This window comes from Ascaphus truei, chromosome 2 (assembly GCF_040206685.1).
Source record: "Ascaphus truei isolate aAscTru1 chromosome 2, aAscTru1.hap1, whole genome shotgun sequence".
In the NCBI taxonomy this organism is placed as follows: domain Eukaryota; kingdom Metazoa; phylum Chordata; class Amphibia; order Anura; family Ascaphidae; genus Ascaphus; species Ascaphus truei.
The window spans coordinates 253,093,240-253,237,418 of NC_134484.1; the positions used below are offsets into that span (position 1 = coordinate 253,093,240).

The 144,179-nt window shown below is 44.6% G+C and overlaps 2 protein-coding genes across 7 annotated transcripts; both read left to right on the top strand.

The window, feature by feature from the left end:
• The first annotated feature begins 7,814 nt into the window (after window positions 1–7,814).
• LOC142487213 (uncharacterized) lies at window positions 7,815–43,283 on the top strand. Of its 4 annotated transcripts, none has more exons than XM_075586055.1 (18): window positions 7,815–7,930; window positions 8,559–8,628; window positions 11,950–12,006; window positions 12,251–12,352; window positions 13,113–13,190; window positions 18,960–18,984; window positions 23,475–23,513; window positions 24,319–24,399; window positions 25,303–25,448; window positions 25,952–26,068; window positions 26,678–26,732; window positions 27,275–27,293; window positions 30,044–30,062; window positions 33,220–33,255; window positions 36,293–36,400; window positions 37,207–37,333; window positions 38,232–39,974; window positions 42,811–43,283. In XM_075586055.1, exons 3-17 carry the CDS (start codon window positions 11,959–11,961, stop codon window positions 39,971–39,973), a joined length of 2,742 nt encoding a protein of 913 aa, XP_075442170.1. In that variant the 5' UTR covers window positions 7,815–7,930; window positions 8,559–8,628; window positions 11,950–11,958; the 3' UTR covers window position 39,974; window positions 42,811–43,283. The 4 variants fall into 4 exon arrangements, with proteins under 4 accessions (XP_075442170.1, XP_075442169.1, XP_075442171.1 ...); XM_075586054.1 differs by having other exon boundaries at window positions 13,113–13,189; window positions 18,932–18,984; XM_075586056.1 differs by lacking the exons at window positions 7,815–7,930; window positions 8,559–8,628 and having other exon boundaries at window positions 11,950–12,040; window positions 13,113–13,189; window positions 18,932–18,984.
• Window positions 43,284–47,049: 3,766 nt separating this feature from the next.
• On the top strand, window positions 47,050–112,381 carry LOC142487214 (uncharacterized). 3 transcript variants are annotated; one of them, XM_075586058.1, is made up of 17 exons: window positions 47,050–47,199; window positions 48,029–48,098; window positions 49,682–49,747; window positions 57,000–57,018; window positions 80,639–80,719; window positions 81,565–81,701; window positions 93,586–93,708; window positions 94,862–94,922; window positions 96,385–96,406; window positions 99,915–99,930; window positions 101,441–101,479; window positions 102,289–102,396; window positions 103,779–103,835; window positions 104,087–104,150; window positions 106,707–106,835; window positions 108,936–109,841; window positions 112,104–112,381. In XM_075586058.1, the coding sequence occupies exons 2-17, from the start codon at window positions 48,045–48,047 to the stop codon at window positions 112,148–112,150; spliced, it is 1,929 nt and encodes a 642-aa protein (XP_075442173.1). In that variant the 5' UTR covers window positions 47,050–47,199; window positions 48,029–48,044; the 3' UTR covers window positions 112,151–112,381. The 3 variants fall into 3 exon arrangements, with proteins under 3 accessions (XP_075442173.1, XP_075442174.1, XP_075442175.1); XM_075586059.1 differs by having other exon boundaries at window positions 94,862–94,910; XM_075586060.1 differs by lacking the exon at window positions 57,000–57,018 and having other exon boundaries at window positions 47,074–47,199.
• Window positions 112,382–144,179: the final 31,798 nt, after the last annotated feature.

A 144,179-nucleotide genomic window follows, 5' to 3' on the forward strand; every position in this document is an offset into this window, starting at 1 on the left:
GCTACCTTAGCACGACCAGTGGGAAACAGGGAGGGGGAGATCTCGAATTGCACCTCGCATTGGTTTAAGAAACCGCGGCAGGCGAGGGGGTCCCCATCATAGCGATTCGGTGAAGGAATACAGGGCCCAGAGCTGGCATAGGTTGTGGCAACTGGTGGCGTTGGAGCCATGGGACTCTCCTGAGGGGAGAACTTGGCCAATTGCTGGGAGACTGTAGACAACTGGTTACATACAAATTGTAAGGCCTCTATAGAAATACCTGTACCCACCTTTGCATAATGTCACGCCTGTATGCCCGCAGACCTGGCAAGACCCCAATACTGAGGTGGGAACAATATTACACCACACACCCACAGCAGTGGGAGCAAGCCCGGAGTGTGGTATAGCGTTGCTGGGCCTGTTGGAAAAGTGGTTAGGATACTTGCAATGTCTTGTAAGGTTAAAAGTAAGAATGGTTGTGTCCGTGCGCCAAAGTCCAGGGGTACAGAGAGCAGAATAGTCAAAGTTCATAAGCCAAGTCCAAGGATTCCAGAGGTCAGCAAAGTAGAGTTCGTAGCAAGGTTCAAGGGTTACAGAGAGCAGGGTAGTCCAGGATGAGCAGGGGTCAAAGCCAGGGAAATCCAAAGTAACACAGGAGCAGGAACACAGAGGGAGCAAAGCATAGGACTGCACACACAGGGATAACAGGAACTATGCAGAGCGATGATAGAGAGGACAGACAGGGATTATAAAGGAAGACACACCAATAAGAGAGAGGGGAGGAGCAGAGAGAGAAGTGGGAGACAACAAGGATAGGTCAGGGAGAGAAGAGGAGGAGACAGAGGGATCAGACAGAGAGATAGCTTGCAGGGAATGGGGGGAGGAGTCAGGAGAGTGACAGGCCTTAGAAGAGGAACGTGTGCGCGCACCCTCTGTAAACTGAGTGCGTGCGTACAGGCTGCGTCACAAGACGTGCTGAGCGCCGCGGGCACCCCAGCGGAGGGAAGCGGAGGACTGGATGGGATCGCTACCAGAGGTGAGGGAATGGCATCGGGCATTGAGAGTGTCTGGGAGCGGGGTGCGTTGCCGCAGGGGCTTGGGGACCGCTCGGGTGCGCGAGACTTGCGGAGCATGCGCAGAGGCAATGGGGCAGTATGAGAGGTAGACGGAGCGGGACAAGTGGGTAAGCGCAGGGAGATTGGCAAGGGAAGGGACAGAGGGAGAGAAAGAAGGGGAAGGAATCCCCTGAACCGTCACACATATGCCTCTGTGCACAGACGTATTCTGAACCTGAGGAGACCTGAATAAGTGCGTGGTCTTGAAGCACTGAGCTAGAGTAGACAATTGAACATGTATGGAAAATGGATACACATCCTGCACACCTCCCAAATTGGCTTGCAAATTATTAGGGAACTTACTCTAAATGCAAATTGCGACCGTAGGGGCAGCCAGCCTCACATAATAAAGGTGAAGCCCGGCTGGTTGTCGCAAAGCCGCGCGTAATGGCCGCCTCTGTGAAGCTCATTTTGGTCTGTGTGTTTTGTTTAACCTTTTCCAGAAGAGAGCTATATCACTGTGTGATATCTGGAAAGGGAAAACTATGTGTCTTGGGGAAATGGGATTGTAAAAAAGCACTTTTATTCCCTGTGTTAGTGTTTTCCCTGTACAGTTAGTAAGCCAGCAATGGCCTTTTTGTTTCTAGTATTTCTGTGTGCAGAAACAGTAATTCACTTAGCTGGCCTGCATATGGAAAAATACAGGTTCATGGCAGAGTACTAGGACAATGGTGAGTGGGGAAGTGCTGTGATTCTGTAAGGAACTGGGAGTCACGCTGTCCTCGGCGAGCTCCCGCCTTTCCCTCTCGGCCCTCTGTGCTCCCCGCTCCCAACGGCACGTCCTTGGGACCCATGCTTCCTCTCCACAGTGCTAGGCGGATGCGCGCACCCGGCTCTCTGCCGAAGACACTGACGGAAGGGCCCGCCTCCGGTTTGTGCTTTTGCACCAGCGGCACGCGTGCGCAACACACACAAGCTCAGCGTCAACAGGTACATCTCCTACATAGCCTACACCTGTCTCCTGCACCTCTGCCTATCCCTGCTCCCGCTGAGGATGCACCCCCATTCCACCTCTTCTCCCATTGGTCCTTCACTACCTCATATGCTGAGCTGTGCCACTGGCACATCGACTGAACATAGCTCATAATACGTTGCTGTTTACCTCAACTCTGCCTCCACAGTCTTGCCTTGCTGAACCTTGTTTGTGTACCGACCCGGCTTGTCCTTTGGACTCCACACCTCCGTACTCCTGACCCCGGCTACTCCTGACCATCCACTTCTCTCCTACCCTGACCTTGGCATTCGGACAACGACAACTTTCCACTCCCCAACCCTGACCACGGCTAATAGTACCTTCAATGTTCCGGACCTCTCCTACCCTGACCCCGGCAAGTATAGCGATGACCCGTATCTCTCCAACACCGACCCGGCTCCCTCGACCAACCTACACTCCGGACGTGCCCTCGTGGCTGTGGGTGGCATTTATACCCAATCCCACCTCAGCCCTGTTGTCCCGCCTTTTTTGTGGTGAGCACAGTGTGACAGACTCAGGTCCTGGAACTGGTTCTCGGCGGAGCAGAGCCTTTGTACGCCGAGACGCTGGGGCACCTACCCCGCAGGGGCATGGGGCCGGCCAGGAGAACCATTGGCCAGTTCGAAATTCTCACTCGCCTGTAGCTCACTCCCCGACGGGCGGTCCAGGATCCCTAGGCCGGTCCCCTCCTCTGATTGGTGCAGCCGGATGAACCCTCATCCTCCGATTAGCTGTACCTTCACGAACTGTGCTCTGATTGGTCGGCGGCCCATGCTCCAGCGAAAAGATAGGAGGCCGTGCCTATGTAAGGGGCACGGCCGATCAGAGTACGAGTTGATCCTGGAACGTGGACCGGAGACTGTGACGTCACGACTGGCGGACTTTTCGAAAGTGCTACTTGTCGAATAGCACTGAGAAGATGGAGAAGCTGTTCATGGCAACGCGTTTCAACTTTCAAAGGACTCCTGATGAAAACTTTGAAAGTTGAAATGCGTTGTGTGTGGCAAAGAAGCAGGACACGACACGCAGTATCTGCTGCCCAATCGAGGTGACTCCACTCCGGCAGAATATTCGGGTATCCAATCCCGCAAGCGCGGAGGGAGGGGACGAGAGCGAAGCAGAGTTGGAGCAGAGGAAACAGTTTCCAGCCTTCAGCCGCCGGCGTCAGTTTGTTGATCGAATTTTCAAATCAGACACAATGTGAGTTTGTTTTATCTATGATTATTTTTATAAACCTTTTTTATCAGTCTGCACTATCTCCAGTTTCTTGTATTACCATACCAAGGGTTTACCCGGCTAATCGTGTTACCTGTCTACTACACCCTGGGGAACAGCCGTGTTTTTACTACATAAAGATACCTTTATTGGATTTGCCAAAGAGTGAAGTTTGTAAGTACAAATTTCACTGGAAATGGGAAAAAGACTGTTTCCTTAAATCATCAGACATATTTCTGGTGTATTTGCTTTTTTCTATATGTAACGGGTATTCCCTCACCCAATCGCAGATTATAGTGTGGGTGCGGAGAACATACAGTGTTACCTGCGTGTGGTGCTTAACCGTGTCCAGTAACCTCAACCCAATGTCTCGCACTCCCAAGTCATACACAAGTGTGTGTGTGTGACTGCGCAGCCACTATGTCTGGTGATAGGCCTTGTTGGTGCACGTGAGGTTATGGGTTACCTGCCTAGCACTCCAGTGCTCGGACCTGCAGCGGACTTCACAAAGGATCAAGGCGAACTTCCGCACGATATCCGTGAACCACCGCAGGATGATCCATCAGAGGCGATCTCTCTCTGATACTAGTCCAGCTCTCTCCCAGCAAGACGCACAATGTTCGTTGCACTCTATAACAAATAGCTAATGGGGCAGAGTCCCTAACCTAGGGCCTGTCCCTACAACACTAAACTAGGGTGACTCAGGGCTATCTGGGGCCTAGGGGAATTGCTGGCCTAGTGCAGGGAGTCACTGACTCCTGCACCCTACCTCCTTCCCCTAGCTGCTCCGGTCACCAACTGTCAACGTGCAGACAACCCGCGAAAAGTATCTATTTTCTCCTGCAGGGAGTCACTGTGCCCTATTGGCTCCCTGGCATCACGTGGGGCGCGCAGAGGCTAATGGGACTCGTAGTCCCCGCCTAGAGCCTTCCCTGGTAGGCTAGGGCTTCGCGGGCTTTTCTTCCTCCCTCTCCTGCGCCTGCACAATCTCTCCCTGGGGCTCGCAACCTTCGCGCTACTTCTCCCTGGTAAGCTAGGCTTCCTTGCGCATGCGCGAGTATGCGGCCAATCGCGGCGCCCTCACTGCCCGGCTCCGGGAGCGTCGGGATCCCGGTGACGCGATCGCGGCCTTAGCAACCAGCCGCACGCGTTCCCGGCAACCCCAGAGCCGGAGCCTGACTGCCCTGAGACTCGGCAGTACCCGCAATCGCGCCCGAGGTGAGGGGGGGTACGGACACAAAGGGAGCCCTAGCTACATCTATGTATGAGCTCCCGTCCAACCTGGAAAACTGAGGCACCATTTGCCTCATTCCTCCACTCGTTCCTCTGAACGCCTCTGGAGGAAGTCTCACACTCTCGCAGACTTCCTTCACTACAAATTTATGCTATCCTGTTTCAACTCTGCCCTCTCGCAAGCTAAACAAACCTACTTTTCTGCACTAATCAACATGCACAAGTCTAACCCACGCCGACTGTTCTCTGTCTTTGATACTCTACTCAAACCACCCTCAGCTGCCTCTCCTTCCTCCATTTCCGCTCAGGACTTTGCTGACTATTTTAAGGAAAAGGTGGAATCCATACGGCAGAACATCCCCTCTGTTTCTTCCCCCCATCCTACACCTCTTCCTAACTCTCCTCCTGCCTTCCTTGACTCTTTTTCCACTGTCTCAGAGGAGGACGTGTCGCTGTTGATCGCCTCTTCTCCTTCTACCACTTGCCCTCTTGACCCCATTCCCTCCCATCTCCTAAAACCTCTAGCTCCTACTATAATCCCTACGCTTACACACATTTTTAACTCCTCCCTCTGCTCTGGAACCTTTCCATCCTCCTTCAAACATGCAACAGTCATACCATTACTCAAAAACAGCAAGCTTGACCCTACCTGTCTTTCTAACTATCGACCTGTCTCCCTCCTGCCTTTTGCCTCTAAACTCCTTGAACGTCTTGTATTCTCTCGCTTGCTCCATTTTCTCAACACCTATTCTCTCCTAGACCCTCTACAATCTGGCTTCCGCACTGCTCACTCCACCGAAACAGCCCTCACTAAAATAACTGACAACCTCCATGCTGCCAAAGACAGAGGTCATTACACTCTGCTCATATTACTCGACCTCTCTGCAGCATTTGACACAGTGGACCACCCTCTTCTCCTCCACATTCTCCACACTCTTGGTATTCGGAACAAAGCTCTATCCTGGATCTCATCATACCTCTCCCATCGTACTTTTAGTGTCTCTTCTGCTAACACCTCCTCCTCCTCTATTGATCTCTCTGTGGGGGTACCCCAGGGCTCTGTCCTGGGACCTCTTCTCTTTTCTCTGTACACACTCTCTCTAGGTGACCTAATAACATCTTTTGGGTTTAATTATCACCTCTATGCCAACGACACACAAATATACTTTTCAACACCTGACCTTACACCTGCTGTACAAACCAAAGTTTCTGAATGTCTCTCTGCTATATCATCCTGGATGGCCCTCCGACGCCTTAAACTCAACATGGCTAAAACAGAGCTCCTCATACTTCCTCCCAAACCTGGCCCTACTACCTACTTCCACATTACTGTTGGAACTACAATCATTCACCCAGTAGCCCAAGCACGCTGCCTAGGGGTCACACTCGACTCCTCTCTCACATTCACCCCTCACATTCAAAACATTTCTAAAACTTGTCGCTTTTTCCTCCGCAATATAACTAAGATACGCCCTTTCCTCTGTTGTTCGACTGCTAAAACTCTGACTCAGGCCCTCATTCTCTCCCGTCTTGATTACTGTAACCTCCTGCTGTCTGGCCTTCCTGCCTCTCACCTGTCTCCCTTAAAATCTATCCTAAATGCTGCTGCCAGAATCACTCTACTCTTTCCTAGATCTGTCTCAGCATCTCCCCTCATGAAATCCCTCTCCTGGCTTCCGATCAAATCCCGCATCTCACACTCCATTCTTCTCCTCACTTTTAAAGCTTTACATTCTTCTGCCCCTCCTTACATCTCAGCCCTAATTTCTCGGTATGCACCATCCAGACTCTTGCGTTCTTCTCAAGGATGTCTTCTTTCTACCCCCTTTGTATCTAAAGCCCTCTCCCGCCTTATACCTTTTTCACTGACTGCCCCACACCTCTGGAATGCCCTTCCCCTCAGTACCCGACTAGCACCCTCTCTATCCACCTTTAAGACACACTTGCTTAAAGAAGCATATGAATAGCACTGTGGATATTCTGAACACGATACATAATGCTTGGCCCCCTGCAGACGCACTTACCAGAACTCCCTCCTACTGTCTCTGTACGTTCTACCTACCTACCAATTAGACTGTAAGCTCCTCGGGGCAGGGACTCCTCTTCCGAAATGTTACTTTTATGTCTAAAGCACTTATTCCCATGATCTGTTATTTATATTATCTGTTATTTATTTGATTACCACATGTATTACTACTGTGAAGCGCTATGTACACTAATGGCGCTATATAAATAAAGACATACAATACAATACAATTTGCCACATTGACAGCAGTTGTAGGGGGGGAGATGCCGGAAGGATGCCAGATTGCCAGAGGATGCCGGGAGACATGAGCCACCGCTGCAGGTAAGAGTTAAATGTAAAAATGTTATCTCCAGTTTTGCCTTCAGTAGAAAGTGGCAACCCTGGCAATCACATAAAATCATGCAGTGTCTATTTGTACGGTTTTAAGAGTTTTAAGTGAGTTCAAACAGAGAAAAACTAAAAACCGGGACATATGAACGATTTTGAGACGTTTAGTGAAAATCCGGGACGCACAGTATGGTCACTTTAATTAATATGCATGTAGAAAAAATAAATATATTCAGTGGTCAAACGTAGTGGTGCTGAGACTTTTTCCCCGTTTAAAAAAAAAAATCCTATATGTATTAAAAACTGATACTGCTTTAACGACTCTACCCCTTAGTCCCATTGTACATCAACAAATATATACAGGCGGACGTCAGTTATCCACCGGAATCCATTCCACAAACTGCCATCGGATAGCAAAACGTCAGATTGCGAATCCAATGTTAATCTGCAGTGGGGAGTGATGGATAATCCGTTCCGCGGAATGCATTATTACGAGTCGGATGTCGAGGACCGCCTGTACTTCTACATGTGACACATCTCTGAGGCTCAGACTTTATTTACAGGACAAAAAATAAAGCTGTTTTCTTAGTTGTTTCTTTTTTTTTAATTTCTCCTCAAAACGCTTATTTTAGGTATTGTATCATTATGCAGCAAAAGTATTATTTCACATATATTAGACAATAATATATAGAGTTCCACAAAAAAAAAAAAATATTAGTCACTGCATATCAATATATTTATTACGATCTCACTGATCTGTATGTAAGTGACCCTGGAAGCTGCGAATGAGTGATCATGTAACTGAGAATCATGGTGATGAACCCTGCATAAGAATGATGATGTCACGACACGCACTGGCATGTAACAAGCTGCATCAAACAGAATTACATCCCAAGCAGGGGGGGCGCTCTGCCACGGACCTCACCGAATGTGCGCATCTCTATGGTGACCGCCCGCTCTATTCCAGTGGCAGTTTCAGCTCTCGCGAGTGTGACCGGAAGTGACGCATTTGTATGTGCGCAGAGACGAGAGAGAAAACCGAGAGATAGAGACGCAGTTACTGTAAGAGAAATGTTTAATATAGATCATGCGCGGTATATACACATCTCGTATATATGATATATCAATGTGCTATACCTCATGTATATATGATATATCAATGTTCTATACCTGTGTATATATATATATATATATATATATGTATGTGTTATATCAATGTCATACCTAATATTTATATCACAAACATATACATGTATATCCCCACCCACATAAATGTACAGTTAGCATAAATATATATATATATATATATATATATATATATATATATATATATATATATATATGTGCACATTTGCAAAATGTGTGTGTTATATACCATTAATATCATGTATGTCATATATTTTAGGTGTATTTACATATTTCAACATGTCAGTGTACAGTTTTATATCTATGATGTATATTTGTGTAAGAGAAAAACATGTATGTATATGTTGTATATATCTGAGTGTTTTCAATTGTAGAGGTTTTGGGCCATATTTGTTTTAGGTCTATATTTCTGCTCTTCTGTCACTGTATTTGCTTCTTTATTTTTTGAGTAATGTAAAAATGTCTCAATTTTCTACACATGATACATTTAACTATTTATTAAATATCACATAATATAATTGAAATCTGCTTTGTTTGGCTGCAGGTAATATTCATATCTTTGGAAACTAAGAAGCATCAAACGTATCAATCACGTTTTGAAGTGTTGGCAGCAGGTAATAATAATCCATTATGGAAAGAGTCGGCTGAAAAAGGAAGCTAACATACATATATAGCAGACAATATTGGACCCGATAACATAAAATAATGCATTGGTTATCTCTTTACCTATTGTTTTCAATAGCACTACTGTTAAACGCGTGCCAGTTATTACTATTTGCCAATATGTATTCAAGTATTTATGCATTTATATTGTGCCTTCCAAGTACCCTACATGACAGTAAATAAATGAACGTGATTAACAGAATTTCATAAAAATGTTATATGTATGTTTGTAATTATTCTAAAGGCTGCATCAATGGGAGAATGCATTCTTTCCTGTGTACACTGTATGGTTTGCCATAAAATATAGGACACAGAAAGTTCACATACTTTGCCATCACAAATGTGTTTCAAGTTGCAACCTGTACATGTCACCAAGCAGTGGGTTTTAGACTTCTACTCTGGCAACCTTAGCCAGCTAATGTTTTAGAGCTAACCAAGCAACCCTTGGTTTGTATGGAAAGTGCATTCATTATCATATTTGGTCATAAAATTCTGTATGGCTGGAGTTCACTAAGTAACATTTGAAGATATGAGCCTTGGCATCTCCGTATTTATGTATGTATATCTTTATATAGCGCCATTCATGTACATGTCGTTTAGAAAAGAAGTTCATGCTCCGAAGAGCTTACAATCTATTTCATGTTTCAGTCAGGCTTCTTTAAAGTTGCACCTTACAGCACACACTTGTCTGATTCATATTGGGTTTTGATTTCACAAGTAGGAAACAGGATTTATTTGGAATCCCAAAATTAATGCCAGGATAAGATTGATATAATATGTAAATCCCTGGTAGGAAGTGACATTGATATTCTAGAACTGGTTCAACCAGCAAAATGAGCTTTAGAAACTGCATGTTGTGTCCTCTTTTCTTAAGGTACGTTACAGATGTATGTATCTCTTTATTTATGTAGCGCCATTAATGTACATAGTGCTTCACAGTAGTAATACACACAACAATCATGTAAATAACAAATAATACAAATAACAAATCATGGGAAGAAGTGCTTTAGACATAAAAGTAACATTTAGGAAAAGGAGTCCCTGCTCCGAGGAGCTCACAATCTAAATGGTAGGTAGGAAGAACGTACAGAGACAGGAGGAAGTTCTGGTAAGTGTGTGTGTGCAAGGGACAAGATTTATGTATCAGTTGTATAGTATTAGCCACGGAGCTACTCGTATGCTTTGTTAAGCAGGTGTGTTTTAAGGTGGGTCTCTATCTCTATTGCTATCTCATATAGTGGTGGGGTTTGAGCTTACTGGGAATGTGTGTTAGTAATTTGTAGCACATGTGAAATTCCTCCAATTTCATCCAATGAAGTCATTGAACACAAAAGCAATGGATTCTCTACAGTAAGGCGGAGTCCCCAGTGGCGCAGCTGCGCGCATGCTATCGCTCACGCCGCACACAAAGTAAGGCCCTCTATGGGGCAGGCCCCAGTCGGTGTGTGTGCGCGTGTGCATAAAGCACGATGCGCGACCGCCTTTGCCAAAAGACAAGCTTTTTGTGTTTGGGCACAGCGGCCGAGCTGTGGCCAGGTCACAGTGGCAGTTCACCCAATGTGGGCAAACCAGCCGCATGAAGTCATGGCCGCGCCCCCGTCGCAATCTCCTGAAGCGCAACCACGGACCACATGTAGCGGTTGAAACTGGTGCACGCGCCGGCAGCCGCTTTGTCGTCCCGCGTGCACGCAGTGACTTGGACCGTAGCCTAAATCATAATTTGAAGATATACTGTTACATTTTTCAAAATCACGGATCCGTCTTGTCATTTTGTACAAGATCTGGCTGATTTACATTGTTTTACGCAGAAAAACATTTAAATGTGTATTGCACTCAGAGAAAATAATAGCTGTTGGGGGAAAAAAGAGTGAGAGATATATGTAGAGAGAGATACAGCTGAACACCGTTATAACGTAGTGCTCGTGGGGCCACAGAATAAGACCGCGTTATAAACGGGATATGAATTTTTTTTTTTTTTTTTTACATAATGGCCGCCACGATCATAGGCCCGCTGCATACGCCTGCCTTGCGTCCTGGCGGCACGTGCACAGGGCTTTACTGCGATCTGTGATTTGTGGGTTCCATTTCGGCACGGGGTCGTGGCCAAAACGGGTTGGGTAGGCGAGGCCATGATGGGGGCGGGGCCATGACACAAACACAAAGCAGCTCACAGCACTGCAGCAGCCTCACAGAACTGAGAGCACACATTCAACAGGTAGGGAAAGTGCGTGTGCGCGCACGTGCGTGTTATAGAAGTTTGCCCCCAAAAAATTATTGTTGTTTATTTATTTTTTAAACGGGAGCCATGCTCACACCACATAAGTGGATCCGCGTTGTAGTGGGGTTGAGCTGTATGTAGATATCGGGAGAGAACCAATTAGATATGTAGTGAGAGAGAGGAGAGGGAGGGGGGAAGATAGATACACATATATTGAGATAGATACACATATATTGAGAGAGATGCAGATGCAGAGAGAGAGAGAGATTCTCGAATTAATATCTCAAAGTAAAGCTACATACTAAAATAACTGCAGAACCTATCTTTGTCTTGGGATTACTTATCATGTAATTTTGTGGCTGGACCTGGAAGTTAAAAAGGCAGCACTTCATGCCAATATCAATGAAAGACTCCAGAGAAGTAAGTGAAGTATACAGTTAGTGCAGATCTCGGAACAGCTAGGTCCCACCACAGCTGTATGTAGTGGACATGAACAATGGTAGTGAACTGGTATGAAGAAATGATTACCAGTGGTAACTATATTTCCTTGTGAGCTTTTCATTTAGATGTGCTGTTAAATCTGATTCATATAGCCAGGAACCTTTGTATCTGTGGTAGTAGACACCGATATTTAAGAGGCAGCTTAAAGCGACTGTGTTGGCTCCAACATACACATGTTGCCATATGTATTCTTTATAGTGCAGTCTCAACATACTAAAGTATGCCAGCATTGCCATTGAGTCCTATGGGAACTTACGTATCTTACGCTTGGTGTAAAAGTTTCTGGTTACCACATAATGACAACTCGGGACCTATTCTTCTTTCCGATGGAGAAGGTTGCTCTTTGGCACAGTTTTGTGTAAACCGAATGATATTACAAGGATTCATGGGATAAACTGTGTCAGGAAAGAGCAGAATCTGGGTAATAGCGCCTGTAACCAAGTTCCTCTCCTGAACAAGAAGTGCGTTTAGATGTAGTGCCCGTAACTGTTTTTTGGGGGGATTTTGAAGCACATCTGTTTTAAAATCTTTCTCTTTTTTTTTTTTTTTTCAGGACTTTAAAATGAGCAATCGAAAACATTCTCCACGGACCAGAAGCCCTGATGGAAAGGTTTGAACGCTGACTTTAAAGTTCCTGTTAGAAGGTGTTATGTTCATTATAGACACTAAACTTTCGGCCCCGTATGTCTGGTGGTCCTTATCCAAGTCATACTCTTCTTAAACATATTGCCCTTATTTCTAATGGTAAATGTAAATTGAGGGGTTTTTTTTTTTTGTTTTTTTTTTTAGCTCGCCATTTTCTATAGTATATCACGTTAGATGTTATATTTTATTTGTTTGTAACTTTTTTCCAGGACCGCAAAATGCCCAATCGAAAGGAATCTCCTCAAAAATCAAACATATACAGAAAGCCGTTTGCGAGGAAAACATTTTCGAGGAAAACATTTTCTTGCAAAGTAAAGTGTTAAAAGATTTCTTACTGCTTCAAGTGGTGCAACGTAAAGCGCAATAAACTAGTCTGACCAGATTATACTCGTACTGTATATTGTAAAGTCACAGCCAGTTAGAATGCAGCTAGATCATAAAAAGCCCCAGCACATTTCCACCTATTAGAAATAAGCTGGATCATACAGTACAAGGTTATTTGGGGTTTACATTTACTGTGTAAGAAAACAGATCATGACCAGCATGTCCAGGTTTTGTTGTAACATGGCATTAGCTTGGCAATGTAAATAAAAAAAAGTCCACCTGGGTTTTACTTTAATACACCACAAATCTGGTAGATAAGGAAAAGTCAGCACAGCTTTTATTTTGGCCAATAGAAAATCAAGTAAATCAGAAAAGGTCAATCTGGCTTGTGATTCAACCAACCAGAAAAAAGCACAGCGAGTCCCAGCCCCAAAGAGAATATGGTCTTGATATGTTTTGTTGACTGTGGCACTGGAAGATAAATGGACTTGCAGGTTTACATACTCCAAAGCCAGTGTTTTACCAAAGACTATTCATTCTGCCATAAAACTCTTGTGAAATTCCTAGATAACTAAAAAAAAAAAAAAAAACATTTGGGAATTATCTGTGATTATAGAGAGAACTTTAGGCGTTAAGGTTTGGGACCAGGAATTCGCTCGTGGAGAGAGATTTAATAGATTTCTGCTACATATTCATTGTGTGGAAAGATATATTGTATTATGGCTAACCCTCTATTTTCATGCACAGGACTGCAAGTATACCTCTAATATCTATCGAGACCTCACAGATCATTTCGACAAGACAGGGCATGAAAGGGCTCGAAAGGTATTTTTTTTTTTTTTTTAAACCCCAGATCATACCAACTATTCTGGTATTAGAAATATATTTGTAGTGGTTAGCTTTTCTTCTCAGTGTTCTATTCTCATTGTAAAATGCTGTGGAACACAGTTAAAAAATGTTTTGCATTTGCACTTCAGCTTGCTTCTTAGACAGCGGGGAGATTTGACCATGCTTCTGTGGTGTGATATTTTTTGAAAACGTGGACTGCTACGTGAAAACAAATAATGTAATTTGGAAGAGGTCTAGTAAAATAACTTTATTTGGCCATATTTGTCAGATAATCTTAATGAATGGCAATTTTGTTTCTGCTGTCTAAGTAGTCTATGCTGGTGTTGTTCATGCAATGGAGGGAGGCTCTTGGCTAAGAGCAGGATATTCGCAATGCAAGGTTGAATATTGCTTTATTCCTTTTTAGGTGAAATGAGAAAAGCAGTTAAGAGAGCTTTGAAGAACTGCTGCAGAAAATGCTTAGTCTTAGCCTCCTCCCTTTTTATAAAGGTCTTTTTCTTAAGTTAATGTTCCCGTGGTTGCAGTGTATGTTACCAGAAGATGTATCGGAAGGCATGCTTTTGTTTGTCATTTGCTGCTTTTATAGAGGTGCACTTGACCAAACTCCAAGGCAAGAAAAGGGACTTCTGGCCATCGGGGGAGTGTCCATTTAATCAAGGAGTATCTTTTTTTCCCTTTGTCAGATTGCAACTTTATAACCGTAAATTGTAGCTTAAGCTATACTTCAATTTAAGCTCATTCCTGTTGCCTGTTCAGAAACAAAGGTAAGGTAAAAGCCCTTAAGAGAGAAGGACAACACAGAAGGCTGGGGAACTCTGCTGCAACAGTGCACTAAAAGAATTTGCCTGAGAAGCATACCATTTTTGGGATGAAGAGAACTCTGTCATATGAATTGACAGTCTTTTTATCCCAATTGTCACAATGATGCCTTTGCCAGAACTGCTTCAAATAGGAAATAATTGTAGCCCACATTTCAACTTTATGTGATCTTCGAATAGCCTTGAACATTGGCAGCGTTTCATTGACATTGGTGATTATTTGAGCAATTTTCATTCAAGGTCTTCTTTTTTTTTTTTTTTTCTTCAACTGAAAAAAAGGACTGAACTGTGGTTTAATGTAGTTCTGACAAAGAAACAATTGAGGCAGACATTACAGATCTGTGAGCTTCATCAAAGAACATCTCAAGAAGGACACATGAGCTCTGGCGTTTGGGATGGCCGTTTGAGTTTACATAGGTGTGATCATCAAAAAAAAAATTCTTCCATCCCCAAACTACATTTATTGGACCATAGCAGAAGAACCATCCTTCCTTCTGAAGCAAATAAGTCAGAACCAACACAGTGCTCAATGTTGTGCTTGGAGATAGAAACCTAATGGACCTCCAACACGTGGTGGACCTCAGGAAGCATGCAGGGTACCTTCTGAGCACTCTTGCGCATCAGATCTTGGGACCAATGGTCCAGCACCAGTGACCTCTCAAGATATGCAAAACTTTTTTTTTTTAAGATTTTAAGCTTGCCCTCCTAACAGAGCTCCAGAATGTGCTTGCCCAACCGAAGCAAGAAATTGCCTTCCTAGAAGATTATACGTAGGCTCTGGGAGACAAGATGGCACGTGTCCTAGGTGCCGACAACGACCATTAATAGAAGGTAAATCTTCTAGCGTATCATGTTGCCACACTTCAAGGCCGTCAAGAGGATAAAGAAAATATGTTCCGCTGTAATAATTTTTGCATCCGAAACATGCCTGAAAAATTGGGCTACTTCTTTTGAGACCTGTCTAATAAGGTTCTTTCAGCTTCTGTTACCAGGGTCGCTGTTGGTTGAATTAGATGTAGGCAGAACCTGTTGGACCTTTTGAGGATGTGGTCTAAGCCCAGAGACACCGAAAGAGAAGTAATTTAGATCAAAGGAAGCCATTCTTTTAGCGCTCAGGTAAAACCCGCACATAACATTCAAGCAGCAACATCTTAAAGCAATCCTGGATCTCTCACGTCTAGATTGGCTAAATGAAGGAGCCTGAAGTTAATACAACTATCCTGGGGAAGCACTAAATCCAATATAAGTGAACTTTCCTATTTAGACTTTTAATAGACCTGGATAGCAACTCACTATCCGTTCGCTAGAGGAAGTTCGTAAGCAACTTGTTTTTGTAGGGCTACTACTAGATGGATCAAAATCTATCCTTAAGTTATCTAAATCTCATAGGTTTAAACTGGAATGGAAATTACATCACAACAGCAAAATAAAGATATAATTCCGTAAGATCTCCAACCTGAACTCCATCTTGTCGAGTATTAGAGCTAATTCCCTGGAGAAATTTGAAACATCTACATACTATAATTGAATTTGTGAAGAACTGTAAAGTTGGTTCCCTAGAAGGTATCAAAATCTACAACTAAATTCTCCAACAAGCTAACTCACTGCGTCACTCAAGGATATCAAGATCGGCGTAAATAGCAAAGTTAAGTCCCTGCACTTCTCCACATTTTATCTAGATGACGAGCCTGTGTAGTTTGCAGATGTGCAATAAAGAACTAAGTTATCCACAACCTCGGCTGAATGTAACCAATACAGGAGTTATATTTGTAATAAATAGTCTACTTAATGCAGGGCCAAGAATGAACTACAGAAGACGTTAGGCCTGCGGTAAGCTATGGGACCTGTTTTTCTAGTGAGCAAACACTGTTCTACTGAAGTACCATGTGTTGTACATAAACTGACAACTATTCTACTGTGGCATATTTAATTAGTACTGACATGAAATGCAACTTTTGCCATTTTCATAGTGCAAAAAGTTATTCTAATAACTGGAAAGCAGCCGGGATCTAAGAACAGCATGCTGAAAAATGTCATGTTTAAAAAGAAAACCCTGAAGCTTTGAGATAACTTTTTAGAGTCAGATCTGGAAGCTATCATCTTTGTCACCATCTACTGTGTGGTGGCTGAATGCAGAATTCCAAAGAGAGGCCAGAAAAGACAGAACTACTGGAATGAGCAGTGCCAGAAGATGGAGGAAGCAAGCAGGAAAGGTAATATGCGAGAACTCTACACCCACGTGAAGAGGGCACAGTCAACATTCAAGGCTCGGAAGGCAACAGTTCGTGGGAGCAATGGCCAGGGATTGCATTGTCAGCTAGCAATACGAGATCGGTGGAAAGAATACATAGAAAGGTTGTACGAAAGTGAACATCAGAACCATCCGGTGGAGGAGTATGAGACACTGGAATTGGAACCAGATATTCTGGAGGAAGAGGTCGTATGGGCAATGAAGCAATTAGCCAACCGAAAAGCTACAGGAATCGACGGCATACCAGCAGAATTGCTAAAGCACATACCAACGGCAGCATTAACAGCGTTATGTCAACGCATATGAAGCACGTGCGAGTGCCCAAAATACTGGAAAACGGCAGTATTCATCCCAATTTCGAAGAAGGGTGACACAAAGGATTGCTCAAATTACTGCACCATAACCTTGATACCACACGCAAGCAAAATCCTTCTGAAGATTATCCAACAACGCTTGAGTACAACAGTCGATTGGGAAATACCAGATGAGCAAGCTGGCTTCAGGAAGGCAGAGGCACTCATCACATTGTCAACCTTCAATGGATTATGGAAAAAACCAGGGAGTATCAGAAAGATCTCTACATTGTTTCATCGATTTATTCGAAGGCGTTTGATATAATTGAGCACTAGCAGCTCTGGACCTGCCTGAAGGAAATGGGCACACCACCACACCTGACCGAACTCATAAGATCACTCTATCAAGACCAAGAAGCTACAGTCCGAACGCCATATGGAGACACGGATTGGTTCAAGATCAGAAAGGGCACACGCCATGGATGCATCCTATCTCCAGGAGCTTTCCACATTTATGCGTCGAGCAGACCTGGATGAGCCCAAGATTGGTGTCAAAATAGGCGGCAGAAAGATCAACAACCTCCGATATGCCAGCGATACCACCCTGCTGGCTGAAAACAAGAAGGATCTCGAACATATGATCATGAAAATCAAAGAAGATAGTGAGAAGGTTGGACTGCGCCTGAACATTAAGAAAAAGATCATGACAAAAGCAAACAATGCAAACGTTAATATCAAGATCAACAATGAAGAAATTGAAGTGGTTAAAGATTTCATCTTTCTTGGCTCCAAAATTGATTGCGACTGCACCCCTGTGATCAAGAGACGGCTGACACTTGGAAGAAATGCGGTGGTATGAACAACATTTGGAAGAGTAAAGACATCAGCCTGGCAACCAAATGCAGATTGGTCAGTGCGATCGTTTTCCCAATAGCAACATATGGCTGCAAAACCTGGACTCTGGGAAAGGCAGATACGCAAAAGATCAATGCATTTGAACTGTGGTGCTGGAGACGTCTGCTACGCATTCCGTGGAACGCCAGAATAACGAACCAAGCCGTTCTTGAACGAATCAAACTGAAAATCTCACTGGAGGCTAAGATAAAGCAAAAGCTCTCCTACTTTGGTCACATGCGAAGCAAGTCGCTTGAGAAGGACGTCATGCTTGGAATGATCGGTGGCGAAAGAGGCCGCCCAAGAACTCGCTGGCTAGATACCATCAAGAAATACTGGACTGTGAACATAGAATTGAAAGAAGCCGTGAGAGATTGGAAAACATGGAGACCACTGATACATTGTGTGGCCGAGAGTCGTACTCGACTGAACGGATAAGATGCGATGAGACTGTTTGATGAAACCCTCAGTAACATCAGAGACTGGTCATTAAATCATTTTTTTGTTTTAAATGCATCATCTTCATTGAATACACTTTTAAGTACAAACATACAAATATCTAGAAATGTGCTAAATTACGAAAAACATAATTTTGACAGGATTACATTTCTTTGCTACGTAATGGTCATCACAACTCAATGATTATTCCATGAAAACTATGAATACTCAGCAGGTTTCTTTTTTTTAATTTTTTTTGTGGTATCCATTTAAGTACAGTATTTTGGAACCTTTTTTTGCTTCTTTTCGATCAAGTTACAAAGGTGTACAACATTGAACTGAAGACCTACTGTATTACTTGGCCTAGTTTGGTGAGCATAGGGCGGGGTATTGTCTGGACTTCTTCATGGAACTTCGCTCCTGAAAATTTGGAGAGCTCTTTAAATAAATTACATCAAGGGGAATTTGGACTGCGATTTGTTCATGCTGACAAGGGAAAAAGTTTACAGAAATTTACTTTGAGAAATCTCTATGGGATATGATGCATTGTGTTTATAGGTATATATGCCTACATTTGCTGAAAAGGGATGTAAATGCACGAGATGAGTATGTATGTATGTGTGTATGTATATGTGTGTGTGGGTATATGTTGCTACAACCGTTTAATCATGTTGATATTGGTTAAATACATTTATTTTAAATTATTTCAACCAATACCACCCCCTCTGATCAGCATCTAACTTAAAAGTCTAGAAAATGCTGGGGGGGGGGGGGGTTATATGCATCAAGATTTATTGGGACCTCCCTTCCATTGCTCTTCATTGTAACACAAGAACATATGCTATATGACCATCAGAAAAAAAAAATTTGTGCAAAACATTTTAACAAACCATATAATATAAAAGCTTCAACTTTTTCTGTGCATCAATGGAACAAGTTGGCCTTGATCACATAGTCTCTGAATGAGCAATCGCCACAGATGCGTAGGGAACCATGTTTAATGAAATCTTTTCTTTTGTTTTGGGAATTTCTTGCGTCTTCGCATATAAAGAATGAGAAAACACTTAACAGGCCAGGTAAGTGTATGTATTCTTTTTCCTTTGAAATGGGTCTCACTGCTGTACAGGACAGGCAATGAGTTGCTTTGTAATACTTTGAACTGCTTCTCTGCTCTAGAGGCACGCAATTTGTGTTGCTTGTTTGGAGAGGGTGTTCTAAACCACGTTGAAAAGGATCAGGCTACACCATGGGTGTCAAACTCTGTCCTCAAGGGCCACCAACAAGACTGGTTTTATGGATATCCCTGCTTCCGCACAGATGGCTCAATCAGTGACTCAGCCACCTGTGCGGAAGCAGGGATATCCATAAAACCAGGCCTGTTGGTGGCCCTTGAGGACAGAGTTTGACACCACTGGGCTACACTGTATAGTGGTCCATTGTCAATAGACTTTCGTCTGCCTCTTAGAACTGAAACTGTGCCAGACTTCCAGACTTCACACCACAACACACCTAAAATGTGGCCGGATTTACAGAAATGTCTTGTTGGTACTATCGTTGATCATGCAACCAAAAATACTGGCCTAGTAGTACAGATTTTCGTCATATATTTTCAGTTAAGGTTAAATATTGGCTCCCAAAGAAGCTTTGGACGGGTTCATTGCATGGTGCTATAGTCCAAATAATTTTGGAGGGCCATTCTTGGGAATGGATTCTATTTTTTATAATATATCCATATTGTGGGTTATTTTTGATACCAAGTTAAATCAATATCCACAAGCCCAGAATTAAAGAAGTACAGCAACCATGTGTTTAAAACAGAACTACATTGAAGTTTCATCACCAGCTTCGTTTGTTTTTATTTACTCGTCTATTATTATTATTTATTTATTTTTGTCCCTTTTTGGTACAGGTCTAGTCGTCCTTATTATCCCTAAACTCTTCTTAATGCCGCACTAATATAAAATAAGAATACAAGCATTTTCCACTATCCAAACTCAAAATAAATTCAAAATGGTTTCTTATAAGGTTATACCCAGCATAGAGACCTCCCATGTTGCCTTTCAGGATTCGTTTTCTTTGGATTGGTATGTTACCACTATCCAGGTCAATGGATTCCTGTGAAAATTAGAGATTTATTTCCAACAAATCGCAATTCTAAGACACTGCTTCAGTTTATATGCTTAACTTGTTTGGGGAATTTATATGTTCACTGCTGGGAAAATTTGCTTCAATCCAACCAACGTTCCGAAGATTATCCAATCTTCAGATTTTGCACACCGAAATCAGGGACTTTGTATTTATTTTGGGTGGGAGGTTCAAACATTGAGTACTCCTTTTTAGAACAACTGGGAAAAAAGGAAAAATAAAAGTTTGGATCCCTGTTTCAGCATTTGATGTCTAAAATATTTTCTTGTTCCTGGAAAAAAAGATATATACTTTACTCATTCACCTTTTTGAAGTCCTCTTTTGTAGTCACCTGTAACTGATTGTATCGTATTCAAAAGTCTTTCCACTTTTTGGTGGTGGTAGAAGACATTCATAGGCGCTCACATGATTCTTGCACACAGAAGATATTTATTGGAGATCAACATTTCAGTCACATAATTGGTTCTTTGTCAATATTTTCGGGGTCTACAGGTCTTTGCTTTTTAACCACTTGCAAGGTGCTTTTGAAAATAGTTGATCATTGAGCCATTGCAGTAACTACTGTAAAGTTTTTAATTTTAAGCATTTATCATCCAATTTAAATTTATAGCTAACTTAGTTTGGGAAAATGTGTGTGTGTAGATAAACACATCTATATGCTCTATTTACTTTCCATCTTCAATTCTTGATGATTATTATTCTTAGGACTTCTGTTAACCTTCTTTTTGAAACCATGTGATTTAAATTTTGATCACCACGTGAAAGCAGAATATCTCATTCTGAAGAGCAATTTACATAATTGAATGGAGGCAAAAGTCTAGATATCTTTACGTTGATCCGGTAATGTTTAGCGTTTGTCTGAAATTATTACATTTTCCAGAGCAAGACTGCTAGTATGCTTGTGTTGAGGCAGCTTTTTAAACCAGACTGCAAGATATAAAGGCTGGAAGATTTTGTCAATCCTGTTTTAATCAGATAGGGTGAAGACGCGATGTTTTCTTTGCTGCCGTTGCATTTTTATATAAGTGTCCTGAAAATTGCTGGCCCTGTTCTCATTGGGCTAGGTTTAGGCCACAGAGACCACATTCAGACTGCGGATTTCTGTTTTTTCACGGGATACTCTTTGCCAATTTCCTGGGAGAAGATTGTGTTTACAAAGACCTTTATGCGATGGAAGAACCATGTAGTCTTGTACTGAGACAAGACAACCAGACAGCGGATTCTGATGTTGATGGTGTTGGAGGAGTTTCAGCCCACAAGTCTTGCAGGGCCAGCATCATGCATGCATCCTCTCTGGTTGATCTTGCAACCTATAGACATTCACAAAACAGTTGTGAATGATACAGAATTGTCTTGTTCCAGTACTGTACAGCTGCATCATCATTGAATACAGGATTTGTTGCCAACCTCGCCAAACCATGTTCGTCCCCTGAAAGGTCTCAATTTAAGCGTGGCTAGAAATATCATCGGCTTATGTCAACAGTAGGCTCAAGGCAGCCAAAGGTGTGTACTTCAAATAAGCACCACAGATATTGGACTTTTCACACAATTTCTGGTCCTGGAAATGATGGCTAAGGCAGACCGGGTCTCGCTGCCTTGTGTGATGTTCCGTGATCGGTGCACAGTTGACAACATAAGCAAAATGCGCCTTTTCAAGTAAAATGTTGTGTTTGATTATGCACACAAAATGGTAACGAAAAGGTGCACAAGTGTGATCTGTTTTTAGTACCATCTCTCTAAATTTTAGCTTCTACGCACGTGTTGTGGAAAGTAGTTTCCACCAAAGTAGTAGTTTCCACCAAATCCTGTGCATGAGATGTGATGCCCATCAAAATAACCATGGAATTGTGAAGACCTGGATGCTGCCCTCCTGTACCATTAAGATGTATTTTTGAAGCCCTAGTTGCTGTTCGTGATTTAACATACTGGATGTGTTCTGAGTAATAGTATTTGAATTAGGGCTTTCCTCACTGTATAATTTATTTTCTCACTGTTTAATGTCTGATTTGTATTAATAATTGTACTTTCAAATCAATCTTCAAAGTAAACGTTTACAAAATATGTAATCCTATGCATTTCTCTCTCTAACATTTTAACAGATGATTCGTTAATTTTGCAAAAGGCTAGGTCTCCAGTGGCCGTGGCTGCGATGACGACGGTGTGCGCGGTGCACACAAGCTACGGCCCCCTATAGGGCCGACCCCAGTAGCTGGCTGCATGCCCCGGCACTGCACGGCCACATTTAGCAAAGACAAGGATTTTGTGTTTGCTAGTGGGCGACGGAGCGCTGGTCACGGCATGGCAGCAGTTCAGCCAATGAGGGCGAACCAGCCGCATGACGTCATGGCCGCGCCCCCATCGCGTGCTGCCTGGAGCCCATCAGGTCGCGCTGCTGCTGGGAAAGAGCGCCACCAGGCACCCCATTGCGCGCACTGGGGCCGCAGCCTCGGAGGTGCCCACTTGACCTAGTGTTTTGGTTTAGCCTCAAGATTTTTGGAGTTGTTGCTTTGACAAAAGAAATTGGTTTTGGTTTGAAATTGTTGGGAATGAAAAATGTATTGAAAATGTATCAATATTTAAGTATTTAAAACAAAAGGAAAAGAATAACACTTAATTTCTATTTAATAAATATAAATTAATACATTTTTGTGTTCAAATATAGTTTTATATAAATATTTCTAGATTTTGCCTGCTAATAAATTCACAAGTCCAGCACAATGCAAGCTGTGTGGCACAAACCTCCCCCCACCCCCCTCAGTAAAACTTCTTGATAATCATGCTAAACTGTTAATCAGTCCTGAGTATAACTACACACTACCATCCTTCTGCAAGACCTGTTATGTGAAAGGTACGGTGCAGGGAACATCCAGCCACCGACATATTTACAGCTGTTCACTTCAAAACAAACCCTGAATGAACCTCCACTGCATACCAAAAACAAAGCAGAAGCTCCCTAATACATTTTACTGTTGGTTGGAAGTCATCAGTGACCAGCACAGTGCAGAAATCACCAAGACCGTCGTGTCAAGAGTTGTGTATGGTGGAGATTTCAAGATATAGTTGATGAAGTGAAAAGTTGTCTTCAGGTTTGAAACCGCACAGCTGGCAATATATGATGCAGCATGTTCATTGTCCGGAGCAGGATTCCTTTTCTGGGAAGTACTACATTTGCTGTTGCTATGACATCCGATCTTGCTGTATCCTCCCCGAGCACGGGACTGAAACAAAACAAGGTTTGTGTCTTGTAATGGCCTTGGAATCAGGTAGGATGATCCAATACTAATCGGTTATTTTCTGTCATTAAAGGTGTGTGGCACTTACACCTTAATAGCACCACAATATCATTCCAAGTGACAGCTATTAATGACTGATCTCCATAATGGTTCAGATACTCAACTTGCTTTTTCCTTTTGTGTTTAAGGCAATGATTCGAAGAGCTCCAGTTCGGGTAATAATGCTGGTATGGACTTTTTTTTGTTTCTCCTTGGGTTCTGTTTAGTTTATAGGCTTTGTACAGCATTTGAAGTTTTTTGTTCTTAACAAATGATTGTGAACTGTGATCACTCAGAATGTATTGTCTGGCCTTTAGTCCAATTTATGGTACAAGGAATAATATTTTGCCCTGACTGTAATATTTAAAAATAAAATAAAAAATCCCCTTAAGTTTCCCTGAAAGTTGGATCCCCCAGTGGTGATTTGTGATTACACTACCATTCAGAGACACCCTACTTCCCAATAGACTATTCTGTTTGTCCGCTGGGCAAAAATACTTCCTCGGTGAACACAATATGACTGCGCGGGAGGGTTCACTCCAACGACCAATCAAAAATTGCTGATGGGACTTTCTATTCGTGACAACACTTCCTTATTTGTATTTTTTTTTTTTTTTTTCCGAAACAGCTACAAAATAACATACAAGTATCTTGGCAACAACCGTAGTCCCCTGAGATCAAGGGTTATGTGTCAGCTCCAGGGGACTGAAGGGAATCTATATAAAAGCTTAATGACTTTGGTCTCTAAGGTGTCTTAACACTATCTCTGTGGAGGGTCTGTGTTTTGAGCTTACAGGGGTGTTGTGTATACTATATAGTATACATACACAATCTGCACAGGGTTTGACTATATTAAGCGGTGCGAAGTTATGTTCCCTCAGAGTCCATTTACATGAATGGGCTGTAAAGTCTTACAGCGCCGTAAGTGTACCCGTTTTATGCTGTTCTGCCTTCCTTTATAAAATACAATTTTATTTACCCTCATATTTACAGGTAGTATGGACAGTAGGCAAAGAAAGTCTATGCAATTTCTGAAGGATTACATGAAAAGAGCAGACAGGGAGCCTCTTGTAGGTATGTTTTACTTTTTGTGGAGTGTGTGTATATAATCATGTGTGTGAGGGCGACGCATACGTCTGTCTGTCTGTTTGTTTGTACACGCGCGTGCGCTTATATCCATGTTTGTGTGCACCCGCACGCTTTTATCAGTGTGTGGATATGTTCTTGCCATGGATACATTATAAGTGAGCAACCAAATTTGCATGGGGGAGAAGGGGAAAGTCTTATTCATCTATTGCCTTAAAAAAAAAGTACATAGTCTATTACAGGGCTACTTATTCCGTTTTCAAATGGGTTCACTTATTGTCAACATAAATCTTTAGGATCAAGACAGTCGGGCACATCCTGAAACATCTCCCACTTAGCCAGGTCTTTATCCAGACCTGGGTCTCCCTGGTATATTCAAGTTTTTCATGAACCCAGCTCATTTATATATAGTATCTAATTTATGCAATGGCTCCAACGTCTATACAGTAGGGCTTTGCATCTGGCTTTCTCATAGTATTTTTGTAAAAAAAAAATTCTTTCTCGGCTGACAATGCGTGCAATTGTCAAAGGAAACACTATATGTTAATTTCTAATCTGATTTACGCTCTGACAGTCCTCAAAGAAAGCTGGTAAAACATTTTATGCAGAACATTGAATACGGTACTTCTTGCATAAGTCAAATACTGTATACAAATGTGGGCCTGCGGAAGTAAATTACATGTTTCAAATGATACTTAAAATGTTGCCTTTTCAAATAAAAATATTGGTTTACCCATTCATTGCCAGAGCAAAGCCATGCATTGCAAGCCCCCATGGCAGTGAAGGGGAAAAGGTACGAGAAAACAAATGTGGGGTATAAAAAAATCTGGTCTTTTCACTAGACCTTCAAAACTGTGTTCTGCTAGATCTGTTCATGTTGTTCTGGTGCAGGATTGGAGTATGTGCTGGAATACAGAGTTGAAATGAAAACGGGAAAGATTGAGACGAAGTACCAGTGTGATCTCTGCGAGTTGGACATGGAGTTAGTGCCGATGATAGAACATCTTGCTGGCTTCAGACACAGAAAGTTATATTTTGTGAGTGTGTGGTGGGGGGGGGGGGGTAGAAGGGTTCTGTTTAGTCTCCTTTAGCAGGGACATGTGAAATGTACACTGCACATCATACATATTGTGTTCTGTATCCCTGTGTATTATTGGCAGATCAGAAATGCAGAATAATATTGGTTGGGGGGGATCCTGGCCTTTTTACTAAGGGTCCTCTGGTGCTTGGTAAACCTTGGTTTATCCTGGGAGGGGGGAGGGGGGGAGAGAAGACTATTCATGGCACAAAATGGGACTGATAGCTCAAGCTAACCAGCTCCTCCGGGGTTGTTCAAGCTGTTATAAATTAGCCATGGGTTCCAGGTTATTTTGGAGTGCTTTTAATAAAATAAATAGCTACACAACACAGTAGCATATTGCATCCCCAGCACTCAATGAGTTAGTTACCCAGCACTGTTTTATGTAGGCCTATTCTCTTATTTCTTTGTGCGTTGAGCTGAAGTTTGCGCTTACCCATTACATTGCTTCTCACTAAACAGGCGAAAGAGTTTCCCTTTGTACTGAAAGCTCCGTCCAGGGCCAACGAAGATCGCATGCAGTTTATAAAACGAATGGCTCTAGAAGCAGAGCAGGAACAGGGGACCAAAATGTATAAGGTAATTCATTTTCTTCCCTACTAGAAGATGTATGCATGCTTGTTATCTTCTGATGGTATCGATACCCGTTTTTTTTTGGTTTTGTTTTTAAGCCTTAAATACAGAATTGGAAGTTCTTGACTAGACTTCTCACTTACATACAAATTATTGGCAGTCTGTTGGAGATCACAAACATTTCCATATTACCTGCAAAGGTGGATGGGGCATTAAATGTTTCCTCATTTTTCACACTGAACGCCTAGTTCTTCTGAAGCATCAACTAGAATTAGGCATTTGATTGCTCTAAGCAGGAGTCCCCCTCAGAAGCATATACGAGTTCAACTCCTTATCTTGCCCCCTGAGCATGGCATGCCTTTTTTTGTAATAAATAAGTGTTTATAGTGTTAAAAATCATGACTTAATCTTCTTACTCTCTAGCTTCATAGGTTCCCATGGTAACCTTGCGCCTGCTCTGGGGAGATCTCTATTTTAACCACCTGGACAGTTCATATTTCAAAACGACATCTCCTTGACAAGTGAAACGTTGAATAGCGAGGACTACCTGTACGTGTTGTGATATGAGGCCCATAAAAGTGCACACGTGTTATTTATTGATTTATTCTCTTTTAGATTCATTCTGCAACCAAGATGGAGTCATTGCTGACCTTGCAGTTGCCTACAACGGGTGAGTTTTGCCATGTTATGTAGTACAGCAGAATTTACCACACATCTCGCCGTGAAGGGGGACTCCTGCATGCTTAAGAGTATCCCTTCAGTTTTTGCTGGGTGAGTTGCAATGTATAGGCACCCCGAGTGTTGAAGAGATAACGGCTCCTATTTGTCGAAAGGCTGTGTAGTGAACTGGGTTTTTGTAAATGTTCACTTTACTACATGATAGACTGACACACACATTGTTATTACCTCTGTTGATAATCTGGATAGCTAGCATTACTCACACCCTTCTCTGGATTCAGGTTCCTGGTCTCCCCATTTAGAAAGTGCATACCAGACTTTTAGTAAAGCATAGTGTGATGAAATGTTATTTATACCGTTAAACTACGTGTGTGTGTGTGTGTGTGTGTGTGTGTGTGTGTGTGTGTGTGTGTGTGTGTGTGTGTGTGTGTGTGTGTGTGTGTGTGTGTGTGTGTGTGTGTGTGTGTTTGTGTTTGTGTTTGTGTTTGTGTTTATATATATATTTATTTATTTTTATTTATTTTTCTTCCCCAGCATCAAAAAGAAAAACCAGGTAAGGAAACACTTCTTATATTTTCTGACCTTTACTTTTGTAATGTCTTCAGTATTGTCACTTGGTTTGGGCAGCAGATACATGCCTATTTTCAGTGAGATCCAAAGTATGCATTTCACCTCCACAACACAAGCAACGCTCAGTCTGTCTTATGCTATTTGTATGTATAATAGAATAGCAGTGTTTCTTAACTGTTTTGTTTTGTTAAGGAACCCAATAATTGTATTGTGAAATTCTGAGGAACCCCAACCCTCTATAATAGCGTGTCTGAGATCAGATGCATTGTAAGGAACTCCAACCCTGTCTAATATCGCGTCTGAGATCAGATGCATTGTAAGCAACCCCAACATTTTCTAATAGAGCATCTAAGATCAGATGCATTGTAAGGAACCCCAACCCTCTCTAATAGCGTGTCTGAGATCAGATGCATTGTAAGGAACTCCAACCCTGTCTAATATCGCGTCTGAGATCAGATGCATTGTAAGCAACCCCAACATTTTCTAATAGAGCATCTAAGATCAGATGCATTGTAAGGAACCCCAACCCTCTCTAATAGCGTGTCTGAGATCAGATGCATTGTACATTCTTCTGTATTTCGTACACTTTACAAATTATGTTAAAATTGCAGGGAACCCTTTAGACATGCCCCGGAGAACCCAAGATGTCCAAGGAACCATGCTAGAAAAAACACAGTAGTATAGCACTATACAATTCTGTGAAGTTTTCAGATCATACAAACACACAGATACCCAGCAAGCTCTCAGAAACACCCCAAAATTACATACATATATATATATATATATATATATATATATATATATATATATATATATATATATATATATATATATATATATATATATATAAACCATAATACTGAGTTAAGTTATGGTGAGTAAAAAAAGTGACAAAAACCCTCCACAGGAAAGCAAATATGCAAATACAACTGTATGCTCATCTGCATGTCTCAGGCAGGTCTGCAACCCCACCTTTCCCCATTATCACCCAGCATACAGCACTTCCACTGCAGCAAGGGATTCTGGGAAATGACATGCAAATGAGCACACAGTGTCACTTTTTGCCTCAAAAACCATTTTTAACATGGTTCCCTATAGCCTATCCCATAGCCTCTCTTTGCATGCCCAGTTAAAATCAACCCACACTGATGAGACCCATCAAGGTCGAAACAGCTGTCTGTGGGTGGTTTTCTGGGTATGCACCTTAACCCTGGCTGTGCTCAAAGCTGTGACCATGCAGCAAGCTTAAGCCTATAGGGAACCATGTTAAAAATGATTTTTGAGGCAAAAAGTGACACTGTGTGCTCATTTGCATGTCATTTCCCAGAATCCCTTGCTGCAGTGGAAGTGCTGTATGCTGGGTGATAATGGGGAAAGGCGGGGTTGCAGACCTGCCTAAGACATGCAGATGAGCATACAGTTGTATTTGCATATATATATATATATATATATATATATATATATATATATATATATATATATATATATATATGCGCGCACACACACACACACACACACACACACACACACACACACACACACACACACACACACACACACACACACACACACACACGTGTGCTGCTTGGGCCAATATTTACTCGCCCGGGGGTTAAATCCACTCGCCCGGGGCGAGCAAATGTATAGGTTTGTCGAACACTGTATATATATACATACATACAGCAAAAGGAGTGCTACTGGGTGGCTAAATGTATACAACAAGAAACAAAGAAGTCCAGAGCAACATCCAATGTGACAAAATACACCGTGAAATACCTATATATCTCTTGAAAAAGGGTAATTTTAGTTAACCCTTTGGCCAAATCGTACAAGCCTGCGAGCCACATCAAGACATGACCAATTCACAGGTCCTAACACTAACTGATTAAAATTCTTACTTCTATAATTAGAGGAAGAATGGTCCTAGCATTGAACCTGTCACAACCAGCTGCATGAAAAGAAAACCTGCTTACTTGGAAAGTTGGGAGGGGCGAGCTTAAACTCTGGGAGGGAGAAGACACTGACCTCCAAAACAGCTGAGACCAGTTGGACAAAGTTAACAAACACACAGATACCTAGCAAGCTCTCAGAAACCCCCCCAAAATTACCACAAAATATATGTATGTATGCATGTGTCAAAAAGAGTGATACTCATCCACCCCCCCCCTCCCCTCATGCTGCCTGTCTGAGTGACGGGGTGGAGGTGAACGGAGTCTGTGTACAGCCAATCATGGGGCAGACCCTGTGCCCTCCCCCTCTGTGAAGTGTTCTAAATTATAGTCAGTCTAGTTGTGAGTCTGGTCTGGGGAGGAGTGGAGCGGATTCCCTCCCGGCCGGGAGGGGACGTGCTCTCATCCCCTTAGGGGTTGAGGTGAACATAATAGACTGTCACGGTGTATTTTTGTTACATTGGATGTTGCTCTGGACTTCTTTGTTTCTTGTTATATACAGTTAGCCACGCCCAGTAGCACTCTTTTTGACACTTATATACATATATTTCTTTGTTTCTTGTTGTATAAGTTTTGAGATCTAGCATGGAGATGAAGCTACACAACATGCCGAAAGGAATACACTCAAAATATTGTGTTCAGGTCCAATAAATGCTTTGATTGAGTTGCACTATTCATATGTGTGGCACATGTGGATTTGCAAGAAATAATGTTACATTATTACATACTGCATTTGAAAATGGGCCATATTAATATGGTGGGTTTTTTTCTTTTCCCTTTTCAGGTGGGACAATGGAGGGAACGTAAGTGAACGCTTTTTGCATAAATTTACTAGTTGCCCAGTTTTCCTGTACGTTTTTTTCCTGTATGCTTTTTCATAAGATTGTTTCTCAAGTTTATCTTTAGATCTGTGTTTACCTGCATGAAAGAATATTAAGTAGTGGAAATAATAAATACTTTTTTATTATTGTCTATATGGCTGGTCCAAATCCTGTCCTTAGGAACGACAGAGACAAGTGTTTAGGGAAAGACAAACCAAATAACGTTGCCTTATTGATACAGTAATTACAACCAGGTTAATGTGGTAATTGTGTTGCCTAAATCTTGAAAACCTTGATTGTTTATTGCCCTTGATGAATGCGCTTGGTCCATTTTTCCCTATGAGCCAATTAGTGTTATAGATATACAATTTATATCTATCTAAGAATGTCTTCACATCCCTCTGTGATGGTCTGAACTGCGTGTTGCTCACCCAGGGACAGGCAGTGAGGTTGCACACCCTGTGTAATGAGACTGCACATTGGCTGTGTAACATCTTAAGTGTCAGATATAAAGATAGTAGAAAGGAAGAGGCACACAAATTGTAGTGGAATCAAATGATTTCAAATGTATTAATGCATCAGAGCTAACAATAATAACGTTTCAGGACAAGCAGTCCCTTCCTCAGACCTGACACATATATAAGTGTCACATATGAAGTATCTGGAGTACGAATTAGAGGTGAAGAATACAAGAACTGGACTCTGCACTTCGGGCAGGGATTTCCATTCCTATTGTCTGACTATGCTGTGCTTATTCTATTATAATTCCCTATACTGTATGGTCTTTGTAAAGCACAGAGTACATTGCGCTATATAATTAAAGATATACATATGTCCCCCACTCTGTGATAGACAGCAGCCTCTCACTCAGAGGGAACACTGGGGGAAGGGGTTTTAATGGCAGTGGAGACCGCAAGGAGAGGAGGAGATAGATTAGTAGGTGAGGAGGGATTGTAGTGTGCACAGACAGGAGCAGACAGTGAGGCAAGGAGTGCAGAGGAGCAGGACATGATGGAGGGGGAAGGAGAGACGGCAAGGAGGGGCGTGGAGATAAACAGCAGAGAGTAGTGTGCACATGGGGAATCAAAGACAGCAAGGTGAGTAGGAGGAGGAAACTGAGACAGATGAGATGAGTAGAAGAGGAGAGTGGTAGTATGCACAGAGAAGCAAGGAGGGAAGAGGAGACCGAGACAGCAAAGATAGGAGGAGACCGAGGGATGAGGAGGAGAAGGGAATGGGTGGCTGTGTGCACATTTGTCAGGAGGGAGTGCAATGAGAGGACGAGAGACAGCAACGTCAGTAGGAGGAGGAAAGGGAGAGACCGCAAGGAGAGGATAAGATAAGTAGGCGGGAGTGTAGTGTGCACAGAGTAGCAGACACAGTAAGGCAGGGACTGCAAAGCGGGGCAGGGTATGATGGAGAAAGTAAGGTGGGGAAAAAGGACAAGAGACAGCAGCACACAAAATGACCATGGCCGGGACTTTCAAGTTTGTACTTGTAGTTTTCTTTTTCTCCTAAGAAATAGTCGGCGTTTTAAGAATATTCAGTATCATAATACTGGGCATAATATTTCATTTTGGTTCAATGAAAAATTAAAGCCTGTTTAGCCTAAGTCACGGGTTGGCAACCTGCGGGTTCCGTGCCGCACGCAGCTCTTTCCGCTCCTGCTTGTGGCTCTCTTCAGGTTGCTGACCCCCAGCTGCTGCCTCTCTCCCGCACTATCCTGGCGGTGGCTGCAGAGGGGGCGCTAGCCGGGCCTCATGTTGCCGCCGGAACCGGTTTCTCCCCAGCTGTGTTTGTATTTGGGGGGGGGGGAGGGGGGTGTCGTGTAGGTGTTTTTTGTCGAGGCTAGTGTATTTATTGTGTATTTGTAAATGACACTGTTTTGCACAGAAAAACAATGACAAAAACTAAAGGGACTTATTATTGTGAGATGCATTTTATTCACCCACATATTTTGTCGTATGTTAATGCTTATACAGTATATACCTATTAGTGTGTGTACAGTATATGGAAAGCAAGAGAAGAAACCGGGGCGCTTCCCAAAAATGGAGTGTCTGTGTTTTGAGATTTAAATGAACACAACGAAAACATAAACAAGCCGGAAGATAAAAAGTACATAATGTACAATACTGGCCAGAGAAGTATGTCGCAGCTCAACCCGGTGTAGAATCTCCCACAATCCTTAGGTTAATGGCAGAAGCAGGGGAGCTCAAGACATGAAAGAGAAATAAGTGTCAATAAATGATGCTGCCAAAATAGTAACAGTGTGGTGCATGCAACTTGGTGCCCAAAGGATGGGGTGAGAAGTATAGGGATATCAATGGCTTACACGGCCCAGTGCAAGTCAGTGCTTCAAAAGGTATCTTTCGTAATACTCCTTGACTATTATCCCAAAGGTTGTGCGATCGCAGTGTTCCACGTGTGGTAGTGATGCCGGTAGCGGGGTGGTGGTGGTAATAATAAGTAAAATATAGAATATAAAATAGCGACTCACACGGCCCTGTGTGAGGCAAAGCCCCAAACGGTTGCTTTCCCTGGAGTATACGACCTCTGAATATTCCCCCGCTTCTGCTCGTTCTTGCAGTTAGGTAGGTGTGGGTCTCCTGTGTATGACACAAGTATTCAGAATAGTATAAATATTAGAATAACATATTTATTAAGTAAAAAACAAACGTAATAAACCACTCACATTGTGGGTTAAAACAATTGGTGTGGCTGTTCCGGTCCCCTTTTCGTGATGAACTCCGCTGTGCGCCACATCCGGGTACAGTGTTGGAGTCAATGGCAAGCTGGTGACTACGGAAGCCGTCAAGGTCCAAGAATCCACGCTTGTCGAACAACACGTTTCGCACTGGTACGTGCTTCGTTAGGTCCGTACCTGCCGAAGCACGTACCAGTGTGAAACGTATTGTTTGAACGTGGATTCTTGGACCTTGACGGCTTCCGTAGTCACCAGTTTGCCATTGACTCCAACACTGTGTACAGTATGTGTTTGTGGGGTGTGTAATATTCATGCATGTGTTGCGGCTTTCTGAATATTTTGTAGAAAGATATTTTTAATAAAATGGCTCTTCTTCCTTGAGAGGTTGCAAACCCTTGGCCTAAGTGAATAAATTATTTTCTTTTCATCTAACAGAGTGAATCAAGAACGAAGAGAGCCCTGGAATATTTGGTATGTACCGTACAGCTTGTTCTGCATAGATCATTTGTGGAACATGCTAATAATGGTTGTTCTTGTTTCTGTTCCAGAAGTTCTAAAACTATATTCATGCTTCCCTGCATTTCTCTCTGGTTCACAATGAGCCTTATTAAAATGCCTTGCATCACATCTGTCAGCACTAACCGCCCCCCATCCCCCTTAGGTTGAAACTAACATGCTTACATTTCAATGTTAATGATAACTGAGCACTTACACTCATAATTCAGTGTTTGCTTTGCGTGTGCGTGTGCACAGAACTAGCCTTTATTCACTTTTCTCAGATATATGTAAACTGTTTCCATTATTGCAGTTATATGTCTGTTAAATTGTTCACAATGTTTATTTTCCACTTTTGGTTTAAACTAAAATAAATATTGCCACCCAACATAAAAATGATGGCCTCACCTACAGAATGTCTGGGACCTACAATGGGAAAACTCCCTTACCTGCTCTCTGCCGGGTCTTCGGCGATGCGTCGCCATGGCAATGCAGCGTCAAATGCCGCTGCGAGGTCGTGTGCCGTGATGCGTCACCATGGCAACACGCATCAAATGACGCCGCGGGGTGACGTGACGTCCCATGACCCACTTGACGCCGATTCTTTGGAGAGGCAGGGGTGTGAACGCTGCGGTTGCGGGTAGGGGGGCGCTGCTGAAGAAGTTTGCGCACACCTGTCTTAAAGTATGTCATTACCAGTTTTATATCTGACTAGTTTGCGCCAATACACTTCATATATGATTTTTGAAGACCGTAAAGTATTGGCTGCATCTAGTCTTGGATATTATCTTATAATATTCTTCACACTTGCACTTGTGAGTTTCATGATATTACGTTTGCAGTTTGGTAGCGCTTTTTTAGTTTTCTTACATTTAAAAAACAAACAAACAAGTGCAAGCTAGAGCAGTGGTGCTCAGCTTCAGTCCTCAAGCCCCCCCCCCCGCCCCCCCCATCCCCCGAACTCCCAACAGGTCAGATTTTCAGAATATCCCAGCTTCAGCACAGGTGGTTCAATCAAGGCTCAGTCAGACCGAGCCTCCAATTGGGCCACCTGTGCTGAAGTATTGACCGCTTAAGCCACCTGTGCTGAAGCAGGAATATCCTGAAAACCTGGCCTGTTGGGGGAGGGTGGCGAGGACTGGAGTTCAGCACTACTGAGCTGGTGTATACTGATCTCCTTGATGAACTGCGGAAGAATAAACTTCTACCACTATTAAAATATATGGGGCGGAGGGGAGCTTCTTTGTATTTTTAGCATTTGCCTGAACCACCAAATAGTTTGTTTGTGGTTTGAACCGAATGTTTGTTTCTGCCATATAATAAAAGGGTCACTTACTAAAGGAAATGGTATTTTGTTTGCATCCTACTTAGATTTGTTCCAACAGAGCTGTGCTTTAGGCTGAGGACCTGCTGCGGTCAGCGGCGCGCGGGCCACCAGCCCCTTACCTCCAGTCTGGTTGTCCCCGCTGCCTCCTTCCGACGTGGCTCACTACGTGCTGTGACGTGTCAGCCGGCCAGAACTACTAGGCTCTGGTGTTTTGCAGCGGTGACGCGTCACGTGGTGTCGCAGTGAGCCAATGAGGAGGGGAGCTGTCAGGAGCTACAGGAGGCAGGTGGCTTGGGAGGGACGTCTGTGAGTGTGTATGGCAGCCGTGCATAGCTCACTCTCCTCTCCCCCCCCCCCCCCCCCCCCCCCCCCCCTTCTCTGGTGCCCGTTTCGCAGGCTGCCCCTGCATACTGCAGTTCCGGGAGGGGGCGGTGGGGGGGGGCTCAGGGAGGGAGCAAGTCAGCAACCCCCAAACACAGAGAGAGACGGGAAGCAGCAGCAGATGCACGGGGGAGGGGGAGGGAGGCGGTTTTTACAAGAAACCCAAGGGGCGGGCTGAAAAGAGAGGGAGATAACTAAAAATAAAAAAAGGGAGGGTCTGTTAATTTGCCTGCCTGGAGAGCAGTTGTGTGTGTGTGTGTGTGTCTGTGTGTGTGTGTCTGTGTGTGTGTGTCTGTGTGTGAGTTCTGTGAGCTGCTTTGTTGTGCTTGTGTTTTGGCCTGCCATCCCTGTCATGGGCCCGCCCCCTGACCCGTTTTGGACACGTCCCCCCCCTCCCCGCGCCGAAAAAAGTTATCCGCAGATCGCGGTGCAGTGACTTGCACGTGCCACCAGCAAGCAAGGCGGCCATGCGGGCGTGTGCAGGGGGGCTTTAGCCTTACTCTACAGACTAAAGTAGATCAATACAAAGTTCTTACTTTTATTCAGGGTCAATGTTTGGTTGTTTTTTTCACACCTTTCTCAGGACATCTGTCTCTAACCAGGACATATATGTCCTTACGAAGGTGTGAAAAGAACACGTAACGTTGACCTGCAATAAAGTATGAGCGCAGCTGCTGATGAATGCATCCAGCACCTTACAACAGGGGTACGGACCCCCCCCACCTTACCTGGTCACCGGCGTCTTCTGACGTTGTGACATCATGGCAATGCAATGTCATTTGACGCTGCATCGCCAGAAGCTGTCGGAAAACCAGGTAAGGGAACTTACAGAGGCCTCACACGGTCTCCCACGGCATTTAATTTAAATGCTTTGGGGAAGAACGCGGGGCCTCTGTAAGTGCCCCCACCCCCCCAGTTTGAGCCTTACAATATGGAGTGAAGAAGCACTAAGATGGAGTATGGAGTAAGGCTGGGGGGCGCTAGATTTTATGGGGGGGGGGGCCCCGCAGCATTTATAGAGGTCACGCACTCTCCCCCCAGGCATTTAAATTAAATGCCGGGGGACCGTGCGAGGCCTCTATATAACACTTACTTTCCCTTCCAGCGACTCGTCGTCACGGTAACCCGGCGTCAAATGACGTTACCATGGCAACGTGACATCGTATGACCCCCGCGCGTCATTTGACGCCGAGCGGGGGGGGGGGGAGGCGTTGAGAGCAGGCAGGGGTGTGCACGGGGAAAAGTTTGTGCACCCCTGGAGTAAGGGATGATCTACTTGCAACTATTTTGTTCTTTACTCTACAGGAAACATTTGATGTTGATTCGGACTCTGAAACAGTTACTATTACAAATCTCACCAAGAAGCTGACAGATGGTCTCAAACAGCACAGTTTAAAGGCAAAGCAAGAGGCCGTAAGTGGATTGTTGTGATGTTGTTATATGGAAGCCAAATCTTCTGCTATCATTAGCTTGAGACGGTTTTAACAGCAGCAGCTCCTAGTCACACAGTGACTTGACACATTCATATTATGTTTTGGTTGCGATCTGTAATTATAAGGGTGCATTTGAAAGCAGCTGCCTTCGCCTCCGCACCTCCCCTTACTTTTTGCTTACCAAATAGAAAGCTTCAACTTTGTTATAGTAGCATCATGGCTCTTTTGGCTTCAATTAAGGCTGCGCTTATAGTGCCGGCGACGCAACCGTCGCGTCTAAACAAATGCATTGTCGTCGGCGCTTATAGTGCACGTGACGGCGACGGAGCGACAGTGCTACCAGATATCCGGTAGTCTCTGTCCCTCTGCCCTCCCCCTTTTCTGACGTCACTGGCCTTGTAGCCAGCGACGTCGCCTTAAATTGAAATTCAACTTTGGCGACGGTGAAGGGTGACATCATCAGTCGCGTCGCCGGCACTATAAGCGTGACCTAAGGCTAACCTGTATTGGTTTCCATAGAGAGGGGGAGGGCAAGATAAAATGGTGACTATCTCAATAAGTGGCGGTACTTCTGAAGCTATAATTGGTGTACGTCACATCTGGATAATCCACAAGGTTCAGATGATGCAATTGCCAAAAACAAATATGGGGGTTGCGGCTTTAACAGATCAAATAAAATCTTGCCAGGATAAAAAAAAAAAATCACAGGAAATCATATGTTTTGTTTTTTGATATGGTTGTGATGGGCTCTGCCATGGTAGTAAAATGTTTGTTTTAATATTTCAGCTCTTTCCCGTTCAAGTTGCCAAAGCTAAGGATGTGGCTCTAGCAATAATGCAAGGTTCCAGTCAGCAACTTTTGCAGTCAAATACTGTGCCTGGGAGTGCACAGCAATTCAGCAGAGGAGCTAAAGGTAGTTTATATTAAAAACAAAATCTGGGAAAAACAATGCTACCGTGCACTTGTAAATAATATATATTTTTTTAACGGATATGCAATACATATAAGCATGCTGAAATAAGGACGGTCTTGAACACTTTAGCCTCGCTTTCATTAAACTACAAACTTGGTAACGCCAAGTTGTCAGTCGGCATTGCATTAGGGTTTTTAGAGCACTGGCATTTCTTGAGCTCGGTAAACATCCTTTATTGGCTCACTTCCGATGCGCTTTAAAGCCGTATTGCCCAGTAGACCCTAACTTTTCCATAGCGTAATATGTGGAGCTTGGCTCCGAGAGCTTAATTGTGCTAGACCTTCTGACTAGCAAAAAATAGAGGCAAGATTCGTCCTTGTTTTTGACTTGTAGCTAAAGCAGTAGTGTTACATGCTGAGCAACTAAAAGCCACCGAGAGACATCAGTTTGGGCAGAAAACATTCATACACTGGATACAGAATGCAGCAGACATCTATACGTTCTTTAGTTGTACCATTTGTCAAGTGCAGTACAGTGTTTCAAAAGAGTTATGACCTTTCTTCGGTTATAGAAGGTAGGGACATCTGACCTTGAAGTGTTTGCTTCTGCTTTGCATTTAACAAATGGCACAAGTGAAGAATACTTTGTAATTTCGGTAATTAAATGTACTAAGAACGTCTTTATTACGAACCATAACCTACTTATCGAAAACCAAAAGTTATAAAGTAAAGTAGACTTTATTTAAAAAATAAATAAAATTCAACTACTGTATATTATATATTTTGCATAAAATTGCAGTAAAATTTTACGAATCTAACTTTCCTTTCAATTTTATATCAAGAAACAATTATGCAGCACTTACTTACTGAATGCTTCTAAATGTCAACATATTTTTCAGAAAATGTCCAGCTGAACTGGAATTCAGGCATGCAAGGTGCTTCTTTTCCCCAAAATACTCATGGCGCAGAAAATGCTCAGCCAAAAGCTTATGTTGTTAATCAGAGCACCCAGAACAGACCACAAGTTCAGTCAACCCAAAATTATGCGGTGCAAAATACCTTTTCCCAGGACACCCGTAAAACAGAAAATAGTTATTTGAACCCAAGCTCAAAGATGCAAGAAGCCTCCTCTTTGCCTCAAAATACTCAGAAAAGAGAGTGTCCTCCATCATACCAGAATTCTATGCCGCAGTCTGACTCCTTACCCCAAACTGATGTGAACGCAGAAGACATTCAGTTTTATAAGAAATTAAAGGCATTACTGGCCAGTCTGCCCCAAAACAGCCCAAGCACAGAAAATGTTCTGCTAGACCCAAAACTGATGATGCTAAAGGCTTTGTTGCTAGATAAAACCCCGAGCACAGAATATGTGCAGTTGAGCCAGAAATTGATGACGCTAAAGGATTCTCAACCCCAAAATACTCCTAGCACAGAAAATGTTTCTTTGAATCAGAAACTGATGATGCTAATGACCTCTCAGAATTCATCAAACCCCGAGAACGTTATGTTGAACCAGAAACTGATGATGCAAATGGCCTCCATGGGTGAAAATTCTGTGAGCTTTGAAAATGTCCCGCTCAACCAGAAATCAATGATGCCGGTGGGCTCTTCGGTTCAAAACACTTCAAGTACAGAAAATGTCCAGTTGAACCAAAATGCAATGATGCCAATGGCCCAGAACTTACAGAACACAGAAAATCGTTACCCTGAACTATATCAACCGAATATGCAAGCTGTGCAGGATTATTCTAATACATCACAAAACCGTGGAGATTTTGGATATGAAGGGCAAAAGGAAGGCCCTTACAGTTCTCAATATAACACCCCTCTTGACCCGATGAGCTACCAAGAATCTTATGGTGCTCCACGTGACAATGCTGCTGCCGGTATGACCTACCAAACAAATGAAATGCCACAGAATCAATATCAGGATATCCCACCTGCATCGGACATGTACCCCAGTAATTCTGAATGGGAAAATCCACCAGATCCATCTTATTGTGAGCCTTTTGCGACCACACCAGCTGACGATCCGTCTTCATATCATGGTGGCTATGTAGAAGAACAATCTAGTGTCCCTTATACAAGAGTGTGTCTGTCTCCTGGTGCTTCTGATATGTCTCATGAGGCTAAAAATGTGAAACAGTGGCAGGGGCCAGCAAGTTATAGTGGGACAGATGTTCCAGAGCGTGAAATCTTCGATCAGTATAGGATGCCTAATGACTCTTCAAGCATGAGGTGTTCTCCAGGTAGTCTCCAAACATCATCTGCACATCAGTCTGAATGGAGACGAGAGCCAAGACATGACAATGAGTTAAATCGCTCAAGAGAATCCGACAATTACTCCCCATCTGCAAAATATTCTGAAGATCCGGCTTATTATTCCAGCTCACATGAGAATGACAGGGGGCCTGGTAGAAATAATTCGCGTTATGCCAAGCGTCCTCGAATGGACACGGATTGCGTTGTTCCACATCGCTCTGGTTCAGATAGGGGCTCGTACCGTCGCTCTACAGAACCAAGCGAGTCACTAAATCTGGAAGGCCTATCTTCAGACATCCTAAAAAGAATTCGAGGAAAGGATTTATTTACTGTGTCCGCTATCCTTAGCGAGTATAAAGAAACTCACCAATCAAAATGAGGTAAGTTTAGACGTGCAATAGTTTAATTCTTTTTTGTGTAGTTAAGTAAATAAGAGCAGTAACATTACCCACATGTTCTCCTGCCACATGTGGAAATCAAACAAGACAATAACTGGTGCAGGAGAAATATGAAGTTGATGGCGCTCACATGGACTTGTAATATCGAATACTTTATTTGTAAAGTTGGATCAACATTTTGGTCCCAGTGTGGACTTTTGTCAAGATATCTTGACAAAGGCCCATGCGGGGACTGGAATGTTGATCCAACACATACAGGATAAGTATCTGTCTACATTTTGCATAGGTTGAACCCAAGCTCTTCCCCCCCCCCCCCCAAGCTCTTCCCCCCCCCCCAAGCTCTTCCCCCCCTCCCCAAGCTCTTCCCCCCCTCCCCAAGCTCTTCTCCCCCCCCCAAGCTCTTCTCCCCCCCCCCCAAGCTCTTCTCCCCCCCAAGCTCTTCTCCCCCCCCAAGCTCTTCTCCCCCCCAAGCTCTTCTCCCCCCCAAGCTCTTCTCCCCCCCCCAAGCTCTTCTCCCCCCCCCCAAGCTCTTCTCCCCCCCCCCAAGCTCTTCTCCCCCCCCCCCAAGCTCTTCTCCCCCCCCCAAGATCTTCTCCCCCCCCCAAGCTCTTCTCCCCCCCCCCAAGCTCTTCTCTCCCCCCCCAAGCTCTTCTCCCCCCCCCAAGCTCTTCTCCCCCCCCCCCAAGCTCTTCTCCCCCCCCCCAAGCTCTTCTCCCCCCCCCAAGCTCTTCTCCCCCCCCCCCCCCAAGCTCTTCTCTCCCCCCCCAAGCTCTTCTCCCCCCCCCCAAGCTCTTCTCCCCCCCCCCAAGCTCTTCTCCCCCCCCCAAGCTCTTCTCCCCTCCCCAAGCTCTTCTCCCCCCCCAAGCTCTTCTCCCCCACCCCAAGCTCTTCTCCCCCACCCCAAGCTCTTCTCCCCCACCCCAAGCTCTTCTCCCCCACCCCAAGCTCTCCCCCCCAAGCTCTTCTCCCACCCCCAAGTTCTCCCCCAGCTCTCTTTCCCCCCTCCCGCTCTCTTTCCCCCCCTCCCGCTCTCTTTCCCCCCCTCCCGCTCTCTTTCCCCCCTCCCGCTCTCTTTCCCCCCTCCCGCTCTCTTTCCCCCCTCCCGCTCTCTTTCCCCCCTCCCGCTCTCTTTCCCCCCTCCCGCTCTCTTTCCCCCCTCCCGCTCTCTTTCCCCCCATCCGCTCTCTTTTTCCCCCTCCCGCTCTCTTTTTCCCCCTCCCGCTCTCTTTTTCCCCCCTCCCGCTCTCTTTTTCCCCCCTCCCGCTCTCTTTTTCCCCCCTCCCGCTCTCTTTTTCCCCCCTCCCGCTCTCTTTTTCCCCCCTCCCGCTCTCTTTTTCCCCCCTCCCGCTCTCTTTTACCCCCTTCCGCTCTCTTTTACCCCCTTCCCGCTCTCTTTTACCCCCCTCGCGCTCTTTTACCCCCCTCGCTCTCTTTCCCATCCCCCCCGCTCTCTTTCCCGTCCCCCCCGCTCTCTTTCCCGTCCCCCAGCTCTCGTGTCGTCCGTCCCCCCCGCTCTCGTGTCGTCGTCGTCCCCCCCGCTCTCGTGTCGTCGTCGTCCCCCCCGCTCTCGTGTCGTCGTCGTCCCTCCCGCTCTCGTGTCGTCGTCCCCCCCCCCGCTCTCGTGTCGTCGTCGTCCCCCCCGCTCTCGTGTCGTCGTCGTCGTCCCCGCTCTCGTGTCGTCGTCGTCCCCCCGCTCTCGTGTCGTGTCCCCCCCGCTCTCTGTCGTGTCCCCCACTCCCCACTCTGTTTCTCTACTTTCCCCTCCCCCACTCTCGCTCTCCCCCCAGCCATCTTTCACCCATGGCCTGCTCTCTCCCCTCCTCCCCCTCTCAAATGAAAAAAAATCATGCGTCTAAAATTCCCCCCTCCCCTGGCTCCTGTGCTGTGCGCAGTGATGTCTGATCTGTCAATCACTGTTGTGACCCGCGCGACTGTGATTGAAGGGTCAGTCACTGCTGCTTAGTGAGTTGTGTGGGGGAAAGGGGGTGGAGAGCATGAGACAGTGTCCATACTCCTGCCTCTCGTGCTGAAGCGTGCTCACGCTGTGGCTGGCCAGCGCAAGCAGGAGCTTTTGCCTGGCCTGGCCGGCGAGGCAGTGAGCGCGCTTCCGAGGCGGGGCATCGGCCCCCCGGAGCATCAAATCTCCCACCTCGCTGGCAGCCAGTCTCTCCCCGGTCCCCTTGGGACCCTCCTCCCCACCCCCCTGCCGCAACAACTCACCCCGCGAGCAACAACTCACCCCACTGCCAGGCAGTCTCTCCCCCGTCCACATCTCTCCCCCTGCTCCACTCACCTTTTCCTCATTGGCTGCTTTGGAGTCACGTGAGCGGACTCAGCGCTCAAACTAAAATCCGACTGTCGGGTGAAAGTCAGCACGCCTGCGGAAGCATGTTCGAGCCCCTGCTAAAGCCGCTCTCATTGCAGGGGCTCACTGCCGAGCGTCAGCGCCTAAGCGTTGACCATGTCGGCAGCATGAGTCGGCAGAGGCGCACAAAGGCTGGGGATGGTGCTAGTTGGAGAGCTCCAGCCCCTGCTCTCGATGCATACTGGGGAAGGAGTCTCTGTGAGGGAGTGACGGTGTCAATCACACACACCCAGCCGCATGCACTGACACAGAGCCGGTGTCAGGTAGGGGGATAAGCGCTGTTATCCTGGAGACTTCTCACCTTCTTGGTTGCTGCATAGCCCTGGATGTCCCCCCACAATAATTCATGACCAATATAAGTGGTTGAAAACATCTGCTTGATGTAGAAAAATTACTTCTGTTAAAGATGGTGAAATGTTTTGCAAATTAACTATTTTTCCTACTCCTTTGCAGAAACTCATATCCTGCTGTTGACGAAAGTGAAGGTGGTAGTCAAACGAGCATGCAGCAAAGATCCTGGATTTTGTCAGTGTGTGAATAGCTTCATAGATTCCTGTACAGTGACTATATTGGGGATTGTATTATCAAAGGAAGTGTTATTTAGCTGTTAATGTTTTAGTTGTCAATTTATACTACTTATTTTTATGAAAACATTTGCATTATTACAGTAACATTTTCATTTCTCCTATCCACCCCCAATGAATATAAAAAAACTTGAAATTAAACAAAAGGTATACATTTGTCGTAACACGAGGCGACTGGAGTTTTAATGTTCTGTTTAGAAGTGTGGTGAAGGTCTGTTGAGGAGAAACAGGCATCTCACCCATGTTATTGTTTGGAAATTAAAAATATTCCATTGTTTGTGTATGGTTTGCCTTTACATCAAGTTCTTAGCCATTTAATAAACCCTATGCTATTCTCTGTGATTTGTGTTATTTCTACTTTCATATATTGTCAACCTAACGAGCACTTTTCTACAGCTACCTGGTATGGCAGGTTTTAAACAGATTCCCCAAATAAAGACATCATGCACGTGGGCCTTCATTCTACTTTTACAAAGACCTGCAGGCTCCCAAACCAATGAAAAGGGGCTGCGATTTGAACATGTTAATCACCGCATCACAATGGTTGCAGTGAAGTCTATTCTTATTCCAACTGCCCAGACCTGTTCTGGATGTATTTCCTGATGGAATCTTCATAACGAATCATTCTCAGAAAGGAGTAAGCAGTCCAGGGTTGTGGACATGATTTAGGAGGCAGGAAGAGCACTGAGAATTCAAGATTATATATTATATGTTGCAAGCACAGGGGGTGGGGGGGGAAGTACTCCATGTAAGGCCGCACTTTATAGTCCTAGCGACGTTGTGACGTCATCTGTCGCCGCAGCATTTTTTGCCTATAGTGTAGGAGATGGTGACCGGGGGGCGTGGCCATGAGCGGTTCGCCCTCATTGGCTGAACCGCTCATGGGCCTGCTGACGTCACACGGCGGTCGCCGAAAAAATACATTTCCTTTGACTTAACGGATTTTGTTCGCGCCTACTATAGGTGCATGCGATAGATTAAATAAACTTGTTTTGACTGACTCGACGCTCCGTCGCCAGGACTATAAGCGCGGCCTAAGAGAAACAAAGAAAGGTGAAAAGGCACACGGGGACTAGGACTTCCGCATTTTGATAACCCATACACTCAAACCTATTCGCTGCCCCAGTGGTTTGAAATACGTTACTTTGCACGTTAATTTGCAATGCATTTACAGGCACCTTGGGTAACTGGATAGAAAGGTGAGGGGCCCTATGATGTCTGAAGAGTGATTGATAGACGGAGACTGACTACACATGAGTGACAGGCAATCCCATTCAAGTGTTGCCAACCAGTGACCTACAGATGCAGCGGCTGTTATTCGAACACTTCACGTGTTGTATACCTCGGAATACCCATGTTATGGCGCGTGATTTCTTCCAACCGTACCGCCTTAAGACGTGTGTTGACTCGTGTTTTTATCAAGTGCAGAAAATTGCATTTTAGTGTTGTCTGCAATACCGTCAAACTCAAGTGGGCGATTGCGAGTTGTCTGAAAAATGTAATTGCAATTACAGTAAACCTGTCTCTTATTGCCGTACAGTACTTCAAATGTGTATACTGTAATTTTAATATTAACGTTACGAGTTTGTATTCCTTTTAACTTTATTATCCTGTACAAATAAAATTGTTCCTTTAAATTCAAAAGAAGCATTTGAACCCCACCACCCCCAAATAAAAATTACAGCACCTCATACAGTGCTGTATACAGTACAGTACAATTAAAAAGCAAGGGATTGTAAGAATGGCAATAAAGTATTATAAACATGCTTCACATAATGGTTTATTAAAAATCAGTCCTTCGATAAGCCCATGTCAAGAGAGAGAGTGAAAAAAGGGATTTTTTTCCCCCCCAGACTACCTCCAGACCCTTCACAGTTCATCAAAGCCTGAAACATAATGCATGGCTCTGGGGGAGGTGTCGATAAGAAGTTGAATTTGCCTTTATTTGTTAGGCTTTGTGGAGGGGGGGGAGAGGGAGGGAGGTGCTATTACAATAGCTTAGCCAGTCCGGGTGTGTGCAGGATCTTTAGTTAAAACCAGAGACAGAACATGAAACACAGACAGAGCTCAGTGCACATCCAGTGAAACTTATACACGGTACAGTGCCTAAATATATATGTATAGATATCTATTAAATAAAATGGTCTTTTAGTTTAACATTTTGGCCAAAGTGTTGTAAGCCCCTGAGCCACTACACGGCAGACCACATCTCAAGGGTCCCTAACACTAATATAAATTCTTAATAACCTGTGCATTACCAGGAAGAATGATTTATAATAAATCTGTCAAAATTAGTTGCATAGTTCTAAGTCTGATTGAAGCTTTTATTAACCTGTACATTACCAGGAAAAGCACTCTATTAGATTTGTCACAATCATACTGCAAGCAAGCAAGTTCCCCTGAGTGGGAGATGCTATGGAGTGAGCTTTTAACCATTTAAATGTAGGAGGGGGTGAGCTTCAATTAGGTAGGAGGTTGCCACCCTCCAATCAGCTAAGACCAGCTGAACAAGAATTGTAAAACATACAGGACACCTACAAGCTCATATTGAACCCCCAAAATAACCACAACATATATATATATATATATATAAGTGTCACAGAGGTGTGAATTAATACCAGTGACCAGGTATATTACGGTAAAATTAGCCTCTGCATGGGTCAGCCTAAGGCCTCGGCCAAGGTTCTGGCGGGCGGGCGCTGAGGCTCAGGGAAAGCGGGTGCTTTCCCTTGGCCTTAGGCAGCGTGCCGTCCGGGGGCATGTCGGCGGGCGGGCCAGTGACGTCACGGAGCTGGTTCGCCCTCATTGGGCGAACCGCTCAAGTGACCGGCCCTGTGCTCCGGTAAGCGCTTGATTTTAAAATTTCCTAAAGACCTACGCTTCCGCGCGCTTGCGGAAGCGTAGGTGAGCCCCTACTAAAGCCGCTCATTGCGGCTGTAGGGGCTCACTGGTAAGTACCAGCGCTGACCATGCCCGAGGCCTAAGAAATAACTTACACACATTAAATCACTCTCAGCTTTATCACTTAGTTGGAGCACCCCCTGAAGCCCTATACCAGGTCCATGGTACCTGGGCATGTATCTGGGGTACCCCTCCTTATACTAGGGACTCTTAGTATAGCTGCATGTATACATTAACCCCTTCATGCCTGTTTACCTTGTCTGGAAGATACTGCAGCAGGAATCCTGGCAGCGAGTCGTAATAGCGCTTTCAGAGTCAGAGTTTGCCTGGAGCAATGTGCTTGGCTGTATCCGAGAATCTCACTAGATTCCCGGATCCAATTCCCGGGGTATCCCATAACTCCGGAACCCCGATACATAGCCACATTCTGTAAAGACTTTCTCCAACAAACCCACCCTGAAACTTACAGTCTAGAAATCTCCCGGTCCCAGCATCAGAGTAAAGGCAAAACAAACACAAATCTTTAATGTCGCATAATTTGCCCACAGTCACAGTAATGCATTTAGGATATCTGGGTCCAAGAGCTAACACTCTAGGACCTCAACACACAGATCAGGGGTAACCAAGTGGGCTGAACCTTTATTAGTGAGCCTGGTTAACCCCCTCACCGTCACACTTACCCATTAACAAGATCTTGTCCTGTCCAACACCTTCTAAATCTCACTGACACTGGTTGAAGTGACTATAAATGTAGTGCCTGATTTAATAACAAAATATCCCCTCCAAATTGGTTGTCGAATATATATTTTAAAAAATGGGATGGGCGGGGGGAGGGGGGGGGGAGAATCACGATCATTTGAACAACTAAACATTGTATTTGGTATAAAGAAATAGAAAGGTCAACTTATTTTGCTGTACAATAGTATGTTTTTTTAATTTTTATTTCAGCTGTTTCCAACATATGAAACATACTTTAAAATGCATATTTTATGGGTTTATCAAGCAATTAGTGTGTACTGCAATCTATGTTACTTTCTCTTTGGCGGGAGTTTGTTGGTGCCATGTCACACTTCATTTCTAGGGCAACATTAATGAGGAATACATGCAAGGATATGGGCGGCAAACGTCTTCCCGAGTGAAAGATGGCCGCCCTGGACTTATTGGCCACGCCCCCGGTAGCTGCCCAGTGTCTTCCGTCGGCTGCTTGGGCCCGCTTGTTCACATCTGACGGTTTGACCCCTTTATGTATTTGAGCACTTCCGTGACGGCGCTGAAAGATTACGTCACGGGCGAAGGCGAAGGCCGTGTGTGTGTATCATTTATATAGATCAGCAAGCAGTTCATCGCGCCGCTGCAGGTAATCAGGACAGGAGTATACCGCGCTATATACACACACGTAGTTCATGTTTTAATCTACCGGGCCAATGTATCTCTTGTTGACTACGTGATGTAACATACGCCCAGCTTAAGGTGCCATATACTGTGCATGTTGTGTTCGGTATATATTACCGCGGAAGGATGCACTGCTTGTTATTGTTATCTTTGCTAGATATGGAGGAGCGCTGATTACCTGGCACATTGCATGTTTTATCTCTGATATCTTAATGAAAACATGAAAAGAGTTGATTCTTTACAAGTGGCATTTTTTCTTCTCCCAACAGTGGAGGTTAGATGGCCGTATTATAGTGTCTATTATTACTGCCAATTGCACCGTCACTGATATGTGGATTGAGCGTTGCTCAACATCAAAAGCTATCTGCGAGAAAAATAAATAATTATACACACACACACACACCCCACACCCACACACACCCCCCCCCCCCCCCACACCCCCCCCCCCCCCCCCCCACACCCCCCCCCCACACCCCCACCCCCCCCCCCACACCCCCCCCCCGTAAAATAGCAACCTGCCAATGGTGGGACAATTGTCACTTGTAGGCTACAATTACTTTCCTCCTCCCACTTATGTCAGGTTGAGGGGACAAAGTATTAAAACACATGTTTATCATTTTCGTGGTAAATGAAAAAAATAAATAAACAGGTGAGACAAAACTGTAGATTATGTCTAAGATACATGGTAGGCCATTTGAAAATAAAAATAAAATTGTGTGTAAAATATATTGAATGCGACATTCTGTGGGAAATATCTACTCTAATAGTAAACAGGTATGTCCTTTATCTAATAGAACAACCTTTTTAAAGATGAGCACTGAGAGTAAAGCATACACAGCAATGCAAAAGAAAAAATGTTGCCAGGTAAGTTGAGAACACTTATTTTTTTAAAGATTTGATCCACTGTTAAATATAAAATGGGTCATCAAGTGATGTGAGAACGCTGTTCAGGATAAAATAATACAACACACACATGCTAAACAAGTCTACTTTGTTGTCTGGCAGACTTGTGTAGAACAATGTAGATAGATTTTTGGGGTTCAAATTTCAGCTTCACTGAAGATCCCATTTGAGGGGTTAATTTTGCATGTTGTGTGAAAATACTGAGAGGGATTCACAAAGTGCAAAATGAAACCTCTTTGCTTGGTATTAGTGGGAAGTACACTAGAGTGAGATAAGTCTAGGTCCAGTACACGGACAGCAAATAAACAATCTTCAATAATGAATAAACAAAACATAAACGGCGCACTGAATGAGTGAAAAATAAGTGAGGGCATGTTTAGTGTATATGTTACCACTCGTGGATGCAGGTGACTTGCTTCGTGGGGACTCCTTACTGCATCCACGAGTGGTAACGTATACCCTAAACATGCCCTACATATTTGACTGACTATTTTGTACGTACATTTCTATCACTTTTATAATCGCATTATAATTACTTATTAACCCTATGAGAGTCGTGCGCTGTGTTTCTTTTCTTCAATAATGAATAGATGCTTTGCTATAACAGATGTTTCCTTAGACTAACAAGATATGAAAAGGTTTAGTTTGTAGTTAGAAAAAGCTTTATCACACCTTGCTTGATGAATATTACCTCAGAGCAGATGAGAAACAGCTAACCAAAAGACTACTCCATCTAGAACCTAATCATCTTAGTACTGCAAAGGACTGAAGTTTGGTATTGTAAACTGCCTCAGGAATCAATATCGGAATCTGTATTTTCACACAACAGGGATCTTATGGTATTTTCAGTGCTTAACTAACCAGCATTGAATATAAGGAACGAAACAAACACATATTTTCAAACCTCTATGAAGAATTTACACGCTGGTCCAATATGTCACACCCTTTAGTATTAATATAAAGTCGATAATACTACAATTCTGCAGTACTGTATATGTTCCACAATTGGTTTGCTTAAAGTTACGTGCTCCTAACATACTTGCAAACATTGCATGAGGATGATGAAAAAATAAATAAATACAAATCTGCTTACATCTTGAAGTCCCGAAAGGAATTAGCAACAGATTTTTAGCTTTCACATAAAATGCAAGATGTTTGGAAATATGTTAAGGATCATGGAGGTGGTGTGAGCATCAACCAGTATTCAAATGGAGTAAATTATTGATGGAGGCTAAGCAAAGGGTGCACTGCAGGAGTGAGTTTACTAAGCATAAAACATTATTAGCTGTCCTGTGCAATAGAAAAATTAGACAGCACTTCAAGTCTTGAGCTCCATGGTATATAGATGGAGTTGGTGCGAATAGGAGCATGAAAGCATCATATTTCCTGGGGCAACCTTTTCTCTACAGTTGGTTGAAGGAGGTTAGTCCTGGCCCCAAAAAAAGCTTACAGTCTAATAGTCAGCATTTTAGTCATTCCTACATTAACAGGCACATGTATGCATCTTTTGGGGAAGTAATTCTTTTTCATTGTCTTGTTTACAGATCTGCCTGTGTTCCTTTGTAAACTTAAAGAGCCTAGAGTTGCATATGAAAAGCAACAACTGCAAGGTAACGTTGCTGCAAATGAAACGATTGTCTACCACAGAAGTACCACATCTCTGACCAGATTTATATTGCAAGGCAGAGGAGGTCACAATATAGTGTGGCAGTGTGAACCTATTGCCTCGCTTCTCATTCTGACAAACCTAATCAGGTTAACCTAAAATTACATATTTGGGGACCAGAAAAACGGTGATGGTTCAGTATGGTTACATACCTCTAAACAAGAGGTGCTGCATTTGACTCAATTAGCTTCTGTCCCCTGGCAACACCCGGACACAGGGAAAGTTTACATGTGCTGTATGAATGGGATTTTATCTGTTCAATAATACCAGCAGTGATGGCAACTGTCTCCCCCCCCCCTTCCCCGCTTTTTGGTGTTAGAACAATCCCTTTTAATTATTTATCTGGGTTAAATGTTCCTCTACGTAGAGGAGCACACATTTAAACTTGTTCTCCTTGCAGCTGAATGATAAACACTGAAACTTTTTAAACTGCAATTTCTCCCTTCTATCCCATCCTTATGTTGCATATGGATGATATAATGGTAGTCTAAATGATTTTATCAGACAAACAACAAGGTGAAAAGGTCAGTGCTCCCACAGATTACACGTGCTTTAAAGTGAAATACAAAATACACTAGACTAGGTGAATATAATTTCAACAGATTAAATATGTAGTTACAAACGTGGCACAATAGTAATTAAATAATAGTGCTTGTGACAAGTCAATTGTGCACAGCAAAGGGAATTCAAAATATATAAAATAAGTATATATTTTTTTCCTGGTAACTTTCCGGAAGGGACTGTCTTTGATATTCTCCAGTAAGAGAGAGATCTTCAAAATCCAGGGGGAGCTAGAGAGAACACCATAGAAAAAAGAGAAAAAATAATAGTGCAAATCTCTTTTTAAATGGTGAAAAACACAGGTGTCTTGGCTCCTATAGATTGCCTACTCACCGTGTAATAGAGCAGGGGTGCGCAAACGTATGGCCCTGCAACCCCCTGCCTGTTCACGCCCCCCATACCTGGTATCCGGCGTCATTTGACACTGCATTGCCATGTCGACGCATCGCCTAAACCGTCGGAGAGAAGGTAAGTTAGTTACGGAGGCCTTGGCGTGGTCCCCCGGCATTTAATTTAAATGCCTTGGGGGAAAGAGTGGCACATCTGTACCCGCCGCGCACCCCAAAAAATTCTCACGCACCCCTGTAATAGTGTAGTGGGAAAATCCAAAATTGTGGCTACTTTCTTCCTTTGTATCGGAACCAGAATAAAACATGGAGGAATGATACCACAGAGGACGAGAGAATTGGACACAATAGTGCAGATCAAATGAGAAAAATCTTTATCTATAAAAAGGGTTAAGAATCATACATTTTTTTTTTTTTTAAAAGCATTAAAACTAGACAATTGGCACCGAGGACACATCACAGTCTCACTGCCTCTGCATCGGACATAGATTTGACAACACTTCTGCCTGCCCCAGCTTCTCGTGCCTCGCCGTTTCATTTTTCCCCGTCACACAAGGTAGCGCGTCTAAGCTTTCTGAAAGTGTCTGGAGGTCTACCTCAACGTGATTCGCTGTTGGTAGCTTCGGGACTTTGTGTACTAAAAGGTGCTCTGTATATATGTAGTCCAACCATGACGGGCACTGCAATTGAACCTTGTTATTCTCAATAATGAAGATGCTGCTTCAACTGGGGAAGTGGCCTGAGATTCCACGTCCATGGCAATCCAGGCCATCGGACTGATCTTGAAACACACCTCTAATACTTTCCTCAGAATCTGTCTGCATGGCCAGAAAATATTTTACAAAGAGGAAAATCAAGATCAGTTAAAAGGTTGGAGTTAATAGTGTTATCTGTAGCTGTTGCCTCTCTCCCTCCAAGGTACTGTAATACTGGAAGCAGAACTGAAAACCCTTGAATAGTACATGTAGACTATTTTTTTTTCTCTTCCAGACAGCAACAGAGACGACAAGCTATGGGCTATGTTGATTGAAATGCAGTTGTTTTGTGTAGCCTGCTATGGGAAGAAGACAAGATGTTAAACCGTCTGCTTTCATGCTGGCAACTAGAGTTTACTCATGGGACAGAGTCTGTATTACTGGGGTGGATGTTGCCTATAAAGTGCTTCGTCCCCGGTGGCTGCGACTGCGTGTGCGACGCACACAGATTATATGTCAGGCCCCAGTTTGCATGTGTGCGCGATGCGCGTTCACCTTCACCAAAAGACAAGATTTTTGGCACTGTGGCTACGTCACGGCGGCAGTTCAGCCAATGAGGGCAAACCAGCCGCGTGACATCATGGCCCGTTGCGATCTCTTGCTCTTCACCGGACGCGCAACCACAGGTCGCGGCTAAAACTGGTGCATGCGCCTCCAGGCGCTCCGACGCGCGTATGCATGAAGTGTCTGGAGCCGTAGTCTAAAAACAACCCCTACTACATCCCTTCTACCCTTGCAGCAGTGAAGGAAGCCCCAAACATCTAGGACAGCAATAATCTATTCTATCTAAATACTTACCTTATTTAGTGCAGACAGGACCCTCCTCTTCCATTTGTTAGTGACTGTGATTGCCGAGGAGCGATCACATAATCGCTGTTTGCCAGAGAGGCCATGGCACTCTGGTGCGGCTCCTGTTGTGGCACAGAAAGGGTTAATTGCATGGGCCAGCTTCCCTCCATGATCACTCAGACGTGCCAGTTACTGCTAATGTCACACGAGGAAATTGCGGTTTGCTATCAGGAAGTAGAAGGGAGATCCTGTTCCTTCTCCACTTCCTCTGACTTCCTCGGCATTGACTGGAAATCTGTTTGTGTGCTGAAAGCTCATTTACCTGCTGAGATCCTCCCAGGGGAAAGGGAAAAGGCCAGATATTTGATGTAGTGTCCTCTTTAATCTCATCTGTGAGCTTTAGGCAAACATCAGGCTGTCTGCCTTTTTTCGTATAAAAAGGGGGGCACCATTGCTGAAGCTGTCACCATTTGACATGAATGGTACTGAATTATTTGATGTCAATATGCTAAAACTTTACTGGACAGCGCGTGATGTGGCCATGTGTCTAGGGTACTTCCTCATTGCCGCCCACTGGGCAGTGCAGTGGGAACACTTTGCATACATGTTTTTTATTTGTGTGTGTGTGTGTGTGTATATATGTTTGCTTGTGTACATGGCTGCAGCCAGATTTCCGGGGCCTAGGACTAGTTATGACCGGTGCTCCCCCTCCATCGGTGGAGTTGTGATCCCCGTATTTCACACCTCGCGAGCCCCTCTATTTCCCTCTCTTCCCATGTGTTTCTCTCCACTCTGGCTCAATTGTCACACTGCCCCCTCCAATTACCCCACTCTCGCTCAATCCCTGCCCCTCCCCCCCCCCCCACGCCTCACATGTATTTCTCTCCCTTGTGTCCCACTCTTACTAAAAAAAAAAAAATAGAGGGTGCAAAAAATGTAAAATATCTTTATATACTTTTATTCTATAAACAATAAAAACTGCACTCACAGAAAAGATAAATAAGAAAAGTAAATTACCTTGTAATACAAGTCTCTGTTCTCCCCTCTTCTGTATGGGTATTCAGCTTAGAGTTCTGTGGTAAAAAGTCCGTGTACACAACCCACTGGGCGCCTTCCTGGTCTGTTGTGGATGGGGGTGATGCGCGCTTGTGGGCTGAAGACCCGTGTTGGTAAGCATCGGTCCGAGCTCCACTACGCGATGAACCCCCCTTCCTCCGACCGGCGTTCCGATTGCTGCGGGACACTCCCGGAACTGACGTGACGTCCCGGAAGTGATGATTCCTCCGTTTGCGTTTCACTGAAGCTCTGAGTTTACTAGTGCTACGGGGAGGACACTATGGGAGAATGCCAATCGTGTGTCTGCTGCTGAACTCCTACACGTTTCCCCACCTACTGAGGACCCTCACTTAGCGCACCAGTACACGCACTTTGAGTGCGTGTACACAAGCACATTTTATTTATTTCTCGCTCTTACTCCCCCTTTTCCTCACTCACCCCCTCCTCTCTCTCCCCCCCCTCAATCATTAACCCCACTTAATCCCCCATCGTACTCATTCCCTCCCCCCTCACAAAATATATACCAAAAAAAAAACCAATACAAAAAACTTCCCATCCTCAAATAAATCAAAACTCCCCCAAATATATACAAAAAACACCTCCCCAATACACACAACCCCCCAATACATATTAAAAAAAAACACATAAAATAAAAAGCAAATACATATAAAAAAAACAAATATCTATCAAACACACAAAACGGTGTCGCTCAACACTACCAAATATAAACGATATTAAAAACCAGTTTAAATTAACCCTAGATAAATATCAAATACAGGCTAACTGGTGGTGCAAGGAAAAAAGTAATATATAAACACACAAAAGACAAACAGAATGCCTATGTGCGCTCAAGAATAATCGTAATCAACAAAGTAATTAAGCATTAAAAGTCAGAATTAAAAGACAAATGGAATTTATTAGTACACATCAATAAGTCACATAAACAATTAAAAAAAACATGTAGAAAAACGGATCACTCTATAAACCTCCCAAGGAACCAAAATAATCCTTTATTAATTTAATTTAAAGGATAATACCAAAGCCTCAATGGCTGCAGTACAAGTTAGGTTCTAACGAACATATTAAAAAAAAAACAAATACATATTTAAAAACCCCATATACATCTTTAAACAAAAAAAACAATACATACAAAAAAAAAACAAGTGTGTAATAAAAACCCCAATTACTAAAACAAATCCCAATACATATACAATACAAAGCAATTGCTGCCGGGCCCTGGCTCTCCCTCAGCTGCAGGCCTCACTCTGTCCCATGTCAAGCTTCCGACACTGCAGTGCGACGGCCCTCTGTGACGTCAGCGCGACGGAAGTACGCTTGGCCCTGCTTCCGGCGCGTGCTGGCATTAGAGGGAGGCGCACACCGACGTCAGAGGGCCCGGCATGGGACAGTCAGTGATGAAGGAGGCCTGCAGCTGCGGAGAGCCGAGGCCAGGCGGCAACTGTTTTGCTGTTTTGTACAGCCGCCGGTCCCCTCACAACCACCGGGCCTGGGACACAGGTCCCGGCTGTCCCACCCTGTCGGCGGCCCTGCTTGTGATAGTAATAATAATAGCATGTTCTTGTATAGCGCTGCTAGTTTTACGTAGCGCTTTACAGAGACATTTTGCTGGCACAGGTCCCTGCCCCGTGGAGCTTACTATCCTGTTTTTTTGGTGCCTGAGGCACAGGGAGATAAAATGACTTGCTCAAGGTCACAAGAAGTCGACACCGAGAATTGAACCGGGCTCCCCTGCTTCAAACTCTCAGTGCCAGTCAGTGCCTTTACTCACTGAAGCCGCTCCTTCGTGTGTATATAAATCTATTGTCACAATGTTTAATACGATAAAAGCTTACAGAAAAAGTTCTTCCCAATGCTTTACTGTCTACTAGTAATACAGGTTACTTTTCTGCCAATACACCAAATGTAACTGTCTGTAAGGAAGGTCTCTGGTGCTTTCCTCTGCTGGGAATATAAGGCGCATTTCCTGCTGAATACTCGCACCACTCCGAATTCAGTAGTCAACTGGAATGGCAATGCACTACTAAATTGTTAAACTGTTTATCTGGTCCTCCAGTTTCTTCTGACCTCAGCTTCAACCTATTGTTGAATATTAACACAGACTGTTTCTGCCACGTCTTAAAGCATGCTTTAGTCTCTCATGCGCTAGAATTGGCTAAATCTGCCAATGAGGTGGATCCTACTGTGTGTGTGGGGGGGGGGTGGGTGGGGGGAGGGGAGGTGCGGGGCAAAAGGTGACACTGTGCTCATTTGCATGTCACTTCCCAGAATCCTTTGCTGCAGTGGGAGCACTATGGTATGTGATAATGGCGAAAAGTAGGGTTGCAGACTTGTCTAAGACAAGTGAATGTGCTCACAAGTGCTATTCTCATTTGATATATATATATCTATATCTCACACACACACGAACAAGCGCACGCTCCATGTGTAAAATCCGACTAAGAATGTAATATTCTGGACAGAAATAAAAGTATTGCAAACGTTGGCGGTAAAAAGGCATAGGATAGACACAGGAGGAACCTAACAACACACTACTGGTTGCCGGAGGACCCAAATTTGTGGTGGCACAGCGTACTCTGGTTCGTGGAGTGCGCCCAGAGTCTGACACTGGACTGCTACGACTCCACTCTACCTGATGTTATGGAGCATGAACTTGACTCATAATATGCCCTTTTACCGCTCACGTTTGTGAGTGCGATACTTTTATTTCTGTCCAGAACATTCAATTGTTAGTTGGCTTTTACACATGGAGCGTGTGCTTGTTGTTCTCTTTTTTTTGTATAGGTGTCATAATAGGTTGTGATTGTTACCTTGAAGCAAGCTGCCTGGACTCCAGAGGACACCATTTTTGGATCCTTTTTATTTTTTATGCACCTCTCTGGTGCATTTTATGGAGTGTGTTTATATGTATATATAGATATATACACACACAAAAAGAGTTAGACAAATGGCTCTTAGTAAAATTAATAAATGCTGTCTCCGTGCTTTGAATCTAAATGGACCCTTTGTGCTACACATCCATAATCTTCTGGTATTTACCACTATTAGGCCCACAAGATACCAAGTTTGATGGACAACTCCAGTTGATGCAGTATTTGATCATGCTATTATTTATATACAGAGCAATGATACAGTACAAGTACAGATATAGCATGAATCAAGCGTGTCGGAGCCATGCCACAAACGGGGAAAAGATGCAGCAGAAACTTCTCAAAGGAATAGCGTCCATAATCTAATCTACATTGAGATTACAGCCTTGTGTAGCTGTGACTCTGTGAACATGCAAGTGCATTACATCTGATCTGTATAAGGGCCAGATGCAAAAGTTAATTCACTAGAATATTCATTGAGCTAGCATTTAATATTGACACTTCTTATCACAAAGTGCAGCATGTTCATTTTAGAAACGAGGAAAATCCCTCAATCCTCTTCCATGTAAAACTCAACTCTGCTTCAAATGAAGGGCACATGGAAAATACTCCGACCAATGCTTGGACATCATTGTGGTCTTACTAATATACTGTAACTTAAAAGAAATGTCAAAGTGCACGTTTCCACCAAAATGGGCACTGTAATTGAGAAAATATCTAAATGCATTGTAACCTGAAAATAACTGCTTTGATTTTGTTTTTGTTTTTCTTCCATTTTTGGCATGATTTTCGTATTTAAGATGGGAGAAGACGCTCTTGGTAAGTATCACAAATCTTTATATTTGCACTCTATCTCATAGTTATCAGTTATTCTATCTGCATTCCACTTGTTATACACATGTAGCATTAGTACCTGTCGGACACTACAAGGAGCACAACCAGTAGTTGTTGACTTTTAGTTGTTTGTTGGAGACTTGTGTATCTAGTTTTGAAACCAACCTTTTATTGTTGGCCACAAAGCTTCTACCTCATCTGTTCTATATTTTGCTTTCAAGTGTTCCGTGGTGACACAGATGATAGTATAACTGTTTATTTACCAAGGTGTCACATGGAGCGGACTGGTTTGATTGTATGGTGTGGTATGGCAGATGCCATATTGCTGTGTGGAATCAAACCGTGACTTATGGGAATGCATGCAAACGACTGTAAGACTTACTGTGGCCTCACCACTTCCATAGTGGAGAAGCTGCGGCTTAGTGAGTAAAGACACTGTAAACAATGACACAGAGTTTGAATGGGGAACATGGTTAATTTTCCAGTGTCAGATTCTTGTTACCTTGCCCAAATCACTTTATCTCCGTGTGCCTCAGGCACCAAAAACAGATTGTAAGCTCATCTGTGCTGGGACAGTGTCAGTAAAATTCCTATGTTCTGCATACCGTGCTATACTATAATTGTGAAGAACTTTGAGTCCCATTGGGAGAAAACTATATGAAATAAAGTTAATATTATTATAGTGCTTCCTCCGGCTGACTCTATGCCTGCCGTGTTTACAGGAAGGGCAATTGCAAATTGTAACATTTCAATCTGGGGTCCCCTGGTTAGTCCCACTAATGTGGACATATTCTTAGAAAAAATGTTCATTAATCCCATCAATATTAATCCATAAAATGTCTTCAAGCTATACAACTGCCATAAGAGTTCTAATAGACCTTTTAATAAAGATGGTGGTAGCTTTATGACTTCTAATGGAGCCATGAGATGTTGTACGGTCCATATATAAGGTATCGGCCTCCTAGGTTTTTTCCCCCCTGGTCTGGTGCGCGTTCACTGAGGTGTAAGGTCTTCAAGTGAAGATCCTGCATGCTTACCTGCGCTTCATAGCATTAAGGCACATGTAAAGTGAAGCACCATGACCTAAGATGTGGAATATGTTTTTCTCCATTGTGAGAAGTAAATAGAAAATGCCAAATCAACTAAAAATAGAAAAAAGCCCAACAATTGGCATTTGCTCCTCTGTTGTGATTTAAAAAAACTATAGTAAAGACTAAATATTCTTTAACACAAACTTCATTGTGTCTGCACATGTCACAGACCTAGTTATTGAATGATCATTGTATTATGGTTGACCAGTTGTATAACGTTTTGCTTGTGGATCTAATCATGGCGACGCCTGGGAGTTTTCCGCAGAATCCAATTAGTTGAAAAAAGGAGATACAGAAGTATTATGTAGTTTCCCCCAACACATTAACACTGTGGTAGCCCACTGGCCATTATGGGAATATATATATATATATATATATATATATATATATATATATATATATATATATATATATATATATATATATATATATATATATATCCCTAATCTCTTTTTGTTAAATAATTATTTGTACATTAACAAAGAGCCCTATTAGACTTCACCCCTTTTTGGCTCATTGTGATATTATGGAGAGAGAGAAAAAGCTGAAGATACATTTGCATGTCTTCCATACGTCCCAAAATCCTGCTGCAACTAATTGTCAAGTCATTCAGTGGTTAAACTGCAGACAGGGATCCTAGGTAATTGCATGCAAATGAGCACACTAAGGCGCCCACATTCTCTTATAGGTGTCAAGGTTTAGCACATCTTAACTCCTATCATATGAATTGAGTGAAGGTGATAAGTGTTTCATTTTCTATTCCGGGGTGGTCAACCTCTCTCTCTCTCTTTTTTTTTTTTTTTTTTTCCCCCCCCCCAAAGGCGTGCCAATACTTGGGCACAGATTCTGTCAGGCCACTGTCCTGTCTCCCTCCTCTCTCCATGCCCCTTACTCGCTCCATGCCCCTCCCCATACTCGCTCCATGCCCCTCCCCATACTCGCTCCACGCCCCTCCCCATACTCGCTCCACGCCCCTCCCCTTACTCGCTCCACGCCCCTCCCCTTACTCGCTCCATGCCCCTCTCCCTTCCTCGCTCCGTGCCCCTCTCCATTCCTCGCTCCATGCCCCTCTCTCTCCTTGCTCCATGCCCCTCCCTCCATTCTCCTCCTTCATTCCCCTCTGCCCTCTTCCGCCCATGGGTTGGCCGCCACTGTTCTACTCCATTTAAAAATGGATTTTTCCTGATCACCCTGGCAGTGGGCACCTTTGGGTTAATCCCTTCTCACTCTAGGTAGGACAGGAAATAGACTTTTGCAGGTAGGCCATATAAGGCCCCTCCATCTACCTGCACCTTAGTCTTTTTCCTGTCCTCACAGCTAGGAGTGGGATTTTTTATTTTGTAAAGGGACTCACCTACTGCACCTTGTGCAGATATCTAGGGACCTCAGCCTCTCTGCCCTGAAGCTCCGGTCGACGAGCCCATGCGGCGGCAAGACGGAGACCCCTAAGAGTCGGGGGAGCCCCAGGAACCCAGTACATCTGTGGGGTGGGGAGCAGCTGCTGCCGCGGGCGTGGAAGCTTACATGCAAGGAAGCCCCGGTACCAAACGAAAGGTAAAGAAATGGTGCGCAGAGGGGGAGCATAGCAGCTGCAGCTGAGAGCCCGGGGAGGCCCAGACTCACCGCATTAGCGTCTGGTACGCTGCGGTAAAAGGAACCCCAGGAGCCAGCTACATCGCGGAGGTGGGAGCAGCCATAGCTGCGAGCCGGAGAAAAGGCTCAAATTGACTGCGCTAGCGTCGGGAACGCTGCGGTAGAGGGAACAGTGCACGCGACCACATGGGAGCGCGCGCGTCACGTTCCAGCCGGCAGATGCGTGCACAGACACGCGGGCCGTGCACAAGCACTTGATGACGTCACAGAAGCGACGGACACATTGTGTGTATGTGTGAATGAGAGACTGCAGCATGGAACGCTCAGCAGGGAGAAGCCAAGTGCTGGAAATGGATTTGAAAATGGAAACACCCAAAACTTCAGTTCCCAAGACTAGGTGAGTCCTTAGTTTTTAGTTCTACATGGGAAAGAGAGATGGTCTATATACATTAGGGTGTATGTTTAGTATTTATTTTGTTTTTATAAAATAGTTCGGCGGTTACCCTCCCAGAAGCAGAATCTTCAAAGGGTACGGGGGAATCCCTGCAGCATAAAAGAAAGGTTGCTAAGAAATCTAAATGGTGTTCAGCTTGCGAGAAACCAGCCCTAATAGGGAAGAAATGATGTAAAGATTGTCTTAAGGCAGCTGCAGGGGATTCCAACGAACAAATGAGCACTTTCCTTGTATTGATGAAGGACGCAGTTAAACAGAGTGTTAATGCGGCAGTCCAGCAAGCTGTTAACCCGGCGCAGAAAAGATCTAGATCCCAAACCAGTCTGGATAAGGGGAATGGTTTTGCATCAGATGAGTCTGACATTGATTGTTTTCAAGTATCAGAGGGTGAAATGGATTCATCAGATCAAGATATTCAGGAAGAGGAATCTGAATTTGATGTAGAAATGGTGGATCCACTCATCAAAGCCATGAGACAGGCATTGGAACTAGAAGACACTGAAGAGTTAACCCACAAGAAGGATAAACTTTTTGGGGCGAGACAAAGAAAAGGTAGTCTTTCCTATCCATCAAGTAATTAAGGACCTCATTCAGGTGGAGTTGGCGCGACCAGACGCCAGAGTATTTACGCCTAAAAGGTTTGGGAAGATGTATCCATTCCTACAAGAGGGGGTAAAATTTTGGGATGTCAGCCCAAAGGTGGATACTGCTATTTCCAGAACAGTAAAAAAGACCACAATCCCAATAGAGGAAGCTGCGTCATTGAAGGACGCTATGGATAGGAAGATGGATTACGTGTTGAAGAAAGCATATGTTACAGCAGGAACATCCTACAAACCTGCCATAGCAACTACATCAGCAGCAAGGGCTATGCGAGTGTGGATTGCCAACATTGAAGAGGCAATAGACAAGGGTGTAAAAAGAAGTGCTATTCTTAAAGCACTGTCCGAAGTAAAGTGGGCAACAGATTACATAGCGGAGGCCTCATTGGATGCGGTAAAATTAGCAGCTAAATCTATGGCACTAGCGGTATCAGCAAGAAGGGCTTTATGGCTCAGACAGTGGATGGCTGACACAGCATCAAAGCACAGCTTATGTGGATTACCATTTGAAGGTGAATTCCTCTTCGGTAACAAACTGGATGTGATAATAACAAAAGCATCAGGAGGTAAGAGCACTTTTTTACAGGGCCAGAAGATTTGGTTTCCAACAGGCTAATAGAAACCAGTATAAGGAAGCAAAGGCATATAGACCTGGCAGGTCATTTCCAAGACAAACAACATGGAGGGGCGGCCAGAATCGGCTTTTTCGTGGCGCCAGAGGAAGAGGATCATTCACAAAGAACAAGTCCACATGAAGGTCAGAGGGCCCAGCAGTTGCCAGTAGGAGGGCGACTGAAGCAGTTTTCTGCAACATGGGCCCAAACAATACAGGACAATTGGGTATTAGAGACCATTCGTCAGGGGTACAGTATAGAATTCAGAGAGATGCCAAGAAGAAATATGGGCCTAATAACATGGATACAGTCCAAGGAAAAAAGAAGGCAAATGAATTCGGCTTTAAAGAAGTTATTACAAGCAGAAGTAATAAAGAAGGTACCTCAGGAAGACAGAGGAAGTGGAATTTATTCCAGAATATTTCTAGTAAAGAAACCTACAGGGGATTACAGAGCAATCCTAGACCTAAGAAAGGTAAATTTATTCTTGAGAATAAGAAAATTCAAGATGGTGTCGTTGAACCTGATTATTCAAGAAGTACAACCTGGAGACTGGATGGTGGTGATAGACTTAAAAGACGCTTATCTACATGTGCCCATAGCAAAGGGACACCAAAGATTTCTAAGGTTTGCAGTAAATCAAGATCATTATCAGTACACAGCACTGCCATTTGGTCTGGCGACTTCCCCAAGGACGTTTACAAAGGTTCTAGCCCCTCTAGTGGCAGAAATGAGAGAAAGAGGGGTAGAAATATACCCATACCTGGACGACATCCTGGTAAAATCAAAAAGTCTGGAGAAACTACAACAAGACCAGAAGATGGTAATAACCTTCCTGGAACAGCACGGTTGGTTAATAAACAGAGACAAGAATCATCTCATGCCCACTCAGCTGTTAAGATTTCTGGGGGTAGAATTCGATACAGCAAAGGAGAAGTGAGACTACCAGACGCAAAGAGGCAAGACATAGCCATGCAAGCAAAGAAGCTCAGGAAAGCTACCAGGACTTCAGCAGAAGAATGCATGAAGCTCCTAGGGAAATTCGCTTCAACATTAAGCGTCACAAAATGGGCAGCACTACATATGAGACCATTACAAAACAATTTTCTGCAACAATGGAACGGGAATCACAAAGACACAAGACAAAGAATCTTGTTACACCCACACACAAAATAGGAATTAAAGTGGTGGGAAGATACCCGAAACCTGGAAAAAGGACAAACACTACAACCAGTGCAATGGGTAAGAATTACAACAGATGCGAGCAACGCGGGTTGGGGTGCCCAAATGGGAGAAACATTGGTGCAAGGAACCAGGACAAACCAGGTAAAGCATCTTCCATCAAATCTGCTGGAACTAAAAGCAGTACAAAGGGCCCTAGAAGCTTTCCAAGACTAACTAAAAGGTGGCTGTATAAAAATAGAATCAGACAACAGTTCAGTTGTCAAGTATATAGCCGAACAAGGAGGAACCAGGAGCAGAAAGCTGATGAACCTCACAGCAGAAATCCTTTTTTGGGCAGCGCGCTACTTGTCGGAAATTACAGCTATACATATCCCAGGACTGGAAAATGTCACAGCAGACTTTCTAAGTCGGAACATCATACACCCAGGAGAATGGGCATTAGATCCACAGGTGTTTCAAGAACTGGTAGAGCGATGGGGTCAGCCAGACATAGATCTCATGGCGACACATCAGAACCGCAAGGTAAGGAACTACTGTGCCAGACAGTTTCATCCAAGCGCACAAGGTACAGATGCTCTGTTTCAAATGGGACTTCAAGTTGGCATACCTGTTCCCTCCAATTCCCCTAATTCCGAAAATAATCAGGGAAGACCAAGCAGAGGTGATATTCGTAGCACCATAATGGCCAAGAAGGCTTTGGTTCACACACTTGGTAAATATGGCAGTAGATACACCATGGCACATACCAGATCGCAAAGGGCTGATGCGACAGGGGCCAATATGTCATCCGAATGCCAAACAATGGGCTTTGACGGCATGGCGATTGAGCGGGAAACATTGAGACTGAAAGGTTGTTCAGACAAAACAATCCAAACCCTTTTACAAGCAAGGAAAAGTTCCACATCGAAAGTATACCATAGAATCTGGCTTTGCTTTCGCGATTGGTGTGAAAAAGAAAAACAACATTTCCTTTCACCTAGAAGTGTATCAATAGTAGAGTTCCTGCAAAAGGGATTTGAGAAAGGTCTCAGTCTTGGCTCATTGAAAGTACAGGTTTCTGCACTATCAGCCTTATTGGAAAGCAATCTGGCAATGGAAAGATTAGTCATCAGGTTCTTGCAGGCAGTTAAAAGATTAAGGCCTCAAATCAAGAACAGGGTACCTACATGGGACTTGTCCCTAGTATTGGATGTACTAACGGCAGCTCCGTTTGAACCTATACAGGAGATAGGCTTAAAATGGTTATCATGGAAGATGGCGTTTTTGATAGCAATCACCTCAGCAAGGAGAGTGGGAGAACTACAGGCTCTATCAGCTAAGGAACCATTCCTAGTCATACATCAAGACAAGGCAGTTCTCAGACCAGTACATCAATTCCTGCCAAAGGTTTTATCACAGTTCCATTTGAATCAAGAAATTGTGATTCCGTCATTTTGTCCAGAACCAAAGAATAAGAAAGAAGAAAGACTACACAAATTAGACGTGGTAAGATGTCTAAAAGTGTACATGGAAAGGATGCGAGATATCAGAAAGTCAGACAGACTATTCATCATTCCAGAGGGACCGAAGAAAGGTCAAGCAGCATCAAAGACAACAATTTCCCAATGGATAGTGTCTTGTATTAAAAAAGCTTATGAAAGCAAAGGACAAGATAAACCTTTGAACATTAAAGCTCATTCTACAAGGGCCATGTCTACTTCATGGGCATTTAAAGCCCAGGCTACACCAGATATGCAAAGCGGCAGTCTGGTCCTCATTCAATACATTCTTGAAATACTACAGACTAGACGTACAATCATCAGCTGACGCAAGCTTTGGTCTTAGAGTGTTACAATCTGTAGTGAAATGAAGTGTAAGGTGATTTTATAAAGGTCAAACTGATAAAGGCATTAACTGGTGGTGTTTATTTCTTATGTATCCCTCCCTAAAATTGTCACTGCTGGGGTACGTCCCAAAGGTGCCCACTGCCAGGGTGATCAGGAAAGGAGAAAATTTAAAACAACTTACCGTAATTTTCTTTTCCTGGAACCATGGCAGTGGGCACATAGTTACCCTCCCTGTGTATGTCTAATGCCTATCAGTTATATTTTTCAGCTAAGGGAGAATCCTAAGACTAAGTTGCAGGTAGAGGGAGGGGCCTTTTATGGCCTACCTGCAAAAGTCAATTTCCTGTCCTACCTAGAGTGAGAAGGGATTAACCCCAAAGGTGCCCACTGCCATGGTTCCAGGAAAAGAAAATTACGGTAAGTTGTTTTAAATTTTCTCCATTCCTGAGGTGCTTTTGCATATACAGATAACCAAAAAATTATTAAACAGAATGGCAAAGGATCACATTCAAAACAGCTGTTGCTACAAATACCCACTCAATGTTTATATACAGATATTGAAACATTAAAAATAAACATGAAAAAAGGAAGTATATCTCTGGTGCCCAACACTAGCAAATGATATATATAAATAAATTAAATTATACAACCAGGCCTGGCAGATGACTCAATTCCCGGAACGGGCTTCAGTCGATGGGGATCATATACATGAAATAAAAACAGACAAGGTACATAGCATAATACTGTAAGGCTAAAGCATGTATAACACACAGTTAGACTAACATGCAATATACTATTGGAAGCTGAAACGAATAACAGGTAAACTGAATAATTCTAAAAACATTTCATAAACGACCCGATGATTAACACTGATGAGATATATTATCCTATAGATATAATCCCACTGGAACCTCCTCTATCAGAGACTGCCCACTTACCGGATGGAAAGTGGTAGTAGGCGGTGGAGATATGAGAGTCTCCCGTCTCGTCTTTGGCACAATAGTTCCTGGCCCCTCTCTCCGACACAGGCTGCGTCTTGTTCTCCCGCAACTTCCGTCCGGGCAGCACGCCACTCCTGGTCTCGCGAGGCCTCATGGAGACTTGAAAAGAAGTCATCAACTGCAACTGCAGATTCGCCGTGGAACGGCCCAGAGCTTGTAAGGGTAATAGTGACAGTCAGCGGGACCACCCGCCAGAGTGCGAAGCTCATAAATCCAGAGACACTCTCCACCCAAGGGAGCTAGCAATATTTCCCCCTCGCCAATTAGGAACAAGAACTTCTATGGCCATGCACTTGAGATCTCTAGGATTGTCAAGTCATTCAGTGGTTAAACTGCAGACAGGGATCCTAGGTAATTGCATGCAAATGAGCACACTAAGACGCCCACATTCTCTTATAGGTGTCAAGGTTTAGCACATCTTAACTTCTATCATATGAATTGAGTGAAGGTGTAAGAATGGAAGAAGGGTGTGAGACACACATCTTGAAGGGAAGTACCACGTTTGTGGGAACAGGCCAAGAAGGCCTTAGTGCCTGAGAGTGCTGCCAGACTGGGTTCACACCTATGAGTTTTGTAGCTTTGGAGCAGCGTGAAAAGAACCCACTTTTGCATATATTCTTGTTGCTCCCCGATCGCAGAAAATGAACTGAATAGATTTCCCCTACACATTTGCAGATTGATAGGGTTATATACTAAAATATGGCAGTATAGATTTTATCAAGCTTCTGAGCAGCTGTTTTGTTTTTTATATCCTAAAAAAAACAAAGCGCATACTACATAGCATTTAAAAAAAAAAAAAGTTTACTAGATTTAATATAAAGTGAAGAGATAAGAAATTAAGTCAAGGGGAGATTTAAGATTAAGATTTAAGCATGCACATATAATATCTCATAATATACTATTTCTAATTCACGCTCTACTCAAGGCACAACTGGGAGATATAGTATATACACAACACATAAAATAAATGATATTCAAGCATATAACAGTTGTAGAATAAAATTATCAACTAAAGATGCACATACAAAACATGTCAAATTAAAACCAAACCGTGAATGGATGCACATGGTTCAGAGTCAAATGTCTATATGGAAGAACTGTATAGGTGTGAAGAGGTCCTGGTGCTGCTCCTTCAGGGAGATTTCCCCAGCTTCCTGTATGTTCAATAATATCTCATAATCATGATCCCGCACATCTCAGTGTAACAGAACGATAGGGAGATCTTTTCTACACAATCCACATGTTTCTGGAGTGGGATGGTGTTCAGCAGCAACAGGAATTCCAGCAGTCATCCACGCATATATCCAGACCATAGCAGTTCGATCCCAATGGGCTGGCTGGGGAGAGCACTTGACAATGAAGAGCTATGTATGAGAAACAAGAGCTCGAGTAGAAAAGAGCTGTGCGCAAAAAACTGGTAGCCCGTGTAGGTCTATTCTGCTCGATCTGTTACCTCTGTGACGTCACAGTACGTGCCCACGCCTTTCGTCACTCAAAGGGCAACTTTCAATGAATATGGAGTGTGTAGTCGGCACCAGCTTTAAATGCTCAGCGATAACCTAACAGTACAGACTATACAAAAACACGGCCTCTCGTCCGCCCCCCTCCCCCTTCCGCCCCCCTCGGTGATTGCTAAAACGCAACCAACATATGTAAATGCATTAGTATATCGCAATATAAGGGGCAGCTATGCTAGGGAGTAGGTGTTAAGGCCAAATGATGCACACACTTTGGCCTTGACCAGGGTGGCGCTGAGCAGGCGCGCTCACGCTGGCCGCGATGAAACACATTGCGACAATGTGTGTGTGGCCAGCGGGAGCAAGTGCCTGAGCATACGCGGCACTTAGCTGTTTGCCAAGCAAGCAAATTTGAATCTGCCGCTCATTCGCGCATCACATGAGCGGTACGTCGAATGAGGGCGAACCAGCTCCATGACGTCTTGACCGCGCGCACCTAGCCAGCCACGAATCGCTCGGCCGAGCAGGGCGCACAAGTGCCAGCGTGCCCGCTCCCTGCCTGTCCGCAGCCTTATTTTAACTGATATTCATACACCTGAAAAATTGGAGAATATAATACAATGCGATGTACTTAAAGATTCATTATATAAATGCTGCATCAATTGCAACAATATACATAAAGAGTAAATAATGAATAATATGTGAATACAATAACAAACTTTTTTTTTAGAGAATTCGATACAACAGTAACAGTTGGTTTGTGTTTTTTTTTTTTGTTTTTTTTTTTTACATCAACAGATTTAATTTGTGGGAGTTGAGGTTTATTGAGGGATCACTTTCTTCAAACAAAGAAGCAAAATTACAATAATATTAAACCCAAATTTGTGAGGGTGTAATTTTTCAGATGGGATACATGATTACAACAAAATACTAAAGACCTAAAATAAAAAGTGAAAATGAAATATCCATCTAACCAAAAAGAGCGAGCCCATTGGAACCATTAAACAACGGTACTAGTGTCCAAATGTTCACTCGGGCCCTTAGGGGCAATGGTGTTAAATTTTAAAGACCCAGAAGGATTCCTTTTTACACAGGGACTTGAAGTTATCAGCCCCTAATTTGCTTCAATCCTTGTGATTTCGCTGCAAAGTGTCTGAATACACTATGATTATTGTTAACCCTCAAAACATTACGCCTGTGTTCAAGAAATATAGTGCTCAATGGACGTGTGGTGTGGCCAATGTATTGTAGCCAGCACGTGCACATAGGTGCCGAGACAGTTCATCAAACCCTCAACCCTTAAGAACTCGCCAGAGTGTGATCAAAAATTGTCAAACCTAACCAAGTGTTTGCAGGTGATGTTGATCCTGCCACAACCAGAATTGCCAGATGACGCTGGACAACCGGGGCAGAGGCATCAACATATTTGCATTTGCTAGGTGCTATGATGTTTTTGACATTTTCTAGTTTTTCTAAAAAACCAAAAGGTACAGTCTTGGGTTGATTGGAACCCAAAAGTGGGACACACAAGAGAACACTCCAGTGTTTTTAAGGATTTTCTGTATTACATGACCCGACTGGTTGAATTTAGTAATACATTTAGGCGTTCCTGATTGGACATCTATCTTAATTTGACTTTCATTATGGAAGATCTATCACTATTGAGATCTCGCCTGTTCTTAGAATTGGCCAAGAGTTCCTCTATCCATTAATCTAGCCTTGTGAAAAGAGTCCCGAACCAGTTGCTCATCGTAGCCTTTATCAATGAATCTATCCATCAGTATTTTAGACTCATAAAATCTGCCTCCACTGAACAGTTCCTAATTATCTTACTAAACTGACTGGAAGGTATATTATCAAGCCATTTTTAATGATTGCTGTTGGCATGCAAATAACTATTAGTGGCCACTTACTTAAAATGAGTATCCATCCTACTATTTAACTCCTCATCAACAGATGGCTCGAAGTCCAAAAATACAATGCAATATGCAAATTTAAGACCATGTCATTTGCTGCAAACAAATTTCCCCCCATTTCACACCTCGCGAGCCCCCTCTAGTTCCCTCCCTCTTCCCATGTATTTCTCTCCCCTCTGTCTCACATCTCACTCTCCTCTCCTCCATCAATTACCCCACTATCATTCAGTCCCTGCCCCCCACCTCGCATGTATTTTTCTCCCCTGCGTCTCACTCTTACTCCCGCTTTTCCTCAGTCAACTCCTCTCACTCTCCCCCCCTTATGTCAATTACCCCACTCTCGCTCAATCCCACTCAGTCATTTCTTCCCCCCTCACACACTCCCCCCTCCACAAAATATATACCAAAAAGCCCCATCCCAATATAAAAAAACCTTCCCCGAAGATATATACAACCGCCCAAATATATACCAAAAAAAACACCTCCCCAATACATTTAAAACAACAGATACATATAAAACAGATACATTTTTTTAAAAAACCAATACATCAAAAAAAGCCCAATACAAATATATAAAAAAATACATATAACATTTTAAAAATTCCTATGTAAAAAAAACCCCAATGCATATAAAACCCACCCAAATGCATATATTAAAAAAAACTTATAAAAACAAAAATCCATATAAACACACCCCAACAATACATATAAAAAGCCCCAAATACATATTAAAAAAAAAACAAATACATATAAAAAAATATATAAATAGCCCCAAATACGTATAACAAATACATATAAAAAGCTCCAAATACATATTAAAAAAAACAAATACATATGAAAAAATACATTTTAAAAGCCCCAAATACATTTAAAAAAACTAAATACCTATAAAAAGCCCAAAATATATATTAAAAAAACTACATATAAAAAATACATATTTTAAAAACCTAAATACGTATTAAAAAATACATATAAAAGGCCCCAAATATATATAACAAAAACAAATACATATATATATGGTTTTTTTTTATCAAAAGCCCCAATACATATAAAAAACAAATATATATTTAAACAAAAAACAAATACATATAAAATCTATATCAAATAAAAAGATCACTTGTGAGCATATTCACATGTCTTCGGCAGGTCTGCAACCCTGCCTTTCACCATTATCCCCAGCATACAGTGCTTCCACTGCAGCAAGGGATTCTGGGAAATGACATGCAAATGAGCACACAATGTGTCACCTTTTGTCTGAACTTAAAACGTGATGGTAAACACTACAGTCTTGAAAATGCAAAGCCAGCAGTACAACCAACATCACACTGATGATACCCATTAAGGTTGAAACATGTCTGTGAATGGTTTCTCTGGCTTTGCATCTGATTCCCATGCTGTGCTTTAAAGCTGTGTTAACAGCGAGCATTAACTTATATGGGCTCCATGGGTTTTTCAGACTATTACATATAAAAAGCCCCAAATACGTGTAACAAAAACAAATGCATATAAAAAAAATACATATTAAAAAAACTAAATACATATAAAAAGCCCCAAATATGTATAACAAATACAAATAAAAAGCCTCAAATACATATAAAAAACCTAAATACATATAAAAAAACAAATATTAAAACTAAATACATAGAAAAACAAATTCCTTTAAAAAGCCCCAAATACATATTAAAAAATACATATTTTAAAAAAAAAATACATATAAAAAGCCCCAAGTATATATAAGAAAAACCAAATACATATTTAAAGCCCCAACAAATATAAAAGGCCCCAAATAAATATATTTAAAAAACAAATACATATAAAAAGCCACAAATACATATAAAAAGCCTCAAATACATATATAAAGCCCCAAATACATATAAAAAAACAATAGATATTAAAAGCCCCAAACTATATATATAGATATATATATATCTCTATATATATATATATATAGAGATATATCTATATATATATATATATATATATATATATATATATATATATATATATATATATATAATCACCACGACTATTCATTTGCATGCAGGGGGGATTGATGGTGGGTAAAAAAAGTGACTAAAACCCTCCACAGTAAAGCATAAAGCAACTGTAAATATTCCTGTATATTCATTTGCATGTCTTAGACAGGTCTGCAACCCTGTCTTTCACCATTATCACCCAGCAAACAGCACTTCCACTGCAGCAAGGGATTCTGGGAAATGACATGCAAATGAGCACACAGTGCCACCTTTTATCTCATGCTCACATTACATGAGCAAACCTTAGTCAATGCATGCTGCTTTAAACACAGCTTTTAAGCAAGGACTTGGGAGATGCAAAGTCAGTGGGTTAACTGACTTTGCATCTCCCAAGTCCTTGCTTAAAAGCTGTGTTTAAAGCAGCATGCATTGACTAAGGTTTGCTCATGTAATGTGAGCATGAGATAAAAGGTGGCACTGTGTGCTCATTTGCATGTCATTTCCCAGAATCCCTTGCTGCAGTGGAAGTGCTGTTTGCTGGGTGATAATGGTGAAAGACAGGGTTGCAGACCTGTCTAAGACATGCAAATGAATATACAGGAATATTTACAGTTGCTATATATATATATATATATATATATATATATATATATCAGAAAAATTGTTTGTGCGGTTGCTGTTTGGTGGCGGCGGCTCTCGCTCTGATTGGCCTGCGGGGTGGGGTGACGTCACAAACAGGGCTACGCACGCCCTCACCCTCAAAACATCCGCGGACCGCCAGGTACCATCCCGCCTCACTCACGCCACCCCCCGCGCCTGTTCTCTCTCTCCCCCCTCCCCCAATCACCGCCGGGTGTCCCACCAGCTACCGACACCCGCCCCCCCCCCCCCCTCCGCAGTACTGTCAGGTCCCCATATTGCCGCTTTCACGTCCCGCCGAGCCGCTACTCCAGTGTCTCAGGGGCACCTCACCCTCTCCTCACTCGCTCCTGCTGCCTCCGCTAGGACTCACAGGTAACCAACCCTGTGAGCCGCCGTGTAACCCCCTCACCTGCCGAGCACCCCTCCTTCAGCTGCCGAACACCTCCCCCCATACCTGCCGAAACCACCCCATCAAATGCCGAACACCCCCCTCCTACCCGTCACAGTGATGTGAGGTGCAGGGGGGGAGAGGGATGTGAGGTGCAGGGGGGGGGAGTGATAAGCCGGACGTCCCGCCAATTACCACCGCAGTCCCGTCGGGCCCCCCCATCACCCCCAGCCGTCGCACCGGCCCCTACTAGAGTGTCTATGGGGCACTTCACCCTCTCCTCACTCGCTCCTGCCCGCCTGCTGCCTCCTCTGGCAATCACAGGTAACCAACCATGTGAGTCTCCTAGCTCCCCCTCACCTGCCGAACACCCCCCCATCAGCTGCCGAACAAACCCCCCCTACCCATCAGGGGGGAGAGTGGTGTGAGGTGCAGGGGGAGGAGAGTGATGTGGGGGAAAGTGATGTGCGGTGCAGCGAGGGGGGGGGGGGGAGTGGTGTGCGGTGCAGCGGGGGGGGAGTGGTGTGCGGTGCAGCGGGGGGGAGTGGTGTGCGGTGCAGCGGGGGGGAGTGGTGTGCGGTGCAGCGGGGGGGAGTGGTGTGCGGTGCAGCGGGGGGGAGTGGTGTGCGGTGCAGCGGGGGGGAGTGGTGTGGGGTGCAGCGGGGGGGAGTGGTGTGCGGTGCAGCGGGGGGTGGTGTGCGGTGCAGGGGGGGAGTGGTGTGCGGTGCAGGGGGGGGGAGTGGTGTTCGGTGCAGGGGGGGGAGTGGTGTGCGGTGCAGGGGAGGGGGAGTGGTGTGCAGGGGAGGGGGAGTGGTGTGGTGTGCAGGGGAGGGGGAGTGGTGTGCAGGGGAGGGGGAGTGGTGTGCGGTGCAGGGGAGGGGGAGTGGTGTGCGGTGCAGGGGAGGGGGAGTGGTGTGCGGTGCAGGGGAGGGGGAGTGGTGTGCAGGGGAGGGGGAGTGGTGTGCGGTGCAGGGGAGGGGGAGTGGTGTGCGGTGAAGGGGAGGGGGAGTGGTGTGCGGTACGGGGGGGAGTAGTGTGCGGTGCGGGGGGGATTGATGTGGTGTGCGGGGCAGCGGGGGGGGAGTTATGTGCGGTGCAGCGGGGGGAGTGATGTGCGGTGCAGCGGGGGGGAGTGATGTGCGGTGCAGGGGGGTGTGATGTGCGGTGCAGGGGGGGTGTGATGTGCGGTGCAGGGGGTGTGTGATGTGCAGGGGGTGTGTGATGTGCGGTGCAGAGGGTGTGTGATGTGCGGTGCAGGGGGTGTGTGATGTGCGGTGCAGGGGGGGTGTGATGTGCGGTGCAGGGGGGGTGTGATGTGCGGTGCAGGGGGGGGTGATGTGCGGTGCGGGGGGGGGAGTGATGTGCGGTGCAAGGGGGGGAGTGATGTGCGGTGCAGGGGGGAGAGTGATGTGCGGTGCAGGGGGGGGAGTGATGTGCGGTGCAGGGGGGGGGAGTGATGTGCGGTGCAGGGGGGGGAGTGATGTGCGGTGCAGGGGGGGGAGTGATGTGCGGTGCAGGGGGGGGAGTGATGTGCGGTGCAGGGGGGGGAGTGATGTGCGGTGCAGGGGGGGGAGTGATGTGCGGTGCAGGGGGGGGAGTGATGTGCGGTGCAGGGGGGGGAGTGATGTGCGATGCAGGGGGGGGAGTGATGTGCGATGCAGGGGGGGGAGTGATGTGCGATGCAGGGGGGGAGAGATGTGCGATGCAGGGGGGGGAGAGTGATGTGAGGTGCAGGGGGGGGAGAGTTTTGTGAGGTGCAGGGGATGGAGTGATGTGAGGTGCAAGGGTGAACGGGGGAGAAAGAGAGAGGGAGCGGAGACAGGGGGAGCAGGAGAATTACTTCCCGGGCAACGCCGGGTATATCAGCTAGTAAATATATAAAACGAATACATAAAAAAAAAATGCATATTTAAAAAAATACATATAAAAAGCCCCAAATGCATATAAAAAAAACTAAATACCTATTAAAAAAAAGCCCCAAATATATCTCTATATCTCTCTATATCAAAAACCAAATATATAAAAAGCCCCAAACACCTAAAAAGCCCCAAATACATCTATAAAAAAAAACAAAATGCATATAAAAAAACAAATACATATAAAAAAGCCCCAATACATATAAAAATTAAAAAATAAATATATATATAATACAGACTTACCTTGGGGATGGTCTCAGTCCGGGCCTGAGGGCTGCGGGGGGCTCGGCTGCCAGTCCTTTAGTTGCCGCCGGGCCCCAGCTGGAGGCTTATCCCTCCTCTCTGACTGTCGCATACTGAGCTTCTGGCGCACGCCGGGGCTTTGACATCAGCACGCTGAGCTTCGGGCGTGCAGCAGCATTAGAGGGAAGCCTGCTGACGTCAGGGTGGGACAGTCGGTGTGGAGGGAGGCCTGCAGCTGAGGAGAGCTGGGGCCCGGCGGCAACTTGAGATCGGGCCCCCCGCAGCCAACGGGCCCGGGACACTTGTTCTGTCTGTCCCCCTCCCTGTCGGTGGCCCTGGCTGCAAAGGAAGGTCAAGATTCTTGGTCTTCCTTTAAGTTTCCTCCTCTCCAGCCCAAATAATGTCATCTATGAAACTGCCACAGTAGACCAGCCCCCCCCCCCTCACTCTTTGTTGTACCACACATAAAGTGTCTTCCCACAATCCAATGTGGAGTGGCATAACTGGGGGCGAACCTAGTCCCCATGGCCGTTCCCTAAATACCTATCCTCATTGTTTTTATAGTATCTCAAAATAAACTCAATACTGTATGATAAAAAAGGTATATAATGATGTAACATCACAAGATGCCCATCTATAGGAGTCTTTCCACTTAATTTCCAAGATGGCGCCTGGTGTGCAGCATGTCCCTCAGATAGGACCTGAGTTTGACCACAAGGTTGGAGAGAGTAGTCAACATATTGAGACAGGCTGGATATCATCAACTCCATTCCGGAGATAATAGGTATACCAGGAGGATTCCTGAGACACTTATGCACCTTCGGGAGGTGATAGAAAGAATATTGACATCCTCGGGTGTTCAATATAGAGAAATCCTTATTCAGCTTTAGTAACAATACCCAGTTTCTAGCCTCTTGGAGTAATTGATAATCGTGAGATCTTGGATAAGTTCTCTGTATGAAACCGTGTCAGAGGAGCTGAATCCCTGACTTAAATATTCAGCTCAATCATAGGAGAAAAAGCGTAGGGTTTCGTTAGTTGTATTGATGAGCTAGATTCAGCCAATAATGAGGTCAGAGTTTTATATATGAAGATGGGTATTTCTACCTCAGTCAACAATTCAGTGGATCGGTTCTTGTTCCATTTTATTCAGAGACAAAAAGTAATCTGCATCATATACAAGTCTTTACAGGCATTCTCGGTTATGAGCGGAGAACTGCAGTCTTTGTTGGCATCACTACAAGAGATGTCAGCTGTTCAAAATATTAGTAGTTCTGAGTTCAATACACAGACATAACATTTATATCTTCTTGTAAGCCCTGCACGGTAGCTTTACGTCGCCTCTTTCTCACGAGCAACCAGATTATACAATTAATAGACTGTAAAATAACATATTATCGCCTTTAGCTGCTCTCTTAGACATTCATGGTAGAACAATGTCTCCCTATAGTTTTATCTCCATACATCCTTGTGAGATGTCTACTCGTATCAATCTCTGTTCTGACAAACTCCCTTATTCAAGACTGATTAAACTATTCTTTGCCTAACTCCCTTTCACATTCCAGACCCCTGTAAACTGAGAGAGAGAGAGAGAGAGAGAGAAGCCCTGCATTTGCAAATTATACCTATCCCTAATAATCCGGGAGGGGAGGAAGAAGGGAAGGGGAAAGGAACGAGGGAAGCTCCCGCATCAGCTCAAGTACAATGAGTAAATTATAAACAAGTAGTTGAGACCGTATACCGGTGCAAAAGAGGACTAGGATAATAATAAACAAACAAACAAAAGATTCCCCCTTGAATGCACTCAGATCGATCAGTGAAGGTGATATGATTATTTAATTAAAAACCTTTTAATCACACATATAAAAATAGTACTTGTATAGAGGCCCCTGGACTTTTTGGGCCATGCCCCTCTATACAAGTACTATTTTTATATGTGGGACTAAAAGGTTTTTAATTAAATAATCATATCACCTTCACTGATCGATCTGAGTGCATTCAAGGGGGAATCTTGTGTTTGTTTGTTTATTTATATACCTATCCCTACTAAGGGTTAAAGACCATGGGAAGGGTTTGCAAATGAAGCCAGGTGCAGACATCACCTGGCCTTGATTAAAAGAGTGTAAAAAGGCCAGGCTGGATCAGTTCTTCTCTCCCCTAAGGCTATGGCTCTGCCTGCGCTGCACGCGAGGCTGGCTTCGCATGCAGCCGAGTTCCCCGGTCTGCAGTGAGCTGCAGGGGGAAAGACAGGGGGGCGTGATGGGGGCGCGGCCATGACATCACCCGGCAGGTTCGCCCTCCTTGGCTGAACTGCCGGGGGGGGTGGCCTAGCGCTCCGTCGCTTGGTCTAATCACAATTTTAATGTGTCTGAAACCTCGCAACGGGCCCGGCCCCATTGAGGGGCGACTCTTGTCCCCGCAGCAGCCAGCAGGGACCAAGCCTTATACCAGCTAAGAGAGCTGGATGCTACAGACAGGCACTATGATATGTGTGTTATTGTTTGGTAAGTGGGAAAGCCACCCAAAGATATCTAGAGAATTGCTGTCTAGTTAATGCTCGGAAAGAGCTAGGATATATTTTGATTATTTTGTTTGTCTTGATTTTGTCTGCTGGAGTAATAAAGAAAATCAAGCACTTAAACCAGAGCTGGATGGTCCCGTGAATGTGCTTTCCCCTAAAAGATAGCGTTTAAGGTTCCCAGACAAGAACCCTTCAGGCAAAAAGGGTATTTTGTCACTATATGTATATATAATATATTTTTTATTATATATATATTTTGTTGGTGTATCTTTATATCCCTCTCTCTCTCGCCCTCTCCCTCTCTCGCGCCCTCTCTCTCGCGCCCTCTCTCTCGCCCTCTCTCTCTCGCCCTCTCTCTCGCGCCCTCTCTCTCTCGCGCCCTCTCTCTCTCGCGCCCTCTCTCTCTCGCGCCCTCTCTCTCTCGCGCCCTCTCTCTCTCGCGCCCTCTCTCTCTCGCGCCCTCTCTCTCTCGCGCCCTCTCTCTCTCGCGCCCTCTCTCGCGCCCTCCTCACTCGCGCCCTCTCCTTCTCTCTCTCGCGCCCTCTCCTTCTCTCTCTCGCGCCCTCTCCTTCTCTCTCTCGCGCCCTCTCCTTCTCTCTCTCGCGCCCTCTCCTTCTCTCTCTCGCGCCCTCTCTCGCGCCCTCTCCCTCTCTCTCTCGCGCCCTCTCCCTCTCTCTCTCGCTCCCTCTCTCTCTCGCGCTCTCTCTCGCGCCCTCTCCCTCTCTCGCGCCCTCTCCCTCTCTCTCTCGCGCCCTCTCTCTCTCTCGCGCTCTCTCTCTCGCGCCCTCTCTCTCTCTCTCGCGCCCTCTCTCTCTCTCGCGCCCTCTCTCTCTTTTGCGCCCTCTCTCTCTCGCGCCCGCCCTCTCTCTCTCGCGCCCGCCCTCTCTCTCTCGCGCCCGCCCTCTCTCTCTCGCGCCCGCCCTCTCTCTCTCGCGCCCGCCCTCTCTCTCTCGCGCCCGCCCTCTCTCTCTCGCGCCCGCCCTCTCTCTCTCTCGCGCCTGCCCTCTCTCTCTCGCGCCTGCCCTCTCTCGCGCGCCCGCCCTCTCTCGCGCGCCCGCCCTCTCTCTCGTGCGCCCTCTCTCTTCCGTCTCTCTCTTCCGTCTCTCTCTCTCTCTCTTCCGTCTCTCTCTCTCTCTCTTCCGTCTCTCTCTCTCTCTCTCTTCCGTCTCTCTCTCTCTCTCTTCCGTCTCCGTCTCTCTCTTCCGTCTCCGTCTCTCTCTCTTCCTATCTCTCTCTCTTCCGTCTCCGTCTCTCTCTTCCTCTCTCTCTCGTCCGTCTCCGTCTCTCTCTCTTCCATCTCTTTTTCTCTCTCTCTCTCTTCCGTCTCTTTCTCTTTTCTCCTTCTTCCAGGGGACGGGGCTGCCACAAGAGGTGGAATTTAATAAGAAAGGATGCTTTAATTCAAGTGTTTAATGGTTTTAACCAAAGTGCAGTGGGTGGTGTTTTTCTGTTAAAACGTAAATCTGGAATCCCTATATATAATCAATATAAGATAGATGTCAGTTATTCTTTCAAATATTTTTGTTAAAAAAAAAAATGTATATTTTCCTTAATATGACAACAAAATATGGTAACATCAATTTTACAGCCTAAATTGGCTTAAATCAGCAGCTGTGATAGTACAATTATTTGTCAGAACCATGTTCAGGAAATATACTTATTACGCCGCTCTCGGGGTTCCTCAATACTAAGGCTGGGTCCATGGTGCCTTCTCCCGTGCGGAGGCTGTGGGAAAGCGGGTGCTATCCCTGGCCATGCTAGATGCGCCGTGGGGGGCGTTCCTAGTGACGTCACTGAGCTGGTTCACTCTCATTGGGCGAACCCGTCACGTGACCTGTGACTTGTCTGCAACGCGCGCCCCCTCCTGCTTTTGCGCGGACGCACCCGCCGCATGGACGCGAACACTGCCTTAAGGCAGTCTGTTCGCTCAGCGTTTGGACGCCTCCGCACGGTCTGCAGTACCATGGCCCCAGCATTAGAGGTCTACAGTATGTATCAACACAAAGGAAAATTTGTTTTGACGCACTGCGCCATTTTGCGCGTGAAGTGGTCATATGTAACAAGCTGGTTGCTCAAGGTTCTTACACGTGGAACAGATTTTTAAACCGGGCCTGGCACAGTTTGTTTAATGCAGAAAGAAAGGGTAATGCACAGCACCGCACATATCCTTGTAATCTGTGCTTCATGTAACGCCTCTCTCTCACACTTCCCAAACTGAAATCTGGAGTCCATTGGACAAAAATTGGAACAAACCCCTTGGTGTAATTTTTCATGTACCACTTTTACACAAGCCCCAACTTCTTTTTTTTATTGTTCGTCCGTAGACTAACATAAGCAATAGACCTTGTGTGCCTGAATTCTGCACATTGTTCCAAAGGGAAAAAAACTTCAAGGAATTTTTGTTGGTAGAAAAACATAAACATTTTGGAAACGTTGTTGGGGATTTCCAGTCTGTACATGTGCAATCCTTGTAATGTGTTAATAAAAGGTACAGTTCTACGAAGAATAGAGTGATGAACTAAGGTCGGTAATCGGTGTTTGAAAGATTTCATATGTTGTCAGTTATAAGAAACTCTAAATGAGTAAGTGTGTGGGTGATTGTCAGTCTGCTTTGCTGCTCTCAAGTGATTTAGGTGTTCCAATGTATGGACGCATGTCCGAGAGCCTGTTGTAAGAAAGATGACCATAATAATGGAGAGGTTAAACAGATAAGTGTGAACTGTAAACTTCAGATTACAATTTACAAAATCACTTATGCTGTACGTGTCTGTTTTTTTATTTTTGATCCAGTATCAATTAACCTTGTTTTAAGCTAAAGAATAAATTAAAACATTAGTTCAATTTGGTCCAATGTGTAACATCTTTAAAACAGAAATAATTTCAGAAGCCGAGTTCAGCCGTCCTCTGATGGAATAACGCTTCTTAATTTCTGAAACGGTGTTCTTAATCACGGTGTCCCAAGTCCCTAAGTTAGACAAGTGCATCACTGAAATGTATAACTCAAGAAACAATTTAGAATGCTATACAAAATACAACTCCACCCCCTTCCCCCTCATGAAATAGAAACTAGGATTACTGCAATTGAGTTTAAACATAATTAAGAAAGAAGCAGCAGAAATCTAGAAACATTAGTCTAGGCCAGTATTTTTCAACAGGTTCCTTGGGTTCTCCGGGCATCCATAAAAGGGTTCCATGTCATTTTCAGGTCATTTAAAAGTAGTACAAAATACTGTAGAATTAACAATCTATCTCGTCTCCGATACGCTATTAGAGAGGGTTGGGGGTTACTCAGAATTTCACAATATAATTCTATGGTTCCTTAACCAAAAAAGGTTAATAAACATGGGTCTAGATCTTAGCTCTTGGGATTGGCACAAAAGAAATACAGGGGTCGCCGTATAAAAAAGGTTTGGAACTACTTATTTAAAAATTGTGTGCTGATGACATCCCTATAACACTAGTTAATACCTGAACTGCTTGTGATATGATTTGTAATTTAATAGCTAAGCACAGTGTTTTACTAATGTTAAACCGGTCCAGTTTTTCGATAAGAAATGTGCCTGCAATGCCGCACACAATCCCTATAGCTATCAACTATATCGGTGATTCCCAGCAGGGAGTTCAGGTGGTGTCTTCAAGGGGTTTGTGAAAATAAATATGTAATGGCGAATCCCAGGCAGTGTAGTGGGTTCCTGAGCCCATGTGGGGACTGTTCACTTGGTAAGGCCCCAAACTGCACCTTGGCACGGGTGGTATAGCCGTAAATTACAGCAGGAGCTTTACATTCACTGCAGCAAAGCATTGTGGGGTGTGACTTTGAAAGCTCATGCAGTGATTGATAGCTATGCCATCCATGCTGTCTGCACACACGGTATAGTTGTTTGGGGCCTTTTTAAGCGTGTAGTTGTCGTCGTCCCCACAAGCTCCCACAATGTAAAAATTGTTGGGCAACACTGAACTATAATATGCCCCTATCACCCCTATAGCTGTAGTAATCCATGACATGCAAGTCAGCTCGAAAATATGAAATTAATATTGGTGCTGTTGTTGTTGTGTTTTATTTTTTATTTTTATATATATATATATATATATATATATATATATATATATATATATATATATAATAACTTACGCTTAAATATTTAATAATTGCTTTTAAAAAAACAAACTATTGTTTTAGGGGCAAAACCGAAAACTTCATTGTCTATTACTGGCCTGCAAGATTATTTTAATGATCCTGAAAGAGATGAACCCCTCATCGGTAAGTAGACAGAACATTTTATCAGGCACATTACAAGAACTAAAATATAAGGAACTTTTTCTTTTTAAATGAAATAAGCCTGTGGCTGAGCGCTGCCAAGTAGGTTGGTAGTGTTCTTGATTATTTTTATGTGGTGCGACTAAAAAATATAAATATAATTTTTTTTTCTTCTTGCAACGTAGTATTTTATTTCTATAAAGAAAACAAATTGCACTACATGGGATATTGTACATTATCCAGTGTGTAGAAGATTGCCATGGTCAGAGCTGCCTCAATATAGTCTGTTCACAGACATTTCTTGGACAGTTAGTTGGAAAATTGGGTACAGGGGATAAAAGGACTAGGTGAGTTTCAGATTGAAATAGAGCAGCTTAAAATAGAGTGGCCTTGGCATAAAAACAAGATGAGTGGATGGGACCGTCTGGTTTTTGGTACATTGATGTCACGGTTATGCTTTGATTCCTTTTAATACATTTTGCGCTCATGTTTTGGTGTGCCGGTTTTTAAATGTTTTTTCAGCACATGTTCTATTAGACATACTTGGCATTTTGTAGCAATTGGATTGTTGCATTGATACTGTCTTTACTGTTGTGCCTAACCACATCAAGGTGCCATTTATTTAACTCCATTGCCAGGCCTAGTCAGCAATGCTTTGCTTGCCCTTACTGCACTGAAGGCTATCTTTTTTTCCCCGCCTTTTTAATTTGGTACGTAGCCATATCTGGACACAACAAAAGGAAGCTAAAATGTACAGATTAAATGGTCCCTTGTGAAGTATTTTAAAGGTGAGCGGCAAATGTAATCGTAAATGACTGCATCTTTTTACAAATATTTCTGTTTTGTAGGTTTACAATACGCAGTGCAATTTATTAAACCAGGAAGTCTGCGACAGGTTTACAAGTGCATAATCTGTGATGTTGCCTCTGATCTCATTTCCATTATACAACATTTCACTGGTGCCAAGCACAGGCGCATCTATATGGTGAGTACAGTTTTCTCTTCACCTATATTCTCCTTTTCGTTTTCTTTTTTTGCAATCTCTACTTTTAGAGTAAAGCCTTTCATTACTTAGTGGGTGGGGGCTTCAATAATGGCAATCAGATTTTTCCCTGGATCAACATCCTTCCTATGTTTTACATATTTGGTATAAACATGTATACCAGTGGTTCCCAATCTGTGCGCCGTGGCTTGCCTAGAGGGGCGCCGCGATTATCCCTCCCCACCATCCCTCTGATTATCCCTCCCCACCATCCCTCCTTAATGCCGACCGGGCCGGCCAATCGGCTGCAGGTCAGAGTATGCCGGGAGCGGGGCTTCCGCTTTGTACAGAGTACACGGTGAGTGTGTGTGTGTCTGTCTTCCCGCTCCTGGCTCCTCTGCTGCGTGGTGTCGTCGTCCCCCCCCCCCCCCCCCCCATCCCTTTCTGCCCCGGATCCCAGCCAGGGGTGATTGGAAGTGGTAGCGGGGGTGCCCGGGGGGAGGGGGGTTGTACATTTGTCTGTCCTGGCGAGCAGTGGTGGTGAGCAGTCCCTGCCGCTTGCAGGAGGTGGGTGCAGGGGAAGGCAGGGAGCTGCCTGCACGGATCGCTTGCCTTTCCTCCCTCCCCCCCCTCCAGTCACTCACACCCGTCGCTGCCTCTGCTCTCCACTGTGTGTGTGTGTGTGTGTGTGTGTGTGTGTGTGTGTGTGTGTGTGTGTATCAATGACTGTGTATCAGTGACTGTGTGTGTGTCAGTGACTGTGTGTGTGTATCAGTGACTGTGTGTGTCAGTGACTGTGTGTGTCAGTGACTGTGTGTGTCAGTGACTGTGTGTGTGTGTCAGTGACTGTGTGTGTGTGTCAGTGACTGTGTGTGTGTATCAGTGACTGTGTGTGTGTGTGTGTGTGTGTATCAGTGACTGTGTGTGTGTGTGTATCAGTGACTGTGTGTGTGTGTGTGTGTGTGTGTGTATATCAGTGACTGTGTGTGTGTGTGTGTGTGTGTGTGTGTGTGTGTGTGTATATCAGTGACTGTGTGTGTGTGTGTGTGTGTATCAGTGACTGTGTGTGTGTGTGTGTGTATCAGTGACTGTGACTGTGTGTGTGTGTATCAGTGACTGTGTGTGTGTGTCAGTGACTGTGTGTGTCAGTGACTGTGTGTGTGTGTGTCAGTGACTGTGTGTGTGTGTGTGTGTCAGTGACTGTGTGTGCGCGTCAGTGACTGTGTGTGTGTGTGTGTATCAGTGACTGTGTGTGTGTGTGTGTATCAGTGACTGTGTGTGTGTGTGTGTGTGTGTGTGTGTGTGTGTGTGTGTGTGTGTGTGTGTCAGTGACTGTGTGTGTGTGTGTATCAGTGACTGTGTGTGTGTGTGTGTGTGTATCAGTGACTGTGTGTGTGTGTGTGTGTGTGTGTGTGTGTGTGTGTGTGTGTGTGTGTCAGTGACTGTGTGTGTGTGTGTGTGTCAGTGACTGTGTGTGTGTGTGTGTGTCAGTGACTGTGTGTGTGTGTGTGTGTCAGTGACTGTGTGTGTGTGTGTCAGTGACTGTGTGTGTCAGTGACTGTGTGTGTATCCCCCCCAGCCAGCAGCACCCCAGCACGGTACCAATCCCCCCCAGCCCCGATCCTCGCAGGCAGCCCCACGATGCCCCAGCAGCTGACACCAGAGATAGGGGGGTTGTGGCTGTGTGCGGTGTGTGCAAAAAAAAATTTTTTTTTAATTTCGGGGTCCACGCTCAAACCACGTTATAAGCGGATCGCGCTATAACGGGGTTGAGCTGTACCACTAACACATTTTAAAGAATAACCAAACCAGACAAATACATAGGGGGAAGGGAATGAAGGGGGGGGGGGGGGGAGAAACTCCTTATGTTTTTAACTTGTCTGTTCTCCAGTACCCATGTTCCAAAGGAAATGCTCATTGTTTCAGGCTTTGTGCGCTCGACTTCAGAGAGATTGGTTGTTCCTCTCTATATAAAGGATAACTCTATTGTCCCCTTGTCCCCCTTCTCCCGCAAACCAGGGATCCCAGACTTGGGAAAACTTATGGCAGCTCTCTCAGGAATGCAGTGAGTTTCTCCATAACAGAGATATGCCATATCCTACGTTTAACCATGGTCAGAGAGGGAGCCTCCTGTTTTTTCCAGGACGCCGCAATACAGCATCTCGTGGCTGACATGATATTGGTGATCAACTTTACTAAGGCTCACGGTATATCTGGAATTAGCCTTCCCAGGAGGGCTACCATGGATTGGGTCTCAACTTAACGTTTAACAGTCTATTGATTAGTTGGAAGACAAGCTTCCATAGGGGGACTAGTTTTGGGCATCTCCATCTCCACCAAATATGTTACATCGAACCGTTTTGTCCGCATCCTCTAAAACAGGACGGCGAGTGAGTTGAATATCGTGTGGAGCCTAGCAGGTGTCATGTACCAGCGATACAATAACTTGTAGGAGTTCTCTTTTACCACAGTAAATATCGAGCTTTTTGCGGCAGCTTCCCATATATCTTGCCCAGTCTTCGACTTTGAGGACCTCCTAGTTCTTACTCCCATTTCAGCAAACAGAGACATTTCCACCTGCATCGGAGCTAGTTAGAATATGGTACACAGCAGATATACCTTTCTCCAGAGCTCGGTGTCTATAAAGTGTTTAAAAAAATAAGTGAAGGCAGGGGACTCTCTGGCCCTGTAATATTGTGTGATGAAATGTTTTACCTGCAGGTAGCGAAATATGTCGGAGGGGGCCAGGTTTTTTTTTTTTGTTCTAAATCTGGGAACGGGATAAGCCTACAAAAAGAAAACAGATATCCTACAGTGACAATGCCAGCAGCCCTCCAGGCTTGGAATGCACCTGTCGCTCTAACTAGGTCAAAGTCTGGGTTGCCGAAGAGCGGGATCATAGGGGAACTCACTGTTGTGAGTTTGAATTTATATTTCAGACTGTTCCAAAGTGTTAGGGAATGTCTGATCACTGGGTGGGATAGAGTGTTTACTGGCGTATTGGATTTGGTTAGCCATATAAGGGTTTTGATGTCCGCTGGTTTGGACTCAGCGTTCTCTATCTACCCATCCTCTAGATTGCAGATCCGAGTTCCATCGTAGCAGCTGACTTAGCTGGGAGGCCTGATAGTATTTCAGAAGATTGGGAGGGAAAACCCCCCAAACACCCTGGGCCTATATAGCACAGCTCTCTTGACTCTTGGGAGTTTCTTGTTCCAAACAAACTTGGTAATGCAGGATTGGAGCTCCACAAGATCTTTAAGTGGTATCATAATGAGGAGAGTGCGGAAAAAATACAATATGCGTGGAAGGATATTCATTTTAATATATATTATTTTTCCAATCCATGAGATATTGTATTTGCTCCAGTATTCCAAATCTTTCTTCAGATTTTTTATTAGTTTTAGATAATTAAATTTGTGTATGGTTTCATATCATTTTGTTACCTTAATTCCGAATTAGGGAATATAATGCGTTTGCCATGAGAAATCAAAGTTACGTTTGAGAAGCTTGACGGTGTCGCTGGGCACGTTCACCGCCAATGCCAGGGATTTGGTATGATTAATTTTAAAGCCTGATCTGTTTTCAAAGTCATCAAGAGACTGTTAGAGGTTTGGGAGGGATATTAAGGGGCGTGTGAGGGTCAAAAACACAGTCCACAAATAGAGACATTTTATAATTAACTTTACAAATGGTTATCCCTGAGATGTTGGGATTTAGTCTAATAGTGGCTGCCCGAGGCTCTATTGAGAGTGCAAACAGTAGTAGAGAGGATAAGGGACAGCCGTGTCTAATGCCATTAGATATTTTGATTTTATCGGAGACATGGCCGGCGCATCTAACTCTAGCTGAAGGGTGTTGGTAGAGACCCCTGAACGCTTGTAGGAATTGACCTGTAAAACCCATATATTTTAGCACAGAGAACAAGAAATTCCAGTCAAGTCTATCAAAGGCCTTTTCGGCATCTAGAGATAGGCAGAGAAGGGGTACCTCCCACGTTTGCTGAGTGAGTCAGATCTACTATACGGCGTACGTTGTCTGTGGCTTGTCTGGAAGGAACAAAACTCACGTGGTCATGGTGCACTAGGTGTGGCATGTACTCATTTAACCGGTTGGTCAGTATCTTGGCAAATAACTTCAAGTCAGTGTTTATTAGGGAGATAGGGCGGTAGCTCGAACAGTCTGAAGGGTCCATTCCTTTTTTGGGTATCACCACTATATTGGCTGTAGACATAGTGTTGGGAATGGGCTCGCCCTCCATAAATTTATTAAATGGGGTGGTAAGATGTGGGGCGATAGTTTTAGCGAACTTTTTGTAGTATGTATCGGAAAAAACATCCGGCCCAGGAGATTTAAGGTTTTTAAGGCCTTTAATTGCCGACACTACTTCCTCACATGATATTCTTTGGTTAAGTTTCAATGCCTGTTGTGGTGTTAGTGTGGTAAGGAAATTGACTGTAGGAAATTGGAGAGATTGGTTTTGGGGGTTGGGTGCGAGACCGTATTAGTCTTACCATACAGATCTTGGTAACCTTTTCTGAATTCTTCTACTATTTTGGCAGGATCATGCGACAAGACCCCATTCTTTAGTTTTATAGCCCGGACTCCTCCCAGGCTACCCGTGCCTCTTAGCTTCCTGGCTAGCATGGTGTGGGCCTTGTTCCCCCTCTCGTAGTATTTCTGAGACGTCCATCTCATGGCTTGCTCTGTTTTATATGCCAAGCAAAGGTTTAATTCACCTCTGGTTCTGATTATTTTTGCCAGTATCTCGGCCGATTGACTAGATTTGTGACTCTTTTCTAGTGTTTCTAATTCTAGGGTTAACGCCTGTTTTTTTTGTTTTTGTTTTTTTTATCCTATTTTTTTGTTCCTATACGAGGCTACTCTCATAAGTGCTCCTCTTATGACGGCTTTGTGAGCCTCCCAAACCGTGGAAACCGGGACCTCAGGGGAATAGTTGTTTTCAAAATAAAATTTGATGTCCTCATTTAGGGGAATAACCACATCAGGGACACTAAGAAGAGACTCATTGAGTCATCATTGGCCAGCCAACCTAACAGAGCAGTTAAGTTTAGAATTGTGATATCTATTAACGCATGGTCTGACCATGTAGTAGGATGTATGTTTGCTTTAGGAATTTTCTCCACCAGTCTCGCTAGGATCATGTCAATCCTTGAGTATGATCTATGGGGGGTTGAATAGTACGTGTAATCTCGATAGGGTGAAGGGACCTCCATATATCTACAGTCTGTGATTCCACTAATAGTTTAGACAATAATCTTGACTCCTGCGAGCCAGGGTGAACCTGCTTTCTGCTCGGGAGTGCCAGATCTATCCATTTTAGGGGATCGAACTACGTTGAAGTCGCCTGCCACAATCAGAGGCCCTTTTCTAAATTCCTGAATTAGGTCTATAATTTTTGGGAAGTATGGGACCCTTGCTGAGTTTGGGGCATAAATGTTGACCACCATGACCTCAGACCCCCCTATCCGTCCAGTCAAAAGAATAAATCGCCCTTCTTTATCGGTTTTCTTGAGTTCTAATTGAAAAGGGGTGTTGTTATTGAAAGCTATGGCCACACCACTCTTTTTAACTACCGCCGATGAGTAAAATACCTAGGAGAATTGTTTATGTAAAAAGGTGGGTTGGTGTTGCCTGGGAAAGTGAGTCTCCTGCAAAAAGATAACATCTGCAAGTTCTGTCTTATAATTCGAGAAGGCCATCTGGCGTTTAGCCTGGCTGTTGAGCCCTTTAACATAATGGGATAGTATTTTAAGGGTACGCATCACTATGGTGGTTTGAGAGCTAATAGCTTATTCCTTTCTGGTACCTTGAGTGTAACTCAGCGGTGCGCAAAGTGGGGGCACGACCCCCGCGGGGGGGGCGCGAGATTACCGGCGGGGGGCGCAGAGTTTACAGAGGCCCCGCGCTCTTCCCAAAGACACTTAAATTAAGTGCCGGGGGAGCTGCATGGCCTCTGTAAGCCTACTTACATTGATTCAGACGGCATCTGGAGATGCGTCGCCATGGCAACGTGACATCCAGACGCTAGGAATCAAGATAAGGGGGAGGCGCGGAGAGGAGGACATCCGATGGGAGGGCGCAGAGAAAAAAGTTGGCGCCCCCCATGTCTAACTGATGCAGGAACTGGGAAATACATGTCCTCAAGAACATTTTGTTGGTCACATACTGTGTTTGAAGGTGAAGGGAAACACATAGGGAAAGAGAAAACAATAATAACTGTACATAACTAACACATTAAAGGGGGAAAAATTTGGGCTCACTGGGTGGCCCAAACAGTCAGGACTCATCCTGTGCCAACTTTTTGGCATGTGTCAAACAATAACTCGGGTCAAACGCCCGTGCTGTAACACCTACGGCCGCCCATCCGCAGCCCCAGGAACTCATTTCCTAAACATTTGGCAACCTTCATTACTCCTGTTACTCCAGCTTCCTCCCCCCATATTTAGTAAAAGAACCCATATTTTATTATTTGTGTGGTTTGGCCCACTACTCGTTTACATGGTTACAAGAGCATAAAAGCAATCTATGTCATTCTGGCCTACATTGGCAACATCTTATTGTACAGTACTACCCCAATCTGTTCATGTTCTCGATTCAGTGAGAATTAATCCAAAGGGGTTTATCTGGCACACATCTCACTTCCAAACAATTTAAGTCAACAACCAGTGCTCATGGTTTCTGGGATTGTCCTGTAAACCCCAAAGGTTTGCTCAAGAATAAAGGATGATCCAGGCCCTCGGACCCAGCAAATGAGAGATCCAATCCAGCCCAGAAACCAACGCCCCAAGCGCAACACACTCCCCACCAGGGCAAGGGCCCCAACCACGACAGAGAGTGCGTCGCACCCGAAACAACGGCCCCCAAGCCGAACCAAACCCCCCCACCCGCCAAGCCTGCGCGCCCCGACCACCCTCCAAACTTGACTCAATGAGACCCAGGGTGCTTTGCATAGAACCAGCTCAGAAGTTTGGTTATGTATTGCCCTTTATCCATTATACTAGCAGTCCATGTATAGTTCCACTTATCTTATGGTTTTCTTTTTCCTTTTATTTTCACCTTATGGGGGAGAGAAGATCCTCTTGTGGCAATAAAGTCTTTCGGCCAGACTCCAAGTTGGTCCCTCCGCTGGGTGCTGTGTGCCTTTCTTTCTGGGATCCCACCTTGACCCATTTCAGCTGGTCTCTTTTCGAGGTTGATCCCTCTCTTTGCGTTTCCATGGGCTGCATCTGGAGCCCCAATTTCGCCAAAAAGTTGGGAGCTTCTCCGGGATCTTTGATTGAGACTTGGGTGCCTCCCTTGAGCACCATGAGGTGGAAGGGGAAACCCCACCGGTATCTGATTCCAGCATTGCGTAGAATTTCTGTGACAGACTTTAAATTTTTGTGTTTCTGCAGTGTAATTGCCGCCAGATCTGGGAACAACTGTACCTTTATGGAGTCACTTTCAATAACCTCACGGTTTCTTGCCGCCGCCATGATCGATTCCTTTGTGCGGTAATAATGGATGCTCAGGATACCATCCCTTGGTTTGTCTTGATTAGGGGCTCTAGGTCTTGGGGCTCTGTGTGCTCTGTCCAATAGCATTTGGGAGTCGGTGAACTCTGCACACAGCATGGTAAATACTTGTATCAGAAAGTCATTGAGATCATCTTCCTCCTCCGGTATACCTCGGACTCTGATATTATTCCTCCGAGAGCGGTTGTCCTGGTCCTACATCTGGATCTTCAAAGTGGCCACATCCAGCACCAGAGAGTCCTGAACTTCCCCGAACTCTGTGACCCTGGCCTCCAGTTCTGTGGTACGCTCCTCCACGTGGGCTAGATCTCCGCGGAGCTCCTTAACTGCCTTCTGGATTTCTAGCTCAAATGCTGATTTTGGTTTCACATAGAGTTCGTCTATATCTTGTTTGGAGTGTAAAGGAGCAGGGATCTCATCAGTTTCTGATTCCCACTCGCCCTGTACTCCAGCGCCTTTTTGTGCTGTTTGAGACTGTCCACGTTGTCGATGGAAGAAGTCGGATGCGCTGTCTTGGAAGGTAAGATCTTGGCCGTGGAGTTGCGCGGCATTATTGGAGGTGAGATTGCTTGCAGGTGAGATTCAGGATGGAGAGTTGCCCGTATATCGTTGAGTAGTAATAATATGTGGAGTCCTGGGGCGGAGCTACAGTATTAGGTGGCCATCTTGCTGCACGTCATGCACGCGCCCCCCATTTGGATTTTTAGTGGAATGGAATTAAGTCAAAAACAGTCTTTGTATTACAGGTTCCCACTTTGTCTTTTCTTGCAGGTAAGATTTGGTTATGTGTACCGCCTGGGGGGAGAGGCAGATCCAACCAACTTAGCAGCTCGCCCAGGCCAAATCCGATTCGTTTTTATTTATTGGGGTTTTTTTCCCCCCTTTCTTTCCCCATTTTTGTGGGGGTGGGAGGTCCTTTCTGGATGTCTGGTGCCAACAGTCTTCCTCTCCCCACCCACTCAGTCACCCTTTAATTTCTATGGGGTCTTCAGCCACCATGTTGTCTTGTTTTTTAAATTAAAATGTTTTATTTTTATTGTTTTTATTATTGGTGTCAGGCCCCTTTTAAATGTGGGCGGCTGCCCGGTGCCTGTCTTACCTCGTGGCTACGATGGACCACAGCGGGGGATCTCCGGGCACCACCGAAGGGATGTTTACCCTTGGTTCCATTGTTTGCACTGCAAGTCGGTGTTTTAAAAAAAAAAAAAAACAACGTTTTTTTTTTTTTTTAAATTAGCTGTGCCTTTAATTCCAACCGGCGGGAGCCATCTTGGACTCGGCGGGAACGCACAGAGTAGGACAGCCCCGAGTAAGGTGGCAGCTCTGTTCAGTCCTCCTCGAAGAGGGGTGGGCCCCGATAGACCCGCTGACCGGGATGAAGGCAAGCCCAGTGCACAGCCGAGCCAAAGCCCCAATCTGAGCCTCCGCGCGTCCCGACGAAGGTTTAACCCTCGGGTGGGCGGCAGGTCTGTATGTCCCAGGGGCGAGAGAGAGACACCATGTGTGATAGATTCACTGTCTGTTATTTCTGAATCTGTGTTTCTTTTATCAGTGTGTTTAGACTTGTTTTGTTTTTTTAAGATGGATTTGGATGGTTTATTGCCTTTTTGAGTGTCTCTTTTGTATTTTTATTGTAAGAATTTTTTTGCTTGCTGTGGTTTATGCCAGATGTATACCTGACCACGTTCGTAGTCACGCCTATCTCTGTCATATTTATTCTCTTTGACTTGCATAATGTTTTTTCAAACTTTTTGATATTGATTGCTAATTTATCATCATATTCATTGAATTCGTGAATATGTTTAAATTCTTCTAACTTAATCTGTAACTCTTCTACTAGTTGTTTAGCTATTTTTCTCTTTCTGTCTATGCTGTATGATAAGATCAATGAGCTTGAAAGAGCAGTCATATAGTATAAGACTTCACTGCTTTTCAAAATCTCTGTCTACAAATCCAAACGTGGGTGCTTTGGTCATTCTTAACCCTCTAGGGATTCGTTTGGTTAATTGGTAATTCTCAAGTGTAGTGATTTCCCACCTAATTTGTAGGTCATTTGAAATGCATTTTTCTTATAAAGTAAAGTATTTATTTAAATCTTGAAAATCTTCACAGAGAATCTCATGATTTTTTACTCTAATTGTTATTAGTTTTCTGTGACTGGTAGATTGATTACTATGTATAATAGAAACGTTTAATAATGAGTTGGTCACGTGCTCAGATGCTTTACAACATGTCAATTCTTGATTGTTTATCAATATACAATTTAGAATTATCACGCATCATATATTTTTCTACTAGTATATATTTTTTACTATTTGATCTATTCAATTCATATCTAAATTTACATCTGGTGTCTATATACATGTGATCAAGTATCTAACTTTTTAGCCAACACAGAAACCTGTACACTCCTAATGATTACCACTTTACGTTCTATCACCTGTATGTTTTTCAGGTGGGTTAGAGTTCAGAGGGGCTATTTAAACCTTTCACTATCCTGCCCCTATTACATTCCTTGAGAAAGGGCGGCATAGCCTGAAACGCGTGGGAGAATTGTCCTGTTCTGTTTTCATGTTTTTTGTTTTTTAGATATGTAATTAATAAACTTTTTTGATTTTTCTCTACCTGATGAGTTAATCGGTGCTTACGTTTTTGGACTCTGCTGTTCTACCAATTTTTTAACTCACCTAAGATCTTATGTGGGCAACTTCCTGACATTGAGCACTATTGCTAAACCTGCTGAATACAAGCACACCTAAATCCTTATCCATTCAGGATTAACCTAATTTTGCCCCATTTAATTTGTAACTTGCCTGTTTATTCTTGTTTCCCAAATGCATAACATTACATTTATCTGCATTAAACCTCCTCTGCCATTTACCTGCCCACGTTTCCAGTTTCTCCAAGTCCTTCTGGAGAGAAATTACATCCTGCTCTGATTCTACTACCTTACACAATTTAGTATCATCAGCAAAGATGGAGACTTTGCTCTCTCTGCCAACCTCAAGGTCATTAATAAACAAGTTAAAAAGCAGGGGTCCCAGTACAGTACTAATCCCTGAGGTACTCCACTCACAACTTTAGCCCAATTTGAAAAAGTTCCATTTATGATAGCTCTGTTGACTATCCTTCAACCAGTTTTCAATCCAAGTGCAAATATTTTTACAGAGAACAGTTTCCTCTTTTTTTTTGGCGTGGTGCCTTTGCAAAATCGAAGTACATCTAAACTGCATTACCCTAGTCTAAATTCCAATTTACCTCAAAAGAAACTAATAAGGTTAGTTTGGCATGATCTGTCCTTCATATATCCATGCTGAATATTACTAATAATTTTGTTATCCATTAGGTATTCCTAAATATTATTCTGTACTATACCTTCAAGTAGTTTCCCCACCATTGATGTCGGGCTTACAGGTCTGTAATTCCCCGGTTGTGATCTAGTTCCCCTTTGAAATATAGGCACCACATCTGCTTTACGCCAATCTTGTGGTACTGAGCCTGTGGAAATGGAGTCCTTGAATATTAAATGTAATGGTTTGGCTATTTCTGAACTTGACTCCTTAAGAACTCTTGGATGTATGCAATCGGGGCCAGGTGCCTTATTTACTTTAATTTTACCAAGCTGCATATGCATTTCCACAGACATCAAATTGTTTGTTAATATAGAGTTTGTGCCTTCTTCCTGTTGCAATATTTTTGTAAGTGACTCCTCCTTCATAAATACAGAGGCAAATAATGTATTTAATACCTCCGCCTTTTCCTGATCGCCGATATTGTGCTTTCCTATCTCACACTGAAAGGGTCCTATATTCTCTTTTCTAATATTTTTGTTATTAATATACTTGAAGAATGGGTCTCTGTGAGATATTAGGCTACCTACTACGAGTATAACTCCTATGACTATCTGATCACATGTGGATATACCCTATTATAGGAATTTTGTGTACAATTATCAAATTGTGTCTATATTTTGTGATTCCACCCTACTTTCATGGTACATCTCCTGATACTTATATCTGATATGCAGCTATTTATATGTGGAATAAACTACACATATTAATAAAGGAGGGATCTAAACACTTTATGTGACCAATATATGTCTTTCTCCACTATATGATCATAACATAGGATTTAGTGACAAAAGATGTGTATACAATTAACCTGCCGGGTGACGTCATGGCCGTGCCCCCGTCACGCCCCCCACTGTGTTTTCCCCTGCAGCTCACTGCAGACCGTGGAACTTGGCTGCACGCACCGCTAGCCTTGCAGACACGCGGACAGCGGGGCTGTAGCCTTACAGTTTACATGATCACTGAGCTATTCCTTTATCGTGTCCATTTGCTTTGCAGGAACAGAAGTACCCACAGATGTTGCTTTCTTTACAAGCTTGCGGGAACAAAAGTGACAGAACATTGTGCCTGAAGGAGAAGGCGAGAGATTTGGAGCGTATGGAAGGCATAAAAGAGCTCAACGTAAGCCTGCCCACTGAAGGGAGATGTTTGCCAAAAGCGTTCCATCTTCCTTCTGGAAAAAAACTGACATACAACAAAAGATAAAGACACTGCCACGTCATTTCTGTGTTCTATAACTTGCTGTTACCAAAACAGCTTATTTTTGCAATTTCAAAACACTTGGGTCAGATCCACAAAGTTCTGTTAAATCAGAGCTCATGACATTGTTATCTAAACCGGAACGGGCATTATTTCTTGGAGGTTAAATCGTATCCTCGAAGCCAATTATATGCAAAAACCAGGTCTGTTGTATATCTCATCGGAACAGGCTGAACGTCATGTTAAAGACCTTTTTAGTGGTCAAACATACCGCATATACGCATTAACATATTGGAGTACCAATTGCATTAATAATAACTTTATTATACAGGCATACCCCGCATTAACGTACACAATGGGACCGGAGCATGTATGTAAAGCGAAAATGTACTTAAAGTGAAGCATTACCTTTTCCCACTTATCGATGCATGTACTGTACTGCAATCGTCCTATACGTGCATAACTGATGTAAATAACGCATGTGTAACAGGCTCTATAGTCTCCCCACTTGCGCACAGCTTCGGTACAGGGTATTGCTGTTCAGGACGTGCTGACAGGCGCATGCGTGAGCTACCATTTGCCTATTGAGCGATGTGTACTTACTCGTGAGTGTCCTTAAAGCGGGGTATGCCTGTATATAGCGCTGTTCTCAATTCTTTACAATTCCAATATAGCGCGCAGTACACAGCACATAGGACATTCTACAGACACAGTCCCTGCCCAGATGATCTTACAGTCTGTTTTTGGTGACTCGGGCACAGGGACATAAAGGGACTTGGCGCTGACACCAGGAATTGAACCAGGTTTCCCCCGATTCAAAGTCAGTCGTTGTTTACAGATTCAGCCTTAGATCTAATCTAAACTAGAATGCTGCTACTGTCTTTAGTATACTAAACCATATGAAACCCATATTCAAGTCGATGACATTTTAGAGGCGTTCACAAAAAAAAAAAAAACAACTTTAGAAAAGTGCCGATTTATATGGAATATCTTCATCAGCGTTTAACAGCTCCATATTGAGAGGGAGAAAGTTGAATGACTGTCTTAACTCGACATACCCATGTTTGTTTTCTAGATTACATGTATGACTACTTCCTCGTTTCCTCGCTGCGATGATGGTGCAGGTATTTTAAAGAGTATGTCATATGTTTGAATCTGGGCTATTGTGCTGTGCTTGGGAAAACCTCTTCATGGAGGGCAGCTAAGCGTTTGAAAGCCAGAGGGCCATTCTTCTTTAAGAAAGTTAAGGAGCAACAGTGATTGTTTAAAACATCAACCGCAATATTGATTTTTATAATAATTTCCTTCTTGGTGCAACAGTTTAACAAACATTAAATATGTTCTACACTGAGTTATACTTTTTAGACTTTGTCTTAATTTTGAACCACTTGGAATGCTTACTTTTAAGAAACCTTTTGCTAACAGGCCCTGCAACGCATTGCGCCCCAGGCCCTTCCGGCACTAAAAGAGTTAAGCGGTTCTAAGTTATGGTGTTAGTCGCCTACACAATTAAGTTATAAAAGTGCTCTGGAATTGTAAAAAGAAAAAAAATGCGTTGTATTTCATATTTTTTTTTTTTTAAAGCTTCTAATGGTTTTTTTGCTTTTAAGAGGGGGTTGGGAGTTTTTATTTTATTTTAAGAAAAGAAAGATGTTTATTTCATGCCAATCAATGTAACTTTTGTCTACTTCAGTGACGCTTGATTACAATATGGAGTAAAAGATGACTCCATGTTTCACGATGACCAGCAAATGGTCATCTGGGGCTGTATTCGTGAAAGTTCCCAGAGCATGTCAGAAGCCTTGAGTCTTCAAGGAGGCAGCTTTGGAGGACAGAATAGTACCGCATGACCTCCGATTTTGCTCATCGCTACTAAATATTTTATTTTGACATAAGGATTGCACAGTTGACAACGTGTCTGCTACGAGTACAGATGCAACTGCCGGTTTTGAGCCAGTGTGTTAGGGAAAATTCACAAGCATCTCGCAAACACTGAAGACACTGTAATGGCCCATCAGATTAACACAACAGGGGTCCCTGCGTTTAATGGGACTGGCAGCCCGGTAGAATTCACACAGCGTGAGTCCCATTCAAACGCAGAGACCCCCACTGTGCCATTACAGCGTCTATGGACTATGCTGAGGATTTTGCCCGACATGTTCATGGAATTCCTCAGAATCTGGGCCAAAACCAAGAGTTACTTGCACTGTATTGTGCATTTATTGCTTCCAGGTGGACCACCATACATTGCTTGGCAAAGCATTACTGACCCCTCTGCTCGGGACACCCCAGCCAGACCAGGTTTTAAGAATAACATAGGAATTACCAAGCATACATGTGTTACATTACATTGTATGTAATTGGGTGATTAGCTGGCTATTCCTAAAAATGATGGTCTGGCTAGGGATCCTGTAGAGAGCTTTGAGGAGCACTATGTTAAGGTCTCTCTTTTTGACATGCAGATTAAACCAATTACAGGATTGACATGGAAGGTAGTTGGGTAAATATATTTTTAGGAAATTGCATTAAGTTTCGTTTTTTTTTCAATGCTCAGTATATCCAGTACTTAGGCTGTATTTGCAATTTTCTCTTTCCCAGATTCTGCTAAAAAAAAAAAAGAGTAAGTAAATGTATTTACTTATTTTATTCTTGTAATGTTGCATTGGTATTTTGTAAGTCCCATTTGTGAAAGGAGTTTTGACCCCCCTGTTAATCATGCTAGTGCTATAATGCATGCTGTTACCACTTTTTGTAATGGCAGAAGAATGCGTTAAAATGGGCAGTTTACTGAATGAGATCAGTTATTGTTCCATTCTACTCTGAAACATTTAGCAAGCAAAGCAAAGTCCAGATGGCTAATACTATCATGGTGTTTCTTAATTTGGTCTAACTTGCAACCCTGAAGTTACAAGAATCTAAAACTGGAAACACTTCATCAATGCTTTATCAAGATTGCACTTATTCTGTAAGGTGTGATAAACGCAGATGACGTAATATCCCATGAAAGCCCAATTGATGGCCCATCATCTGCGCTTATCACACCTTACGGAATAAGCCTCTCTCTCTTCCTCTCTTTTTTTTGTCTCTTTCTTTCTCTTGCTTTTTCCCCGCTCCTGGGGATGTCGGGGTGCGAAACCACTGAGGCAATCCCGAACTGCGAAAAAAGTCTGTAGATTACACAAAAATCAGCCGCTAGGGCTTCACATGTCTGCCTCTTTGCTGGAGCCACAAACATTTGTTGTGTGTGTGTGTGTGTGTTTAAAGCCTATAACAGAAACAACTTACTACAAGGTTGAATGGATGACTCATCGTATCCTGTGTGTAAGTCGGACGGTCGTAGTCCATGTTTATGACCAAGGCAATATATACAAAGCAATAAGTTGTCCACAGCACTCCAATTTTGTGAAAACACCAGTATTTCTTTATTTAGTCCATCAAGATACAAAACAGTGCACAAAACAAGATTAAAAAAAGGCGACATTTTGGACCATTATAGTCCACTACTTAAATATTAGACGCTGAGAGGGACGGGGGCAGCAACCGCAGGGATTTTCACGCCAGAAATTCCTTGCTACGGATGTGAAAACTACTTCAATGAATAGGTAGGCTGGTTTACGAAGGAAAAGCTTGTCCCACGTAATTACGTCAATTCTATCCAAGGCCAAATTACGGTGGCTCGATTTAAGCCATTCCAGGTTGCTACAGACGCTAAATAAGATTTTGTGGAGGGCTTTGAGCAGCATCCACTATGGAGACCTCAAAGGGGCATAAGTCCATCAAAAAACTACAAGGGGTGTTCAGAGTTTTACAAACACAGTAACTGAAATCTCATGCATTCCTGAGCGTACTCAATCCTATTATTTACTTCAATTAAGCATGATTGGCTTAACTGCTATACATTCTGGCATTTATGCAATGAATAATGGTAATAAAATCGACTGTTAAAACATTACAACAACATATCAGTTGATAGTATTTACATACATATCTATATATCCCTCTGCCCAGCCATATTGCACTATCCATGTTGGATAACCTCCATGTACATAAACTGTCCCTCATTCATGAGATCCAAATTCAATATTTTCTAGAGAGACAGGTTGGCGATAATATTGTTTTTAATCTTGGTATTGTACCATTTGGGGTCGTCTAACGTACCCCCTTAAGCATTTACCTGTTTGCTGTAATTATAAGAGCCCTTAGATTTTCAGTTTATCCCATTAGGGTTCGTCTGTGCACTCCTAAATATATATGGTTTTTCATAAATGGGTCGTTATGTATAAAGACTGATCATGACTTGACCCACTACAAATCAGGATATTTATAGTTTCATCTCCATTTCTTAATCCATAAACTATTTCTAAAGTTTGGATCTCATAAATGAGTGATGTTTTCTGTTATCCACGTATTCATTGAAATTCTTTCCCCATGCCTCTTAGGCTTCTGTATCAACGAAGTACTTCACCATTTTTGACGCAATAACCTCTGCGCTTGCTGCCCCTTTCCCTCTCAGCATCTGCTATTCAAAGTAGTTGAGAATGGGACTACTATAGGAGCTTGACAACGTACCATTGTGGTCCAAAATATCACCCGTTTTTTCTCTTTTTTTTTGCATGGTTTTGGATCTCGATAGACTAAATAAAGCAATACTGCTGTGGACAACGTGTGTGTGTATGTGTTTCATCCCCATGCTGTTTTCCTCTTTGTGACTGTCTTGTTTTCATTGGTAAAACATGAGTCTTTAGATGTTCCTGGGGTGCTTATGTAGGACGTGTACACATACCACTATTAGTATTCGGATCACATTGTTAGTGTGTAGGTTGCCTGTACGCGAAACTAATTTTGCGTGTCATGTCCGACCTTGTAAAGGCTTTATAAAAATATTTTCTACAGGAGAATAAGTGCGCAAATCTCATCAGGACATGGACAATAGAAATGGAGACACCAAATTGTGCAATATTGTCAACTACAACAGATGTAATCAGTGTTGATGGCTCTATAAAGTTTGCACTCACGGGTACAAATTGATAATACGGCGTTGTGGTTGTTAGAAGTTACCAACTTTAATTTCCAGATAGGTACTCCGGATCAACATCAGTATTGTTCCATAGGAAAGGAAGGGAAATCCATATACAAAGGAGGAAAAGCAAAATAGTATAATATTGCTTTTAATATTAAAAACACAAAGTATTCCACTTACATAAGTGTCTTTGTGGCTTATGTAAGTGGAATACTTTGTATTTTTAATATTAAAAGCAATATTATACTATTTTGCTTTTTCTCCTTTGTATATGGATTTCTCTTCCTTTCCTATGGAATAATACTGATGTTGATCCGGAGTACCTATCTGGAAATTAAAGTTGGTAACTTCTAACAACCACAACGCCCTATTATCACTTTGTACACGTGAGTGCAAACTTTATAGAGCCATCAACACTGATTACATTTGTTGTAGTTGACAATATTGCACTATTTGGTGTCACCACTTCTATTTTCCATGTCTTGATGAGATTTGCGCACCTGTTCTCTTCTTCGATTGCTGGTTGGATTTGGTCTGAATCCTGTGTCAGGAGCTGCATTCTCTAAGGACAGTATACTGTTTATTGTTATTTTGGTTTAAATTGATGTTATTTGCGCTTGATTATTTCTATCACTATTACAGGAGAATAAGCAATGGTTTTAAGTCAATCCTGGAATTCTAACGGCAAAGTAATCTCGTTGTAGAAGTGATTTGCACAAATATTAATGTTTTGTTCGTGTTATTGCCTTTTTATTGAACCCATATGGAAGCTCTCTATAATTTCTGAGGACTCCTATGTCTCCTGCATGGATGTGCACTTTGAATTTTTTACTTAAAGAGGAAGTGGGGAAAAACGGTGTTGATCATTATAGCTACTAGTGGTCTGTTTATATTTAAATAATAAAGGTAAGGCCATGTACTGAGGTGTATTATGTACCATAACCGGCTACTTTCATGTTTTTTTCCTTCTAAAACACTTGAGTATCGGCATCCGTTCCTAGTTCAAATTACTTGGCATTCTTTGGCCATTAATGCCCCATTATTTAAACAAATATGAATAATTGAATGTTCTAGTTTTTGCTAATCTTATTTTTGTTTTCTTTTATAGGTTTAATGTCAAAGAAGTAAGTTTAGTATGACTAATTTCTTGTTTAGCTTTGTTTTTCTGCTTGGTGTTTAACTTAATTAAAAGCAAACACTCTTGGTTTGTTCTCCATGTTTACAAGTAACCACAGAAATGGGTATTTATAGACCTCATCTGATGTTTCACATCATTTCGCTGTCATGAGGACAGCGGCGCATTGCAAAGCAAAAAACTGCAGTGAAATGGTCAAGGCCCATATTTACTAGGCAGTACTATCCAGTAAGACACCTTCAGACGCTAGGAAACACCTTTATGGCCTATTCAGGGGTATGGTGTCTTCGGGGCACATCTACTTATTCTTCCTCATCCCTCTCCTGTTCTATTCATTGTATAATGTTTGTTTTCCATAGTTAATACTATTTGATTTCAAGATGTTTACGTTGTATATAATGTTACTTTTCCCCTATTGTATTATTTGTTGCCAGCAGAAAGTAGAGGGCAGTGTATTTATTTACAATTTAAAAGCAGAAATGTATCGTTATTGTACATATATCCATTAATTGCATCAGATTTTACACTTAGACTTACAGACCTGTTAATGCACTGCTTTTCTGTGACTTTCATGAAGACTCACTGACTGACAGACATACTCAATGGAGTCTCACTGATGGCACTTTTAAACACTAGTGAGCACTTAGAAAATAAAAAAAACACATGTGCCCTGATATGACTCACTACACAATTAAAGCTGCCGTTTTTAAGAATATATATTTTTTTCCCATTCAATATGTGCATCAATACAATCTGCACACTGACAAGTGATTAGCTAAGCTGCAGATCGATCCGTTCTCCTGTAATCGATCGCTTGCTCCGGGTTATTTAATTCAGTTCTTGCACAGCATTCTGGGCAATGTGGTCCTAAAATATGATTGACTGGGCAGTTACTAGATATAATTGGTTCACTGCTAGAGAGAGGGCGGGGCTCAAGAGTCAGAGCCTATCAGAAGGGGAAAGGGGCTGTCACGTTGGAAATGCTTCCTACATTAGAAACATTAAAAATGTCTTTAAAACATTTTTATTTTTTTTACATTTTCAATGCTACAAGTATTTTCTCATAGTACAGAACTGATTTATTTATATATATATATATATATATATATATATACACACTTGTAGGATATTGCTTGAACTGCTGCTTTAAACCATTGGGCTAGCAGGAATAAATTCTAAGGCTGACAGACAATAAGAGAGTAGTCTATGTAATAGTACGAATAGGCCTCTTGGATACTGGGACAGGAGCTCGTAAAGATTATGTCTTCATGTTGTAAAAGCAATGTACCATCAGCCCATTCCCCCTTCCCTTTTTTGATGGATCCAGAATGCCAAAATCTTAATGATTTTGATACCTCTAGTTTTCGTCAGGTTCCTAGTCTGCAAGGTTTATATTTCCTGTGCTCCTATTACCAGAAAGTTCACCTAATGCTTCACCCCCCCCCCCCCCCCCACCCCCTGTTTTAATAAAACCCTTCTCTCCTATTTCTTTTCATCAGTATCCCGTTGACAAAAAACAGGCGACTTTAAAATATTTGGTAAGAATGGAGATGTTTTTTTCTGTATTTTTAATTCTCACTTTATTTCTTCTATATCAGTGCTAAGCATCTATGAAACTATTTTTTATTAACATTGCATTTGTGGTGCTAGAACTTTCGCTGCCATGGCCATGGGCAACTGCACCACATTGTTTTGTAATGTACTGTATGGCAGATACATGTCATATTACATAGGACTAAACTAATGACTGTATAATACGTTTTGCCTGAATCTTTGGCAGCTTCACTTTGTGTTCATGTACAATGGGGGAGCTCTGTTTGGTACGGTAATTCGATTTGTCGATATTGTAATTCGATTTATGTATACCCCTGCATGTGAGATGACCTATAGAAAGAGCGAAAGAAAGCATGCATAATGGCCACCTTACACCTCCGTTTACATGTTTCCGGTCCTTTCCGAGATGAATGTTTACAAATGATTTGAGGCCCTTTCACGATCAGAGTGGCCTGCAACACATTGCAGCGTAAGATCCGCATACAAGTACTTGCTTGGGGTTTTTTACGGTGTCAGTCACCTAGTTTAAACCGATCACTAATGTGGTCCTATTATTTTCTACTTGTTACTAAGGTCGGTCCTTTTTGACTATCAATAAAAGAATCCAGTTGTTTGTCAGTTTGTGAAGTGCCGATCTAAGGAATAATCATTACTTGTAGAAAACCCCTTTATTTTAGTGGCTGCGATTTCTGCCTTTTTTTTTTTTTTTATGTGAATGACATTTACAGTCTATCAGCCAATGCACAATAAATCTCTATTGAACACATCTGTTGTCTGCATTTCCACCCTACAGGAAACCTTCACAATTAACTCTCATACAGAGGCATCCGCATTCCTGAGCCTGACACAAACCTTGAGTGAAGCTTTCACAGGGTTCTGTGAGAAGTCAAAGAAAAAGGATGTAAGTTGGTCGTGTGCTGAAATGCTAAAGTATTTTTTAAAAAAAATATCACTTTAAAAGGTTCATTAAAATATGCAATGACCAACACTGAGCACGAGAGACTGGAGAATGTGAAAGGAATATATTTATACCCATATTTAGCGAGTAAGACCCCTTCTGGCAGAACGCACCTTATGGCCATTCAAGTGAATAAACTGTAAGCAGTCTACTGGTGCAGTAAGGTGTTTAATCTCAGAGCACCGTTTAGTAAATATGCCCTATTATGTGTAAAGGGCCAGTGTTGGGGTGATTAGAAAATCATAAAACAGATATTAATGCAGCTGTACTTATCCTAGTTTTGAATGTATTTATTTTTTGCACACCTTTGTGTTTATTTTTAATTGCAACGTCTATTGAAATATGTAAAAAAAAAAAAAAAAAAATACTATTACAGATATTGCAAATCTAAAAAGAGGTCACAATTTATTTTTGCTTCCCTCCCTAATACCCTCCAAATTAAATTTCTTGCATAACGTTTCACAAGCCTCAAAGGACTAATGTTTTAGCTAAATCTGTAAGATTTCAGCTAAATATCGCTAGATCGTGAGCAGAACATGATGTGTCTGCTCTAGTTATTGGCTCAGTAGTATTAGAGGCTTTAGCAAATTGGCATATTAAGCGAGATCGGAATGCACATTGCTTGGCAAATCGCTTGCAAACTAACAAGGTCGCAATTGTTTTCCGTAGCTGAAAAGGTGCGAATGTCATGATGACCTTTGCTCACAACCTTTAGCGAACGTTGTGCATGTCTAATTACTATGGCTATTATGTTGTCATGTTCATACAGTATGCTAGTGGTGTCATCATGCCCAAGAGCAGTGGTGCGCAAAGTGGGTTGCGCTCCCCCCTGGGGGGGTGCCAGAATTTATAGTGGAAGGGGCGCGGTGGTTACAGAGGCCCCGCGCTCTTCCCCATGGCATTTAAATTATTAAATGCCGGGGAGGCATGAGGCCTCTGTAACACCCTTACCTGGTCTCTGCCATGGCACATGACCCGCAACGTCATTTGACGCCGAGTCCTTAGGAGAGGGAGGCGCAAATTCTGTGGCTCACAGGAAGGGGGGCGCAGCTCGAAGTTTGCGCACCCCTTCCCTAGAGGAAGCATGCTGGGATGTCATCATACCCTACAGGAAGCAAAGGTGCGGCGGTGGAAAAGAAACAAGAGATGAATACTAAACATTAAAGCAAAGACCACAAGGACACTTTCCTATATGAAAAGACGATCACACAATTCAGTCTCATAGCCCAACGTCGGCTGTTAATGAAATGTATTTTGTTTCATCATTGAACCTGTGCTTCAGTTTATTAATGTTGGATAAATGTAATTTGTTTTATATTTGTCAGGTACCAGAGTTAAGTCCCAAAAAAGTCCCGTTAACTTCATCGAAAGAACAAATGCCTGTAAGTATTTTACTTTGTATTTCCTGTGTATGTGTATCATTGTGTACCAATATGTAAAAGTATTTGAGCGCTGCAGTGTTGGGAGTACTGCAGTAAATAGTATGAGCAGCAAATGAATGCAGTGAAGCAATAAAATGTGTTTGACATTTCACATTGAAATATCAAAGAAAGAAGCTATAGGCCAGTAAAAAATATATATTTACTATTTTTATTTTTGACTGGTAACCGTTTTTTTATTTTTCTCTATATAGGTAACACCATATGAACAGAAGACTGAGTTTTGGTACAAGGATGAAGACTACAGACAAAGCTCGGGTATTTTTTGAAACGTACATAGCACCAAGTCAAATAGTTGATTCGAAAGGTTGATTTCATAATATTGTTTGTGCAGCTTTAAAGGTGTGTGTGTGTGTGTGTGTGTGTGTGTGTGTGTGTGTGTGTGTGTGTGTGTGTGTGTGTGTGTGTGTGTGTGTGTGTGTGTGTGTGTGTGTGTGTATACACACACACACACATGAAGCAGGGGATCTCCGGCGCTGAACTGTATTTATTTCAGCTCTGTGGACCCCACTGCTTCCCAAGATGGTTACCTCCGGCTGGGCTGTGTGGGCCTAACGAAATGGTGGCTTAAATGTCCCGCATCACATGGGCCATTAGGAAGTAGAGTCGTCATCCATTGTGGCATCCTATTGGTCCGGGACATTTTAAACAAGCAGAGCAGCTACCGGTGCCCCCTTCGGAAGAAAGTATCTTGGGAAGCAGGGGGTGCCCAGAGCTGATATTAATAGGGTTCAACTCTAGGTACCCCTGCTTCCCACCTATTAAAAAAAATGTTCTGCTTTAAATGGATCTGCTTTAGTACTCATTCATTGCTGAGGCATTTGCCTCATTGCTTTGACATTCCCAAGTTTGAAATGTACTGTGTGTTTATAGAAATGGATATAAAAAAAGTACAAACAGGATTGTAACTTTTGAGAAATATTGTCATGTACAGAAATGGCCACTGCCAATTTGTGTCAAAGTGCTGTTCACTGATTTGCTACCTCCCCACTGCTAAATGTCTTGCCGCAATGCATTTGCATGTAAAATGTTTCAGGCTCACCCAGAATTCCTCATTATCCAAAACCGTGCAAAGTCCTTAATTCAAGTGAATGGAAGTTAACCGACCTCTAAAGGTGTATTAACCGCTTTGCAACTTATTGAGGTAGACCCAGTCCTACCAAAGCCCAAATTTACATTTTTTGGCTTATCTACTTGGAAAGGCTGAGTCTTTGCCTGGCACATTATTTAAAAAAAATATATATAATTAAAAAGAAAATTTTGAAGAAGTAATTTGAAATCATATTTGAAAATGTCCCTTTGTACCTGCAACAGACTAAGCAGGGTATAAATAATTGTTGTTTTGCTTCACTCAATTGATAAGTTAATCAGGTTTATGGATTTCCATTCCATGTCTGAGGATAACTTAAAGCAGTTGGGGTTAACTAAAAAATATATATATATATATTTATTTATATATATTTATATATAAAAAAAATGTAATACTTGTTTGAAACAGAGGGTTTCCGGAGCTCCACTATGTTAATTTCAGTTCTGAGGCCCCCCTGCTTCCAGATATACTTACCTCCGTAGTGGTGCCAGAAACCCTGCAGGCAGAGAAACTGTCTCTAAGCTAATGGCGGCGTTTCAATGTCCCGTGTCTCGTGGGCCAATAAGAAGTTGTGACGTGATCTGGTGCTGCTTCCTATTGGCCCGCGTGTCCTGGACCTCTGGAAGCAGGGGACCCCCGGTGCTAAAATAAACACAGTTCAGTTCCCGGAGACACCCTGCTTCAAACTTTTAATAAAAATTCAACGTTCACCCGTATTTCTGCTTTAAGGTAGAAAAGCAGAGTCCCCCTCTCCCTAGCAGGAACAGGAGGCTGAAACTAGCAATGGGAGCTGGGCAGTCAACAAATAAGGCAGCTCCCCCATGCCCCCCCCAAAAAAAATATAGTGAATCAGGAGCCCTGGGAGAGGAAAGGGCAGTAAAAAACACATCCTAAATTTCATATTCGTGTTACAAATATTGTCAGGATAATCTTTTTTAGCTGGATTAAAAGTCCCCACAATTCGTATGTTTTTTTATATTTGCACTAATCAGAACTGGTGGTACCCTGCAGCAGGAGACCCCCAACAAAGCACATAAGTCCCAGCACAAGAAAGTTGTAATGGGCTATTTTGATGTAGTAGCATAGTGGTAAGAAACACAGTGTGAGCTCTCCTTGTGACCTTTGGCAAGTTACTGTACCTCAGTCACCAAAGTTACATTGCAAGCTCTTTGGGTCGGGTCACATTGTGTCTAAAACTCTCTTTACAGCACTATGAACATTGTCAGCGCTATATGAGAAAATATTTGTTTTGTTAATGTTCCCCAGCAAATTAGAGAACCGTTTCTATGGAACAGAGTGTCTTCTAGTGATTAGACTAGCATGGCCCTTATCCACAGGGACCTCCACTACAGACAATTGAAATAATACAGGGAATTACACATTTATGTAAAAATGTAGTACATTATTGGTCAACACCATCAAGAAGCTTTGAGAAAAAGTTTAATTGTTCTCAAAATCTGTTTCGGTTTCTGTGTAAACTGCAAATGAAATCGGCTTAATTTGGCACTTGTTAGCTTGCGTTTCTTGTAATGGTCATCTTCTGTAAGGCTTTCGCCTTAACCCAGGTTTGGCTGTACAAGTGGCCTACTTTTTGAGAAACTACAGAGCCAGTTACCTACTAAAGGACAGGTGTTTAATCCATATAATCTTGTCATCTTGATCTTGGTGACTGACTTCACATTGAAGGAAAATCATATCACATAGATTTTGGTCTTGTTTTCAAGGTTTTGAAACCCAACAAAGGAAGTCACCGTGTGAAGATAAGCAACTTTACCAAGGTCCAGCTACTTCTTCGTTACATGCTACAAAAGAGCCAGCCCCATGTAATAGCTCAAATGGAAATTCTGGATCAGGTACCTAGATTATAGAGAGTCCCAGCCATCGTACTGGCTATTCTCTGTGTTTTTCAGGACTACAGTAGACCTAGTAAAAGTTCTGAAGTGTCAATCTGAGTTTTTCTTTCACATCACTTTAGTGGACCCTTCTCTGATCCCGGTGTCTTAAACACAACATAAAGGTGAAAAGGTTTGATCGACTTGACCATAAATGCCTTATTTTATACCTCTGCTGTCCTGACATGTTCTAATATATTTGAGTCCCTTGCATCAAGGGTGCGCAAACTTTTTGCCCTGCGCCCCCTGCCTACTTTCCCCAGTGCTTGTGCCCCCCCCCCCCCCCCTATACCTTCTCTAGAGCGTCAAATGACGCCGCTGGGTCATGTGACGTCACCCCGCAACATCATTTGACACTGGGTTGTCATGGTGGCGCATCGCCCAAAGCAGTCTGAGTCAAGGTAAGAGAGAGTTGGAGGCCTTGTGCGGTCCCCCAGCATTTAATTAAAATTGTTTGGGGAAGAGCGCGGGGCCTCTGTAACCGCCATGCCCCCTCTCCCCCCCCAAAAAACTTGCGCACCCATCCCTTACATCATACTCTAAGCCAGGGGTGTGAAAGTGGGGGGGAGGGGGTCGCTAGATTGTCTGGGGTGGGGGGGGGAGCGTGGTTGTTGGAGGCCCCACGCTTCCCCAAAGGCCTTTAAAACCAATTCTGGGGATCGCGTGAGGCCTCTGTAACTGCTTAACTTACCTTGGTTCCGACGACGCGTCTCCATGGCAAGCAAGGCCGCTTGGGGGGGGGGGGGAGCGAGCCGAAGGGGAGAGGAGAAAGCGGGGGAGCATGAGGATAAGTTTGCGCACCCCTGCTCTAAGCCAGTTTCTTTTAAATGGAAGTTCTGTATAGGACAGGAGTAAACTAAAGACAGTGGTATGTTTACAGGGTTAATTGTAGCAGAATGACAACGTGTGTGTGTGTGTGTGTGTGTGTGTGTGTGTGTGTGTGTGTGTGTGTGTGTGCGTGTGCGCATGCGTGCGCGTGCATTGTCGCCAAAGACCGTTAATCATCCAATCAGTTCAGTTCTTGTTTACCAATTGGGGTGCCATTTTCAGTCAAACATGCTTGGATCGCGTGTTCGTGACAAGAAGCGGTACACACAGGTATTGCTATCTTTCTTTGATACTGAATCTTTATAAGGAAGCAAATTACACTGTCTTTTTTGACCTGCTACGTTGAATTGCCCTTTTAATAGCAGTGCCACATACTGTAGAAACAAAGTACAGTACAACCAAGACACAAGCCCAGCAATGTATGATTGCATACTGTTATGGCAATTAAATGGGCATCTTTCCCAGTGAACTAACAGCGGTGGAATGTTCAGTATGGTAAATGTACTGTAGGCGAAAAGTGTCCCTATCAACACATTGAACTTTTTTTTTTACACTTTGAGTTTTCACCTAATATATTACATCGTTATGTAGATAGATATTTAGCAGTAACCAGGAGAAATAATAGCTGGGGGGAAAAAATGTAATATTAAACATCAAATCATTTAAAACCACACAACCAGGTTTTTGGTTTCTTGTCATCAAGAGCCTATTTTTAAAATTTTAATGTTCCTTTGGTAAGGAAATGCTGTGTTTTTTACAATTTTATCTAAGACTATTTGTCAGACCTCAAATCTACAGGAACATTGTTTTTCTTTTATTCTTTGTAAAGAAGTTATGATGCCATTATTAGTCAAACAGATCAATATAATTATGTGATCAGCATGAATTCAGTAGACTCAAAGATAGGACAAAATATACATTTTTCACTGGATACAAATAAATAAAATTGTTACTTTAAGGAAGATAAGTATGCTAATTCGTTTATTTTTCTGATCTGCTGCATATGCCCTGCTGCATATACTACATTTGGACCCTTTAAGTTTAGTTTCATATACAATTATTAGGCTTTATACACAAGACAGTTAGTGAATGGGGATTGACAAGGATCCAAGTTAAAATAGCTTGCTTTAATATATACTTTTGGACATATATCCATCAATATCTTTGCAATATACATGTCAACAGTCTACACATATGAATATTTAAACAGAATAATCGTCATTTGTTTTCAAGGTTATGAAAGAAAAGTAAAGAAAACACGGTGGTCAAATGTGGAACCCAGCCCGGCCCCGTCTACTTCCAGATTTTCACAAGAGGCTCCGATTACAGAAAAAGCAAGTGGAGCTTCTGAGGAGATGGCGTCTAAATACATGTTTTCTCAAAGCAAAGTGGACCAAAGCGCTGATAGCAGCAGGCCTGGTAACCAAAGTCAGTTTGGCAATGTCTCTTCCTCATTCCGCCCATCAGGAGAGACGTTAACTTATCCCTTTAGTGGACCATACTCGTCTGGTCAGGCCCCGTCTACTTCCAGATTTTCACAAGAGGCTCCGATTACAGAAAAAGCAAGGGGAGCTTCTGAGGAGATGGCGTCTAAATACATGTTTTCTCAAAGCAAAGTGGACCAAAGCGCTGATAGCAGCAGGCCTGGTAACCAAAACCAAAGTCAGTTTGGCAATGTCTCTTCCTCATTCCGCCCATCAGGAGAGACGTTAACTTATCCCTTTAGTGGACCATACTCGTCTGATCACAGATCTAGCAGCAGCTGGGCTGCTGGAGCCCAAGTGCATTCACAAGACAGAACAAGTCACAGAGATTGGAATGAGGGACAAGATGCCCTCTACACTTCCTCATCCAATGTTTCCAACAGCACCAGGAAGCCCGATGCAGCACCGAATAGTGCATTTTACAACCAAGAGCCAACTTCTTCAAATGTCATAACCAGACCTTTTCACAACCCGCCACCTTCTACCACCTACAGCTCATATGAGCAGGCTTCCCAAGAGTCCCTATCAAGTAATACAGGTGGAAGCGTTTCCAAAACTCTGACATCGGATATGCTCCAGCTTCTCAAAGGAAAGGATGTGGCCACTGTGTTTAAACTCCTACAATCCTTGAGTCCTTATTACCCATCACTTCAGGGTATGTATCTGGTTAACCTGTAAAGCAGCCAATGTTATATATCATTTTTGAGGAGTAGTCACTCTGCTTACTGTGGTGGGCACACCATTCCACTGGACTGTTTTGATAACCGATATATTTAATTTCCCCCACTTGTTTTCTTACATTTCAGATTTTACGTTGGACTCAGACACTTGACACTTTGCATCGGCTAACTTGTATTCATCAATTTACACATATTCATCAATTGACATGGCATATAAACATTCTTGCTTACCAGAATTCCTAGTAGCTGTTCTACCTGTAGAGTTTCTTGTATGTACAACTTTGCTCTCCTTTACCGTTGTGAGTGGACGGACATTTGTTCTAACATTTAAAATAAGCTCTTTCACATCTCCACTGTCATCTTTCTCATTTCAACCGCTCAGCATCTAACATGCTTCCGCAGCCTACTCTGCATTCTTCATTGATATCTTTTTCTCCCGATATCTCTACCTCTGCCCTTTCATATTTGGATACAACAAAAAACAAACATGCCCAAAGCTACTTCCATTGTGCCAAAAATACACAGTGCAATACCTATATATCTCTTGTAAAAAGGGTCATTTAGTTTAACCCTTTGGCCAAAGCATCTTAAGCCTGCTGCCACTTACAAGGCATTACCGTTAGCAGGTCCTAACACTCACCTGGGTTAAAATTTTTATTTACCTGTATAATTACAGGAAGAATGATCACATTGGATCTGTCGTAACCTGGCAAAATGAAACTGACCTGCCAACTTGGAAAGTGGGATGGGGCAAGCTTAGACCTGGGGTGGGGGCACTACCCTCCCAACCCTCCCATAAGCAACTGAGACCAGCTGCACACAGTTAGCAAAATACACAGTTTCCCAACAAGCTCTGAGAAACCCCAACCATTACCACATAATATATATATGCATATAAGTGTCAAAAGGAGTGCTAGTGGGCGTGGCTAAATGTAACGTAGCTTGTTGGGAATCTGTGTATTTTACTTTCATATTTGGGCCCTATTTTGTATGCCATGAAGCCACCTTATGCAAATAAAACTCTGAGCTTAATTCATTTGACTGGAGCCCAGAGCTTGACTATCATGGGAAAGACCTTTTCATGTCATATTGAATAAGGGTATTTCTCTCACTCTTATTTTTCTTCAACACAATATGATTTTTCACAAAGCTAGTGAACAAAAAAAGGTTATGCACCGCGTATCATATAGTGGATGCACTTAAGCGAGGAGAACGCCAATCCAGAGAAATATTTATTATTTTTATTTATAAAATGTTTTGCCAGGAAGTAATACATTGAGGTACTTCTCGTTTTCAAGTAGGTCCTGGGCACACACTTATAATGACAATATGTGGTTACACATCTTATTTACAGACATTTCATGGACAGTTAAGGACAATATATGTTATGGCCGTATTTAACAGTTACAGACAAGATTAAGACGTGAGGCAGCTGAAGTCTTGAAAAAACTTAAACTGGAGGCGGCTTTGAGAGTTTCTGAGTCTGAGTCAAAATGTAACAATCTCAAGGCCCTCCAGTAAAATAAAAGGAATACAATCATTATTCAGTCATGTCAGATGCAGTCATCCTTATTGTTCCTGTTAGAGCTTCATAACAAGCAATTTCAACATGACAAAGTGCTCATTATGGCAGGTTAACGAGAAGTTTGGCTACATCTGTAGATCTCGTTGATATACATGGTTTATCTATGTAGTAATAGTGCCCTGGAATGCTGTACTTTCCCATAACTGAAGCATATGCTCCGGAGATGTGCCGTACACGCTGCATAATGCTGGTATTGTGTACACACTCCTTTCGGCCTCCGCTCACTGAGACTTCCTAGATGGGAAACTATTACTACACAGATTTGAAGTACTTCTGCCACTATAAACTAGATCAGAAACGGGTAGAAAATTGAGATCATATTTACTAAGCTGTGCTATTCCACAAAATCACATTTCCGTGCTGGAAGACATTGTATGGCCCAATCATTTGAATGGGCCTTAAGCTATCGTCTGGCGCATTGTGGAGTAGCACTGCTTGGTATATGGAGCCCCAAAGTCTAGCCAGTTCCCCACTGTTGTATGTGTGTGTATGAGGCCTTCTCTTAACATTTACTAAACTTCTAATTTCTACAGCAAAATGACCACACGACCTCGATTTTTAAAGTTTTGCTGCAAGCCATCTTTCAAGGTTGTGTGGTTTTTATATTTGTATCCCTAATGATATAATCCTATCTTTCTTTTCCTTTGTTCAGGTGTGGATCTTGCGGTATTCGCACAGGTTCTTTCTCAATCTCGCTGATACAGCAGCAAATAAATGAATATGGATTGAAAAAAGATGTAAAGGACGTCATGAAAACTTTACTACAAACCCACGTGGACAGTAACATTTGTACTCTAGTTGTGTTTGCAAATACCATGTTATGATTGTGCTCAGTTGCTTTGTTGGTTTTAAATATGTTTTGCATTTGTTTAATTCTGAAGAAAGAAGCCGAAAATGGGAATTAAATATATTTTCCTTTTCTTGTTCAAATTGTTTTTTTTGTTTGTTTGTTTGTTTGTTTGTTTGTTTTAGTAACATGATTGTTACGATTAGGGGCAGGAAACAGTTAACGAACTAAATAGATGGGGATGGGGAAATAACAAGGGGTTTATGGAGGTAGAATGGGGGCAAGTGCGTGTTTGGCAAGCAGCCATAGTAAATACAGATAATACTAGAAAACTTCTAAAGACTAAACCAAATTGGAGCAGAAAAGATAATAGAGTGAAATAAAACCTTAAATGCATGCTTGCTAATGCAAGAAGCCTGACAGATACAATGGGGTGCATGAATTAATAGCTGCAAGGGAGCAGTATGATATCATAGGCATTACTGAAACATGGTGGGATGAAACTCATGACTGGACTGTTAATTTACAGGGTTATTCCCTTTTTCAGAAGGATCGAGCAAATAGAAGAAGAGGTGGAGTATGCTTATTTGTTAAACCGGATCTAAAACCTATTATAAGGGAACATTTTTATGAAGGGAGTGATGAAAATATAGCGACTTTGTGGATAAAAATTAGCAGTGGAGGTAAAGGTATAAAGAAAATGTTTGTAGGGATATGCTATAAACCACAAAATATCTGTGAGATTGATGAAGCTAAAATACTTTTGCAAATGGAGAAGGCATCAAAACTAGGTCATGTTTGCATAATGGGTGGTTTTAATTATCCAGACATAGATTGGAGCAAAGAGATTAGCATTATAACAAAAGGAAACAAGTTTTTGGGGGTGCTTAAAGCCAATTACATGACCCATATTATTGAGGAGCCAACCATGAGAGGGCAATACTGGATTTGGTAATATCAAACAATGTACTGTAAATGTAATAACAAATATTCAAGTCCGGGAACATTTGGGTAACAATGATCATAACATGGTTTCATTTGAAATAAATGATCAAAAAACAGATTACTTGGGTTCAACAAAGACCTTAAACTTTAGAAATGCAGATTTTAATAACTGGGGACTAATCTACAAGGAATACACTGGGATGATGTTTTTGCAGGGAAAAATGTAGAAGATAAATGGGCAGTCTTTAAAACATTGTTCGAAAAGCACACTTATCAGTGTATACCCTTGGGTAATAAATATAAAAGCATTAAGTCAAAACCAATGTGCCTAAATAAACAGGTGGGGGAAATGGAAAAGAAGAAGCAGGCATTTTGATTCTTGAAAGTCAGAAGGGATGGAGGCATTGTATCGGGAAAAAAATAGCAAAAGGACAATCAAATTGGCAAAAAAGGATTGCAATAGAAAGTAAGATCAACTCTAAAAATTTAATTAAGTACCTTAATAACAAAAAATTCAAATAAAATATAGGATCCTTTCAATGTGAGATGGGCAGGCAGATTATTGGAGATAAGGAAAAGGCAGAGGTATTAAACAAATTCTTTGCCTTTGTTTACCAGTTTCAATAGTGCCGCAGGAGGAAGCCACAACCTCAATATTAACAAACAATTGGTTAACTGAGGAAGAAGTTCCTAGGTGGCTTGATTTAAAATGAAAGTAAATAAGGCACCTGGCCCCAATGGCATACATCCAAGAGTTCTTAAGGAGTCAAGTTCAGTAATAGCCAAACCATTACATTTAATGGCTTCATTTCCACAGACTCGGCACCACAAGATTGGCATAAAGCAGATGTGGTGCATATATTTAAAAAGGGAGCTAGGTCACAACCAGGGAATTACAGACCTGTAAGCATGACTTCAATAGTGGGGAAACTAATTGAAGGTTTAATACAGGATAATATTCAGGAATACCTAATGAAAAATAAAATCATTAGTAATAGTCAGAATGGATTTATGAAGGATAGATCATGCCAAACTAACCTTATTTGTTTCATTGAGGAAGTAGGAATTTAGACCAGGGTAATGCAGTTGATGTGGTCTACTTCGATTTTGAAAAGGCTTTTGATACGGTTCCATACGAGGTTTGTGTACAAAATTAAAGCAAATTGGACTCAGTAATAATATATGCACCTGGATTGAAAACTGTTTGAAGGATAGACAACAGGGTTGTCATAAATGGAACTTTTTCAGGTTGGGCTAAAGTTGTGAGTGGAGTACCTCAGGGATCGGTACTGGGACCCCTGCTTTTTAACATGTTTATTAATGACCTTGAGGTTGGCACCGAGTGCAAAGTCTCCATCTTTGCTGATGATACTAAATTGTGTAAGGCAGTAGAATCAGAGCAGGATGTAATTTCTCTCCATAAGGACTTGGAGAGTTTGGAAACGTGGGCAGGAAAATGGCAGACGAGGTTTAATACAGATAAATGTAAGGTTATGCATTTGGGATGCAAGAATAAACTGGCGACTTACAAATTAAATGGGGATAAATTGGGGGAGTCCTTGATGGAGGAGGATTTAGGAGTGCTGGTTGACAGCAGGCTTCGCAGTAGTGCCCAAAATCATGCAGTAGCTGCAAAGGCAAACAAGATCTTATCTTGCATTAAACGGGCAATGGATGGAAAGGAAGTAAACATTATTATGCCCCTTTACAAAGCGCACAAATTCCCAGCCAGCTCAACACCCACCACATTGTGTGTGTGTGTGTGTGTGTGTGTGTATATGTGTATATGTGTGTGTATATATATATATATATATATATATATATATATATACAAAAAAAACGGTGCACTCATAGTGTAGTATGATTACAAAAATTTTATGGAACTGGATAGGTAAAAATTGCACACTCTCAAACAAATTAGGAACATAAGCATGTATGGGTAAATACTCAAACGCCAACCGATGCAGCAAGGTTCCAGCAGCTACTTCTGATGTCGATATGGGGTAATCTGGAACCGGCAACTCCTACAGCTCTCTCCGTGTACCGGAAGTATGCATATGTGAATAGCGTGTCTCCAGTTCAGTCCCTCCGCCCATTAAGGTATGTCTCTGGTTGCAATATCGCAAGACAATTGTGACGTCACTGGGCTCTCCGGATTGGCTGTAATAAACCCCAATGGGGACTTGCTCCTTTGGCTACCTTTTCAATAAAGGCATATAGATGAATAACTAGCGTTCCCGTATGTGAGATATAGCGTGCATGAGATAATTAAAACTGGACAAGTTATGGTCCACGAAACACACCCTACGCGTTTCGTCTTCAAAAGACTTCTTCAGGGGTAGACGAAACGCGTAGGGTGTGTTTCGTTGACCATAACCACGACAATCTGGTATTATGCATTGAAAGACCTATGGTCCTTGTTGCCTTCAAGAGTCTGTCAGATAGGACAATTAGGAAATCATATAAATAGCATGTGAATCCTCTGTTATTAAATGGGTCTGCAAAGCATTCATAATATGAGTTTATGGCATTTTTTTAGTCACGGATGCTGTGGGTTGTAAAATGGAAACAGATAGTGTGGAGCAAAGGAGTACAGCAAAAGCGTTATCCAGGAAAAAATTATTTGAGGGCAACTCTAGGTAAAAAATAAAAGGATTTTAATTAATCAGGTCACAATGGAGATGAAAGAAACAAACGCACCAATGCATTTCATCCTGTAGGGACATCCTCTGGGTTGTAAAATGGAGCCTGATGTATTACTCGGAGCTGATAAACTCTACTACCATGCTGTGTTATTGAAGCCAATATTTTTGTGATCTGAATCTTCCAGCTCTTTAATGGTGTGTGTGTCTGTCTCCGTTAACAATAAAGCTTTGAGAGAAAAAAATGCAGCTTATCTTTTTAAAAACGGAAGCCACGCTAAAACTGCGTTCTAAACGAATCCGCATTGTAGAGGGTCCATGGACGCGACCCTCCACCATGTTCCCCACACCGTGTCCAATGTCCCACACTCAAACCCCAAGTGTGTGGTGACCGCACAGCCACTAGAGTGAAAATGTTATAGTTGGTGCACTTAGGTGTAGGGTTACCTGCTGAGTGCTCCTGCACGCGGACCAGCAGACAAATCTTCACAAAGGATCCGCAGATGTGATGCCTTCCACGACGTCCCACCGGGGTGATCCCACCCAGGTAGATATGAATGTCTCTGTAGAGGTTTGGTCCCAAACCTCTGATAAAGAACTACAGCAACCACTGTGTCCCTAACTTTGCACACTACTGGGGCAGGTTCCTATTCTAGGGCCTGTCCCTACAGCAACCACAAGCTGTATGTGACTCAGGGGCCTATGGGGGTTTCTGACCTAGTGTAGAGGCTACTTGCCTCTACACACACAGCTCCTACCTCTTCCCCTTCCTGATCTCGACTGACCCAAAGTGCTCCCCTGCGCAACCTCCTATATCCTTCCTGCAGAGTTCCGATCACCCTATTGGCTCCCTGGCATCATGTGGTCTCCCTAGCGCTCATGGGACGTGTAGTCCCCTTCCCCAGCCCTCCTCCCATTGGTCCGGGCTTTGCGCGCTACCGCAGCCACTTCCTGCGCATGCGCTAACTCTCCTCAAGCGCCGTCGCCTACGCAACTCACTGCGCATGTGAAAATATCAAAATGGCGGTGCCCTGAGTGTTCGGGCCGCCACGGAGCCTATGCACCGGAGCGCTCCCTGTCCGCTCTGCAACCCTCCCTGACTCTCCCACAGCAGCGGAGATGAGGGCAAACCTGGGGGAACTGGCTACATCCTCCCCCTTGTGGAATCCAACATCCACGCTTGGAACAACATAACAACTCAACCAACTTCATACATAGATTATATAATAAAAATGCAGTATAACATACAACTTATATAGAGCTGTTATGACGTATAAGGTTATACATTTCACTGAACATTATTATGACAGACTTCACTTTATTGCAAGCCCACTGCTGAGCCTCATAATGGGGTGCCCCGAACTGATCATAGGTCATCCTCATTGGAGGAAATGCAGGATAATGATCCTCATCCTCATTGGAGGCTGCCCAACTCTGGCTCCGGTAGAGCTGTTCTTCTGTGATTCCCTCGGGAGCCTGAGGCGCAGCCTCCTCCCTTGAGGGGAGTAATGTCTGTGAACAGTCTCTGTAAGGCACAAAACACAGGCTTTGTGGATCCAGGGGCTGACTGGAGTCACCCGATTAAGTGCTTGGTTACAGGGCCCTTTACCCGTAGCTCCTCTGGGAGATGCCCGTTGCTCTCGAGGGCCCCTTTGAGAGGGTCCCTCCATAGGATCTTTAGAGGTGGTATCGGTTACATCAGTTCGTCTCTTGACCAACTTCGGGTGAGTTTAGCTCACCATCCAGAGGAGTAGCCTGTATTTCTGGCTCATCTTCTCCCACTTGCGGAATCGGGAGTAAATGATTTCTATGCCATACCTTTACCCGGTCTTCAGAATCTTTGATGCGGAAGACCGTGAGGCCAGGCATCTGGGACTCCACTTCATAGACACCATCTCGCCAACGGTCGACTAATTTATGTTTTCCCGGTTCTCCCAAGTTGCGGAGAAGTACGGCATCACCAGGACGGATCTCACGGTGTTGACCTTGTGGTCATAACGTCTCTTGTTCCCAGCATTCAGTTTTTCAGTAGACTTTTCAGCCTGTTGATATGCTTGTTGCAAGCTCTCTTGAAGTCGCCTTACATATTTGAAGTGATTGGCGTTTTGAATTCCATCAGTGGATACTCTTAATCGTATATCCACCAGTAGTCGTGCTTCTCGCCCGAACATAAGAAAAAAGGGAGAAAAGCCAGTGGACTCATGGTGAGTGCAATTGTACGCATACACCAGAGTTTCCACATGTCGACTCCACTCTGTCTTCTGTGTCCCCGTTAAGGTACCCAAAATATCCAGCAAGGTCCTATTAAATCGATCAGGTAAGGCATCACCTTCGGGGTGATAAGGGGTGGTTCGGGACTTGGTGATGTTCAGAATCTTCAACAATTCTCGAATTAGTTTGCTCTCAAAGTCTCGGCCTTGGTCAGAATGCAGTCTATTTGGTAGGCCATAATGCATAAAGATATGATCTTGTCCAGAGGATCTTGGCTACTGTAATGGCTTTCTGGTCTTTGGTCGGGAAAGCCTGAGCATATCTAGTGTAATGGTCCGTGATGACCAACACATTACATATTTCTCGTGCGTTGGGCTCAATACACAGGAAATCCATACACACTAAGTCCATGGGGCCCGAGCTCTTCAGATGTCCCATGGGGGCTGCTGTGGTCGGGAGGGTCTTGCGTTGAATGCACCTGACACACCGTCGACAATGGCGTTCTACTGCCTCCCGCATTTTTGGCCAGAAAAACAGTTTTGCACGAGTCCGAAGGTCTTATTGACATCAAGATGTCCATGTTCATCATGTAGCGCTCTCAGAACCATATATTGTAGGTTTCTGGGTAGAACCAATTGTCGCCTGCTTGGGTGATTGTGGTATCTTTCCACTCTGTAAAGCAATCCATTGCTTATCTCGAACGTGTCATCTTTTCTCATAAGAACAGCAACTACGTCGCTAGGAGCGCGTTTCAGCAGAGCCGGCTGGTTCTTCTGAATAGCATGGCAGATGGCATCTGCTACAGGGTCACGACTCTGATATTGAACCATGTCTTTCCAAGATATGATCTTGTCCGGAGTGATATGCATTCCAATGGGATCACAATAGGTAGCAGGGATGGCTTTGGACTGACACCCTAGGGAATCCGCAACTCTTAATTCGGAGAAAGCAACTCGGTCGTCAATAATGGCTGCCGTACAGCACATAGCTCTCAATCCGGGCCCTGGAATCTCTTCCCACTGATCACCATCCGGAGTGGCGCTTAGTCCGGGCCTTCTAGACAGGGCATCAGCTCCCACATTCAGGGGACCTGGCTTGTATTTCAGAGTGAAGTTATAATTGGACAGGGCGGCCAGCCATCAATGTCCGGACACATCCAATTTAGCTGAGGTCATAATGTAAGTGAGGGGATTATTGTCTGTTCTCACTTCAAAAGTCACTCCATAGAGATAATCATGGAGTTTGTCTACAACAGCCCATTTTAGTGCCAGAAACTCTAACTTATGCACCGGATAATTTTGTTCACTGGGAGTTAGGCTGCGACTGAGGTAAGCTACGGGCCTAAGCCCTGCAGAATGTTTTTGGTGTAGTACCGCGCCTAGTCCATTGAGACTACCGTCCACATGTAGAACGTAGGGTTGGTCTGGGTCTGCATAGGCTAACACTGGGGCCGGCGTCAGGCTCCTTTTCAGGCCCAGGAAGGCCTGTTCACACTCTGGTGTCCACTTATCACCAAACGACTGTCGAGCCGATGCGGCTTTACAGCCTGTATCCTCGGGGTATATTTTTAGAAGATTGTTGAGTGGTTTGGCCCGTCGGGAGTACCCTTCCACAAAACGACGATAATACCCACAGAAACCAAGAAAAGAGCGCAGTTCCATAACATTGTCCGGCCGCGGCCAATTCACTACAGCATCTACCTTGGCCGATCTGTAGCTATTCCCTCAGCTGACACTATATGCCCCACGTAGGTCACTGAGTTTCGACAGAATCGACATTTATCCAGGGACAGTTTTAGCCCTTCTCTCGCCGGGCGGTCCAGCATTTTTAGAAGCCACGTTTAGTGCTCTTCTAATGTTTTTCCAAATACGATGATGTCATCTAGGTACACCAGACACTCTCGCAGATTTATGTCGCCTATGGTCTTTTCCATTAGACGTTGAAAGGTGGCGGGCGCTCCACAGATGCCCTGCGGCATACGCGTAAATTGATAGAAGCCTAAGGAGCAGACGAAGGCTGTCTTTTCTTGATCCTCCATGCTCATGGGTACTGGTAGTACCCGGACCTTATGTCTAGGACACTGAACCATTGGCTCCCGTTCAAGGCGTTAAGGATCTCTTCTATACGAAAAAGGGTATACTGATCTGGAACCGTGCGATTATTCAGAGTTCTATAATCCACACATAGTCTCACTGACTCATTCTTTTTCCTCACGACCACAATAGGGGAAGCGTAGAGACTCCTCCATTCAGTAACGATCCCCGTTTTTTCCATTTCGTGTATTACATTCCGTACATCTTCAACATCCCTAGGGGCGATGCGGCGAGAGCGTTCACGGAAGGGGGTTGTGTCGCTCAGGCGAATGGTGTGTTGGGCTCTGCACCCTACATCCATCTCGGTGGTGGAGAACACCGCCCGTCTTTCCTCCAGCTTGGCCGTCAGCTGATCCTTCCACTCATCGGGTAGCGCCGAGGGCCCGAAGTCGAAGTCCAACCCTGCCGTTGGTTCGTAAACGGCTGCAGCGTTGACCTGAAATGGTTCTCCCACGGGGCTGATGGGATATATTCGGCCCAGTTTTTGTCCTGTATCAATAGCCATGGTGAATGGAGAGAGATTTTGTACAAACACATTTGTCCGACGGGCAATTGAAGATGTCTGTCCCTGATTTCCGGTATTATCTTATATCCTCTCTGAGCATCTTCCTCGGGAGTGCTTTCCAAAGAGAATAGGTTGTCGGCCTCATCCCGATCCGTATAAGAACACCAGGCGGCCACACGCTGCACTCCCCCGGGCGAAATTTCAGTCAGTCCCGGTCGGCCGCAGAAAAATAATCCATGGCTGTCTTGTGTCGACACACTAGGGCCTTCCTCCACCTTGACGAGCTGAAGCTGCAGACTGGACATAGGCAATTCGTTTGTCTCTTGCAAGAAGGCCCGAATGACAATGCGTACTATATCGGCATTGGTCCCCAAAATGATCGGATATTTAGGCAACTCCAGGGGTTCAGGACACACTAGTGCCTCCACCTCCATGGGGTGGGATTTCCCGGTGTTCAATTGCTGGATCTCCAGGCACACCGTCACAATTCCATCAATGGGATAGTCTTCACTGCTCAACCCCCTTACTTTCATATGTTCTGCCGACTTCAGTGGTTGCTTCTGCAGATGCTGGTCATAAAATCCTCGGTATATAATGGTCACCTGAGACCTAGTGTCCAGCAACGCCGATGAATAGATGCCGTCCACCACGACACGTATGAGAGTTACTGGTCCTACTTGGGTGTTTTCATCCGAGGCGGGATTGTCCCTAGTGGTACTGGTTCCCGCTTGGTCATCTGGTGGTCGAGGCTCTATCTCCTTGGAGGGCTCCTGGGTCCTTCCATTCTCTGTGTAGGCCCCACAGACCATGACGTTAGGGGAAAACTTCTTGGGGGACAGGCTTCTGTCCCAGCGTTCTCCCGTAGGGCAGTCATAGGAGAGGTGGCCTCTTCTTCCACACCTGAAACACACCATGTCCCGGGGCAGCGTGCGGCGATTAGAGGAAGGGGAGGCCCTTCCTGAAGATCTTGGCTTGTCTGCCGTTGACTTAGCTGAGGGTTCCTCCCTCTTCTCGTTAGGCCCCTTCCTCTTGGGTGTAGAGGATCCCTTGAGTTTCTGAGGGGAATGTAATAGTAGATGAGCATCGTGTTCCTTTACTTGTTGCAGCAAGCCGGTAAAGTTGGGAGGGCGCCCTCGCATGAGGTTGTCACGAATCATATTAGCTATGGGGTGAGTGGGACTGGAACCCCGCAAATACTGTTTACCAAGGTAATCATCCATTTGAGAAAAAATAAATAAAAGTGGCGCTAGTCCTATTAATGAGGTGCAATAAATAAAGTGGAGATTCTGTGCTCACTGTATTGTAAGGAGTCATCAGAATGTATGTATACATAATGAACATGATAGATCAACCAGGTAGATTTGAATAAAGGGGAGAAGCGTACAATCAAACCACTATAAAGAACACTGCATTACACCAACTATGACATCACTGATGAAGCCAAACCGGGCGAAACTAGTTTGATGTGGACATCCCCTTTTTGGTCTTTTGGAGCCACCATACCTGTGGAGTCTGCGGATCAGGCAACCAACACTGACAAGCAGCAGAGAGCTCTGCGCATGCACGGCGCGCCGAAACGGACGAGGAGAGGCACAACAGACTGTGCACGAGTCTGAGAAAGCCTCCCATCCCCGTGGACCCAGACGCACAAGTCAGGAGTTGAGAAAAAGTGACTGAAAATCACCTCCAGCAAGGACGTTTTTAAAGGACATTTGCAGCAATAGAAACCACCACAATCCATGTGGTTGGTCGTTTGTAAGTGTATTTTTATCTCACCTCCCTTATTTTTGTAATAAACAGTATTATGCTATGCCTCTCTCCACTTTTTAAGGTAACAGCAGAAGGAAAATAGAGGAGTATGTACTACGGGAACAAACACACAGGCAAGTGTCAAGTTCTCCTCTTCTTTATAACTTAAGATACTGAGTGTCGACGCCTATTATACCACTTGTGTGTGGTGTTTTTTGTTGTTGTCTTTTTGTCTACATAAGGAAGAAAAGAGCAATAAGACCACACGCTGGAGGACAACTTTATTTTCTACAAATCATCCATTTGAGAAGCGAGGACTAACTTGCGATGAAGCAGGGGCCCTAGCGCTGTTTGAACACGGTGGATGAAAGCAGACAATTCCTCTCCTTCTTTCTGGTCAATGGCACAGTACATGGCCCAGAGTACTCCTTCATCTTCCGCCAATCCGTATGCCTCCGTCAGGAACTCCACTATCATCCGTCCTTGCTTACAAGGGTAGAAGTGGGCGGCCTAAGACACTCCATGAGGCGTTGCTGTTTGACAGCCTTCGTACAGGACCATTCTTCCATCACCGTCCGCGTGTTCCTTCCAAGATTCGGTCCCTTCTTCTCCTGTAGGCGTGGGGAGGACCCCAGAGAAAGCTTTAAGTTTCCTGTAATTTGGGGAGTGAGAGGCCATGGTCAGAGCCTCAACTAGTGGTGGTAGGCTTGGTGAGGGAGTCAGCTGACCTATCTTTTCAATGAGTTTTTTGCAGCATATCCCTGAACAACTCCGCTTCTTCGGAAACACAGGAACTGTGATGACTGTGTTCAGACCGAAGGCTACCGGCCTCACTCTCTGGGGAAGAGACAGATAAGGGCGTCTGACACTCCTCTCTGTATACTTCGGTTTGGGCTTCCACTAGAGGGTAGATAAGTGGACTTCCGCCCGGCGGAGCATTAGGGAGCTGTATAAACTGTGGGGCCTGGGGCTCCATAAGAGCAAGGTCTCTACGACAATCAACCAGGAGGGTATTCCACTGTGGGTCATTGTCTATCTTAACATCTACCAGGCGGGCTTTTGAAAATCCTGGTATTTGCCTCAGTGCAGTTTGTAATGTCTCTAAAGGCAGGGTGATGGTTACCTGACTTACAGAAACCATGCGACGAGTAGGCATGTGTCTCCGTTGTGCCCAGTCGTGAACGCTCTGTCGGGAAGTTAGCACCATGAGCTACACGGGTAGCACGTTTTTGTAATAGAATTGGGCACCCCAGGTCTAAGATTTCAGCAGCGCTTCCAAATGTAGCCCTGTTTCCCCTTGAACACAGGTAGACTACTAATGCTGTGTGTAACCTGTTGGCTCGCAGGGCCTGAGCCTCTGCCATGGAGAGCCTGGGGCGATATGTAAAGGTTACTCCTTACCAGATGCAGCGCCTCCACCTGCGATGGCTCCCAGCAGAGCGGAAGTTGTTCCTCGCAGGACACCAATATAATGATACACACGATATATATAACAACAACATATATTTACTAAAGATAGTCATCAACCTCATATGCATGCACATCTCACATAATCCTCCCACTAGAGACACAACTAGCCAAAGCGTCCCGTAGGACGCGACCCTCCATCGTGTTCCCCACACCGTGTCCAATGTCCCACACCCAAACCCCAAGTGTGTGGTGACCGCGCAGCCACTAGAGTGAAAATGTTATAGTTGGTGCACTTAGGTGTAGGGTTACCTGCCGAGCACTCCTGCACTCGGATCAGCAGACAAATCTTCACAAAGGATCCGCAGACGTGATGCCCTCCAGGACGTCCCTCCGGGGTAATCCCACCCAGGTAGATATGAATGTCTCTGTAGAGGTTAGGCCCCAAAGTTCTGATAAAGAACTACAGCGACCACTGTGTCCCTGACTTTGCACACTACTGGGGCAGGTTCCTATTCTAGGGCCTGTCCCTACAGCAACCACAAGCTGTATGTGACTCAGGGGCCTATGGGGGTTTCTGACCTAGTGTAGAGGCTACTTGCCTCTACACACACAGCTCCTACCTCTTCCCCTTCCTGATCTCGACTGACCCAAAGTGCTCCCCTGCGCAACCTCCTATATCCTTCCTGCAGAGTCCCGATCACCCTATTGGCTCCCTGGCATCATGTGGTCTCCCTAGCGCTCATGGGACGTGTAGTCCCCTTCCCCAGCCCTCCTCCCATTGGTCCGGGCGCGTGCGCTACTGCAGCCACTTCCTGCGCATGCGCTAACTCTCCTCAAGCGCCGTCGCCTACCAGACTCACTGCGCATGCGCAAATATAAAAATGTCCGCCCCTCAGCGTTCGGGCCGCCACGGAGTCTCCTATGCACCGGAGCGCTCCCTGTACGCTCTGCAACCCTCCCTGACTCTCCCACAGCAGCGGAGATGAGGGCAAAATTGGGGGACCTGGCTACATATATATATAGGACACGATTGATACACTGAGGTGTGTTTTATATGTAAATATTGACTCGTTTTTTTTTTTTATATATAAGTAAGGTCACGTATTCACTTTATTGATTTCACTTGAATAGATTAATAGGTGTTGCCCATTAGGTGCACTGAGTCTACAGCTTGAGTAATTGCCCCAAAGAATATGGGGGATTCTGTACATTTAGTATAGTCAATATAGACTGGTATGTATGTATGTATTTATGTATGTATGTATGTATATATTTTTTCTGGGTATGCACCTTAACCCTGGCTGTGCTCAAAGCTGTGACCATGCAGCAAGCTAAAGCCTATAGGGAACCATGTTAAAAATGGTTATTGAGGCAAAAAGTGACACTGTGTGCTCATTTCCATGTCATTTCCCAGAATCCCTTGCTGCAGTGGAAGTGCTGTATGCTGGGTGATAATGGGGAAAGGCGGGGTTGCAGACCTGCCTAAGACATGCAGATGAGCATACAGTTATATTTGCATATATATATATATATATATATATATATATATATATATATATATATATATATATATATATATATATATATATATATATACAGAAAAAGAGAGAGAGTGCACGCCCCATAGCATAAAACTGTGTTTTTAATATGAAAAAGGGAAGGGAAGGGGGGGGAAGGGAAGGGGGGGGGAAGAAACACACTCACAAGAGTAAAATGATAAAAAGGCAATTTGTGATTATATCACCACCATCCGGTTCTGTGCTGCAGAATGTCCGTCTTTGTGGGCTCCCTCAGGACTGCCTGTGGAAGTCACAGCTCACCGGATTCCTGGGGTGCCGTTTGCCATCTGAATTCAGTCCACTGGAGTCCAAGGACTTGGCTCTCCACTACGAATGGCCGCCGTATGAATCCCACGCTGGATGTGGCCTCGTGCGCGTGCGCAGCGTCGTAGTGACGTAATCGCGCTATCAGAGTCCCTGACGCGTTTCGTCACCGCTGGGCGACTTTCTTAAAGGGCTGATCAGTTGGAGTCTCTTGCCTGTGGTGTCTGTGGCTCCCTCCAGTCTGTGAGGGAGGCTCTCCCCATGGGGTTAAATGCAGCCAGCTCTGGTGAGTGCACATTCCTCACGTTTTGGCCTTCCTGCCTCTGTGGCTGCTGGGAGTATTGGGAAGTGTTGGGGGGCGGGAGGAGCCTGTGTTACTGGCTGGTGTGGCTGTGAATGTGCTCCTCAGAACGCGCTCTGCGGAGTGACACTGACGCTTCCTGCTCACTGCCTGCCTCTCACTGGAGCTGTCATGGGGAGAGGAGGAGAGTGGGCTGGCAGAGCTACCGCTGAGAGGCTTGTGCCGTTTGGCGAATGGTCTTTCGTGGCGGGGGGCAGGGAGGGGGGAGCGCCCTCGGCGGGGGTTGGGAGCCAGAGTAGAGCTGAGGGGGAAGGTAGCGGGGAGGTGAGCTGCGGGTGAGCCATAGGGGGGGGGAAGCCGGCAAGGAGGTGAGCTGTGGGTGAAGGGGGTTGATGGGGTGAGGAGGAAAGAGGAGAGTGGCCCGGTGGCAGGCCGCGGGGTGAGGAGAAGAGGATAGTGGCCGGGTGGTTGGGTGAGGTCATAGAAGCAAGCAAGCCAATGAGAGGCGTGCGGGTACGGGGCCAGGCCACGGACCAATCTGATTGGCCAGAGGCTGAGTGACAGACCCACGGACCAATCAGATTCACCACATCTACTAACAATCTCACAAATTTCAATTATATATATATATATATATATATATATATATATATATATATATATATATATATATATATATATAAATACCCAATATCAAAGAATATACAATTTAATGAAGTAACACAGGCATCAGGGGGTAATCACAGAAAAAAGAAGCAATGTTTCGGACCTTACGGTCCTTTCTCAAGCCCCCCCTTGAGAACGGACAGTAAGGTCCAAAACGTTGCTTCTTTTTTCTGTGATTACCCCCTGATGCCTGTATTACTTCATTAAATTGTATTTTTTGAATTTGTGAGTGCTCCAGATTCTTTGATATTGGGTATTTATCTATTTTTTGTTGTTGGATGGTGACCCTGGCCGCACTGTGAACACCACGACTGATCAGAGAAGTTTTTTCCTTTTCCTTTTTCCCTTTGAGTGCCCTGAACATTCTTGCTATTGTTTATACCCAATCCGACCGCGCTATAACCAGGGTCGCGCTAATTTTTTTTTTAAAAATGGCCACCGCGCGCCTGATAGGAGGGAGGAGGTGGAGTGAGGCGCTGAAAGCCCCCGCAGCAATTCCCACCCAACCCCACAGCAATTCCCCCCCAACCCCGCAGCAATTCCCCCCCCAACCCTGCACCAATCCCACCCCACCCCCGATCTCCTCCCCAGTCCGCACCGATCCCCCCCCAGCCCTGCACCGATCTCCCCCCCAGCCCGCACCGATCTCCCCCCAGCCCTGCACCGATCTCCCCCCCAGCCCTGCACGATCTCCCCCCCCCAGCCCTGCACCGATCTCCCCCCCCAGCCCTGCACCGATCTCCCCCCCCTAGCCCTGCACCGATCTCCCCCCCAGCCCTGCCCCGATCTCCCCCCCCAGCCCTGCCCCGATCTCCCCCCCCCCAGCCCTGCCCCGATCTCCCCCCCCCCAGCCCTGCACCGATCTCCCCCCCCAGCCCTGCCCCGATCTCCCCCCCCAGCCCTGCCCCGATCTCCCCCCCCCAGCCCTGCCCCGATCTCCCCCCCCCAGCCCTGCCCCGATCTTCCCCCCCCCAGCCCTGCCCCGATCTCCCCCCCCCCAGCCCTGCCCCGATCTCCCCCCCCACAGCCCTGCCCCGATCTTCCCCCCCCAGCCCTGCCCCGATCTTCCCCCCCCCAGCCCTGCCCCGATCTTCCCCCCCCCAGCCCTGCCCCGATCTTCCCCCCCCCAGCCCTGCCCCGATCTTCCCCCCCCCAGCCCTGCCCCGATCTTCCCCCCCCCAGCCCTGCCCCGATCTCCCCCCCCCCAGCCCTGCCCCGATCTTCCCCCCCCCCAGCCCTGCCCCGATCTTCCCCCCCCCCAGCCCTGCCCCGATCTTCCCCCCCCCCAGCCCTGCCCCGATCTTCCCCCCCCCCAGTCCTGCCCCGATCTTCCTCCCCCCAGCCCTGCCCCGATCTTCCCCCCCCCAGCCCTGCCCCGATCTTCCCCCCCCCAGCCCTGCCCCGATCTTCCCCCCCCCAGCCCTGCCCCGATCTTCCCCCCCCCAGCCCTGCCCCGATTTTCCCCCCCCCAGCCCTGCTCCGATCTTCCCCCCCCCAGCCCTGCTCCGATCTTCCCCCCCCCCAGCCCTGCCCCGATCTTCCCCCCCCCAGCCCTGCCCCGATCTTCCCCCCCCAGCCCTGCCCCGATCTCCCCCCCCCCAGCTCCGCACCGATCTCCCCCCCAGCTCCGCACCGATCTCCCCCCCAGCTCCGCACCGATCCCCCCCAGCTCCGCACCGATCTCCCCCCCCAAGCTTCGCACCGATCTCCCCCACCAGCTCCGGACCAATCTCCCCCACCAGCTCCGCACCGATCTCCCCCACCCAGCTCCGCACCGATCTCCCCCACCCAGCTCCGCACCGATCTCCCCCACCCAAACTCCGCACCGATCTCCCCCACCCAAACTCCGCACCGATCTCCCCCACCCAGCTCCGCACCGATCCCTGCCAGCAGCTCCGCACCAAACCCACCAATGAGTAGTGAGTGTGTGCAGTGTGCTGTAAGTGTGTGCTGTGTGTGCGCTGGTGCAGTGTGCGCTGGTGCTGTGTGTGCTGTGAGTGTGTGCAGTGTGCTGTGAGTGTGTGCAGTGTGTGTGTGTGTGTGCAGTGTGCTGTGTGTGCTGCTGGTGCTGTATGCAGTGTGTGTGCTAGTGTAATGTGTGTGCGCTCAGTGTGTGTGTTGGTGCAGTGTGTATGCAGTGTATTGTGTACACTGTGCTGTGTGTGTGTCCAGTGTGTGTGCTGGTGAAGTGTGTGTGCTGGTGCAGTGTGTGTGCTGGTGTAGTGTGTGTGCACTGTGTGCAGTGTATGTGCTAGTGTGTGTTCTGTGTGTGCTCAATGTGCACTGTGCAGTGTGTGTGGTGTGAGTGGGCTGGTGTAGTGTGTGCACGGTGCAGTGTGTGTGCAGTGTGTGTGCAGTGTGTGTGCAGTGTGTGTGCAGTGTGTGTGCAGTGTGTGTGCAGTGTGTGTGCAGTGTGTGTGCAGTGTGTGTGCAGTGTGCTAAAAAAAATACATTTCATATTCGGGGTCCACGCTCAAACCACGTTATACGCGGATCCGCGTTATAGCGGATCGCGCTATAACGGGGTTGAGCTGTATTTGTGTAAATAGTTTTGTTAGATAAGGCTGCAATTGGTTAGGATCAATTGATTCGGGGATATTCCTTAACCTAAGGTTCTGCAGTCTCTCGATTTTCCGGATCGTCCACATTGTCCTTTAGGGTCCTTATCTCATCGTTGAGTCTGAACACCTCATCTTCCATTGAGCCCTGACTCTGTAGGGATTCTTCAAGCTCGTTTCAACTTGAGAAGTTCTTGCTGTCAATGCACTCAAATCTATATAGAAAATACAGTAGCTGGCACTCTAAAACTCTAAGCAGTGCAAGTGAATATAAAGTGACAATCAATAAATCAAATAACGTGCAGTGCAGGAAGTGGAAAAGGTAATAAAAACACTCAAACCCTTGGAGGACTGTTTCAAGGTCCAAACGAATACATACAAAGGAAAAACCAGGGGAGCGAAAATACCTAAGAAAAAATAAATAAAACTACCATAGTGCAGTATTGTTAAAACAAAACACAGTGTAGTTGGAAAACGCTCAATATGGCTATGGTAACACACTAAATGGTATCAGCAATGTCCAATAGCAAAAAATGGGAGCAAAAATAGGAGGTTGTAATCTCAGAAGAGAAACACAGAGCCCAGATAAAAAGTAACAAAAACGATTTATCCAACATCAATAAAATTGGAGGCTTACAGGATTCCAATAGGGTAACAGCATAGGTAATGGGGTACAGGTGATAACCGAGTAGCGATCTCAGGATCCCGTCACACCGCCGCTGCAGCCGCAAGTCTCCGTTCTGCGTCTCTACCAGGAGCCGATACGTCACTTCCGGTGTCTCCGCCGATTGAAGTTGACGTCACGGAACTTCCCAGCAGGCTCTCTCCCTCTAGATCAAACAATGAGGGTCACGCTCTACGCGTTTCGCCGTTCTTAGTGACGGCTGCAACGGCGGTGTGACGGGACCCTGAGATCGCTACTATTTATTTTTTCTTAGGTATTTTCGCTCCCCTGGTTTTTCCTTTGAATGCAGTCAAATCTGCCTTAAATTCAGCGACAGCTTTGTCCAGGGCGATTTAGAACACCCCCAGCATCTTTTTAAATAATTCCCTAGGGCTTTAGGGGTAATTTGAGAATTTTCAGCATTTTCTTGATCCTGGTCTGAATCTGAGGCATTTATTGTTTGTTCCTGATCCTGTGACTGCGCATGCACGGGTGCGTGCACCCGCGCTCCAGCGCCATTACTGGGAATGGCTACCGGCAGGCTTTTTGCAAAGTATCGGGTCAGTCCCGGAGGCTGGACTTTTATTTCTCCTTTTTTTCGGTGGCATGTCTGTCGGCGGTGGCACGTAAATATTTTTGAAGATCTATCGGCGGAGTCTACAGAGCTAGCTCAGGGTACTCTCATACACATCAATGCTGTGTGCACGTCCCCAAGATATATATATATATATATATATATATATATATATATATATATATACATACATACATACATATATATATATATACATACATGAAAAATTTGTTTGCTAAACAGTTTGTTTGTCCGTGCCTCTAGAGAATCTGATTGGTCCGTCGATCCGCCCGCCCCCCAACGGCTCTCATTGGCCTGCGGGGTGCGATGACGTCACTGAGACACCGAGCCCATTGACACACACATACATACACACACACACACACACACACACACAGCCCCTGCGGAATCAGCTATCAGCCCTGCAGACTCAGCAGACCCCAGACACTCATACCTCTGCAGACTCTACATACCCCTTGCAGACTCCACTCCCATCGCCTGACCAGCATACCCGCCTTGGTCATTTAATGCCTAAAGATATTCTTATTTATTTGCTTTCACATGCTAATATGCAGTGGTCTTATTATATGTTGCACCTGTATGTAGAAATTAATCTGTCTTTACACAAAATGGCTGCTGTGAGAATCTCCTCACTGTCATTTAATGCCTAAAGATATTGTTATTTATTTGCTTTCACATGCTAATATGCAGTGATCTTATTCTTCAACTTCGGCTTCCCTCAGCTCCTCTCCGTCTCTCCCCGCTTTCCCGCCATCTTTCCCTGCCTGCTGCTTCCCCCTCACACACACAAGATGGCAGCGGCCGGAGTGTGGCACAGACATTGAATGCAACATGATATAGCACTTGCAATTGCATCAACTGGCATTGCAGCCACTCTTATAGAGGAAGAACAGTACACTCAGCTCTCAAATTACCTGTAAACATTACTACCTACTCACTTACCATCAGGTTAAATGCATTTTCCACCCAATTTTTGTCACATGATTACATCACTTACAGACCTCATACATCACGTCTATCCAAACATATTACAAAATTACAATAATCACCACTGGCTATGTGAACGAGCCATCCTTGCAGCTAAAAATACTTCTGTTAATGACATCAATAATCAAATTCAAGATATGCTTCCAGGCCCACTAACTCAATACAACTCCATGGATAGGATCGTGGATAGCGATGAAGCCGTAAACTATCCCACACAATTCCTAAACTCACTAGACCCCCCGGGAATGCCACCACATCGGCTTCGACTAAAAGTTGGATCACCCATCATGCTACTTCGCAATCTAAACACACTTAACATTTCTAATGGAACAAGACTCTGCATCAAAACATTAATGCCCAACCTCATTGAAGCTACTATATTAACCGGAAAGGCCAAAGGGGAAGATGTCTTCATCCCCCGCATTCCACTGATTCCAACAGACATGCCCTTCACTTTCAAACGCCTACAATTCCCAGTCAGACTTGCCTTTGGTATCACCATCAACAAATCACAAGGACAGTCAATCAAGTGCACTGGTATCAACTTTAAATCACCATGTTTCTCACATGGACTCTTTGATAAAGCGCCATTTAGGCGTGAAACACGTTAGAGGACCTCCTTTGTAGCTGCTGCTACCATGCATCTTCAATAAAGCATTTTTATTTTTGTAACTAGCCTCCAGCCCTATTTTTGCAGCAGTGCTCCACCATTTTCCTTCATCTTACTTTGTACCCACTGGACGGATGCACGCGATTTCCAGGAACAGCAAGGACACACCACTGTGAGTTTAATCATGTATATTTCCATGGACTGGACATTCATGTTACTGTGATTATAGGGCTATTTTGCAGTGCTCCAGCCGATGGATGAGTAGACTACCCTTCTTTATGGTGTTTGCATGGGGAGTTCTTTTATTTATGGGCTTTTCCCTGCATTAATTTTGAGTGGTGTCTCTTGTATACTTGTCCTTCAGGCTTTTATTGTGAGCTGTATACCCTTTCACATGTCCTTTATTGCTCATTTATACTGTCCTGGACTCCTTAGCTATATTGCTACCACTTAAACCTGGATGTTTGAAGCACCATTTAGAGACTCATTTCTCATTCTTGGATGTTCTAGAGTCGGATCACCAAATTAGTTGAATATCTTTGCTCCAACTGGAACTACTAAAAATGTTGTTTATAAACAAGCATTACAATAAACATAGATTTTGCTCATATTTGCTCAGCTACGTGTTCATTGTTCTGTTGTTTGTTCACAAACAAACTTTTGTCAAAACCAACATAATTTTTCTTTACATCCCGGGCAACGCCGGGTTTATCAGCTGGTTGTTAATAAATGGTATATCTTGAGTGCATTGCCTTAGAATACTTTTTTCTCCCCCCTTTTTCTTTTAATGTTGCGTGTTCTGTGAAATTGCTGAGACAGGGATTCACAGAGTGCGAAAGAAACAAATGTTGCTTGGTATAAGTGGGAGTACACCCGAGTAAGAAAAGTCTGGTACACTGACAGCAGATAAACGACCTACAATAATGAAAATATGCTTGGTTGTTTGTTCTAACAGCTGTTTCTTCATACTAACAAGCTATGAAAAGGTTAAAATAAAAAGGTTCATTTGTAGTTAGGAAAAAAGCTATATCACGCCTTGCTTGAGGAATAGAACCTCAGAGCAGAGGAGAAACATCTAACCAAAAGACTGCTCTCCATTTATAAACCTAGTATCTTGCCTGCTAAGGACTGAAGCTTGATATTGAAACTGCCTCAAGAATAAATATATTGGAACAGAAAGAAACCTGTGTCGGAATCTGTATTTTCACACAAGGATCTCATAGTATTTTCAGTGCTTATGAACCAGCATCGAATCTGATGGGGAACACAAAAGGAACATTTATTTTCATAAACTACAATAAATAATAAGCATTAAACAAAGAAAAGTGGTAGAGAAAAAAAAACATTTATTCATCTTTAATTAGTATTGAAGCCGCATTCCTAAAAATGTAATCGCTATATGGAGGTTCTTGTTGATCGCAAAATAAATAAAAGGTGCCAAAACTCTGTTCCTATGGGATATTCCACAAAAACAGCCCCGGAAATAACTAAAAAAAATACATTTTACTTTTGCATCTAATGCATAGAAAATCTCCATTCCACAAATTTTCAGATGTGCAACCAGCAAAAAAAAAAAAAAAAATCGCATCCACTACAGGAAAACTCTAGGAGTGTTTTTCAATCAGGGTTCCCCAGGCATCCCTAAAGCTTTCCATGAAGTGTTCAGGTCATTTGTAAATGTTACCAAATATAGAATAATTTACAATGTATCTGATCTCAGACGTGCTATTAGAGAGGGTTAGGGTTCTTTACAGTGCATCTGATATTAGACATGCTAATAGAAAGCGTTGGGGTTCCTTACAATGCATCTGATCTCAAATGGACTATTAGGCCTGGGACATAGTGGGATCAGCCTTGCTGATCCGTGCTGAGGCGCGCTCACGCTCAGCACTGAGCCCCTGCAGCCGCAATGAGAGCGGCTTTAGCAGGGGCTCGCGCATGCTTCCGCAAGCTTGCGGAAGCGTCTCACCAAGTTTTCAGATTTGGCGCTCGCCGGAGCGCAGGGCCGGTAACGTGACCAGTTCGCCCAATGAGGGTGAACCAGCTCCGTGACGTCACTGGCCCGCCCACAGACACGCCCCCAACATGCCCACGGACGTCGCGCTGTCTAAGGCCAGGGAAAGCACCGCTTTCCCTGAGCCTCAGCGCACCTCCGCACGGACAAAGTGTCTATGTCCCAGGCCTTAGAGAGGGTTGGGGATCCTTACAATGCATCTGATCTCAGACGAGCTGTTTGAGAGGGTTGGGGTTTCTTACAAGGCATCAGATTTTAGACACACTATTAAAGAGGGTTGGGGTTCCTTACAATGCATCGGATATCGGACGCGCTATTAGAGAGGGTTGGGGTTCCTTACAATGCATCAGATTTTAGACACACTATTAGAGAGGGTTGGGGTTCCTTACAATGCATCGGATATCGGACGCGCTATTAGAGAGTTGCAGTTCCTCGGAATTTCACGATATAATTATTGGGTTCCTTAACAAAAAAACCCGCTGAACACCACTCACTGTTCTAGGTTACATACTAAACTGCCCACCAAAGTCCATAGATCATGTAACAGAATAAACCGATTAATGGAAAAGGTGTGCGGCTTACATACCCTCCACATGTTTGAGTCCCATGAGACCAGCTGTACCTATTAACCCTTTGAGTGCTGGAGGGAATCGCAGGGCCAGAGAACCACAGACCCTGTGACCCCCTCTGTCGCTGATGATGTAACGGGAGTCACCCCCTTCCATCCAACTATGCAGATCGTGTCAGGAGCTCCATAGGATCTCCCCTAAAAGAAGGAGCATCCATGATGTAGTAGTACATGTTCTGGGGCACTCTAAGGCCTTGTCCTCACTGCTCATGTGCGGCGCGAACAAGATACGGCCCTCTACGGGGCCGGCCCCAGTCAGTTCATGCGTGCACATCATCAAGCGCAAGTGGCACGACTACATTTTGAGAAGTCAATACATTTTACTTTTGGTGCGGCGACCGAGCGATGGCCACTTTGGCGGTTTAGCCAATGAGGGCGAACCAGCCGTATGACATCATGGCCACGCCTCACCGTCGTGAGTGATCTGATGTCCTCAGATCGCCACCAGACGCTCTGTTGCTCGCATGCGCTCACTGAAGCTGTAGCCCAAGGCTGCGCTTATAGTGCCGGCTACGGGTACAGCTACGGCTGACGTCTCCCGTCTCCGTAGCCCAAGCGAAAGTTGTAATTTGAGTTTGGGAGACGTCTCTTGCTAGGGGAGTGACGGAAGGCAGAGGGGCGTGGACAAGAGCAAGGGGGAAGGCTGAAATGGAGAGGAGTTGTAATTTCTGTTTGTATGTCATGGAACAGAAATACCCATGTCTGCATTCTCTGTTTCAGCCCCCCTTCCCTTGGCAGTTCTGCCTGCTAGCTGTATTTGGAAGTTACTATCCTTACAGTTTACTCCCAGTGCAGATGGAATGGATACATTATGTAGCCCTTTTTCCTTCCAGTCTGTCACACCCCTGGTTGCTCTGGCAACATCTCCAGTCCTCCAGTTAATGGGCTTTCCCATTTCCCCCCTGTCCTTGCTGACAGTTAGTGCAGTCTCACTTCACTTTTAGTGTGCCCCTTGCCCCTCACTTCCTTTTCCACCTTCACCACCGGCTGAGTGAGTACCCTGCTGTAACTGCTCTAGTGGCAGGATTACCCTTTTCACCTGTCCTTAACTACAAGGCACCCACAGAGAGACACTATTTAAACACCTACATCTCTTCACAAGTGCCTGTCTTTTATGCTACTTTCCCCAAATAAAGTAAAGAAAAGAAACAGAACTTGTGATTTGAAAAGAGGGCCGAGTTGAAACTATCTGGGCTAATCATCCCATTCATGACCCTGGCCTCCAGAATAGTGAAAAGGATACCGTGTGCCTTACAGACACTTACAGGAGCTACTACTCTAGACTTTATGATAACACAAAGCAGCCTTTCAAACAGCATCAGCTTTACACTGCCAGACAGGGCAGCAAGCTTTATACAGCAAACTACACACAGCCTGCAGCCTTACAAATAAGCAAGCAGATTCACACTGGACACAGCCAGCATACAACCTTGCACACAAGGCAGCAGCCTTGCAGACAGACAGTGCTTCTTACACAAAGCCTTTCTCTGTCTGAGTTCACCCTCTGCACAGCTCCATAGTGAGGGATTACCATCTCACCTTACCCTGCGCACGTCCTCACGGCTAGCGCCATCAAGGGCCACGCTATCGGACACACCGCCAGGACACGGGTCAGAGCCACCGGACACCTGTGAGTACAGCAACCCCTACGCTGCACGCTGCAGGACACCGCTCGGCATCATCTGAGACAGACGCCCATCGCTGACACAGGTAAAAGACCGCACGCCACACGCACTGGCTAAAGGCCTACACACACCTACAGCATGGCAGAACTCAGAGCCTCACCAGATATCACGCAGGAGAGTGATCACTCAGACACAGAGACCGCTGCACAACTGCTACAGGCGCAGGCAGAGGCAAGGCCCAAACGGGCAGTCACACTGACACAAAAGGCCCGCGAAGTCACGAGCCACCGCAGAGGCCGCACGTGCCAGGGCCGCATACGCTCAGAAAGAAGCAGTCATGAAACTAAAAAGGGCTGAGGTGGATGTCAACCTAGAGGCCCTAAATCAAGAGAAGGAAGCCGCCGCCGCCATAGCCCAAGCTGAAATCCTAGAAGCAGCCGCGAGACAGGACGGCGAGGAGCAACCGTACAGACGGATAGCCTCAGAGGATCCAATCCAACGCACTGAAGACTATGTAAGGAGCCTCTTCAGTGTAAACACCAGCGCGCCATCTCAACACGGAGGGAGTGACTCCACAGACACCGAAGACTTGCTAGGTCCACGAGGAGAAGACGCTGTTCCTTCAATGGTACATGCTGCCTGGGACAGTTACAGCCACAACAGTGATCCACACGCCAGCGCGCACACGGATGCACCGCAACAGGCTCGCAATCCAGGTACACCCACACGGGAGAACACAGCCCCTCACACTGACCAGCAGTCACCACGCGTTCACGCCAAGGAAGAGGTGACCGCATGGACCCTCCCAGCAACTACCTCAAAACGGGACAAACACGCCGATGCCTCAGGCCTGACAGACATAGCCAAGTACATGATCCGGCGTGACCTGGTGCAAACAGGACTCATCAGCTTTGACGATCGCCCTGAGAACTACCGGACGTGGAAGTTCACGTTCAAAGACGCAATCAACAGCTTGGACTTCTCAGCAAGGGAGGAGCTCATCCTGCTATTCAAGTTCCTGGGGAACAAATCCAGGGAGCACGCGAAGAGACTTCGGGCGGCAAACACGAACCAACCCCAAGTAGGTCTTGACCTAGTGTGGGAAAGGCTAGAAGAGTGCTACGGTACCCCCGAAGCAGTCGAGGATTCGCTCTTCAAAAGAGTCGACAGCTTCCCCAAGATCACAACTAAAGGTTACTCAAAGTTACGAGAGCTCGGGGACCTGCTGCAAGAGCTGGAGTTTGCAAGGAATGACCATTACTTAACAGGTCTCAACGTCTTGGACTCAGCTCGTGGAGTGAGACCCATCTTTGAGAAGCTACCCTACAACCTCCAAGAAAGATGGATTTCACAAGGCTCCAAATACAAAAGGGAGAAGCAAGTCGCCTTCCCCCCATTCTCATTCTTCTTGAGCTTCATCCGCGAAGCGGCAAGGACGAGGAACAATCCCAGTTTCATCTTAGGTGCGCAAACCACACACAGTGCAAGCAGCCTGAGGACTGAGAGACCAGTGGCGAGATACGGTAACACCCAAACACCCATCTCGGTCCACAGGACGAACGTGCCTCCCACGACCCAAACTACTCCCGATCAGTCGGTTGCCGGAGACGAGGAACCAAGGGACCTTAACAAAGAGTGCCCTATACACAAAAGACCGCATCCGCTGAACAAGTGTATCGGATTCAGAATGAAACCCATAGAGGAGCGAAAGAACTTACTCAGGGAATGGGGAGCTTGTTTCAAATGTTGTGCTTCCACAACTCATTTATTCAAGGACTGCAAAGAAGCTATGAAATGCACAGAGTGCGATAGCGACAGGCACATAGCTGCTTTATACCCGGAAGCTATGAAGCCCAAATCAAGCAAAGCCCCTAACCCTTCGACAAAGCAAGCGGGGAGGAAGAAGTGGGAGATACACCCCCCACGACGTCGGTAGCGTCCAAATGCACAGAGGTATGTGGAGACGGAAACGACGGTAGATCTTGCTCTAAAATATGTGCACCCAGAGGGACAACCCCAAAGAGCTAAAAGGATGTATGCAATCATCGACGACCAGAGCAACCGATCGCTGGTCAGGTCAGAATTCTTCGACATGTTTAACATACAAGACAGCGCTTCTCCTTACACTCTCAGAACATGCGCAGGGCGAATGGAGACTACAGGGAGAAGAGTGAATGGCTACACCATATGCTCAATAGACGGCAAAGTGAACATGCCCCTTCCCACACTCATCGAGTGCAATCACATGGCAGAAGATAGGAGCGAGATCCCCACACCAGACGTGGCGCGACACCATCCCCATCTAAAAGCTATTGCCGATCGTATCCCACCACTAGACGAAGGCGCCCAGATCATGCTGCTACTTGGCAGGGACATCATGAGAGCACACAAGATCCGCGAACAGCGAAACGGGGACCACAACGGCCCAAGCGCTCAGAGGCTCGATCTAGGATGGGTGGTAGTGGGAGAAGTATGTATAGACAGGATACGAGGACCGACAACGTAGACGCCCTACGAACAAACTTGTTGGAGAACGGTCGTACATCCCTCTTCAAACCCTGTCCGAACCACTTCCAGGTCCACGAGAAGCTCGAGACCAAAAGGAACTATGGAGACGCGCTTGTGGCAGGAAAATACCCCAATGACCTAGGGAGTACAGTGTTCCAGACAACAAAGGACGACGACAAACAGGCGCCATCAATGGAAGATAAAGAATTCTTGAGGTTAATGGATAAGGAGCTCTTCAAGGACGAATTAGGCAGTTGGGTGGCCCCACTACCTTTCCGCTCACCAAGAAGACGCCTTCCAAACAACAGAGACCACGCCATGTCTAGGCTCGCTTCGCTTCGCCGTAACCTACAAAGGAAACCGGAGACCAAGGAACACTTTGTGGCCTTCATGCAGAAAATCTTCCACAGCGGTCATGCAGAGTCGGCGCCCCCACTAAGAGAAGGCGAAGAATGCTGGTACCTCCCGTCGTTTGGTGTCTACCACCCCCAGAAACCTGGCCAAATTCGAGTGGTATTCGACTCCAGTGCTCAGCATCAGGGAGTCTCCCTAAACGATGTTCTCCTCACCGGGCCGGATCTGACGAACAGTCTTCTGGGAGTGTTGATCCGCTTCCGCAAGGAGCCAATCGCCATAACAGCAGACATTCAACAGATGTTCCACTGCTTCCTTGTGCGAGAAGACAACCGTAACTACTTAAGATTCCTGTGGTACCAAGATGACGACATAGAAAACGAAATCACGGAGTACCGCATGAAAGTACATGTCTTCGGGAACAGCCCATCACCTGTGGTGGCTGCCTACGGCCTCAGAAGAACGGCCCAAGACGGAGAAGCAGAGTTCGGGAAAGACGCCAGGAACTTCATCAAAAGAGACTTCTATGTGGACGACGGATTAAAATCAGTTCCCACCGAAGAAGAAGTCATAGATCTATTCAAAAGGACACAAAAGATGTTAGCAAATGCCAACCTAAGATTGCACAAAATAGCTTCCAACAGTGCCATAGTGATGAAGGCATTCCACGCAGATGATAAAGCAAACGAACTCAAGAATTTGGATCTGGGGACCGACACGCCTCCCATACAGCGGAGCCTGGGGATAAGCTGGAATCTTAAAACAGATACCTTTACGTTCCAGGTGGCCATCGAAGAAAAACCCTACACACGTCGCGGAGTCCTGTCCACCGTTAACAGTCTTTACGATCTGCTAGGATTCATGGCTCCTGTCACTATACAAGGGAAGTCTCTTCTCAGAGAAATGTCCTTCGAAAAGCAGGAATGGGACACCCCACTACCCACAGAAAAACGGAAAGAGTGGGAGACGTGGAAGTACTCCTTGAAGGCCCTCGAGCAACTTCAGATCCCACGCCCCTACTCACCTACATCTCTCACCACCGCACACAGCAAAGAGCTTTGCGTATTCTCAGATGCCTCCACAAAGGCTATAACAGCGGTGGCCTACCTAAAAACCACGGACGTGGGTGGAAGTTACCACATCAGGTTCATCCTTGGCAAGGCTAAGCTGGCGCCACAACCCGACCCTACTATACCCAGACTCGAGCTATGTGGTGCAGTGTTAGCGGTAGAACTGGCGGAGCTCATCGAGAACGAGATGGACAGCAAACCAGATGCCGTCAGATTCTACACAGATAGCAAGGTGGTACTGGGCTACATATACAACAAGAAAAGGAGATTCTACATATACGTGGCCAACCGTGTAGAAAGAATCAGGAAGTCAACCCAACCAGAACAATGGCACCACGTGCCCACAGATCAAAATCCTGCAGATCATGCCACCAGATCAGTACCCTCATCACAACTGCAGAACACGTCATGGCTCACAGGACCAACGTTTCTTGCGCAGCCCGCGGAAACACCGCCAACCCCAGTTGGCGACTTTGAACGGAAATAAGGATACGGAAATAAGGCCCCCACAAGTATCCGTGTTACTCACCAATGTATTGCACAGAAACGCATTCGGATCACATCGATTCCATCGCTTCTCAAGGTGGACAGCCCTTCTGCGAGCAGTAGCCCATCTCAGGCATATAGCCTTCTCCTTCCGTCAGACACCAGATGGTAAAACTACCGGCTGCCACATCTGCAAAGAGTTGCGCACCGTGGAAGAAGTCGCAAGGGCTAAGGAAACTGTTCTCCGTCATGTTCAGAGAGAAACGTATGCGGAAGAGATCAATTGCATTCGTGGAGGGAAGAGTGTTCCCAAAAAAAGCCCACTTTGGAAGTTGAATCCCTTCATCGACGATGACGGCCTCATGAGAGTAGGAGGCTGCCTCAACAAGTCCCAACTGAGCAGGGAGGAAAGCAATCCTCTTATCATCCCTGGTCGGCATCACATCGCTACTTTGTTGGTGCGCTACTACCACGAACAAGTCATGCATCAGGGACGACACTTCACTGAAGGCGCTATTAGGGCGGCGGGCATTTGGGTCGTTGGCATGAAAAGGTGCGTGGCCAGTAATCTCCATAAATGTGTTAGGTGCCGAATGCTGCGAGGCAAAAGCCAAGACCAAAGGATGGCAGATTTACCTATCGACAGACTTAATACAGAACCCCCCTTTACCTATGTAGCACTCGATGTATTTGGGCCCTGGATGGTCATCTCACGTAGAACTAGAGGCGGGCTAGCAAACAGTAAACGATGGGCGGTACTCTTCACCTGCATGAGTACGCGAGCTATACACATCGAGATTATAGAATCTATGAATGCTTCAAGTTTCATAAATGCCCTCAGAAGATTCTTTGCAGTCAGAGGACCAGTTAAACAAATACGCTCCGATTGCGGCACCAATTTTGTTGGAGCATGTAAGGAATTACAAATAAACACTAAAGATAATAGAGACAACAGTATCCAAAGATACCTGCGTGACCAAGAGTGTACGTGGACATTCAACCCTCCTCACTCCTCTCACATGGGCGGAGCATGGGAACGCATGATCGGGGTGGTCCGGCGTATCTTGGACCCTATGATGCTGAAAACCGATTTAACTCGACTCACCCACGAAGTGTTAACCAAATTTATGGCCGAAATATCAGCGATAATTAATGCTAGGCCTTTGATTCCAGTGTCAACAGATCCAGAATCGCCAAGTATTTTGACACCAGCAATGCTGCTAACCCGGAAAGTAGGGAATATCCCCACCCCAGTCAAAGGTTTCAACTCTAAGGATATGTACAAACGACAGTGGAGACAGGTGCAGCGCTTGGCCAACACATTTTGGGATCGCTGGAGACGCGAGTATCTGGTGACACTCCAAGAACGCTATAAATGGCAAATGGTTAAACCGGATATCCAAGTAGGAGATGTGGTTCTGTTGAAGGACAAACAGGTGACAAGAAACAAATGGCCCATGGGACTTATTATCAAAACCATCCAAAGCAAAGATGAAAGGGTCCGCAAGGTGGAAGTTCGGGTGACCCAGAATAGGATCGTTAAAACCTTTTTAAGACCTATCACAGAGACTATCCTCCTAATGCCTAAATCAGACTATAACAAGGAAGAACTGACTACCAGTTCTGTGGACTCTGAGAGACATTGTGGTGCATCAAGCTAACCTAGAGCTGTGCATCCGCCTACCTACCTTACCGAGACAGCAAAGGACTTCAAGCTGGTGGTACCGGCCGGTATCCCATCGTTATGTGGACATGAATTTTGCATTGTTATGTTATATTGCACATATGTTCCACATATACCTAGAATAGTGGTATCTCCAGATACCAGATGGGGAGTGTCATGGAACAGAAATACCCATGTCTGCCTTCTCTGTTTCAGCCCCCCTTCCCTTGGCAGTTCTGCCTGCTAGCTGTATTTGGATGTTACTATCCTTACAGTTTACTCCCAGTGCAGATGGAATGGATACATTATGTAGCCCTTTTTCCTTCCAGTCTGTCACACCCCTGGTTGCTCTGGCAACATCTCCAGTCCTCCAGTTAATGGGCTTTCCCATTTTCCCCCCTGTCCTTGCTGACAGTTATTGCAGTCTCACTTCACTTTTAGTGTGACCCTAGCCCCTCACTTCCTTTTCCACCTTCACCACCGGCTGAGTGAGTACCCTGCTGTAACTGCTCTAGTGGCAGGATTACCCTTTTCACCTGTCCTTAACTACAAGGCACCCACAGAGAGACACTATTTAAACACCTACATCTCTTCACAAGTGCCGGTCTTTTATGCTACTTTCCCCAAATAAAGTAAAGAAACAGAACTTGTTGTGCTTTGAAAAGAGGGCAGAGTTGAAACTATCTGGGCTAATCATCCCATTCATGACCCTGGCCTCCAGAATATTGTATGCTGAATTTATTTTACTTTTACTTTAAATTATGGGAGAATTTACTATTTTAAAGTTGTTTATAGAGTGTGTTTCACCCCACAACCCCAACCCATAGCGCACCTACCACGGAAAAACAAATTTTAGCGCGAAACTTTTACTTAACCCCCTAATACATATAAAAATACACCCTCACCCCCCCAATACATATACAAATATACCCCAACCCCCCCAATAAATCTAAAAAATACCCCAGCCCCCCCCAATAAATCTAAAAAATACCCCAACCCCCCCAATACATATATAAAATACACCCCCAATACATATAAAAATGAGACTTAACTTGGGATGATCTCAGGTCAGGCCGGTGGCTGCAGGGGGGGGGGGGGGTCGGTGCTGCGGGGGGCGCTGTGGCTGGCGGTTGGGGGGCGGAGCGGCGGCGGGGGCCTGGCAGTGTTGCGGGGGGGCCGGTGGCTGACAGTGGTGGGCCCGTTGGCTGGCGGGACTGCGGGGGGCCCGGTATCAGGTCACAGCAGTTGTCGCCGGCCCTGCTCCGCTGCAGGCACCTGTCTGTCCTATGCTGGCAACTCATGCGCGCGCCGGGCCTCCCTATCACGCCGGAAGCTTAGCCCAGCTGACTTCCAGCGCTGCCGTCAGAGAGCGTTTTTTATAATTTTAACTGGCCAGGCCGCGCAGGGGGCCCGGGCGGCCGGGCACCTTGACCCACGGGGCCAAGGACGCCAACACCGGCAGTCCCCCCGTTGGCGGCCCTGCACACATATCACACACACAATCCTACACAGGGCCGTCTGCCGGTGTTGGCGTCACTGGCACCAGTTAAAAACGCTGCAACCGGTGCCGGATCTTTTGGCAGTGTCGGAAGTTAGCTGGGCTAAGCTTCCGGCGCGAGAGGGAGGCCCGGCGCGCGCACGAGCAGCCATTGTGGGACTGACAGGTGCCTGCAGCAACTGTGACCTTCAGCCGGGCCCCTGCCACCAGCCCCCCAGAGTCCCGCCAGCCACCGCCCCCCCGGCAGCCGCCGGGCCCCCGCCACCCACCGGCCTCCCGCAGTCCCGGCAACCCCCCACAGTTATGCCAACTGCCCGCTACCCACCGACCCACCGC

Coding starts and splice junctions, on each gene's coding strand:
- LOC142487213 (XM_075586054.1), top strand. CDS start 11,959: ATGAGCAATCGAAAACATTCTCCACGGACCAGAAGCCCTGATGGAAAG. Junction 12,007..12,250: donor CCAGAAGCCCTGATGGAAAG/GTTTGAACGCTG, acceptor ACTTTTTTCCAG/GACCGCAAAATGCCCAATCG. Junction 36,401..37,206: donor TAAAGGCAAAGCAAGAGGCC/GTAAGTGGATTG, acceptor TTAATATTTCAG/CTCTTTCCCGTTCAAGTTGC.
- LOC142487214 (XM_075586058.1), top strand. CDS start 48,045: ATGAGCACTGAGAGTAAAGCATACACAGCAATGCAAAAGAAAAAATGT. Junction 80,720..81,564: donor AAGAGATGAACCCCTCATCG/GTAAGTAGACAG, acceptor TCTGTTTTGTAG/GTTTACAATACGCAGTGCAA. Junction 104,151..106,706: donor AGACTACAGACAAAGCTCGG/GTATTTTTTGAA, acceptor CTTGTTTTCAAG/GTTTTGAAACCCAACAAAGG.